Source organism: Pinus tabuliformis, chromosome 7, assembly GCF_031772625.1.
Source record: "Pinus tabuliformis cultivar Carrire ecotype Pingquan chromosome 7, CPIR1, whole genome shotgun sequence".
NCBI lineage: Eukaryota > Viridiplantae > Streptophyta > Pinopsida > Pinales > Pinaceae > Pinus > Pinus tabuliformis.
Genome location: NC_142293.1, coordinates 753,355,440 through 753,499,618, shown reverse-complemented (window position 1 = coordinate 753,499,618; position 144,179 = coordinate 753,355,440). Strand labels below are relative to the sequence as shown.

General features: G+C 37.5%; 1 pseudogene; it reads right to left on the bottom strand.

Annotated features, from left to right (window-relative positions):
• Positions 1-40,553: 40,553 nt before the first annotated feature.
• On the bottom strand, positions 40,554-121,601 carry LOC149249711 (putative polygalacturonase At1g80170; annotated as a pseudogene).
• Positions 121,602-144,179: the final 22,578 nt, after the last annotated feature.

The following is a 144,179-nucleotide window of genomic DNA, read 5'->3' as shown; positions in this document are numbered from 1 at the left end:
TTTCATCCTCATGGTCTGATTCAGGGTTATCCCGTCGTTCTAACTGTAAATATTTCTCACTTCTTGGGTTGGATAGTTCTATGGGTCGGCTGATACTACCTTGGGGATTTTGGTTGCTCCTAAATTTTTCCTCATCCTTGTGGATTGTCTGCACTTTTGGGGTACGTTCCTTGCAAGCATAGTCCTCTTCCTTTTCAGAACAGGGTTAGGTGTAGGCAGAGCCAAACCTCCTTCGAGAGAAAATATTGGTTCCTCCCAGCTTGATTGTTGTTGGGCGAGGTTGTAGCTAACTATCATCCTAATCAAATAGTGGTGGCTTACTATGGGTTCTATGTGTTGGGACTGCCTTAGCCTCTCGATGGTGTCATGCAGTAAAAAATTCAATAATGCAGGTAAATTTACAAAGCACTTTTGTTTCAAAACTACTAAGAGTTTGAGTTGACGCGGCCTTACCACATCTTTGCACCCCTCACATGTGATGTAATTCTGGACGATTATTGCTAATTCTCCCCATGGTTCTCCAAGCGAAGATGGTTGAACTCCTTTTCCTTTTTTGATCAACTCATGTCCTTTGTCCTTAAAGGCTTCGATAGCATCATACAACTTCAATAATTTGTTAGCCCATATGGGTCCTTCAGCCAGCAATCCAGATACCTCTGCTATTATAGTGTCTGATATTGTGATTTTCCTACCCCTTACCATGGATTGTCCATTCTGTATCTTTCTTAGGAATTCAATGACAATTTCTTCGTTGGGTGGTTGACATCACGTAAAGTATGCTATCCACCCAGCTCGACCTGAAATTTCTCTAGTTGCAACAGAAACAACCATTATTAGCAGATCTTTGTGCACTGTTCTTCCTCCCATACTACCTAAATTCTACAAATGGTTAGTGTAGCAGAGACAGCATAGCAACAAATAGAGTCGAGTGATGGAAAAGAAAATTGTTGTAATGGCTATATCGGATGATACTTTATAAGCATAAATACCGTTATCTAGGACTTGTTATTATGCCACATGCTCTGTGATCATGGAATGTCATATTTCCCCGACAAAATCAAATAAAGAGCTGACAACACATGCATAAGTACACTGGAGCTCCTCACCCCCCTTTGAAATAATAGGTCGCCTTCGACCGAATGAGTGAAGGGATAACACGCTAGCGGCGAAGTACAGGGGTGATGAAAGTGGCAAGGTATGCATATTAATGAAAGGATCATAAAGGATATCGAAGTGATGAAATCAATTCATATAATGAGAATTATCAATAAGTGATAAGATGTCGTGAGGTGATTCGAAAAGGAAAAAGGACAACTAAGACACGGAAAAATAATTTACCGTTGTTATTCCACTTAAAACTATTATGATTGATTTTTAAAAGATATTGCATGCATAAAGGTTCAAAGTAAGTTAGGAACATAATCTTTCTATAGTAAAAATAAAACATAAGAAGAGGGCATTATATTAACTATTGATGTTGAAAATACAACTTCAATACCATCCGCAGATCTTTTGTTTCCTGCAGGTGTCTATAGCCTCGACAGAGTTGCTTTCTAACCCTTTGGAACCGTGGTTCTCTATGTATAATTAGGGAAGTGCATTATGATATCAGAGTAGAGACCAATGTGCTAGCATGGTAACCAGATGAAAACATTGCCATTCACTAGGAAGTAGTGAAAGGTGGGTAGGTCGACTCGTAATGAGACCTCCTGTTCCAAGGACTTTATTTCTTGATGCATCCATTGGATCATATCCCTGGTGTGGTGGCCATAGTGGGAATGCCACTTCGTTGCTTGCTTATCATCATGGTAGGTTGGCTCATGATGAGACCCCCTATCCTCCATCTGTGGAAAAAAAATCCTAGAATTGTTAGTATATATATATATTTGAACAGCACTTCCTATTTATATAGAGAGGGTGGATCAGCACTCCTTAAGAGTAGGGATGGAGGAAGAAGTTTGAACATATCAATAGAAAACAAAACTATGACCTTAACCTTATTGATGATAATGAACAGAGAGAGTTATAGGGGCTAGTGGAGAACCAGCATGGTATAGATAATCAGTCAATTCGATTTATAGTGGAAATGAGGACAGTGAAGTGATATAAATGGGTTGTGTCCTTTCTTTTTCGATCAATACAAAGAAATCTTGTTAAAAATGATAATATTCAATATATTTGCCTGTTCCAGTAAACTCCAGATTTGTATCCTTACATACATATTTGTACACTTGTGCCCTAGAGAGGACTATAAAGAGTGAGCATGGATGGTCATGCAAAGGAAAGAAAGGGTGTTCTCAAAAAAACACTCACAAAGTGTTATTTCCTAAAGGAATTAGCAAAAGAAAACTTCACACAAAAGGTGTTGTTCCCTATAGGGAACAGTAAAGAAAAGCACACAAAAAGGAACAGCAAATGAAAAATACACACAGACGGTGATGTTCCCTGTAGGGAACAGCAGTTGTTCCCTGCAGGGAACGCAAAAAGATATATATACAAAAGGGATGTTCCTTATAGGGAACAGCAGTTGTTCCCTGTAAGGAACAACAAAGGTAATGCACATGAAAATTGTTGTTCACTGTAAGGAACAGCAAGGGAAATATAGGCTAAAAAAAATTTGTTCCTTGTAGGGAACAACAAAGAAAATGTATGCAAAATTTGTTGTTGCTTATAGGGAACAACAGTTGTTCCCTGTAGGGAACAGTAAGACAAAATGCATGCCGAAAATATTGTTCCTTAGAAGGAACAATGGATTTTTCTTAGAGGGAACAGTAGCTATTCCTTAGAGGGAACAACGATTGTTCCTTGTAGGGAACAGCACAGCAAAATTTGCACAAAAATTGTTGTTCCTTGTAGGGAACAGCACAGCAAAATTTGCAAAAAAATTGTTGTTCCTTGTAGGGAACAGCAGTTGTTCCTTAGAGGGAACAACAAAGCGAAATATACACAAAAATTGTTATTCCCAGTAGGGAACAATAGTTGTTCCCTGTAAGGAATAGCAAATCAAAATGCACATGAAAATTTTTGTTCCCTAAAGGGAACAGCAGCAGTTCCCTATAGGGGATAGCAAAGGAAAAATAATTAAAATAAAAAACTAATATTCAATCTATTATCCAAGCAAATCTAATAAAAATAGAAAGAAAACTTTATGTACAGGCTTCAAAAGAATAAATTCTTTAATTGTATTGGTGTTGTGGGAGGGTTGCCCTCCTCAGCAAGAATTTGTATTATGGGATCTTCATGTATGTGTTGGCAAAAGGAATCCCTTGTAAGCGGTTTATGGTAGAGGCACACTCTATACCCATTTGTTTTAAAAGAGTAATTGGACCTATCGATGGTGGTTAATGTAAGGGTGTCATTATCGTGCACCTCCTTTATCTCGTAGGGACCTAACCATCTAGTCTGGAGTTTGCCCAGGAAATCCTGGAACCTAGAATCATACAAAAGTTCCCAATCACCTTCATTGAATATCTTCTTCTTGATGAGGACATCGTGCCATTTTTATCTTTGTTTTTGAATCAATGCAGTATGATGAAGAGTTGATAGCTGGATTTCATCCAATTCATTAATTTGATGTATTCTATTAATCTATGCTTCATTTAGGTCCAAGCCTACTTCTTGAGCTATCCTCAATGTTTGAATTTCAAATTCTATTGGGCAGATAGGTTCTTTGCCAAACACTAACTGATATGGGGAACATCCTATGGTATTTCTCCATGTAGTTAGATATGCCCACAGGGCTTCTGGCAATCGGGTAGCCTAGTCATGTCTATGTGATGCAACTGTCTTTGTGAGTATTGCCTTGATTACTTTATTGGTACTTTCTACCTGGCCAGTTTCCTGCAGGTGGTATGGAGATGTGATTCTATGCATGATATGATGATTTTTTAATGTCACAACAATCTTATGGCCTACAAATTGTGGCCCTCCATTCATGATTATTTCTCTAGGCAAGCCATACCGCACGAAATGTTGGAAAAGAAAATGGATTACTAAGTCCTCCATTGCCCTTGGTAATGCTTCTGCCTCCACCCATTTAGTCACATATTCTGTTGCGACTAGTATGTATGTCTTTTTATTAGATGATGGGTTTATTGGACCAATGAAATCTAACTGCCATCATTCAAAAGGTTCAATGACTAACTACGGATGCAGGGGCATCTCGTCAGATTGCCTAGGGTGGTCAATTCTTTAGTAGTTATCGCATACCTGGACAAACTTCTTGGCATCCTTAAAAATGGTGGGCCAATAATAGCCCATCTATAAGACTTTTTGACAAGTCCTGCGATCTGAAAAATGTCCACTGCAAGGTCCATCATGGCAAGCTTTGAGGATGTCAAAAATTTTGTCTTCCCTAACACACCTTTAGATATGCATATCGGCTCCTGTGTGAAAGAGGTATCCTCCGATCGAAGAGAACTGAGTGCTGCGTTGTACTGTTTGTTTTCTTTCACTGGGCGTCAGGTGCTTGGGTAATTTTTCCACTCCTAGGTAGTTCGCAACATTTACGTACCATGGTGTTTTCACAGTTATAGCAAATAAGTGCTCATCAGGGAATTTTTCTTCTATTGTTGCCAAGTCGTCTATCTTTGGCACACGTGAGAGGAAGTCTACCACCGGATTTTCCTTTCTTGGTCGATCCTTGATTGTTATGTCAAATTCCTGCAAAAGAATCAACCATCTTGTCACTCTTCCATCTATAACAGGTTTATTAGCTAGATATTTAATAATAAAGTGATCAGTATACAAAACCACAAGGTATCCTGTTATATAATGTCTGAATTTATTAATAGCATAGATTACAACCAGAAATTCTTTTTCAGTCACAGTGTAATTCAACTCAACAAGAGAGATTTTTTCTAATATAGTATATCGCATAAGGTTTCTTATCTTCCTCCTGGCCGAGAAGTGCTCCAATGGCCGTATCTGATGCATTGGATGTGATCCGAAATGGCAAATTCCAGTTTGGGCCCCATAATACTGGGGCTATTGATAGTAACCATTTTAAATCTTCAAAAGCACATTTGTCAGTCCATATGAAACCAATATTTCATGTTAATGCATATAATGATGCAGCAATTTGGGAGAAATTCTTTATAAATATTTTATAATATCTAGAAAAGCCCAAGAAACTATGTACCTCAGTTTGTGTGGAGGGGGTAGGTATTAAGAGAATTATTTGAATTTTTTTCGGATCTATCTGAATTCCAGTTGCTGTGATGTAGTGGCCCAGGATGAGGCCCTCAGTCATCATCATGTGGCATTTCTCATGGCTTAAATAGAGCTTGGTAGCAATGCATCTTTGCAGAACTTTCTCTACCATTTGTAATGTCGGCTTCAAGTCATCTCCATAGGGTGTAAAGTCATCCATTTACACCTCTAGCCCCTCATTTATCAAGTCTGAAAAAATGCTGAGTATAGCCCTCTGGAATGTGGTAGGTGCGTTGCACAGTCTGAAAGGTAAGACCCTGTAAACAAATGTCCCCCAAGGGCAGGTGAAGGTAGTCTTATCCTGGTCTTTAGGGGCAATTTGAATTTGATTGTAGCCATTGAAGCCATCTAAGAAAGAGAAGAATTTTTTTCCTGCCAATGTGTCCAAGACCAGGTCGATGAATGGGTGGGGAAAATGGTCTTTTTGGTTTGCTTTATTAAGCTCTCTATAATCGACAGATATGTGCCACTTTCCATTCTCTTTAGGTACCACAACTAGTGGAGAAACCAATTTGCTATCAGATATAGGATAGATGAAATTTACATCTAACAGTTTTTGTAGTTCATCTTTAACAATATCTTTAAGGTGAGGGTTTAATCTTCGTTGAGGTTGTTGAATGGGCCTCGCATCTTTCTCTGTGTAGATGCGGTGCATGCATAATTGGGGAGCAATCCCTTTCATATCTGGGTAATCCCAAGTGAAAGCCTCTTTACATTTTCTCAGAAGTTGAACAAGCCTCTGCTCTTGGTCATCAGTCAGGTTTTTGTTGATATTTAGGACTTTCCCTGGCTCAATTTCAATGGTTTTGTTGTTATAAATAGTAGTTGTTGGTATTGATTGGTCATTAATATCTTTTAAGGGATCTTCTTCAATTTCCTTATCCAGGACTGCTTCGATTATGTGACATTTTAGCTTGGATACAGCATCTAGTTGGTTAATGTAAGCATTAATGATGTCATCTTCCATTTGATACTCAAATTTGAGAGTGCCTTCTACAGTTAGTGGTGATCGAATGTTTTTAGTTAAATATGATACAGGTTGTTTTCTAGTTTTTATTATTGTTAGGCTTGGCTGAGCTGGAGGATATAAAGCTAGATTTTTCACATTACTTCCTCTTGCTATCGTCATACTGCCTGTTTGACAGCTTGTGTAAGAATCAGTGGTTGCTAGCCAAGGTCTTCCTAGAATTAGGGGATGTCCATCTAGCGAGTTTCTAGGATTAATAATCAAGAAATCTGTTGGGTATTCCCAAGAATCTACAGACACCATTACATCATGTAATGTCCCTTCTGGTTTGACTACTGATCAGTCAGCCAGTTCCAGCAAGGTCGTGGTTGGATCCAAGGATGTAATACCAAGTTTTTGACAGGTTGTTGTTGTGAGAATATTAATGGCTCCTCCTAGATCAACTAATGCATTTGGGAAGGGACATCCATTTATTTGTACTGTGACTATAGCATTTCCTGGGTCCTCATATTTCACCGGTGTTTCTCTGCCTGATAATAAATCAGACAAAGTTTCGACTACGTGGACAATTGGGGTTTTTTTATTTTCCTCTTCGGCTTTTTCGTACACAATTCCTTAATAGTTTTTTCATAAATTGGGATGTCTTGAATAACCTAGAGGAGCAGTATTTTTACATAAAGGTTTTTTAATTCTCCTAGAAGATCAAAATCAGGATATTCTATTAGGCGGGGTATAATCATTCTCTCTGGGAATGGTCGAGAAGAGGTAATAGTTTGATCATGGTCTTTCTGTTTAACCATATTCTCCGTTAAGGTGTTTGTTCTACAGGTAACGGATCTTCTATTTGTATGTTTTTCTCCCTCTCTAACTCAATTATTCGTATAGACCTTAATTTGAGTTCATTACACTCCCTCAACTCAATTTCTGGCTCTGGTCCTTCAATAATTTGTACAGATTTGACGGCTCTATTGTTGGGATTTGGGTTGGGCTAGGCTGGGAGTTGTAGTCGTAGATTGGTCTGAAGGTTATGTTGCAATGCGTAAGGTGCTGGTAGCATAGGTTGACATAGGGGGATTGTTCCTACTAGCTGGTTGGTAGGTCTTTGCCAGCTTGATTGCCAGTTCTAGTTCTGTGAAGTGGAGGGTGGCCATTGGGATGGATATGTGTTTTTCTACCAAAATGGTGGGAAGTAAGGGGAATTTCGCCAACTATTATTTTGATTTGATTGGTTGGACCAAGGTGGCATAGAGAATGGTTGATGTGACCAACTAGGAAAAGGTGGTTGGTTCTGCCACGTAGCTCCTGTGTATTGTTGAGCATTATATTACAAAGGCTAAAAGAAAGAAGATGGGTCAATAGGCGTACCTGTTTGTCGTGCTTGCCATTGGTGATGCTGATTTAGTAGGTAGACTGGTTCTATTTCTTCCTCTGCCTTCTTAAAGAATGCTTTTGACCCTGGGAGTGGTGAGCAGCTTTCTGCGGCATGATCTTTAGTACATATGGCATAGGTTTGTACCATATCCAGTGGGCATTCTTTATGATTATGCTTCTTTCTGCATCTAGGGAAAAATATCACCAGGTTTTGTTCTACTTCAGCGTACTTTTGCTTGGCTTGCATAATGTCTAATTGTGTCATCAAGGTTCCCAAGATATCTGTTTTTCAATCCTCCGGTAGGTTACTGATTTCTACATGAGTAATGCTCCTACCAGAGATTTTGTTGTCCGTGGTGGTCATGTCACATTCTGCTGCTTTCAATCTCGTACTACCACTTGAGCACCTGATACACAAATTAATAATGTTAGCATAGTCTTCTTGATATATATCAACTTTACCCATAATATTTAATGTCTCTATCCATTGGTCTTTCATTCCTTTAATCAATGTAGTTTTTAGCACATTATCAGGCAAAGGCAGAGTTGCGTAGGGAGACCATTGGTGGTTATATTGAAAATGTTCCACATATTCTTCCAACGTTTCACTAGGTCTTGCTATCATTTGGAATATTTCATCTTTTAGTTCCCTAGATCTGCAATAGTCCTGATATTTTTTAAGGAAAGTAGTTTTCATTTGATCCCAATCATTTATGGTGCCCCCACCTAGTCCCATAAACCAATGCAAGGCTGCTCCCTTTAACGTAGAGGGAAAAAACTTTAGTTTCTGAGGGTCGGTGGTGTAATCATAACCCCAACATAATACATCAAATTCAAACAGAAATGCATCTAGATCCTCTGATGTGAGTCCATGAAAGGTGGAAATATTTTGTAGCGGGATAGCTTTCATGGGTTCATTGATAGCTATGTCAACGATGGGATACTGTAACGTAGATGTTTGGGGTGCTTGTGGGTTATTTGCCATTTGATCAAATATATGCCATTACCCTTCTCGGATCTCTAGAGAGTTATTCCTAGGATGACTAGAAGGGGTTGGGATGATCTTAACAGCACTCCCTTGGTCTAGGATACTGAGTGTTCTTGGCTCAATTACTACCTGAGGGGATCTTGGTTCCTTTGTTTCCCTTGTTTCTCCTCCTCCTTCATGAATATCACAAGAATTCCCTTCTTATGAGGGACTTGGGTGCGAATTTTCAGTATCTTGAAAACTCTACTCAATTCCTTCTATTTTACTGTGGACCTCAGCGTAAGCTACAGATGGTGAGCCTGTGGCCCGAACGAAGATAGTAGGTTGTGTGGAAGCAATGGCTCGAGGACCTACTGATGGCCGAGATTCAGATTTATTTAAGATGTCGTCTATAAAAGTATATCATCCAATGGTCACTGGTCCCTTAGATTTTTTAGGTTTGGGTAGTGGAATTGGATTGTTTTGGGGTCTTTTCTCTTGGTCGTTCATGCAAACAATTCAAATGTTTATCTCTACCTTAAGTTCCTAACAATTCTGTAGGAAAGCGGGTGAGGGAGCAGGAATTTTACTTGCTCTGTACGCAGGTTCTTACCTTTTGTTTTTAATACCTAGTTCTCTCTCAATAGACAACCGTCAAATACCTACTTCATTTTTCTATAATTGTACTGAAAAGCGGGCGGAGGAGAAAGCACTTTACTTGCTCACTACGTAGGTTCTTACCTTCCATTTTCAATACCCAATTCTTCCTCAACAGCAGTTACTAGATATACATCACTCTTTGTAAATGGCTACACTCTCCCCTGCAACGGCGCCAAAATGTTGGCTGATAAAAGGTGTCTTTTAAAACTCCTAGTTATCCCACATTAATTGTCAACCTGGGAAAGTCCTCTTATTTCAAGAGTGTACACAGTATGTGGCTGCTATTAATTCAGAGAGTAATATTTCCTAAATTGCAGTATAGATCTTTAAATATAAGATTAAACGGATGCATCTAATAAACTCCAATTGTAATTATTAAAGGAAATATCAAAACTCAATCTTCTACTGAAACCAAATCTTACAGCAATTCAATTGACAGTGTCATCAGCTGAGAGTACAGTAGCAATAACTCATCTCTTCTTAACCGATTTAATCTAAATCAATATCAATTTCCAATAAATAATCCAAACAGCAGTGATATCAATCTGAGAGTCCAACAACGATAATTAAACTCTTTACAGTTGATTAAATTGATTCAAATACTTATCTAAGTAACTCAATCTGAAATGAAGGTGAACTGAATCAAACAACAGTGCTGTAAATCATATAAAGCAGAGATATTATGTCAACACAGGAAAACAATAAAGAAAGAAAACTATAAAACCATCACACTTGCGAGAATTAGAAATTTATGGCACAAAGAAAGCAGTTAAATCCACTAGAGGCTGGGCCCTTAGCCGCCAGCGAACACTGCTAAGTTACTTCAGATAACGCGAGGGAACAACAACTTCAATTATGTATTAATCATCAAATGTAAGTAGCATTACAATATAACTGTGTTCTCTCAACAGCGAGAGTCTGTAATTAAAATTACAATTTCAATAATAACAGAGATTCCCCCATTTATTCTTACAATCGTCTCCTTTTATAATCAGAAAGGGTAAAAGATAAATGGTAAATGTGATCCCTCAGGATCTCCCGATCTTGAGGGATTCGCAACCAATTTCTAACTTCAGACATCCTTTCCTTTCTCACGCTGATCCTCCTGATTCACCTTTAGCCTTGTCCACAACCACTGCATTCCTTCCTTTGCTTGTTGGATTTTGTTGTTCCAACATCAGGGAATAGCAATCATTCCTTTTGTCACTTTCCTGCAAAAATAAGGGTAAAAGTTAGCTAAATTGTAACTGCAAATAATTCCTTCATTTCTTACCATAATTCCTCAATATATTAACACATTAAGATATAGAAAAGATACGAATAAAGGAAAAGGATGATGAATTTAATAGTAAATACATACCCATTTCGTAACTCAACAAGTACTACACTGTCGGAAGCTATGAGGATCAATACATAAAGTGGACCACGTTGTGGCAGGGAAGGGACCAAGACGTGCCGGAGTTTACCAATATTTTCCATACCCTTCACACAAAGTTGGGTATCAAGGATTCAGAGCAGCATTTGGTACTCAAATACCATGGCTTCCTACACAAGTACATCCAGGAAGAAATAGAATTCTTGAACATCTCCTCGCTTGACATGGCATACCGATATGCCGTCAAGGTTGAGTAAAAGTTTAAATATAAGAAGCGAGACTTTGGATCTGCGAATCCGAAGCAAGGGAAAGGTGCCCCCAAACCGTGATCTCCTTTATTTTTCTTTTGATCCTTTTTACATTTTTTCGAAGCTTCTGCTGTCCTTTCCTAAGATTCTTCAATTTGGCTCTATACCTTTTCGGAGGAGAAATTGTTCTATTAATAGTTTTTGCTTCTAACGAGCCCGGTTGCTCATCCTAGCTCTATTCTAAAAGGACCATGTCTCCAGATTGGTAATCGTTTTCCTAATTTATTTCCACTCCTTTTTGGCCTATGTTTTTCGTGTTTAGGCCTACCTGGCTAGTTTCTCCTCTAGACGTGTCACTAGGTTGGTTCATCTCTTCTTGAATGGCCTCTATGCCCATTTCCAGTTCGTGGCTTACATTTTCTGATAGAATTCTACCGTGGCCAGACTTCTCTAGAGATTGGGTTGCTCCCAAATTACAATTGAGCGGACTTTCAGCCTGTATGTAATCATTCATGTTGGCCAGGATCTGTGCCAATTCAATATCGTGCAACAAATCACCTTGGGGACTCTTATTTGGAGTTGAGGGGCATCCTGATCCATTTCTTTGCTCATCTCCAGAATGCCCTGTTTCTTCCTCATGGTCTGATTCAGGGTTATCCCATCCTTCTAATTGTAAATATTTCTCACTTCTTGGGTTGGATAGTTCTATGGGTCGGCTGATACTGCCTTGGGGATTTTGGCTGCTCCTAAATTTGTCCTCATCCTTCTGGGTTGTCTATGCTTTTGGGGTACATTCCTTGCAAGCATAGTCCTCTTCCTTTTCAGAACAGGGTTAGGTGTAGGTAGAGCCAAGCCTCCTTCGAGAGCAAATATTAGTTCCTCCCAACTTGATTGTTGCTGGGCGAGGTTGTAGCTAACTATCAGCCTAATCAAACAGTGGTGGCTTACTATGGTTTCTATGTGTTGGGACAACCTTAGCCTCTTGGTGGTGTCATGCAGTAAAAAATTCAATAATGCAGGTAAATTTACAAAGCACTTTTGTTTCAAAACTACTAAGAGTTTAAGTTGACGCGGCCTTACCACATCTTTGCACCCCTCACATGTGATGTAAGTCTGGACGATTATTGCTAATTCTCCCCAAGATTCTCCATGCGAAGATGGCCGAATGCCTTTGCCTTTTTTGATCAACTCACGTCCTTTGTCCTTAAAGGCTTCGATAGCATCATGCAACTTCAATAATTTGTTAGCCCATACGGGTCCTTCAGCCGACAACCCAGATACCTCTACTATTACAGTGTATTTTACTGTGATTTTCCTACCCCTTACCATGGATTGTCCATTCTGTAGATTTCTTAGGAATTCAATGGCAATTTCCTCATTGGGTGGTTGAAATTGCGTAAAGTATGCTATCCACCCAGCTCGAGCTAAAATTTCTCTTGTTGCAATAGAAACAGCCAGTATTAGCAAATCTTTATGCACTGTTCTTCCTCCCATAGTACCTGAATTCTACAAATGGTTAGTGTAGCAAAGATAGCACAGCAACAAACAGAGTCGAGTGATGGAACAGCAAATTGTTGTAATGGCTATATCGGATGATACTTTATAAGCATAAATACCGTTATCTAGGACTTGTTATTATGCCACATGATCTGTGATCATGGAATGTCATATTTCCCTACAAAATCAAATAAAGAGCTGACAACTCATGCATAAGTACATTGGAGCTCCTCACCCCCCTTTGAAATAATAGGTCGCCTTTGACCGAATGAGTGAAGGGATAATACACTGGTGGCGAAGTACAGGGGTGATGAAAGTGGCAAGGTATGCATATTAATGAAAGGATCATAAAGGATATCGAGGTGATGAAATCAATTCATATAATGAGAATTATCAATAAGTGATAAGATGTCGTGAGGTGATTCGAAAAGGAAAAAGGACAACTAACACGGGGAAAAATAATTTACCGTTGTTATTCCACTTAAAACTATTATGATTGATTTTTAAAAGATATCACATGCATAAAGGTTCAAAGTAAGTTAGGAACATAATCTCTCTGTAGTAAAAATAAAACATAAGAAGAGGACATTATATTAATTATTTATGTTGAAAATACGACTTCAATACCATCAGCAGAGCTTTTGTTTCCTGCATGTGTCTATAGCCTCGACAGAGTTTCTTTCTAACCCTTTGGAACCGTGGTTCTCTACGTATAATTAGGGAAGTGCATTATGATATCAGAGTAGAGACCAATGTGCTAGCATGGTAACCAGAAGAACACATTGCCATTCACTAGGAAGTAGTGAAAGGTGGGCAGGCCGACTCCTAATGAGACCTCCTATTCCAAGGAATTTATTTCTTGATGCATCCATTGGATCATATCCCTGGTGTGGTGGCCATAGTGGGAATGTCACTTCATTGCTTGATTATGATCATGGTAGGTTGGCTCATGATGAGACCCCCTATCCTCCATCTGTGGAAAAAATTCATAGAATTTTTAGTGTATATATATATATATATATATATATATATATATATATATATATATATTTGAACAACACTTCCTATTTATATAGAGAGGGTGGATCATCACTCCTTAAGAGTATGGATGGCGAAAGAAATTTGAACATATCAATAGAAAAAAAAACTATGCCCTTAACCTTATTGATGATAATGAACAGAGAGAGTTATAGGGGCTAGGGGAGAACCAACATGGTATAGATAATCAATCAATTCGATTTATAGTGGAAATGAGGACAGTGAAGTGATATAAATGGTTGTGTCCTTTCTTTTTCGATCAATACAAAGAAATCTTGTTAAAGATGATAATATTCAATATATTTTCCTGTTCCAGTAAACTCCAGATTTGTATCCTTACATACATATTTGCACACTTTTGCCCTAGAGAGGATCATAAAGAGTGAGCATGGATGGTCATGCAAAGGAAAGAAAGGGTGTTCTCAAAAAAACACTCACAAAGTGTTATTTCCTAAAGGAATCAGCAAAAGAAAACTTCACACAAAAAGTGTTGTTCCCTATAGGGAACAGCAAAGAAAAGCACGCAAAAAGGAACAACAAATGAAAAATACACACAGACGGTGATGTTCCCTGTAGGGAATAGCAGTTGTTCCCTACAGGGAACAGCAGAAAGATATATACGCAAAAGTGATGTTCGTTATAGGGAACAACAGTTGTTCCCTGTAAGGAACAGCAAAGGTAATACACACAAAAATTGTTGTTCACTGTAAGGAACAGCAAGGGAAATACAGGCTAAAAAATTGTTGCTCCCTGTACAGAACAGCAAAGAAAATGTACGCAAAATTTGTTGTTCCTTATAGGGAACAACAGTTGTTCCCTGTAGGGAATAGCAAGACAAAATTCATGCCGAAACTGTTGTTCCTTAGAAGGAACAGTGGTTTTTTCTTAGAGGGAATAGTGGCTATTCCTTAGAGGGAACAACATTTGTTCATTGTAGGGAATAGCACAGCAAAATTTTCATGAAAGTTGTTGTTCCTTGTAGGGAATAGCAGTTGTTCCTTAGAGGGAACAACAAAGCGAAATATACACAAAAATTGTTGTTCCCTGTAGGGAACAACAGCTATTCCCTGTAAGGAACAACAAATCAAAATACACATGAAGATTGTTGTTCCCTGTAGGGAACAACAGCAGTTCCCTATAGGGGACAGCAAAGGAAAAATAATTAAAAAAAACTAATATTCAATCTATTATCCAAGCAAATCCAATCAAAATAGAAAGAAAAATTTATGTACAGGCTTCAAAAGAATAAATTCTTTTACTGGATTGGTGTTGTGGGAGGGTTGCCCTCCCTAGCAAGAATTTGTATTGTGGGATCTTCATGTATGTGTTGGCAAAAGGACTCCCTTGTAAGCGGTTTATGGTAGAGGCACACTCTATGCCCATTTGTTTTTAAAGAGTAATTGGACCTATCGATGGTGGTTAATGTAAGGGTGTCATTATTGTGCACCTCCTTTATCTCGTAGGGACCTAACCATCTGGTCTGGAGTTTGCCCAGGAAATCTTGGAACCTAGAATCATACAAAAGTGCCCAATCACCTTCATTGAATATCTTCTTCTTGATGAGGGCATCATGCCATTTTTCTCTTTGTTGTTGAATCAATGCAGTAGGATGAAGAGATGATAGCCGGATTTCATCCAATTCATTAATTTGATGTAGTTTGTTAATCTATGCTTCATTCAGGTCCAAGCCTACTTCTTGAGCTATCCTCAATGTCTAAATTTCAAATTCTATTGGGAAGATAGGTTCTTTGCCAAACACTAACAGATATGGGGAATATCCTATGGTATTTCTCCATGTTGTGAGATATGCCCACAAGGGTTCTGGCAATCGGGTAGCCTAGTCATGTCTATGTGAGAATTGCCTTGATTACTTTATTGGTACTTTCTACCTGGCCATTTGCCTACGGGTGGTATGGATATGTGATTCTATGCATGATATGATGATTTTTTAATGTCGCAACAATCTTATGGCCTACAAATTGTGGCCCTCCATTCGTGATTATTTCTCTAGGCAAGCCATACCGCACGAAAAGTTGGAAAATAAAATGGATTACTAAGTCCTCCGTTGCCCTTGGTAATGCTTCTGCCTCCACCCATTTAGTCACATATTCTGTTGCGACTAGTATATATGTCTTTTTATTAGATGATGGGTTTATTGGACCAATGAAATCTAACTCCCATCATTCAAAAGGTTCAATGACTAACTATGGATGCAGGGGCATCTCGTCAGACTGCCTAGGGTGCCCATTCTTTAGCAGTTATCGCATACCTGGACAAACTTCTTGGCATCCTTAAAAATGGTGGGCCAATAATAGCCCATATATAAGACTTTGTGACAAGTCCTGCGATCTGAAAAATGTCCACCGCAAGGTCCATCATGACAAGCTTTGAGGATGTCAAAGATTTTGTCTTCCCTAACACACCTTTGGATATGCATATCGGCTCCTGTGTGAAAGTGGTATCCTCCGATCCAAGAGTACTGAGTGTTGCGTTGTACTGTTTGTTTTCTTTCACTGGGCGTCAGGTGCTTGGGTAATTTTCCCACTGCTAGGTAGTTCGCAACATCTGTGTACCATGGTGTTTTCACAGATATAGCAAATAAGTGCTCATCAGGGAATTTGTCTTCTATTGCTGCCGAGTCGTCTGTCTTTGGCACACGTTAGAGGAAGTCTACCACCGGATTTTCCTTTCCTAGTCGATCCTTGATTGTTATGTTGAATTCCTGCAAAAGGATCATCCATCTTGTCACTCTTCCATTTGTAACAGGTTTATTAGCTAGATATTTAATAATAGAGTGATCTGTATACAAAACCACATGGTGTCCTGTTATATAATGTCTGAATTTATTAATAGCATAGATTACAACCAGAAATTCTTTTTCAGTCACAGTGTAATTCAACTCAGCAAGAGATAGATTTTTTCTAATATAGTATATCGTATAAGGTTTCTTATCTTCCTCCTGGCCGAGAAGTGCTCCAATGGCCATATCTGATGCATTGGATGTGATCTGAAATGGAAAATCCTAGTTTGGGACCCATAATACTGGTGTTGTTGACAGTAGCCATTTTAAATCTTCAAAAGCAATGTCACATTTTTCAATCCATATGAAATTGATATTTCATGTTAATGCATATAATGATGCGGCAATTTGGGAGAAATTCTTTATAAATCTTTTATAATATCTAGAAAATCCCAAGAAACTATGTACCTCAGTTTGTGTGGAAGGGGTAGGCATTAAGAGAATTATTTGAATTTTTGTTGGATCTATCTGAATTCCAGTTGCTGAGATGTAGTGACCTAGGATGAGGCCCTCGGTCATCATCATGTGGCATTTCTTATGGCTTAAATAGAGCTTGGTAGCAATGCATCTTTGCAGAACTTTCTCTACCATTTGTAATGTCGGCTTGAAGTCACCTCCATAGGGTGTAAAGTCATCCATGTACACCTTGATCCCCTCATTTATCAAGTCTGAAAAAATGCTGAGGATAGCCATCTGGAATGTGGTAGGTGCGTTGCACAGTCCGAAAGGTAAGACCCTGTAAACAAATGCCCCCCAAGGGCAGGTGAAGGTAGTCTTATCTTGGTCTTCAGGGGCAATTTGAATTTGATTGTAGCCACTGAAGCCATCTAAGAAAGAGAAGAATTTTTTTCCTGCCAATGTGTCCAAGACCTGGTCGATGAATGGGAGGGGAAGATGGTCTTTTTGGTTTGCTTTATTAAGCTCTCTATAATCGACACATATATGCCACTTTCCATTCTCTTTAGGTACCATAACTAGTGGAGAAACCCATTTGCTATCAGATATAGGATAGATGAAATTTACATCTAACATTTTTTGTAGTTCATCTTTAAAAATATCTTTAAGGTGAATGTTTAACCTTCGTTGAGGTTGTCGAATGGGCCTCGCATCTTTCTCTGTATAGATCTGGTGCATGCATAATTGGGGATCAATCCCTTTCATATCTGGGTAATCCCAAGTGAAAGCCTCTTTACATTTTCTCAGAAGTTGAACAAGCCTCTCCTCTTGGTCATCAGTCAGGTTTTTGTTGGTATTTAGGACTTTCCCTTGCTCAATTTCAATGGTTTTTCTGTTATAAATAGTAGTTGTTGGTATTGACTGGTCATTAATATCTTTTAAGGGATCTTCTTCAATTTCCTTATCCAGGGCTGCTTCGATCATGTGACATTTTAGCTTGGATACAACATCTGGTCGGTTAATGTAAGCGTTCATGATGTCATCTTCCGTTTGATCCTCAAATTTGAGAGCACCTTCTACAGTTAGTGGTGATCGAATGTTTTTAGTTAAATATGATACAGGTTGTTTTCTAGTTTTTATTATTGTTAGGCTTGGCTGAGCTGGAGGATATAAAGTTAGATTTTTCACATTACTTCCTCTTGCTATCTTCATACTGCCTGTTCAACAGCTTTTGTAAGCATATGTGGTTGCTAGCCAAGGTCTTCCTAGAATTAGGTGATGTCCATCTTGCCAGTTTCGAGGATTAATAATCAATAAATCTGTTGGGTATTCCCAAGAATCTATAGACACCATTACATCCTGTAATGTCCCTTCTGGTTTGACTACCGATCAGTCAGCCAGTTCTAGGAAGGTTGTGGTTGCATCCAAGGATGTAATGCCAAGTTTTTGACAGGTTGTTGTTGTGAGAATATTAATGGTTGTTCCTAGATCAACTAATGCATTGGGGAAGGAACATCCATTTATTTGTACTGTGACTATAGCGTTTCCTGGGTCCTCATATTTCACCAATGTTTCTCTGCCTGATAATAAATCAAACAAAGTTTAGACTACGTGGACAATTGGGGTTTTTTTATTTTCCTCTTCGGCTTTTTCGTACACAATTCCTTAATAGTTTTTTCATAAATTGGGATGTCCTGAATAGCCTATAGGAACAGTATTTTTACACAAAGGTTTTTTAAATCTACTAGAAGATCGAAATCAGGATATTCTATTAGGCGGGGTATAATCATTCTCTCTTGGAATGGTCGAGAAGAGGTAATAGTTTGATCATGGCTTTTATGTTTAACGATATTCTCCATTTAAGGTGTTTGCTCTACAGGTAATGAATCTTCTATTTGTATTTTTTTCTCCCTCTCTAACTCAATTATCTATCTAGACCTTAATTTGAGTTCGTTACACTCCCTCAACTCAGTTTTTGGCTCCGGTCATTCAATAATTTGTACAGATTTGACGGGTCTATTGTTGGGATTTGGGTTGGGCTGGGCTGGGAGCTGTGGTCGTAGATTGGTCTGAGGGTTATGTTGCAATGTGTAAGGTGCTGGTAGCATAGGTTGACATAGGGGGATTGTTCCTACTAGTTGGTTGGTAGGTATTTGCCAGCTTGACTGCCAGTTCTGGTTCTGTGAAGTGGAGGGTGGCCATTGGGATGGATATGTATTGTTCTACCAAAATGGTGGGAAGTAAGGGGAATTTCGCCAACTATTATTTTGATTTGATTGGTTGGACCAAGGTGGCATAGAGAATGGTTGTTGTGACCAATTAGGAAAAGGTGGTTGGTTCTACCACGTAGCTCCTGTGTATTGTTGAGCATTATATTACGAAGGCTAAAAGAAAGAAGATGGGTCAATAGGCGTACCTGTTTGTCGTGCTTGCCATTGGCGATGCTGATTTAGTAGGTAGACTGGTTCTATTTCTTCCTCTGCCTTCTTAAAGAATGCTTTTAAACCTAGGAGTGATGAGCAGCTTTCTGTGGCATGATCTTTAGTACATATGGCATAGGTTTGTACCATATCCAGTGGGCATTCTTTATGATTATGCTTCTTTCTGCATCCAGGGAAAAATATCACTAGGTTTTGTTCTACTTCAACCTACTTTTGCTTGGCTTGCATAATGTCTAATTTTGTCATCAAAGTTCCCAAGATATCTGTTTTTAAATCCTCCGGCAGGTTGCTGATTTCTACATGAGTAATGCTCCTACCGGATATTTTGTTGTTCGTGGTGGTCATGTCGCGTTCTGCTGGTTTCAATCTCGTACTGCCTCTTGAGCACCTGATACACAAATTAATAATGTTAGCATAGTCTTCTTGATATATATCACCTTTACCCATTATATTTAATGTCTCTATCCATTGGTCCTTCATTCCTTTAATCAGTGTAGTTTTCAGCACATTATTAGGCAAAGACAGAGTTACGTAGGGAGACCGTTGGTGGTTATATTGAAAACGTTCCACTTATTCTTCCAACGTTTCACTAGGTCTTGCTATCATTTGGAATATTTCATCTTTTAGTTCCCTAGATCTGCAATAGTCCTGATATTTTTTAAGGAAAGCAGTTTTCATTTGATCCCAATCATTTATGGTGCCCCCACCTAGTCCCATAAACCAACGCAAGGCCGCTCCCTTTAACGTAGAGGGAAACAGCTTTAGTTTTTGAGGGTCGGTGGTGTAATCATAACCCCAACATAATACATCAAATTCAAACAAAAATGCATCTAGATCCTCTGATGTGAGTCCATGAAAGGTGGGAATATTTTGTAGTGGGATAGCTTTCATGGGTGCGTTGATAGCTATGTCAAAGATGGGATACTGTAATGTAGAGGTTTGGGGTGCTTGTGGGTTATTGGCCATTTGATCAAATATATGCCATTACCCTTCTGGGATCTCTAGAGAGTTATTCCTAGGATGACTAGAAGGGGTTGGGATGATCTTAACAGCACTCCCTTGGTCTGGGATACTGAGTGTTCCTTACTCAATTACTACCTGAGGGGATCTTGGTTCCTTTTTTTCCCTTGTTTCTCCTCCTCCTTCATGAATATTACAAGAATTCCCTTCTTATGAGGGACTTGGGTGCGAATTTTCAATATCTTGAAAACTCTGCTTAGTTCCTTCTATTTTACTGTGGACCTTACCCTAAGCTACAGATGAGCCTGTGGCCCGAACGAAGATAGTAGGTTGTTTGGAAGCAATGGCTCGGGGACCTACTGATGGCCGAGATTCAACTTTCTTTAAGATGTCGTCTATGAAAGTTGATCATCCAAGGGTCATCGGTCCCTTAGATTTTTAGGTTTGGGTAGTGGAATTGGATTGTTTTGCGGTCTTTTCTTCTTAGTCATTCATGCAAACAATTCAAATGTTTATCTCTACCTTAAGTTTCTAACAATTCTGTTGGAAAGCGGGCGAGGGAGCAGGCATTTTACTTGCTCTGTACACAGGTTCTTACCTTTTGTTTTTAATACCCAGTTCTCTCTCAATAGACAACCATCAAATACCTACTTCATTTTTCTGTAATTGTACTGAAAATCGGGTGGAGGAGAAAGCACTTTACTTGCTCGCTACGTAGGTTCTTACCTTCCATTTTCAATACCCAATTCTTCCTCAACAGCAATTATCAGATATACATCACTCTTTGTAAATGGCTACACTCTCCCCGACAACGGCGCCAAAATGTTGGCTGATAAAAGGTGTCTTTTAAAACTCCTAATTATCCCACATTAATTATCAACCCGGGCAAGTCCTCTTATTTCAAGAGTGTACATAGTATGTGGCTGCTATTAATTCAGAGAGTAATATTTCCTAAATTGCAGTATATATCTTTAAATATAAGAGTAAACGGATGCATCTAATAAACTCCAATTGTAATTATTAAAGGAAATATCAAAACTCAATCTTCTATTGAAACCAAATCTTACAGCAATTCAATTGACAGTGTCATCAGCTGAGAGTATAGTAGCAATAACTCATCTCTTCTTAACTGATTTAGTCTAAATCAAAATCAATTTCCAATAAATAATCCAAACAGCAATGATATCAATCTGAGAGTCCAACAACGATAATTAAACTCTTTACAGTTGATTAAATCGATTCGAATACTTATCTAAGTAACTCAATCTGAAGTGAAGGTGGACTGAATCAAACAACAGTGCTGTAAATCATATAAAGCAGAGATATTATGTCAACACATGAAAGCAATAAATAGCGAAGGAGATAAAATCACAGAAAGAAAGAAAACTATAAAACCATCACACTTGCGAGAATTAGAAATTTATGGCACAAAGAAAGCAGTTAAATACACTAGAGACTAGGCCCTTAACCACCAGCGAACACTGCTAAGTTACTTCAGATAATGCGAGGGAACAACAACTTCAATTATGTATTAATCATCAAATTTATGTAGCATTATAATATAACCGTGTTCTCTCAACAGCGATAGTCTGTAATTAAAATTACAATTCCAATAATAACAGAGATTCTCCCCTTTCTTCTTACAATCGTCTCCTTTTATAATCAGAAAGGGTAAAAGATAAATGGTAAATGTGATCCCTCGGGATCTCCTAATCTTGAGGGATTCGCAACCAATTTCTAACTTCAGACATCCTTTCCTTTCTCACGCTGATCCTCCTGATTCACCTTTAGCCTTGTCCACTACCACTGCGTTCCTTCCTTTGCTTGTTGGATTTTGTTGTTCCAACGTTAGGGAATAGCAATTGTTCCTTTTGTAGTTTTCCTGCATAAAGAAGGGTAAAAGTTAGCTAAATTGTAACTGTAAATAATTCCTTCATTTCTTACCATAATTCCTTAATATATTAATGCGTTAAGATATAGAAAAGATATGAATAAAGGAAAAGGATGATGGATTTAATAGTAAATACATACCCATTTCATAACTCAAAAAGTAACACCCTGTCGAAAGCTATGAGGATCAATACCTAAAGTGGACCACGCTGTGGCAGGGAAGTAACCAAGACGTGCCGGAGTTTACCAATATTTTCCATACCCTTCACACAAAGTTGGGTATCAAGGATTCCGAGTAGCATTTGATACTCAAATACCATGGCTTCCTGCACAAGTACATCCAGGAAGAAATAGAATTCCTGAACATCTCCTCGCTCGGCACGGCATACCGATATGCCGTCAAGGTTGAGTAAAAATTTAAATAGAAGAAGCGAGACTTTGGATCTGTGAATACGAAGCAAGGGAAAGGTGCCCCCAAACCTTAGAACAAAGGACAAAGCCAAGGCAGGGTGGCCCAAGACAACCCGCCAAAGCTGCAATCAAAGAACAGCGTTGTGAAGCCGATAAAGGACACGGGAAAGTGGTGTGAGTTCCATAAGAGCTCCACTCACAACACAAGTGAGTGTCAGGCCAAGCAGTCACTAGTGGCCGAGCTAAAGGTTTTAGAATCAGATGCATGTTCCGACTTTGAGTCAGAACCCGACAAGGCGAATGACAAAGGGAAGCAGATTATCGATGTGGAGCCCAATGCCACTGTTTCCACCACGAAGATCTAGAAGGAGGAACCCGAAGATCCAGAGGAGGAGGAATGTCTCTTCTACTCCCAGATGTGGGTAAAGGGCTCCCCGCTACAATTCATTGTCGACAGCGGGAGCCAAAAGAACCTCATTTTGGCAGAGGTCGTGAAGCGGTTGGGCTTACCAACCACAACACATCCACAATTATACACCATCAAGTGGCTTCACCAAGGACGAGATCTTCGCATGAGCCAACAATGTCGCCTTCCATACAACATCAAGCCCTTCATGGATGAGGTATTGTGTGACATTTCTCCCTTTGAAGTTTGTGATGTATTATTAGGAAAACCATACTTGTGGAAGTGATATGACGTGTACGAATCAAGGCCCTGTGTTGTTATTGTTACTTTGGGAAATAAGTTGTACAGGATACTGCCATCTCTTTGGTTACTGCAAAACAATGCAGTAAGCTCATTTCCAAAACCAGAAAATTTGTTTTCCTTATGATACACCCTCAAGGAAAGAAGAAGACGGTGGCCATGACCTCCAGACATGTCCCCTGTGCACGACAACTACAAATGGACAAGGTCGTGGAGGAGTATGAGGACATCTTCAACTCCCCCGCATGGGTTCCTCTACACCATCAGGACAAGCACTCCATCGATCTGACCCTAGGTGCGCCACTGCCCAATGGACCAATATATCGGCACTCCATTCTGGAGAACAATGAAATCAAGAGGCAGATTCAGGAGCTGCTGCAAAAAGGTCACATCCGTCTGAGTTCATCACCCTGTGGGAGCCTGATTGTGTTGGTACAAAAGAAGGATGGGACTTGGAGACTTTGTATTGACTATTGGGTGTTGAACAAGATCATTGTCCATAATAGGTACTTGATCCCACGGATTGATGACCTGCTGGACCAACTGAAGGGGGGAAAATATTTCAACAAGATCGATTTGAAGTCAGGATATCACCAGGTGCCAATCGAACCCTCTGATGTGTGGAAGACTACCTTCAAGGCCAAGGAGGGCCTTTTCGAATGGTTGGTTATTCCTTTTGGATTGACGAATTCTCCTGCAACCTTCATGAGGCTAATGGATGACATCTTGTGGCCATTCACCAACTCATTTGTAGTGGTATACTTGAATGACATCTTGATCTTCAGCTGGAATTGGGAATAGCACCTCCACCATATCCGACAGGTTCTCCAAACACTGCGGCAACACAAGTTATGTGCCAATTTGGAGAAATGCACTTTTGGCATGACCCAGGTTCAATATCTAGGATACATTATTGATGAACAGGGGGTGCATGTGGATCTAGCCAAGATCCAAGTCATTTGGGATTGGCCATCTCCAACCACTCTGATAGAGCTTCACAGCTTTTTAGGTCTTTCCAACTTCTACTGTAGGTTTGTGTTAGGATTTTCTCATATCACTTGGCCCTTAAGTCATGTCACTAAGGGAGAAGTCAAAGAAAAATTCTTTTGGTATGAATCTCAACAGAAGGCATTCACAGAGTTGAAAGATCACCTCTGCTCGGCACCAATGCTCACATTACCAGACTTGCAACAACCATTTGAGGTCAAAACAGATGCCTCTAACTATGCTATTGGCGCAATCCTTACTCAACACGGGCATCCAGTGGCATATCACAGTGAGACACTTTCAGACACTGTCTGAAAGTATCCCACTTATGAAAAAGAGATGTATTCCATTATGTAGGCCTGCCGACAATGGAATCATTACATTTTGGGGAAGGAAACGGTCATCCACACAGACCACTGACCCATGCAGTTCATACAGACCCAAGGGAAATTGCAGAATGATCGCCATCAAAAGTGTTCCACATACCTGCAACAGTTCCATTTGAATATCAAGTATAAGAAGGGTAGCACCAATAGTGTTGCAAATTGCCTCAGTCGACCACTAATCATGGCATTAACCATCGTGCTCCACTCTTGTGGGCACAAGACTTCTGATTGGCCACTTCTCTACAAAAGTGACCCAGAATTAGGCCACACATACCAGACACTCTTGGAGAGTTAGCATGTTCTAGATTTTCACCTCCAGGATGCCCTATTACGCCTCCTGGGTCACCTTTGTGTTCCTTCAAGCGAGTGTGCCAAGATGATTTGGGAAGCACACTATAGTCGGGTTGTTTGGCATTTTAGGGTTGAGAAAAAGGTGGCAGCAATGAAAAAGTATTTCTATTGGCTGAATCTTCAACAAGATGTCGAGAAGTACATCAGATCATGCACTGCTTGTGCCATTGCAAAACCGACCATCCAGAAGCAAGGCCTCTATACCCCGCTGCCTACCCCTAGTCGACCTTGGGAATCCATCTCCATGGATTAAATGTCAGGCCTTCCTTCCACTAAGCATGGAAATGACTGTGTTTTTGTGGTCGTTGACAGGTTCTCGAAGATCGCCATTATGGCAGTCTGCAAGAAGAATATCACAGCAGAAGCCACTGCTAAACTCTTCTTTGAATGGGTGTGGGTACACTTTGGGATCCCACAGTCTATCATCTTAGATCGGGATAGCAGGTTCCTCAGTACATTTTGTTCTAGTCTCTGATCGATGCTGGACACCAAACTCACTAAGTCCACAGCCTTCCATCCTCAAACTGATGACCAGATAGAAGTTGTCAACAGGATGATTGTACACATTCTGCGCATGTACAACTCAAAGCATCCATGCACATGGGATGAGAGCCTCCCCTATGTTCAACACAACTACAACCAGGCTCTCCACAACTCAACTGGACACAACCCTTTTTGAGTGGGCTTGGGATTCCAACCACTATGTCCCATTAATGTGGCCATGCCATTTACAGCTACTCACGCAGGTTCAGCTCATGTCCAGTCCGAAATAGATACGCAAACAGCTTCATTGAGCACATCCAACATATTCGTCAGCAGGTCCATGACATTCTGGAGAAATTAAATGCCAAGTACAAGTGGCGACATGATTAACATTGGGTTCCACACAAGTTTCAGGTGGGCGACAAAGTCTGGTTGCATTTGCAAAAGGAATGCCTTACAGGAGCCTATCGGAAACTCAGACCACTTAGATATGGTCCTTACACCATTACCAAGGCTATGGGAGACAATGCATTTGAGCTCAACATTCCCCCATTCCTTGGCCTGCACCCAGTGTTCAATGTGGACCACCTTTGGCCATACTTTCCACCATTACTAGACACATTCGACATTGCAGAACAGCTCACACCCATAGAGTTAAATCTAGATTGCATGAAGCAAGCTGCAACTGATGGGATCATGGACACATAGATCAAGCACACTCGTCAGCAGAATATCCAACTGTATCAAGTTGTCAAAGCAAGCCAACTCCTTCACCAGGGTAAGTGGCTCACCAGGGACCAAGTTCAGCAGAAGTTTCGTCATCTCATGGAGGAACTCAACACAATGGGGACCATTGCTTCCTAAGGGGGGAGGAATGATCCAGGTGGATATTGGTGGCCACCAGCCAAGTCCACTTGGACCCCCACCATTGTTTCTTTCAGCTTTTCATTTTCCTTAATTATAGCACAGTTTACTATTTTTAGGAGTTTTTCGAGCCCTAAACTTCCGAAGTCGTTTTGAGGTCCTAAATGACGTTTTGTTGGGAAAACTAGGAGCAACATGAGTTAATGGACCGATGTTTCTCTTCCCAAAGTTGTAGTTCTCGGATAGATCTTTCTAATGAGATATTGTGTGTGTCAAACAGAGATCATATGCCAAAGTTACGACCCCTGGAAGTTGATGTACCAATTTACCCAAACGTGGCCCACAGTTTGGTGTTTCATCTTCTAGGGTTAGGTTTTTGGATTTTTAGGGTTTTCCATTGTTTCTCAACAATAAATAGGCCTTCGAGCCTCATTGTAACACAGTTCAAAGACATGTAGCCACCACATCTCTTCTCAGAGATAATCTACCATCGCCCTAGCTGGTTTATTTCCATTTCTGTCTGTAAGCATATTTCAGTATGTTGCACTAATGAAATGAAGTATTATTTCTATTGTATCTCTGTGTTTATGGTTATCTCTGTAATTTGTTGCGTTCTTGTTTAAATCGGATCAGTTTTCCAATTTGAGATGAGGGTTGTGAGAAACTATGTGCAGAGGAAGATGGAGATAGTGTTTTTGTGGACTTAATTGTGCTATCAGTGGGTCCAATGGATATAATAGTGCTAGAAGACATAGAAGACAAGGTTTTGGATGGACCATGCACCAATAAATCAGATGAAACCATAACACTGAGAGAGGGGAGATATTGTGGAGAAGTATATGTACTTGAGGAGAGAAGAATGATCCCCTGGTTGAGGTCCTACTCTCATTGAGGAACCGTAGGTTGGGACATGTTGTGCTCCACTGTATTATGAACCAAATATACTACATGCTCCTTCCTACATAGTTAGTTCATCCTCTACTGGGTCATCCTTAGAGCACCTAATCTCATTTGATGATTCCCTCAACAACTAGCTCACCCTCTATTCATTGTCCAAGTTGGAACCAAAATCTCACTTTCTTCTATATCCAATAGGACAATCAATAATCATGTTTCCAATATGATAGCATCTGTGGAATCCAAATATCATGTCTTTGTAATCCACTTACTAAAGATGACTTAAACCTCTATATTGTATGTTAATTTACTCAAAAATTCCTTCTATGGCGTCCAACTTAACCATAATACATGCCACCGATTGAATTCCTATAACTCGAAATGATAAATTTGCTTCAAAGAAAACTCCCAACTTATTTTTGATTCCCCTAAAGACATCCATAGTCCATATAGATGGAAAGGCAATGTAGGTAACTTAACCCATACTGATATGGACCCCACTCTTTCCTACCATACGTTGAATATTGGAGTCCATAACCTTAGGAGCAAAGGAGATGATCTAATGCTAATTCTCCAATTACATTCCAATTATATCTATATTTTAAATTAATTTCGATTATATATATATATATATATATATATATATATATATATACTCGCACATTCATCAATTGTTAAACATTTGTGTAATTATCTAAATTTGTAGAGTGTTCTTTTCAACAATCGTATCTAAGAGTGTATCATATTTTATTATTTCATTGGATTGTATTAATATAAGTTTTTGAATATATTCTAATGTTTCTAGTGTCAAATTTGACATTTTTGTTTCACTTTTTCTTATATATATAGTTAATGAGTAGGGATTGTGTTGCATCCAATAGCACTAGTTCTTAGTAGTATTTTGTCACATACCCCGGTAACCTCGCATGTAAAAGGTAGGGAGTTAGAATTTTTATACAAATTACCACAAGTAATTATCCAATTCACAACTCCACATTCATCGTTAACCATTAGATATAAAGTTCATTAGTACATAAAGTAAATATAGTAAAGAACAGTAAGACACATACCCCTTACAACCACTGTTGTAGTGTAATAACATAAACTGTCTAATGAACCTTGCGTCCACCTTGCATCCATTTCATGTTTTCCTTAACCATATTCATTAATCTCTTACTTGGGCATTATGAGTATCGCAACCAGTAAAGAATCATCATCATCAAGTATTCAACATCATCAAACCAACACAAAAGGAAATCACACCATTTGAACACCAATTTACCCTGGAAACCCCGTAGGGTGAAAACCAGCAAACGTTTAATCTTATTATTAAACGCTCGTGAGGGATTTCACCCCTCACTCAATGGCTTATAAGGGATTCCATCCCTTAACCATTGTTATAAAATCATTACAATAAATTATCATTAAGTTATCACATAACTTAGCTAAAAGCTAATACAATTTCCATGTAATCTTCCACTTACATACCGCCACATGCAACATTCCTTGTGGCATAATTGTTCTAGCAATGGACAATACTGCAACTTGAACTCATCTGCATGGACCAATAATCCTTTTCCTGCCATAATGTTTAAACATCACTTTCCTTTGGCACCAACCGCCATCGTTTCCTGTCAATGTAGTTGTCAACAAGCTTTGGCAACAATATTAGATACATTATTAATCATTTATTAAGCAACCTGTAAAAGCAATCTTTTAACATCTACTCATCTGCATGAGCAAGCATGACATACGTATATTCAAGTAAATTCTTGTTCTACTTGTCACAAAGCTTATTCACACTAATGCATATTTCTCTCTAAGAGATCTAACCATTAGTTTTACAAGTCCATATTTCCCTTCGAAACATATAACCCATTAGTTATGTTTAAATACAGGTAATAAACTATGGTTTCTGCGCCTTTGCACATGCGTTCCTTCACATAGTTATTTTTCAAGAAACTATTAAAGATACCCTGTATTTATGAATAAACATCAAGAAACCATAAAAAGGTGAATCTATCCTCTTATGCGCCAAAATCAAGAAGCCGTCCCTACTCATACATAAAGTCTTCATTTCATCACTTCTATCATTACTTCTGTCCTCTGCGTATTCTTTAGCTCAATCTACGGTGACAGAGACTATTCCTTAACGATGTTTCACGATATGGCCTTAGTTCTGCAGGCTGATGACTTCTTAACAACAGCAGTGTTCCAGAATGACCATCTTTCTTTTCTTGATTCAATAGGACATAAGCAACCGAAACTCGACAACAAGAAATTGCGGGAACAACTTCCCTCAAGATAACACTCAGCAGAGATTTCCAATGATTAGCCTATCATTGATAGCACACCATGCAGGTATACGATGGGCTTGTGGCATTGTGATTTTGTTTACATATTTCAAAATAATAAAGCTTAGAAAAAATATGAAGGCAAAGCGGCTGACTGCAGTGGTGACTGCGAACAATGGTGAAGGACTTGAGAATAGTGATCACAACGAACAACTGTAGGCCATGCTTTATCCAACGCAGGATACCATCCTCAAGGCTACCTCCTTTCACCGAACCCACGACTACAACAAATAAACGACAGCTTCACGTCACACGCTAAACGGATCCTAATAGAGAAATTTACAAATTCTCTCAATCCTGCTGGCTCCACACTATACTAGGCTCCGAAAACAATTGAGAGACTCAAAACAACAGGCAGTTACAATTGGTAACATAATTTACATAACAATGCCCTCAGCATAATTAAGGAAAAGATGAAAGTCATTCATCATTCATAAAGTGGAAGTATAGCCGGCAATGATGGTAAAGGCTTAAATTTCTCCCGCCCTTCACATCTCTTGCTAAGACTTGTTAGTCTCTTGGCGAATATAATAACATGCACATATTTTAATTCAAGAGAATCGAGCAGGATACTTATCTTTTCCTTGCAGCCTCCACCTTGCAGCCCGGACAATTCTCATAGTACTTAACATCCTTCGTCAGGAGCGGCTCGCTCTGCTCGTCACAACTGGCCATTCTTTCTTCAAGATCAAAAGCTCAGAAAATACTGCGATAAATCGCTGAAATGCGGACCGATTTTCGCAGGTTTCTCGAAGTTTCAGTGAGAATTTCTTTCAGAGACTAAGTAGAATCCTCGCAATCTAGCCTGTTTTCATGGTGTTCAAAGTTTCACTGCCGGGTTTGATCGACCGTTGCAGAGGCCGCCCACTCTCTCCACGCAAAACATGCATGCAGTGCCTACCGGCTTTCGCAAACTGACAGCCGAGTCGACGGCTTCCCCTATTAGACAACATAGCATAACGCCAGAAACAGTTGTCTCCCCTCGTTCAGTTCCATGGAAATCAAGAATCGGTTCAATAACTGATTCGTAAGTTTTTGTAACTTAAAATTACTTTTACTCAGGGTTAGTTACAATAGGGATATTACATACTCCCCCCCTTAACAAGAACACCGTCCTCGGTGTTCATCTCTCGTTGGAACTTTAGATTGTACTCATGGTATAATCATCTAAACCACACAAAATGTGATCCTTCCTCAATATTTCATTCCAAGGAATGACAATAAACAAAATAGTAATGATATAGTCATAAGAAACATCATTAGTTATAAGCATCAATAGTCATAAGCATTCGTAATTGCAAAAATATGCAACTTTTAATTGCCACCACTTGGCCCTTATTCAAATTTTAAAAACCAAACTCTATATCAACTTACCATTACTTACCGTCTACTCTTGAAAATCACGAGCACTTCCACGTAAGCATTTTAATAGTGGTTGAACAACCCATCAACCCTCCATGGTAAGCAATCTTGTAATGTTTGACAAACAAATTCAATCGCATTAGTCACTATATTTTGAGTCAAATGAAATACGTTTGACTATCAATCAATTGTGCAACGCTAGATGATTTCTAAATCACAGTACTTTTACAAGTACTTAAAGAGCACTAACACTAATCTTCAAATGATGAATCACTGCTCACGTGCACGCTGAACGAATTCTCACTAAAGACATCTGCAAAGTGCTTCTAGATGTACCAAAAGAGCACCTAGCTCTCTAATCATCAAAATTGTCAATCACTGGATCATTTGGAAATGGTCTTAGCCCCTACTAAGCCTTTCACAAGATTAATAAAATGATACAGGAATTAAAATTTCCAATAACTCCTTACTGAACATTAAACTCATTTCCTGTTAAATGTGCATAACACATTTCACACAACTATATATAGAATTTATTTTTAACATCACATACAACTGATTAGTTAATTTCTTTAGCCATGAAAATCACAACAGACTAAAGAATTCCCAACCCATGGGAACTGGTTTCCACAACCAAACCGAGTCATTTTCACATCCAGACAGTTTCTTTGATAGAGACCTTACCAGGTCTAACATGGAATTCCACTGGCCAACCAGCTCAAGAATTCCAGGGAGAGGAAATCTGGGCAGACAAGTACCATCAACCCCTCCGAGCAGGTAGCTGCCATCAACCCAACTCCGGGCAGACAAGTACCATCAACCCCTCCGGGCAGGTAATTGCCATCAACCCAAGGCATTCCAGCCTTTCACAATCCGGGTAGACAAGTACCATCAGCCCCTCCGGGCAGGTAACTGCCATCAACCCAAGGCATTCTAGCCTTTCACATCTATCTGCAATTGTCTGGCATGTTAAATTTCTCTGTTATCAATCTTTCCCAAAGTGATTTACATAATGAACCATATAATCATTATCATTAACAAAATAAACATGCATGTACACCATGCATTTACACTTATCCCTCATCATGGGTCCACAACATCTAGATTGATGGGAAACATATCTATCATACACGTTGTATGCATGCAAATTAACATAATTCATGCATATCATATAACATCATTCTTTCTCATTTATGATTGCAATTCACATTGCAGCAATTTCCATGATGAGTTTTCTTGTTGCCATTAAGCTACCACTACTTAATCCCATCAGCAACGTTAGTTATAAATATGCATCAGTTAACACGTATTCAATTTCCAAGCATTTTCATGGATACAATATTGTCATGTATAAAAGCATATGCAAATATTCATTAATGTATGAATGTCAACAACAGTTGAGTTAATAATCTAAACATTTCCAATTTTTCCATAGTCTGTTGTCTTAATTCAAATCGTCTTTAATGGAGTATTATCTTACGTTTACTATGGCCAACATTGGCCATGCATCATTAATATAATATACTAATGACTAATCTTTGTGCATACCATTGCTTATCATATAAGCCCTTCTTTAATGTATGCAACACATATTCCCTTCACTAGAATACTACCATCATTTCATAAAACAAATTACATACCTCTTTTTTAAAGGAAGTCATTTTAACCTCATTCTTCTATCTTCCCTTTCAGGGAATTATTAAAGATATCCATCTTTATGCATAAAAGTCAAGATACAGAACAAGATTTACTTACCCATCCAAAATCAAGAAATCAAACAACTCATCTAGCAAGACAATCTCTTCAAAAGATTATTGTCTTCAAGAAAGTTAACATGATTACTTCCTCTATGTACACACAGAGTCATAATTCCAAAGTCACAATGGCTACCATTATGCAACATGTCTTTTCCTAACACAACTACTTTACTTCAATGCACATAGTTCTTTTCATGAAACAAGTAAGGATTTTGTTTCTTGTATGAACACTATTCTAATGTGTCTTTAAAGGAAAGAACCTCTATTTTATTTTCAAGAAAACTCTCATAAAATCCTTCATCTTCATACATGAAGTATGCACACTCTTTTAGAATGAAACTATATTTATGTATATATATAATATACTCTTTCTTCAAAAAATTAGAAATGAATATCTATGTGCCTAGAAGCACATCTTTAGCTATCTTTATCATGCATGTAATGCTTAATAATTTCACTAGAACTTAGAAACTTAACTAGAATCATAATGCAATTAGCATACATATATTTTCCAAGAAACTTTTATCAAATAAAAAAAATACATATTTTAATTCTAGAAAACTTGGCTACCTTTCATGCTATGTCCTCAGGACATTTATATGCCTCATCTTCTTTTCTCAAGAAGATACTTTGGCTATATTTAGCAAGGATTTTATTCCAAGAAAAATGACAAGAGACAAACATTTCTCTCACAAGACTCACATGTAGTCTTACTAAGAGGAACTACCTATTTTCTTTACTAAGAAAACATATAAAATAACCAATCTTTTACTGCAAGTATTATCATATTTTCTCTACCAAGAAAACATATAAACAATCAATCTTTACTGTAGAAATCAACCCCATGATATTTCCAATTGTTTAATAAAACACAACTGATTATTCTCTATAAAGAATAGAGTTATTTATCTTTTCCTTGGTTCAACATGCATAACAAACAAATTAAACCACCCTTACCGGAAGCAATTGCTCTACTTATGCAATTAGAAGCATGATCTCCTAAGTGTCACACATGCACCAGAGTTACCACTTGATGCTAGATGCAACAACTATCATAGCACTACTGTGTGACCATTCCCGAATAATGACTTCAAGGAGACATTACGAAAATCATTAACATCAACACACTATAGTTATCATTTTCCAACTCCTTAAGCATGGTCAAGGGAATACTCACATGCACATCGAGCGCTATCTGGTCATCACCAGATTTAGCATCTTCTACAAGATTCTGGCACTCAAAGCTTGCGTTATCTGGTCATCACCAGACTTAGCGATTCTTTTTCCCATCTCCGTCTGTCCTTACAGCACGGTCTTCTTCCTTCTCCTTGCTTCCTTTTCCTTTGGAAGCATCTATAGTTGGGGAAGGTAGTTAGAGTTTACTGACAACTGTATTAACACAGGTAGTCTATTTATGAGTAATTATCACATGTAATTATACCATGAATGGGTCCTAGAAATGTTACTCACTGAACATGCCTCTACAATTAACTTCACACTGGAATGCAACATGCATAAGAAATCCATCATTCCCATAGTAGAGATAAATTCAACCATCATTAAATCGAGGCTCCAATGGTTTTTATCTCCCAACAAGTAATGATTAACATAAACACATACCATGCTAATGGATTTCAATTAATTAGAGGGTAACATCATTAAATCTATTAAGACATAAGCATATACTATTCATCATGCATTCTCATGGTGAATAAAATTAAGAACTCTTCTCATAAACAACTGGAACTATAGCACAGAGAGAGTAAGAATCTTCATACACACATTCCATGCATGTGACATCAATCAACCTTCACTTGTTTACGAATTGTAACAATCTTAGTCCAATTCAATTAATGCATATAAGTTCTATGGGTTAGTCATACAACACTAACCAATCTCAACTACCAATCATCTTAATGAAACCATGGCAAAACTTAATCAAAAATTAGTTATGACAATCAAGTCTCGCTGCTTGACTCATTGCATGTTTTCAATATCTAAGGGGTTCTTCTAATGTCCTTTTTAAACAATTTTTCATCCTATTCAAGGATGTTCCCCATAATTTATATTCATGCATTGACTCATTAAGTTTCGTTCATTGTAACTTCAATTTTGTTTAATAAATGAATCATTGTTATTGCCATATTTGCAAATCACAAGTTGGTAGTTGATTGTCACTTTCCTCAATGAGTGTTCAATATTGTTCATAAGTGTAATGAGTACTCAATATTGTTCTTAGGTGTGACGAAAGTTTCATTGTCTTTTATCCTCATCAGGAATCCAATGTTGTGAATGTAGTTATGAAACAACTTTATTACTTACTACTCAAAGCAGTTATAAACATGAATCACACCTATCATGCCAAAAGTAGTGTAGTACATAAATGAATATGTGAATGATTAAACTCATACCTGAGTTAATGCCTACTGATGTCGTACCTCAATATCCTTTCCGCTTACCAATTCCCAAAGGCGCCAGTACTGCAACCTTTAGCTCTGATACCACTTGTCACATACCCCGGTAACCTCGCATGTAAAAGGTAGGGAGTTAGAATTTTTATACAAATTACCACAAGTAATTATCCAATTCACAACTCCACATTCATCGTTAACCATTAGATATAAAGTTCATTAGTACATAAAGTAAATACAGTAGAGAACAGTAAGACACATAACCCTTACAACCACTGCTGTAGTGTAATAACATAAACTGTCTAATGAACCTTGCGTCCACCTTGCATCCATTTCATGTTTTCCTTAACCATATTCATTAATCTCTTACTTGGGCATTATGAGTATCGCAACCAGTAAAGAATCATCATCATCAAGTATTCAACATCATCAAACCAACACAAAAGGCAATCACACCATTTGAACACCAATTTACCCTGGAAACCCCGTAGGGTGAAAACCAGCAAACGTTTAATCTTATTATTAAACGCTCGTGAGGGATTTCACCCCTCACTCAATGGCTTATAAGGGATTCCATCCCTTAACCATTGTTATAAAATCATTACAATAAATTATCATTAAGTTATCACATAACTTAGCTAAAAGCTAATACAATTTTCAGGTAATCTTCCACTTACATACTGCCACATGCAACATTCCTTGTGGCATAATTGTTCTAGCAATGGACAATACTGCAACTTGAACTCATCTGCATGGACCAATAATCCTTTTCCTGCCATAATGTTTAAACATCACTTTCCTTTGGCACCAAACACCATCGTTTCCTGTCAATGTAGTTGTCAACAAGCTTTGGCAACAATATTAGATACATTAATAATCATTTATTAAGCAACCTGTAAAAGCAGTCTTTTAACATCTACTCATCTGCATGAGCAAGCATGACATACATATATTCAAGTAAATTCTTTTTCTACTTGTCACAAAGCTTATTCACACTAATGCATATTTCTCTCTAAGAGATCTAACCATTAGTTTTACAAGTCCATATTTCCCTTTGAAACATATAACCCATTAGTTATGTTTAAATACAGGTAATAAACTATGGTTTCTGCGCCTTTGCACATGCATTCCTTCACATAGTTATTTTTCAAGAAACTATTAAAGATACCCTGTATTTATGAATAAACACCAAGAAACCATAAAAAGGTGAATCTAGCCTCTTATGCGCCAAAATCAAGAAGTCGTTCCTACTCATACATAAAGTCTTCATTTCATCACTTCTCTCATTACTTCTGTCCTCTGCGTATTCTTTAGCTCAATCTACGGTGACAGAGACTATTCCTTAACGATGTTTCATGATATGGCCTTAGTTCTGCAGGCTGATGACTTCTTAACAACAGCAGTGTTCCAGAATGGCCATCTTTCTTTTCTTGATTCAATAGGACATAAGCAACCGAAACTCGACAACAAGAAATTGCGGGAAAAACTTCCCTCAAGATAACACTCAGCAGAGATTTCCAATGATTAGCCTATCATTGGTAGCACACCATGCAGCTATACAATGGGCTTGTGGCATTGTGATTTTGTTTACATATTTCAAAATAATAAAGCTTAGAAAAAATATGAAGGCAAAGCGGCTGACTGCAGTGGTGACTGCGAACAATGGTGAAGGACTTGAGAATAGTGATCACAACGAACAACTGTAGGCCATGCCTTATCCAACGCAGGATACCATCCTCAAGGCTACCTCCTTTCACCCGAACCAACGACTACAACAAATAAACGACAACTTCACGTCACACGCTAAACGGATCCTAATAGAGAAATTTACAAATTCTCTCAATCCTGCTGGCTCCACACTATACTAGGCTCCGAAAACAATTGAGAGACTCAAAACAACAGGCAGTTACAATTGGTAACATAATTTACATAACAATGCCCTCAGCGTAATTAAGGAAAAGATGAAAGTCATTCATCATTCATAAAGTGGAAGTATAGCCGGCAATGATGGTAAAGGCTTAAATTTATCCCGCCCTTCACATCTCTTGCTAAGACTTGTTAGTCTCTTGGCGAATATAATAACATGCACATATTTTAATTCAAGAGAATCGAGCAGGATACTTATCTTTTCCTTGCAGCCTCCACCTTGCAGCTCGGACCATTCCCATAGTACTTAACATCCTTCGTTGGGAGCGGCTCGCTCTGCTCATCACAACTGGCCATTCTTTCTTCAAGATCAAAAGCTCAGAAAATACTGCGATAAATCGCTGAAATGCGGACCGATTTTCGCAGGTTTCTCGAAGTTTCAGTGAGAATTTCTTTTGGAGACTAAGTAGAATCCTCGCAATCTAGCCTGTTTTCATGGTGTTCAAAGTTTCACTGCCGGGTTTGATCGACCGTTGCAGAGGCCGCCCACTCTCTCCACGCAAAACATGCATGCAGTGCCTACCGGCTTTCGAAAACTGACCGCCGAGTCGACGGCTTCTCCTATTAGACAACATAGCATAACGCCAGAAACAGTTGTCTCCCCTCGTTCAGTTCCATGGAAATCAAGAATCGGTTAATAACTGATTCGTAAGTTTTTGTAACTTAAAATTACTTTTACTCAGGGTTAGTTACAATAGGGATATCGCATATTCACACATCAAAAGTAGTTACCTTTTTTTTCTTTTTAAATAATATAGCATCCTTAATTTTAATTTATCTATTAATAATTATTAAGCCAATGGTAGGGATTTAACCTCCATGGAATATCTTAAAATTGTTAGTAATATTCACAATTCAAAAGTAGATATCCTGTTTTTTTTTAATTAATTGATTAATTTTAAAAAATGATAGATGAATAAGTGTCATATGAAATGAGTTATGGAGTTTTAAGCAATTAGCATTGATAAGTCATGGTATTAGCCTATTTACAAATTAAGAATCTCCATGATAAAATGGGGTGAATCTTGATGGCTAAGAATCTTGCCACGTGTTTTTAATAATGAATAATAATAATAATAATAATAATTAAAATAAATATTTTTTTAGTAACATGAAATTTAAGATGAAGTAAATGTTTTGATATTTATCATTTATTGATGCATATCAACCTTTATCAGTTAAATGTTGGAAAATTGTAATTTTAAGTTATTGAGTCTCCATGATCCTCGTTCTTAGGAGGTTCTCAAAGCCATTTAATCCATTTTTACATTAAAAATATAATTTAAATTACATAATATTGTGATCTCATAAAGCATCATACCTCTAACTTCAATTATAAAAAAATTACCTCATAAAACCGTAACCTTTATTTTGAATAGTTTCCAACATATTTTATTTATAATTTACATAAATAAAAAAATTAAATATAATATTTCTAACTTTGAATTAATGAAAAAGTAAGTATATAATATTCAACTACTAGATTATAAAAAAACACATTTCAAACAATAATATTAGCATAGCCATATAAATTAAATGGTTGGTTAATTGGCATCAATCAAAAATTATTTTAAGCATTAGTTATATTTAAATAAGTAAACTAATTTACCAAAAGTTATTATTGACCATAATTTACCCAATTATTCGCCTATATTTAGGTAGAGTAAAAGTGTAAATTATCAAGGTTACTACCCACCAAAATTTATGCAAATCATTCCACAAAATTTTGATAGGAGGATTATTGATGTTAATTTCACCATATGCTTAAAATTGATGATTGAATCCATCTCCACCATGGAATTATTATTTATCCAAATTGTGCATTTTACAATTAGTGAATATGCATATTCTTAATAATCTCACTCTTATTATGTTAGCTCAATTCATTTATACATTACAACTCAGTGTGAAGAAGATGTGGTAAAACTAATTCACTTTTATTTTTGGAGATATAAATAAAATATTTTGATTTCTATATTATTTCAACTCTAGCAAATAAGATGATGAAAAACAAAAAGACAGAAAAATATCATATTTAGCTTAAAGATATTTCAATATAGAACTTCAATAAAAGTTTTAATATTATGTAAATAAAATATGTTAATAGCCATATTAAGTGAAGTATTCCAATGTCAACTATGTATATATGTGTGTATTATATAAAATAATTTAAAAAGTTAAATTTTTATCTGTAAAACTATTTTACATTTTCGCTTAGTTAACTTTGTTTGTGCTCCAAGGGACTTTCAAGGCAGGGATTTTCAAAGACTTTAAAATAAATTTATATATCAAATGATTTTATCCTTTAAACGAACCTATATTGTTCGTATAGTTACAAAATGAATGATGATACACTCTCATGCACTATTCAACATAGATTTCCATGTTTACTTGTGCACATTTTAACTCGTACAATTATGAAATTACCATGCAAATTATCAAATAATAAACAACATTATAAAATTCCATATTTACGTTTTCACATTTACTTAACATAATTATGAAATTACCATATAAATTACTCATACCAAATAACATTATATTAATCAATACTATTAATCTTAAAAAAAAAACTAACACTTATCTAAATATCTCAACGATATATATGATTTAATTAATTTGTAAACCATTCAAAATCTAAATTCATATAATTTTATAACTAATTATTATTCTACTATTAATTGAAATGACGCTTTCCCAAACCTTTTTTATGACCCAAAATTCAATAGAATTTTTTTATGAATTATCTGTTTTGTTTAATTTGCAAAACAGAATGCCCAAGTGATTATCGTGATTATCAAATATTAGTAAAGATATTATTATTATTTTTTTTAATTTTCAATATTATTGTTCAAATATTAGTAAAATTATTATTATTTAATAATTATCAATATTATTGTTTAGTAATATATTTTTATATCGAACATGTGCAGGATCAAGATTTGAGCCCTGCGGCGGATGTAACTACAGCCTGGTATATCTGGGGTCATCCATTATGTGTGTTACAATCAAGATTTTAGAATTGATTTTGGCAGGCATTCTTATCACTTAAATATCATATTTTATTAATTGATTTAGGGAGAGATCGTGTTTTTCCTTTCTGCAGTCAAGATTTTAGAATTGATTTTGGTAGCATTCTTATCTCTTAAATATCACATTTTACTATTTGATTTACTGAAAGCATATCTTTTTATGGTAACATATTTTTTGAAAAAATATTTATGTAAATCTATTGAAACAGATTCACTATTCCTTGTATTGTTTTTTTTGAATAAGTTTCTGGTTTTTTAATAAGTTTTGCATATTTTAGATGAACAAAAACCAAACATATGTATTAACATATATATTTTTATTGTAGAGTTTATTTCAATATTTTCATTGTAGAGTTTATTTCAATGGTTTATTCATTTCAATGGTTTATTCGGCAAATATCTGACAATAAGACTAACATAAATGCTCCCCACAAAATATTTGACAATCAGACAAATATAAATATTTCTCACAAAATATTTGACCATCAAACGGACATTACTGTTCATGGATATAAAAATGCTCCTCTTTTATTATATAATTGAAAGCCTATTTTTCTTTTAAAAAACTACAACGCACTTGAATCTTACCGCGGTCGGGTACAGCTATTTCAACTTTCAACGGAAAACAAGATTTAAAACAATGATTTCCCAAAAACAGGAGTTGTGGCCATTGAAGCAAATTTCATAAATATTTCCTTTTTATTGGTATTCGTTTACAGTAACAATTCAGAAAGTAGGTTGGTTTTAGAGGGTTACTGAAGGGATAATTTTCAAGTAATAAATCAATTTAAAACTACAAGGGGGATTATGAGAAATGAACGGGGGGAATGACTTGGCCAGCGCTAGAACCTTGCGCGTTTTCTAAGAAAGATGTGGCATCGTCTCCGTCATTCAAGGTAAGGTTTATATCCTGCAGCACAATATCTGTACATGGAACAGTGGCGCTACACTCGAGTTTTATTGCTGCTTGTGTTGCCGAAGTGCCGGTGATGTCTGTGTATCTCACGTCGCTAATACGAACAGCAGAAGTCTATAATCAACACAACAAAAACGATGCTGAATGGTAAGTTGTTACCGAATTTTCAATTATTTGAAGAAAATGAGGATCGAAAATATTATTAAACAATAAGGATACTTTACTGACCTGATTTTGGCATGACTTTGAAGGAGAACAATAATATTGGTCAATGATAATGGGATTCGACACATTAGTCATCTTGACATTTTGGAAAACGACTTGTCGTACATATCCAGAACCACCCTGTATCAACAATGTAAGAGATTGAGAATTTGAATGTGCAGGAATTTACATTTCTTCATCCGGCGTAATCTTTAAGGTGTACGTTTACATATAAGATTTTAAGATGAAGGCACTGTGATGTGATCAGTACTTAGAAGTTCAGATCCCAATTACCTGCCATGTTTTAATGCGTACACCATTTTCTGTCCCAGTGATAGAAGCTCCATTAACAAACACGTTTGAAACAGTGTTTTTGGAATTATCCTTGCCAAGGCTTCCAATGCTGGTCATACAAAAACATCATTAACATTTTCTTTCTATCAACAATATACTTTCGTTATGAAACTGGAGCGTATCGTTACCTTATTCCGTGTCCGGGTCCACAAGTTAGGTTATTGATATGAATATCTGAGCTTCCTGTAACTATCGAAACACAATCGTCACCTGCAAAGTTTGATAAGATTTTCATTATTACAGTATGTTTTATTTTTTTCTCGATAAATAGTCAATTATGGTACGAAAGAGAAAAAAGAATTAGTTATAGCAACCTGTTCCGGTTGTGCAATCCTGAATGGTTACATTTTGGGAGGCGGCCACGTGAATTCCATCGGTGTTAGGACTCTGTCCCGGCGCAACAATTTGCAAGTTTTCGAGTTGAACATTAGATGAAATAGTTATTTCAACATGGACCTGTGGACTGTTCTGGATATTCAAATCCTTCATATATACATTTTCGCTAGAAGCGATTACAAATGCCTGTAAACATGTCAATATAAGCAAAACAGAAAAAGCTATGAAGTTAAAGCATTACTTTTACTTCTATAATAAAATCACGAAACTAGAGGAGGAATGTTTTTGGCAAACTTACACTTGGGAGGCTGTGACAGGTCTGTGGTACACAAATAAAATGAATGTTAATAATAAAATCACTTTCTATAAAGTATATAAATAAAAAACGAAAAAGATATACTTTTGAATTGAGGCATGAGAGTTTTGAATCAGAGTGTGGTTTATCATGAACCACATTTGATAGTTCAAATCACTAAAAAGTTTCACTGTAATTTTTCTAATAAAAATGCACATTTTAAAATATGTGTATACATATTAAAGTAAATTAAATGGTTAATATGAATAAACATAAATCATTAAGATATGTGTTTATTAATATATCTATCATTCCTAATATTGCTTGAGTGGGTCTAATGGTTAAGAGTATGAGCATGTGTAAAGTATGTATGTCTTTATAGACTTAGTCTTTTATGACTAAATTGATTGTTTTAAAACATGGCATAAACTTTATAATCTAGACTGATAAAATAGAATCAACATTAAAATGATTAATTTTATTTTGGTATGTTTTTATATAGTATTAATTAGAATTAAACAATTTTATGGTTGGTTAAGAATTTATTTTTATGATACAAAATTCAAAGTTTTTTATTTATTTATTTATTATTGATTTTTTTTGTTTTTTTAATATTTAATTATTAATAAGTGATTTTAGATGAATAATGACTATAAGTCAATTTATATTGTCAAATTGAAATAATTAGATTGATAAATTTCTCTTTTATTAATTGGTATGTTAATTATTCTTTTAATCTATATATTTATTTTATGGTCATAAATAAAAGATATTCCTAGTTTCATTTATATTAATGGATGGAATTTCAAATGTTAACTACATTTTATGTCCAAATTTATATTTACTATGTCACAATTTTTTTTTGCAGAAGAATAAAAAGAAACATGTCATCACTAGAAATGAAGATTGTTTTACATTAGCATACTTCTATTACAGGTCTTGCCCAATCTACTTCGCTGGATTGTTAGCTCTAGACTATAAACAAAATCCTACTACTGATATGTCATCATTACATCATTATGGGACTGTCATAAAAGATTACTCACAAACAAAACAATTAGCTCTAGACTATAAACAAAATCCTACTACTGATATGTCATCATTACATCATTATGGGACTGTCATAAAAGATTACTCACAAACAAAACAAAGGTAGACAAAAAGAGTACAAAAAATTCATGGTAAAAGCATAAGTTATGAAAAATGCAAAAAAAAAATACAAAAAATCTTCATAAAAGATTAAGTTATGAAAAAGGCAAAAAAAATTCAAAATGTCTCTCCTTCAGATCTCAAAATAGTCTTGGCCACAAATGATACTATCAACCCTGTATTCATTAAACGTATGCCCATTTACTATGTCACACTTATTTAATATAATTTTGAAACTACTATGCAAATTCTCAAATTGACTTTGTGTAAATCCATGCCTTCTCACATTTACCTAATATAATTATAAAATTACCATATAAATTAACAAATATCATCAATTTTAAAAAAAAAATTGAGAAATATAATTCATATCAATCACATTTACACATTTATTAAATATAATTGTATTAATAATTAATAATAGCTATTCTTACTTAAATTATTACAATTTTTTAATTATTTAAAATATAAAATGTTAATTAAATTACTCCTTATAAATAATAAAAAACAAAACAAAAACAGAACAGAACAGATACATTAAAATTGCTGGAAAATTAAGTTATAAACACAAATACTTAATTTGCTAGACAATATCTTCTTACTTGGGCCCTCTTGCAGTCCCACCATTTCTGGCCTGACCCGTCGATAATGCCGCCGCCCTGGATAGTTAATCCTTGCACCGTGGAGAATCTAAGCCACCCACTGGCGTATGGGGAATTCCAAGTAGAGGGATCAGCTGGAGCAACAACGGTTCCGGATATCTGTTACATATTCATTGATATTTTATGAGTATACATTTAAAAAAATGTTTATGTATGCAACTACGAAAATGTATACTGCAGAATGAGGATAAACCTTAAAAAAATGTTTATGTATGCAACTACGAAAATGTATACTGCAGAATGAGAAAAACCTAGACTATTACCTGGGCAAACAAATTATCACCCTTGCAAGGACCACTCAAAATGATGGGTCCAACAAGGTATTTTTTTCCCTCTGGAACCAGAAAAACAGAACCCGAACTGGCCGCGCATGTTGCATTCCAAGCAGCGAGGAAGGCCTGATCAACATAATGCGGTTATGAGGATGGTTATTATTTGTAAATATAAGCTAATTTATTTTGTCTTATTTAAATTAATTTATTTTATTTTGGGTTAGATAAAATTACTTTAATGCCAGAAAAACAGTTTTATATGATAAACTAATTAATTTAGAAAAAAAAAAAGTATAATAACATTACTAAGATTTTATAGACTGAAATCAACTAATATGGTTCAAGACAGAAAACTTTTAATCATTTTACCTGACTGTCGTCAGAAGAACCATCTCCCTGGGCTCCATAGCTATCCACGCTAAAAACTGCAGCACCATCATCAAGGTGCAAAATTTTTTGAAAACGATCTACTACTCGCCTTTGGTCAAAATTGGCGATTAATTGTTTTTCTGCTGAAAAATCTGCAGAGAGAAGTAGGCTAACAATGCATAGTAATATTGACATTTTGAACTCCATATTTAGAAGTAATTGATAAAACAAATGAATAAATGTACACCGTGGAAACACAAAGCCGGGGGACATGTCATATATATTTATCCCTGGTGATAATTAGGGTTGAAGAAATTAAGACTAAAACAAGGAAAAAGCAGCAAAAACAAAAAATTCCAAATTTGAAAAGGAAAAATGAAATGAAAAACAAAAAAATTCCAAATTTGAAAAGGAAAAATGAAATGAAAAACTGCAGGCAAAAAAAATTAGATTTAGAAAAATCTAAAAAATATATAACTTATACTAAGAAAAATATAAAAGTTAACTAATATTAGAAGGAAAGTATGCTATTTTCAAATGATTTTTTCCATGTTCAAAATATTGTTCAAATTTCTCAAATTGTGTTACCTCCCTTTTGTAATTTAGTTAATATGAAAAATTCAAAACTAAAAGACAACTTATGTAATTGTTGCCTAATATTCTTTGCTAGTGTCACGAGAGGTTCATAAGCTATTGTTTTTTGAAATGTGCCTTATATATTTATAAATACATATATATATTGTGAGAAATTACATAACAAGTTGGTAAATGTAATATAACTAAGAATATGATTGAAATATTTTTTAAAGATAATTAAAATAGGAAAAAGGTTAATTGTTTATGAAATTTAAAAATATGTATAACAGTTTATTGAAAAATTTTAAATATTTTAAAAAGTTATTCAATATTTTAAAAAGTTAATTGACATGAATAGATATAATTTGTAAATCAGATACTGAAATGATGATAATAATTCAATATATTTATATCATTTTATATATTAGTTATGTAGTTTGAGTGGGTTTAATGAGTTATGTAGTTTGAGTGGGTTTAATGGTAAAGAGCATGTGTTTTCTTTTAAAAAGTCACATGTTCACAATTTGTCTCACAAACTAAAGAGTCTTATACACCAATTTGACTTTAAAATTGAATAATAATAATACTAATTATTAATTGTAAAATCTTAAGAGATATAATTATTATGTAATATTCATTAATATTATATTATATACATAAATATATATAATGATAAAAAAAATATTTAAATGTTAGAAAAAACAATTAAAACACCTTATTCTACTAGTGATAGGATTTTTCCTTAATAATTCTTTTCATTTTTATTGCCTTTTAAATTTGATTTCTTTATTTCAATTTGTTTTTTCTTGTTTTTTAATTCTTTCTACCAATGAAATGTCACAAAAATAAAATTTTAATATAAGAAACAAATTCACTACTCATATGTTTTTTCTTAACCATTTCTTTCATTTTGTTTCTTTTTAAATATGATTTATTTATTTCAATTTGTTTTTTCTTTTTCTTTTAATTATTTCCACCACTAAAATGTCAAAAAATAAAATTTTAATAAAAAATAAATAAATAATTATGTTTAAAGTGGTTTTCATCTAGGCGCTTGATAGATCTAGAGCTAAGATGGTTCTAGGTTGGTTTAATTATTAATTATAATTATAAATATAAATGTAATTATTAATTTTATGTTTTTTATTTTATTTTTACCAAGTCAAAATATTAAAAATTACAACATCTCTAGCATACCGGGATCAAATGTTTACATAGGAGTTAAGTTTAGTTATGAACCTCAAATATAAAGAATTTTTTTAATAAAAGGTGAATTAGGTGAGGGAAAATCTTGGGTAAAATATAATATTACAATATTTATTACTACCCCCGCCCAATAAAAAGTGGCTAGGGCGGGAGGAAAATACTAATTAAAATTTAATGTTATTACATTTTACCTAATATTGGGTAAAATGTAATATTATAATATTATATTTTACCCAATATAACCTAGTAAAAAGTGGGCAGAGGTAGGACAAAATATTAGATAAATGTAATAATTAAGTTTTTCTTAATATTCTCCCACCTCGAAACATATCCACACAAATAATCAATGCTAACATCAAACTAAGATGGATCTAAGCTAGCTTAATTTCCCCTTGAAATAGGTTATATTCGACATAAATACCATGGGTCAATACAATGGATTATTAATACCATGAGTCAATATCATGGGTCATTTTTATCTTTATTTTTATTTAAATTTTTATAGAGTTATTTTTATTTTTTATTTTTATTTTATTTTCACTGATTTAAAATTGCTACATTAAGTTACATTACACATTTCTAGCATACTATAGGCGTTAGATCTTGGCTCAATAAATGAATTATATATATATATATATATATATTGGAAGCTTTTCCTGTGATGGGTAACCCTATACAATGGAAGTACCCTAGAGGTTTTTCAGGGTGTTGAATCCATATATATAGTCAAAAAAACCAGTTTAAATAACACAAATCAAGATTTCACCTCAAATTTTTTCCATATATATATATATATTGGAAGCTTTTCCTATGATGGGTAACCCCTGCACAATGGAAGTTCCCTAGGGGATTTTCAGGGTGTTGAATCCATATATACATTGAAAAACCAGTTTAAAGAACACAAATCAAGATTTCACCTCAAATATTTTCCATATATATATGAAAATATCTAGAGTCAATGTATAATTAGGTTAGGAAAAAAAAATATTCAAGTCTCTTCTAATCTCATATGCTCATGAAACTTCTTAGACTGAAAGGGAAATTACAAGTGAATGTGGATACCAATGAGCCTAGGTATTGCAACAAGAATGTTGCCACTCCCAGGGCCACCATCTTTACTTATCAACCCCGGGTTCATACAAACTTGAAGGTGACATTGCTATATGCATAAGTAAAAGTGAAGGTATTACCTGTTGTCAATGCTCATCTAGCAAAGAGACCCCATGGGTTCCAAGCCAGATTTCTATAGGGTCAGAAGAAGCTTATTTCTTTGATGGAAGAAGAGAAAATCTATTCTAAGAGAGAGCTACTCTATTGCAGTAATGAAGAAAATAGAATGTAATGCTAAACCAAACCATAACCTAATTAACCAATTAAACAACTATGCTAAGCAAAATTGCTAAATCAATCACTAACCTAATGCTGCTATCGAAGCTGCAGAGGTAAAGAGCATCAAACTATACTAAGGTGTAAGCAAAGAAACTTAAGCTAAATCGATTTTCAAGCGGAAGAGCAATTGGAGGTCGAAATTAGTGAAAGGAGGACGTAAGGAAGTAGTAGTGCATAAGAACCGTTGGATTAGCCAACGAATAGAAGAGGAACGGTGGAGATCTTATTACGAAGGCTTAAGTGACTAAATGGATGAACAAGGTGAACGCATAGGATGAATGAATGAGGTCTTATCGTGGAGGTTAAGTGAATAGATGGACGAATCGGATGAACGACAGAGATCTTATCGCAGAGATTAAGTCAAGAGATGGATGGACAAGATTAATTGGACGATGGATGGTGGAGATCGTAACGCAGGAAAAAGAAACATGCGGAAATTATGGAGCGGGTTTTGAAGGCAGTAAGTAGTTTCTCGCACGCTCTCAAGGCTGTAAGCTGTATTTTGAAATTTCACGCAATTAGCCTAACTGTGCGACACGTAGCACGAGAAAACCACTTTTCCCATGTCCTCTCGGGTAGATAATGGTCGTGCAAGGATCTGCGTGAGATTGCGTGATATCCATTGGATCAAGCTAGATAGAACAATGGTGGATATGAGCCAAGCTAGTTAGCGATCGGGTGACGCGATAGCCATCGGATCAAGCTAAGCAGATCAACGGTGGAGACTTAAAGTGCATAAAGTAAGTGGAAGACTTCACGCGAGGCAGCAGTTGGATAAACAAATGAATCAGACAATGATTGGGAAGGTTTGGTGTGGATCAGACAGTAATGAAATGATACATGAAAAACGTTTTGATGGCAGTTTCAAATGAAAAATAACAAAAAAACCAATGAGGGTGGACAAGTAACTACATCAAACTACAAACTCCATAGCTCATGTGAGAACCAAAAACCTGTGTTTTTGGGTTGTTGAAGGGTCTCTTCCTCATGTCATGGTCCCAGAGGGAGGAGATGAGGTCGAGACACCTGCGCACAACCTTATGGTGATCTTTTCCTCCTAACTAACCTGTGAACTGAAAGAAGGCACAAATGGAAGTAAACAAAAGTATAACCAATCTACTCTACACTACTGTAAGCAGAATGTAGCTACTTAAGTAAACGAATAGTTAAACCATAAATCTACGCTATATTGTTATAATGAAAGTGCAACTACTTAAGAAAATGAACAGAAAACTAGGAAGCTACTTAAACAAATGAACAAAACCAGAAATATATGCTAGCATACATGTACAATAAAGAGGAGCTTTGGCTGCTCGGGTTGGGTGCCAACCCAAGAGCTTTAGCCCTCTGAGTTAACTTGAAGCTGGCTCAAGACGAAACTCATTCTCATTATCAAAACCATGGATTACATAACAAATTGTCACAAGTCCTGTAGCTCATAAATAAAGCAGAGTTTTACAATAAAAATATGAATCCTACTAAGGCCCTAAGCCTCTCTATTTATACATCTGAAGTCTCCAACGACTTCCTTCCGATTAGAGAGGCTAGGCTCCCCACTCAAGATAAACTGGTTTCTGTCACTTTCACTTGCTTGGTTGTCTTCTAGTCTTCAAAGTGATGGTTGTTTGCACTCCGAGTTGATGGAGGAATATTCGAATGGACGGGTAGTAAATGAGGAGGATTTACCTCCTATAATTACTCTCCTTTGTCCCATTCGATTTTTTACCCTGGTCTTTGCCACAGTTCCCTGCTTTTACCCTTTATTCTGTTATTCCTACATTTTTCCTTTCTTTTATCCTTTATTCCTGCATTACATGCACATTAGAGCACAAAGAAAAATATCCAACTTCAACTCATCTCATAAACAAAATATAATCAAAAGTATGCAATAATTTGTGAGAATAGTTGGTTTGACTAAGCTAGGAGGTTAATTAAGGCCAAATAAGTCCCATATAATTACCCAATGATGAGGCTCATCATCACCCCCCTACTGAAAGTGTTTCTCATCCTCTGAGCAACTTAGTCAATGTCCATGTCCTTCATGGCTCTAGTAGCCTTTCTGACATCCCATGCTTCCGTTGTGGTCTCTTCTTCTTGTTCATAGAAATCTGCTTTCCTTTCTGCTTCTTCCCACTGCCTTTTTTCCTCTTCTTATTTTCTCCCTTCTAGCATCCCTAGGAGTAGCGGTGGACTAAGTTTTAGGCCTATACAATTGACCTTCAACCTTTGCATTGATTTCTTATACATAGGTGTCTTGTTTAGTGCCTCTCTCAACCTTTGAGGGGAGTGATATTAGTTGATCTTCAAGCTGCGTGGTAGTGTGTTCCATCTCCTTTAGCAAGCATGTATATTATCATCTCTTCGCAGACTAAATATATCCTCAAAATCTGAAATTGCTTGCTCTTAGGCAGTAAGATATCTAGGTTCCAGCTAAGGATCATTTTCAATTAGATTATGGGTGTTGATTATGGCCATGGGATTTGATTGTTCAGCTCTGATGAAAAGAAAGGTTCATTTTTCTCTCTAGCCAATATTCTTTTCATCTCTGCAACCCTTGACTTCTCATGGTTCATCGATGATGCCAAAGCCATTGATTATAGATCTCCTATCTCTGCAATAGGATCCCAAATATTCATGTCTGTGATGGCCATGTTGTGCAAGTAAAACTCAGCCATTTTGGCCCTATCCTCTAGTGCACTTTGATCACAAAGATCAATAAACTGCCTGCAATCCTGAAATGGCATGGTGCCCCTTTGTGCTAGTGTTTTAATATGAAATTGCAGCCATTGTTTTCTGAGGTAAAGAGCATAGGATTTAGCTGGCATCCTATGCTGGATGGCCTCTTTCTGTTCTTTCTCCTCTATTTCAATGCCTTCTTCCTCTCTATTTTCTTATCTTCTTCCTCTTGTTGTTCTTTCTCCTCTGTTTCAATGCCTTCTTCCTCTTCTATTTCAGCATCATCCTTCTTCTCTTTTGCTTCATCAGGTTCCTTTGTGGGTTCTTCACCTTCTAAAAAGAATTTCCTTTTTTCCACCTGACTGTCTACTTTGTCATCTTTTCTCCATGCAATTCCTAGGGAAGTGTGGTGACCCTACTGATAAACTCTAGGGTGAGATCTATAGTGAGCCCTCTAACTATAACAGTGGCATGAATTCTGTTGTGTGGAGTGAGGGAATGAACAAATTCTTGAGAGAATGGAGTTTCTTGTGTATGTAATCCACTAGCTTTTTAGAGGACTTGTAGTTCATTTGCTTGTAAATGGGGATGGATTTTTAGATCCTACCTCTTTAGAATGGTGGTTGTGGACAATTCTCTTGATATTCCCTCTTGAACCCCTCTCTTCCTATCCCGTAGACTACATTTTTGTATCATGTAGACTATTCTTTTAGGAATTCTCTTGTAGAACGATGGATCCTTGCTTCTAGTGGGTGGCCAGAGTTATGAGAGCTACTTGAGTGAGGGAGTTTCAAGGAGGTGGAATGCATGAATGCATGAAAATGATGTTTTGTTTCCCCTTATACCATCTAATCATTCCCACTCCTTGTAATTAGATCCCACAGTTGTTAAATCCATAGTTAACCACCTCTTGTCCTACTCCTCCTCTGTTCTTTGAGTTGAATGTAGCCATGTGTGAGAGGACACCCTGCTTTGTATGTGGTGACTGAATGAAGGTTGCCAAATTAACTAGCCACCTTTTCACTTACAAACCAACTACCTCTTAACCTTTACAACTTTTGATCAAATGATGTATATGAGTGAGTGAGTGGGATACTTACCTGTGGTCTTGATGCCATGCTGCAATTGTCAAAGATTAGAGGTGTTGCATTGTCTATTTGTTGCATGGTCATTCTTCTTCCTCTCTTGTTGTCTGTTGACACTTTCTTGGCTTTTGGAGGTGTTTGTGATTGGAGATCTGATGTTGTTGTTGTTGTGGAGCTCCTGGATTACCACTTGGCAATGTTTGGTGTCTCCCTTAGAATTTCTTGATCATGTTGCTGGTTGGTGCTGTGAGCATGTTATAATGAATGGACAAAGGGAGTAGGAGTGTGTGTGGATGCAGGGATGATGGTAATGGATGAGGTGATTGGTTAGATCATTTCTAGTATGAGTTTTGGGGACCCAACCAATCTACCATTCAGGGGATCCTGTAGAAAACACAATCTTTACCTGAATTGAACAAATGAAGTGAAAAAAAAGGGAATTGATGGAGGGATGCATGGTAAAGAGTGGAGGAGATGAATAAATGTGAGGCAGGGTTCCCTTTGGATCTTCTCTTTGCTCCTTGATTGTCTTTCTCACCCACCTGCAAATAAAAATTGTGTTTTTTTCTTTTCTTATATATATATATATATATATATATAACACCTTGGTCACCTCAGAGAGGTTTTCACCCTAGATATCTTCCCTGGGCGCCTCAAGGAAGGTTCTCACCTAGGGATCTTCTTACTCTTTTTCATTTTTTCTCATCCTTGGGCCGCCTCACGATGTTTTCAACCCAAAGATGGGACTCAGGCGCCTCATGGAGGTTTTCACCTAAATCCTTATTCTTTTTTCTCTCTTTCAGTGCCCTGATGAGGGAGGATCTGGAACTTGCTCCACCATCATCACTGTCTTATTGGTATTGTCAATGAACTCTTGTTTTGGTAAAGGTCTCTTGTACATTTTCAATCAGTGTCCATTAACAACCAGTGGAATGGCTTCTCAATCTATAGTTCTGATTTTCACTGGACCATTATCATGGCATCTTTCCACCACATAAGGTTTGAGCCATCTTGCCCTTAGCTTTCCCTTAAAGTCTTTATACCTAGAATCATATAACATTTCCCAATCTCCCTCTTGAAATTGCTTCTCCTTAATATGTTTGTCATGCCAATTCTTCCTCTAAAGCTAAACTATCTCTGTATGTAGGAGGGCCTACATTCTAAATTCATCCAAGCCATTAAAATGTAGCAATATTTATTTCTGTGCATGACTATGATCCAAATCTAGTTGGGTTGCCATCCTCAATGTGTTATATTCAAACTCAATGGACAAAAAAGCCTTTTCCCCATATACCAGCTCATAGGTTGTAAATCCAGTGGTGTTCTTCCATGTTGTATTATAGGCCCAGGTGGCCTTAACTAGTCTCTATGCCCAATCCTTCCTGTTGCTGCTCACTACCTTGGTTAATATGTTCTCTAGTGCCCTGTTGGTCACCTCCACTTGCCCATTAACTTACGGATGATAAGGAGTGGAGGTCATATGCTTGATTTTGTGATGGATGAGCAGTCCTTCAATCATGTTGGAGGTAAACCAGCTACCTTGGTCTGTGACTAGCTCTTTAGGGTACCCAAGTTTGTAGAATACATTCTCCCTTAGGAACTCAACCACCTTCTCTTCTGTTGCTGCCTTAATTTCCTTGGTTTCAGCCCACTTAGTCAAATAATTAGTGCACACAATGATGTGCTATTTTTTCTTTGAAGGAGGTTTGATAGGCCCAATGAATTCTATGCCCCACTTGTCAAATGGCTCAAAAGTCACTTGAGGTTGTAGGGGCATTTCATCTCTTGAAGTAGGCTTTCCCATCCTCTAGTGTCAATCACACTGACTAATGTACATTTTCACATCATGATGAAGAGTAGGCCAACAATAGTCTGCTTGCAACACTTTGAATGCTTTCCTCTTTCTTGCAAATTTTTCTCCACAAGGCCCATCATGACATGTCAGAAGGATGTCAAATACTTCCTCTTCCCTTACACACCTTCTCAGGATTTGATCTGGGCCAAGTTTGAATAGATTGCCCCCAATACAGTTGAAGAGGGAGCTTTTCCTGACTATCTTGTTCTTTTCCTTGGAGGGAAATTTTGGTGGGAACTATGTTGATACCAAATAGTTTGTTATATCAACAAACCATGGGAGAGAACTGAAATAGAAAACAAATGCTCATATGGTAACTGGTCATCCACCATTCCTTCTTCACCTGCAGGTACATTCATCCTAGATAGAAAGTATGCAACAACATTTTCCTTACTAGGCTTATCAACAATAGTTAGATCAAACTAATGTAATAAAAGAAACCATCTTATAATTATAGCATTCACATCTGGTTTGTTCATTAAATATTTGATTGCAGCATGATCAATATGCACAAATGTTTGATAGCTTGTAATGTAATGTCTGAATTTGTTTAACAAATTCACAACAACTAGGAGTTCCTTTTCGGTCACAGTATAGTTTAGCTCAGCCTTTGACAGGTTCTTACTGATAAAATAGATGGCATAGGCCAATTTCTCCTCTTCCTGACATAAGTTTGCTCCTATGGCTTTGTGTGAGGAATCAACATGAATATGAAAGGGGAGGGCCCAATTTGGGCCTCTACGGATTGGTGCAATGGTTAACTTACCCTTTAGAATGTCTAGGGCCTCTTGACATCTCTTTGACCATATAAACTCAGAATCTTTAGCCAACAACCCAAACAAAGGAGAGGCCAACTTGTTGAAGTCTTTTATGAACCTTTGGTAGTATCCATCTAACCTTAAGAAACTCCTGACATCTCTTTTCTTTTGTGGAGGTGGGACCCTTTGGATGATTTCTATTTTGTTTGGGTCCACCTGGAGTCCTTGCTGAGATATTGAATGACCTAGCACAGTCTGTTCACTCATTAGGAATTCACATTTTTCTGGATTAAGAGACAGGTTCATTCAATGCATTTGTGCAATACTTTGCCTAGATTAGTCAGGGCTTCTTGAAAATCATAGCCATAAGGTGTAAAGTCATCCATATATATTTCCATAGCATCATGTACTAATTAGTAAAAATACTCAATATTGCTCTTTGGAAAGTGGCAGGAACATTGCATAAGCCAAAAGGAAGGACCCTATAGGAAAAATTACCCCAAGGACAGGTGAATTTGGTCTTATCCTATATTTTGGGTAGATTTGGATTTGGTTGTACCCACTGAATCCATATAGGAAGGAAAAAAAAATTCTTCCCTGCCAGGCCATATAAAACTTGGTCAATGAAGGGTAAGGGAAAATGATCCTTCTTTGTGGCTCTGTTCAACTCCCTATAATCAACACAAATCCTCCACTTACCATTTTTCTTGGGAACTAACACTAAAGGAGAGACCCACTCACTGTCTGAGATACAGTAAATGAATCCTGCATCTATCAGTTTTTGCAGTTCTTCTTTAACTATGTCTTTAAGAGCTGGATTCATCCTTCTTTATGGCTGCCTAACTGGCTTGCAACCTCCTTTGATGTATATGTGGTGAGTACAAACTGAGGGGTGTACTCCCTTCATTTCCTTAGAACTCCAAGCAAAGGCTTCTACGTTTTCTCTCAACATGTTGCATAGCTTTTCCTCCTCTAAAGTAGAAAGAGATGGATTACTTTTCAAAGTTTTCTTTGGGCCAAATCCTATGGTTTTGACACGGAGTGGGTTGGAATTGGCCAATCATAAGTCAATTGAATGATTTTTCTGGCTTTCCCTTACTTCTTCTTCTAATGGTAGTGAACTAGGAGTTGGAATTTGGAGCAGGTATTCAATTAAGTCATCCTCATCTTGTTGTCCTCCTCCTATGGTTACTTCCAAAGCATAAAGTTGGGCAGAATAAACCTCATCTTCTTCCTCCTCCTCCAACCATAAAGGTAAATCATGCTCTAGGGTAGGTTGAGCAGGAGGGTATAGGACTAACTGTTTGGACATATGCCCATTCTTGATGGTCATATTCCCAGCTCTGCAGCTAATGTAAGCATTAGTTGTGGCCAACCATGGCCTCCCAAGGATGAGAAGGTAACCAATAAGCTTAGCCTTAAGCTGGAGAACTAGAAAATCTATAGGGTACTCCAAAGAGTCAATGGAGACCATCACATCCTCCATAATTCCCTTAGGGGTGACTGTGGAATGGTTTGCAAGTTGTAGAACTATTATGGTCTTCCTCAATGACCCTTGGAGGTTGATCTTGAGCATGGTGTCCTTGGTCATCACATTAATGGCAGCCCCAAGATTAATCAGAGTGTGTGGAACAATGGTTCCATTGATGTGCACATCTACTACAGGGCTTCCAGGGTCCAAATATTTTGGACATATTACTTGCCCCAACATTAAGTCAGACAATTGCCCAATGACATTAATGGTAGGGGCATCCATTTTTCTTCTTCGTGGATGCTTGAAGCACTTCTCCTTAATCAACCTATTGTAAATGGAAACATCTTTGATTGCCTAGAGAAGGGGGATCTTTACACAAAGATTTTTCAATTCTCCCAGAAGTTTAGTTTCTTCTGGGGTAGACTGGAGTGGTTGGGATAATATTTTAGGAAAGGGTGGATTTACTTTAAGTTTTATTTCCTCTCTTTCTTCCTCAACCTCCCTATTTGGAGAGGGAGGTTGGTTATCAGGGAGAATTCTCCCAGATCTTAGGTTGATCTCCTAGATTTCTACATCATAAGCTAGGTATGATGTCTCTCCATTGTAGACTTGTTGAGCCTGCCTATTGTTTGGGTTTAGATTTGGTTGGGCAGGCATATGGGGTTGCTTAGGTGGAGCAGAGTGCAGGAGTTGTGGTTGGGTAGGTGGTGGAGGCAATAAGGCTGGAACATTGTTGAATTGGGGCCTCCACCCCTGGAGTGGTGTATTCCACTAAGGTTGTGGCTGAACATAAGGTTGAAATGATTGGCTGGCTGGCTGGGAATGATACTGAGATGCATAGGACCAAGGAGGGGGTGTAGACCAAGAAGGATGAGCAGGGGGTCCCCAAGAAGGTATATTTGTGGTTTGGTTGGGGTTGTAATATGCATGGGATGACCCTTGCATACCCTACTGGTATGGTCTAGGCCTAGGAGGCCTCCTTTGGTTGATGTAGAAAAGCTACTCAGTGACTCTTTCATCTCCTTGATATACAGCTTTAAGTTCAGGTAAAGAAGGGCACTTGTCTGTGGAGTGGTTTTCTTCACAGACTGAGCAAATCTTAATATAGTTCAATGGAAATTCATTCCTAGGATGCCTCCTGGTGTATCTAGGACAAAAGATGGACAAAGCTCTCTCTACTTCCTCTTGCTTCCTTTTGATGTTCATGGTGTCCAATTGCAAGGCAAGGGTTTGTAGCATATCACTTTTGAATTCTTCCTGTAGGTTTTAACCCCGTACAGAAATTACCTGCATACGAATTCTAAATCACAGAAAAATAAACAATGTGAGAGCATAACACATCAAACACATATACACAGAGATTTTCCCCTGGATCCCAAAACCGGGACTACCAGCTTGATTTTTCATTATATTCCTTTCGATGTTACAATACATATTTATACATGCCGAAGCATCCAATACCATGGACCGAAAACCATCACGTCCAAAATCATGGACCAAAAACCATAGGTAGGTTCTCCCAACCTAATATAGGGTCCAAAAAAAAATTTCCCGGGGCATTGCCCCGGACCTTGTAGAGCGGGGCTACCCGCCCCCCCTATGACCCCCCCGTTGTGCAATCGGCGCAACGAAGGGGGGGCTTCGCCCCCCCTCTAACCCCCGGTTCACTACGTGGGTTAGTCGTGGAAAGAATATAACACAACCCAACAATCTCCCACTTGTTGTTTTCTTTCCACACAGGGCCACAGGAGAGCTTAGTCATTTTCTCAGCCCTGAAATGCCCATTGTTTCTCTACACCAAGGGAACTTCTCAGAGCTCATAGATTTTGTCAATGCATCTGCAGTATTCTTCAAAGTGTCCACCTTTACCAGCAACACCTTTTTGTCTTCTATCATATCCCTCACAAAGTGATACTGAACATCAATGTGCTTTGTCTTTGAATGATAAGCAGGGTTCTTTGCCAAGAAAATTGCACTTTGGCTGTCACAGTCTATCCTTATAGCTCCCTGTCCTAACCCCATACTTGAACACAATCTCTGCAACCAAACTGCTTCCTTGCTTGCATGAGTGGCTGCCATGTATTCTGCCTCTGTAGTTGATAGTGCCACTACAGATCGTTTCTTACTCATCCAACTGACTGCACCTCCAAATAGGTTAAACACATACCCACTTGTAGATCTTCTCTGATCCAGATCTCCAACCCAGTCTGCATCAACAAAGCCACAAATATCCAACACTCTGTCCAATCCTGGTCTTCCTTGGTAGCACAAACCATAATCACTAGTGCCACGCAAATACCTGAAAACCCGCTTCACTGTTGTCCAGTGCTCCTTCCCTAGTTTTGACATAAACCTGCTCAATACTCCCACTACATGTGCAATGTCTGGTCTAGTACAGACCATTGCATACATCAGGCTACCGACTGCACTTGCATATGGAACATGGGACATGTCCTCTTCCTCTTCTTGTGTCTTGGGACACTGTTCAGCAGATAACCTCACACCTACAGGAATAGGAACCTTTACCGGTTTACTATCCTGCATATTAAACCTCTGCAGTATTGTCTCGACATACTTCCTCTGGTTTAACCAAAGCTTCCTCTTTGCCCGATCTCTTTTAATTTCCATGCCCAAAATATACTTTGCAGCACCAAGATCTTTCATGTCGAATTTGGAGGACAATTGGGTCTTCAAATCCTGGATAATTTCTTTGTCATTTCCAACCAGCAACATATCATCCACATACAAGACCAAATAAATAACATGGTCACCAATTAATTTAAAATACACATAGTGATCTGCTTTGCTTCTAGTGAAGCCAAGTCCCCGTATAAATGTATCAAATTTCTGATACCACATCCTTGGTGACTGTTTAACCCATACAAATACTTCTTTAACTTGCATACCAGTTCTTTCTTACCCTTCCTCGCAAAGCCTTCAGGTTGATTCATGTAGATTTCCTCTTCCAAATCCCTATGAAGAAATGTTGTCTTCACATCCATCTATTCTACCTCAAAATCAAAAGCAGCAGCAACAGATAAAAGTAATCTAATAGAAGTTACCTTGGCAACAGGAGAAAAAATATCACCAAAATCAATTCCCAGCACTTGGGAATATCCTTTTGCTACCAACTGAGCTTTGTATTTCTCCACCTTCCCTTATACATTTGTCTTCTTTTTGAAAACCCATTTGCTGCCAATGGGTTTCCTTCCAGTCGGCAACTCCACCAGATCCCAAGCCTCATTTTTGTGCAAAGATGCCATTTCATCAACCATGGCCTCTTTCGAGAGTTTTCCATCCTCTGAATCTACTGCTTCCTTCACAGTTCTGGGATCATCATCAGTAACAGACAAAGCAAAATTTGAACAGAAAGTAGAAGTAATATACCTTTCTGGCTGCCTTCTTTCTCGAACTGATCTTCTCACAACTGGAGTTTGTGGCTCTTCATCTTCTGATTCCTTCTCTGTTGTAGAGTCTGATTCATCCTCCTTTAGCTCAAACTCTATCTTCTCAAGTTCCTTTGGTTGGATTTCATGTTTAATAACATCTTTCACCTCTCTGAACACCACATCTCGGCTGTACACAACCTTCCTTGTTACTGGGTTCCAAAGCTTATAACCCTTTAAACCATCCTTATACCCAATAAAGATGCACTTTTCAGATTTACTATCCAAATTGGTTCGTTTCTCCTTTGGAACATGTACATATGCCTCACATCCAAATACCCTCAGATGTGAAAGAGAAGGTTTCTTACCAGTCCATACTTCTTGTGGAGTCTTATCCTCCAACGCTGATGAAGGTGACCTATTGACCAAGTAACATGCAGTATCTATCGCCTCTGCCCAAAATTCCTATCCTAACCCGGCACCGCTGAGCATGCTTATGCCCTTTCCATCAATGTCTTGTTCATTCTTTCTGCGACTCCATTTTACTGAGGTGTATATGGATTAGTCTTCTGCCATGCTATACCACACTTCTTACAAAATTCTTCAAATTCCTTGCTGCAAACTCTCCACCATTATCTGTCCTCAACACCTTTATCTTCTTCTCTGTCTGATTTTCCACCAGAGCCTTAAATTCTTTAAACCTGTCAAAGACTTCAGATTTCTTCTTAAGGAAATATATCCATGTATTCCTTGAGAAGTCATCTATAAATGATACATAGTACACAGACTTACCTAGTGATGGAACCTTCATAGGTCCAAGCACATCACTGTGCACAAGCTCTAATATCTATTTCGCCCTCTTAGCACCAGAGGGGAAACTCACCCGATTCTGCTTCCCATATACACAATTTTCACAGAAATCAAAATCCAGAGAGCTATTACTCATACCTTCTACCATACCTTTACCATGAAGTATTCAAAGGCCCTTCTCTCCAATATGTCCAAGCCTTTGATGCCACAACATGGTCTTCTCTCCAGAGACCACTAGATTTTCAACTCCACTTTCGGGAACCACAGAATTGTTGCATCCATCAACAACAGTGCTACCTTGCAGCTTGTACAGAGTTCCAATCCGAACTCCCCGCATCAATACCAGTGCTCCCCGAACCATCTTACAGGTATCCTTCTCGAACACTGTTTTTACACCTGCATCATCCAACTTGCTTACAGAAATCAGATTTCTGGCCAATGCAGGAATATGCAGAACACCCGGAAGTGTTCTAACCCTTCCACCTTGCAACTTCAACTTTACTTTTCTGTGACCAATGATTCTAGCCTTCCTATCATCTCCTAAGAAGACATCACCACCATCGTATTTATGATACTCATAGAACCACTCTCTATGGGGAGTGAAGTGAAAGGATGCACCTAAGTCAATCAACCATGCCTCATGATCTACATGTGTACTTGAAGAAGCCAAGTACACATCCCCACCTTCATCTGAGGTGGTTTTCGCCTCTGCAGAAGGAGCATCATCAGATCCCTTTCCTTTATCAGGAGCTTTAGATTTACAATCCCTTTTGAAGTGCCCTTCCTTTCCGCATTTCCAGCACACAACCTTTACAGGTTTTCCTGGAGATTTAGATCTCCCTCTAGATTTAGATCTCCCACTCGATGACTTATTTTTGTTTCTATTATGGGATCGTCCTCGTACAGACAAGGCATCACCGTTCTGGCTCTCCATATTTTTCCATCTCATCTCCTCCGTTAGCAAGGCTGAGACTATTTCATCAAACTGCAAAGCAGTTGCATTGCTACCTATTGCAATAACCAGACTATCCCATGAATCTGGTAGAGAACACAACAAACTGATGCACTTATCTTCATCTAAAATTTTAATATCAACAGATGCTAATAGACTTACCACAGTATTAAATGCGTTCAGATGCTCTGTCACTGAGTCTCCATCTTTCATCCTCAGGTTATAAAGCTTTTTCTGCAGGAACAGTTTATTCACCAGAGACTTAGATTGGTACAAAGTGCCTAACTTGTCCCACAAAGCCTTCACTATAGCTTCCCCTGATACATTCAACAATACTGAATCTGAGACACACAACCGTATTGTGCTCTTTTCCTTCCGATCCAACTTCTTCCATTCTTCATCGGTCACTCTCGTTGTTTTAGTAACTGGATCTACCGCGATCCACTGATCTTTATCCACCAACAGATCCTCCATCTTGAGTTTCCACAACTCAAAACTCTGACCATTGAACTTCTCGATCTCTATCTTTCCGCTACTTGCCATATTCTTTCACCACCAGAATCAATCTCACAGATCTCCCACTGAACAGGGTCTACCACAAGCCCGAGCGAAACACCTCAGCAACAAAGGCATCCCCTTGAAGCCAAAACAACTCTGATACCAAATGTAGGTTTTAACCCCGTACTGAAATTACCTGCATACAAATTCTAAATCACAGAAAAATAAACAATGCGAGAGCATAACACATAAAACACATATACACAGAGATTTTCCCCTGGATCCCAAAACCGGGACTACCAGCTTGATTTTTCATTATATTCCTTTCAATGTTACAATACATATTTATACATGCCGAAGCATCCAATACCATGGACCGAAAACCATAGGTAGGTTCGCTCAACTTAATATAGGGTCCAAAAAAAATTTTCCCGACCGTAGAGGGGGCGCTACCCACCCCCCTCAAACCCCCCCGCTGTGCAATCGGCGCAATGAAAGGGGGGCTCTGTCCCCCCGATTCACTACATGGGTTAGTCGTGGAAAGAATATAACACAACCCAGCACTTCCAACATATTTCCAATTTCACCCTTAATGGATGAGTTGGAGGATGATGTACTGGCAACAGGTTGACTACCCCTACCCTTTTTCCTAGTTGCCCTAGAATGGTTTCTAAATATGGTCTTAATATCATCATAGGGTAATTGGTAGATATCTCCTCCTTCTATCATATGTAAGGTATCTAGAAGATCCTCCCTTACTCCTCTAAGAAGGGCTAGCTTTAGTGACTCGGGGTCAAGTGTGCACCTAGACCTTTTATAACTGAGCTGGAATTTTTCTTCATAATCTTCTAAGGATTCATCCTAGCCTATGGTCATCCTAAAAATCTCTTCTTTAGTGTCCTTTGACCTACAGTAATTCCTATATTTGTTGTTAAAATCATGTTGCATCTGAGCCCAATTTGTGATGTTATCTCTAGGTAAACCCATGAACCAACATAATGTTGCATCCTTGAGGGTATATGGAAACAGTTTTAACTTTTTCTCATCATCTGTATAGTCATAGGTTCAGCATATAACAACAAACTCAAATAGGAAAGTTTTCGGGTCCTCTGTGGACAGGCCATGGAAATGAGGTAGCGCAGAGGGGCTTATATTTTTCATCTTAGTGTCCCCATTGGTTTCCCTAATGGGGAAGGCACCCACAATTCTCTCTCTATTTCCTCTGTCATTTCGGTTTTCATCCATTGGTTCAGTAGGAATGGGTTTTTCCTCTTCTTCTTCCCCTGTAGGTTCCTCAAATATGTAAGGTTGCTCACCTAAAGGTTCTTCCAATTCACCGTCACTGAAGAAGAGAGAAGGTTGATTGTTGGATGCAGTCGTAGTATTTGACAAGAATTTCCCTGAATTGTCTCTATTCCTACGAGGCATGAAAGGAAATGTTTTTGAGTTGGTTTTTGTAAGAATTTTTTTTTTCTTTAAGCTGGAAAGTACTTTGCAGAAAGGAAATTGTTAATTGAATGAAAAACCATTAACAAGAAAAATTACTTGTTGAATTGAAATTATACTTGCAGAATGAAAAGGAAAGAAGATAATGACAAATGAAATAAAGGAAGCTACTAACAAAGAAACTGCTTGCTGAGTTGAAACTCTACTTGCAGAATAGAAATAAAAGCAGATAATGAAAACTGAAAGAAAGGAAGAAACTAGATTACTGTTGCAGAAATAAACTAATGGAAGAAATTTGGAGACTAGAAATAAAAGAAAGTAGTAATCACATTCTACTTAGACACCTCCCCGGCAATGGTGCCAAAAAGTAATGAGCCTTGGTATTGCAACAAAAATGTTGCAACTCCCAGGGTTACCAGCTTTAGTTATCAACCTGGGGTTCATACAAACTTGGAGGTGACAGTGCTATATGCACAAGTAAAAGTGAAGGTATTGCCTATTGTCAATGCTCATCTAGCAAGAGACCCCAGGGGTTCCAAGCCAGACTTCTATAAGGTCAGAAGAAGCTTAATTATTTGATAGAAGAAGAGAAAATCTATTCTAAGAGAAAGCTACTATGCTGCAGTAATGAAGAAAACTTCATGTAATGCTAAACCACACCATAACCTAATTAACCAATTAAACAGCTAAGCTAAGAAAAATTGCTAAATCAATCACTAACCTAATGTTGCTATCTAAGTTGCAGAGGTAAAGAGCATCCAACTATACTAAGGTGTAAGCAAAGAAACTTAAGCTAAATCAATTTTCAAGCGGAAGAGTAATCGGAGGTTGAAATCAATGAAAGGAGGACGTAAGGAAGCAGTAGTGCATAAGAACCATTAGATCAGCCAACGAATAGAAGAGGAACAACGAAGATCTTATCATGAAGGCTTAAGTGACTAGATGGATGAATAGGTGAATGCACAGGATGAACGGCTGAGATCTTATCGTGGATGTTAAGTGGATAGATGGATGAACCAGACAAATGAACAAGATGAACGACAGAGATCTTATCATGGAGATTAAGTCAAGAGATGGACAGATATGATTAATCGGAGGATGGATGGAAAATATCGTATCGCGGGTAAAGGAAACGTGCAGAAATGATGGAGCGGGTTTCGAAGGCTGTATGTAGTTTCCTATGCGCCTTCAAGGTTGTAAGCTGTATTTTGAAATTTCACGTGATTAGCCTAACTGCACAACACGTAGCATGATAAAACCACTATTCTCTCGTGCTCTCGAGTGAATAACAGTCATGCAATAATCCATGTGAGATTGTGTGATAACCATCGGATCAGGCTAGACAGATCAACGGTGGAGATCGACCAAGCTAGTTGGTGATCAGGTGATGCGATAGCTGTCAGATCAAGTGAGGCAGATCGACTGTGGAGACTTAAAGCACATAAAGTAAGTGAAAGACTTTATATGAGGTGGAAGTTGGATAAAAAAATGAATCAAACGGTGATTGGGAAGGTTTGTTGTGGATCAGACGGTAATGAAACGATACATGAAGAACATGTTGAAGGCAGTTTCAAATGAAAAATGACAGAAAAACCTGTGAGGGTGGACAAGTAACTACATCAAACTACAAACTCCATGGCACATGCAAGAACTAGAAACCTATGTTTTTGGTGTTGTTGAAGGGTCTCTTCCTCAAGTCATGGTCCTAAAGAGAGGAGATGAGGCCGAGACACCTGCACACAACCTTATTGTGATCTTTTCCTCCTAGCTAACCTATGAATTGAAAGAAGGCACAAATGGTAGTAAACGAAAGTACAACAAATCTACTCTACACTACTGTAAGCGGAATGCAGCTACTAAAGCAAATGAACAATTAAACCATAAATATATTCTATACTTTTGTAATTAAAGTGAAACTACTTAAGCAAATGAACGGAACCAGAAATCTATGCTAGCATACATGTACAATAAAGAGGAGCTTTGGCTACTTGGGTTGGGCCCTAACCCAAGAGATTCAACCCTCTGAGCTAACTCAGAGCTGGCTTAAAATGAAACTAATTCTCATTATCAAAACCATGTATTACATAACAAACTGTCACAAGTCTTGTAGCTCGGAAATAAAGTAGAGTTTTACAATAAAAATTTGAATCCTACTGAGGTCCTAAGCCTCTCTATTTATAAATCTGAAGTCTCCAATGACTTCCTTCGAATTAGGAAGGCTAGGCTCCCCACTCAAGATAAACTGGTTTCTATCACTTTCACTTGCTCGACTATCTTCTAGTCTTTAAAGTGATGGTTGTTTGCACTTCGAGCTGATGGAGCAATTTTTGAATGGATGGGTAGTAAATGAGGAGGATTTACCTCCTATAATTACTCTCCCTTGCCCAATTCAATTTTTTACCAAGGTCTTTGCCACAGTTCCTTGGTTTTACCCTTTATTCCTTTATTCCTGTATTTTTCCTTGCTTTTATCCTTTATTCCTGCATTACATGCACATTAGACCAGAAAGCAAAATATCCAACTCTAACTCTAACTCATCTCATAAACAAATATAATCAAAAGTATGCAATAAGTTGTGAGAATAGTTGGTTTGACTAAGCTAGGAGGTGAATTAAGGCCAATTAAGGCCCATATAATTACCCAATGATGAGGCTCATCAACTACTTAACTATTATTCAGGTGGCAAGCAAAATCACTAATTGGGTGATGTTGGGCACACCTATGGTTGTACCATGCTTGTTTTAGTATATGAACAATGTGGATATTTATTGGCACATAAATATGATGTTGGGAAGGGTTGTTCTAGACTGTAATGAATATAAGGATGAGATCCTCCCTATTCTTGATGAACTTAGTTCTCTATGCATGGTTGGGATAGACAGTTGCACTAGAATAATGTTCATTTGGGCCTCCCTGTAGACCCAAGATTCTCACTAGGAAGCAACAAAAAACAATTTTAAGAGAGGAATTAGACTCCCCAAAGACTGCACAATGGTTTCTATTTACTTTCCTTTTACTCATTTTCCATGTTTCTCTTCTATTTTTAGTTCATATGGCTATATGCCTCACAACAAACATGGTGTAATTTGATATTTAAAGAGTTTTTCAAGTTTTGGATTCTTAAAATACTTAGTTTTGTCATTGGTCTAACTTTCCTAGCGGTAGACCAAGGTAAAACACATTCTGTTTTTATGATTGGATTTAAGAAATGAAATAATTGCTTATATAACACTCTCTCCCACCCCCTTGTACCTTCTTGGGTTATGGAAGGTGTTACCTATGACTTTAACCTGAACTCTAAGATTTTTTATGAATATGGTGTTATAGAAATCCTTTTCTTCCAGCTTCATCAAAACACAAATCAATTACCACCATTGCATTCAACTCTATTGAGAGTTTCCAATCATATAAATTTGTCTAAATCTGACTCTCGGATTGAAAGTTATGTCCATTTAAAGTTTAATTAGTTATGTGTGGCCACATGAGCAAAGATCTGCCCCATGGCTCATGTTTTTCCTATGTGACGTTGTGACATCAACATAATATGGGGTCCACATCCTCATGAGTTCCTACGTGGCCATCATGTGGTCTTTATTAGGACCACACGGCACTACCGCATCAACATAGGTTATGAGGTCCACCATAGTCCCTTACATTATAATTTGTAGCAAATTTATGTTATATATAGGCATAGAGAAATCCAAGTGTTCATGTCGTTATTCACCATTGACACACCCTCGACCTTAGGATATTATGGGGCTACAAAAGGGTGCAGTTCTTATCAGCCCCATATCTTTATTCCCTAGATGTTATGCAAAAAGAAAAAAATTGGTCACTACCTTATCCAAGACATCTAAAATGAAAATAGCCTCATCCACATCTAGATCCCCTAGATCCCTAATGCAGTTTCGAAATCATGAGAAAATTTGGTCCTTGAAGAAGTGAAATGCCAATGTTGGGCCCACCCAGATGTTCAGTTATAAAATACACTTATCACTAAATCTAGTCTAAACTAAATCTAGACTATTTCTAATGAGTTCATGCATTTTCTATCTGGATTCCCATATCATCAGATACATCCATGAATGAGATGTTAAATCCACCACCTCGAGTATTCGAATAAAAATGTCACTTGGGAGATGAGAAAGTATTTGGCCCATATACAAAGTACATTAAGTGGGGAACTCAATCCATAATGAGTTTCATATCGCTGCTAAAGCTTGTAAAGAAGTAAACTCAAGGGAATTTACCAAAATTTCTTGAAGAACAAGTGTCTCTACTAAGACACCAAGTTACTGAGATAAGATTCAAGTCTGAAGAATAGGCTATTAAAGATGTTGTGCCATGTCTGAAAGAGTTCAAAGGTGAAAATAGATCTCAGTTTCCCATATATCCCGAGAATAACCTTCATAGGTATTGAGCCATGTCTAGAGTAATAAGAAGAGAATCAGTAGGACTTGATTTTCATTACATCTAGAAAAAATAAGAGCATGTCTCCAAAGGCCAAACTACACTAGTTTAGGCACTCTAGCCTGGCTAGTTATTGTAGATTAAATAGTTTCTTTAGTTAGATAGGAATTCTCAATTCTTATCAAGAATACATGCCAACTACATGTTTACACAATAACGGTAAAGATTTTGCCTGAACAGTGTCTCAGAAAATTACAATATCTATGTGTGCGTGCGTGCATGCATAAGCTCATATAATTTATCATGCCACCCATGTTCTAAGTGACCATCAGTTCTTCCTAGGTATTTAATTAAGCTCCAACACATAAATAAATCTCAAAAAATGTAAGACAACTAACAATATTGAGTATAAAAGTAAGTTGCCCAAATCATAAACATTTAAAATAACTAAGAGCTCATAAATTCATAGGTTAACTGAATGACTTCAAATGATTTGTTACAATCATGTAATTTATTCTGCAATCCAAAAAATATCATTCAATATAAAATTCAAGAATTCATTACCACCATAGAAAATTAAGGTGGTTACCCAACTAGAAATATATAGAGATTCATGAATTCAATCTTGAAACATAAATAATCATATAGTAGTCACTATCATGTTAAGCATAATCATCATTTAGAAACCATATATGCATAACTCATCATTCTTGTCTTAGTGAGTCAGATTAGCTCATAGCTCGAGGAGGGAATTCCACTCTCCACCCAACCATAGGCCAGCTACACTACAAACTTTCTTACAGTTGACCACCCCTAAGCCAATCGAGAGTCTGAGGAAATGCTTACATAAGGTAAATTTACACCATGGTTTTGGTCATTGATTAAGCTCCATACATACCACACAAGTTTATACAGGGAGCTCCATGGTCTTAAACATAGTCACAAGGATTGACACCCAAGGTCACAGACCGCAAACCCAAGGTCAAAAAGTATCAAGTCCATGTTATAAGCTCAATAACCAACTCCAACACTACCTAGTCAATTATACCATGCCCCATAACTACACACTACACAAAATCAGTATTGAATGCCTCTCAATAGAGAGTTAAAGTGATAAAGAAAACTAGAGCGACTCCACAAATCCCATGTGGTCCTTTTCTATATGTGTATACATATCATTCTCTCTGTCTATGCTGGTAGAGCTCGACTTGCCTCTTCATTGTGTTGTCTCATTGATATAAGATAGGGAGAGGGGAACGATCACTACCTGCCTCTCTTTGTAATCAATCCAATGTCATATATCTTCTACCAACTTGTAGCTCTTGACAAGTTGCATCACTTAATTATATTAGATGGCTTCTTCTAACAGGAGGTTTTTTTAGACTTTAATTCAAGTTGATCCATTACTTCATATGGCACAAAACATTCTTTACCCTAGTCTTATCTCATTCACTAACTGCCAATAATCAAATTAGGGCTAGATTATGCTCTCAAGGAAAGCAAGCTCCCTTAGACCAAGGATCTATAAGCCTATCTCTTCCTTAGCAATGTTAATCAATTAATATTAAATATTAATTTATTTACTTTTAATCATAGGTTCAACCAACTATTGTAGTGTTTTCTTCTCAACGATGTACGAAAAGAACCCACCTAAGATCATGGATGACAAAATATCTCAACAATAGAGATGACTGCTTAACATTGTAGATCTCCAACTATTGATAGAAACAAACCTACCAAAATGATGATCTATGCTATGATCATAGTTAAACAGTGAAAGAAAGAGTAATAACACCAATTATCCAATGGAAACCAAATATGTAAAGAATAATTTTATAATAACAGCTATGAAGGGAACAAATATATGTTACCAGTCCCCCTCTATGGGATGGGTTATTGGCAATCCTCAAACGTTTTCAGCTTCTGCAGAGTCTCTCTACTCTATAATGCATAAACCCAGAAAAAATATTGTGTGCAACAATGAAAATAATCAAAAGTGAATAATGAATGGAAAACCCTCCTATTTATAACAAAATATTGAGTTATCCTCGAATAATGAGCAATAATAAAATATTATTGATCCCATTCTTGGAATTACCACTTGGAATATTTTATTGTATTTGTTTAGGAGGGAAAAGATATTTTAACTTTTATTTAGAAATAATAAATAAATAAATGATTTACTTATTATTTCAAGGAATTAGTTAAGGAATAATAAACAAATAATGTTTTTTTTAATTATTCCTAAGGGATATAGTCAAACTTAACAAAGGATAGTAATTAATTAATGATTAATTAGTTATTCTTAGAGAAAAATAAGATAAATAATGATTTACCTATTTATTTTTTGGTCAAATTTAACAAGAAATAATAATAAAACAATGGTTTAATTAATTATTCCTAGAATAAAATCAAATAAATAGCGATTTATTTAATTATTCTTCATGGGTTTAACTATAAATTACTTAATAAAGGTGGTTTATTAGGTAATTTCTCACACTGAAAGCAATTTTACTATGGTAAAATTGGCTTTACATGGTGTACTTTGATCCATCTAGTAAATTAGGCTAGATGATCAATTTTTAGATGATAACAGATTGACCGCCAATGTACAAGTGTTAGGAATAAAACGTATGACCGAAGTACATTGTAAAGACACAATCACTAGACAACACAGGGGAGTCAAGGAGAGAGAGAGAGAGAGACCAATTAAGTTGAAGCTGAGAGAGGATAGTGATAGAGGGGGTGAGACTAATTCAAGTCTACTTTTTTGTTGTGGTAGTAGACCTCAATGACGCAGGGGAGGCATACCCATACCTACCAAGATAACTTAGTACAAAAATATTGGTTCGCCCAGAAATATGAAACTGAGCGATAAAGTACATGCTGAATGGTACATTGCACGCTAGCATAACAGAGCCAAAAAATAATATAATGTCCCATATACATAATGCACCTGGTAAAAATATGAGCCATGACTGAATACAATAATATCTGAGTACATGAGATACAATTCCCCTTCCCTTAAAAAATGGGTGGGAGGGAGGGTAGAACAACCAAATAAGCCCTGTCGAACAAGGAGGGGTTCTGCAAAACTGAATGGATCATCTGCAGGAGACATCCATGCTATGAATATTGCAATCAGCAGGAACCAAACCCATCAACTCTGTAGAACTGCATCTAACGTTTTAGCATAGTAGATATGCTTTCATGCATGTGGGGGGCTACCTAAAGGGCCACCCCCTCATGAGGTCTGAAACATCTCACACATGCCCGAGAATCACTGGTACAATCTACTGTATTGCTGGACCATCAAGTGTATGGATCACGAACATGAAAAGACCAAATCAAAGGGAAATAATGAGACCCTCTGCTCGATCCAAGGTGTCGAACAAGAGTGGAAGCTGGAACCAAGATACATCGCCCTCTAGTTCATTCTTCTACAATAAATGAGCTAATGTCGACAGAATAGGGCTCACAATAGATGAGGTAATGAGGATCCTCGGCTAAAGCATGAGGGAAAACAGTAATGTGACTGATGAACTGACACTAGGGATAATGGTAAAGGGGACTGAGGGACAAACATATGATTTCCCTTTTCAGAGCATAAAGTGCATGGTTGACCTACCAGCAACTGACTCAACTCCGAAGGGGATGGGGAGAGTATGACTAGAGGCCAAAATGGGCAACACAAGATGAAAGATATGCAAATATGGATGGAATTCTATGACATGAAATAGACTCCAAGAATGCAAGGGTGACTCATCGCAGATTCTCTGAACAAGGGTGACTCGATGACACTGCCACACAGATTGGGCCCAATGAGGACCATTAAAACATGAGTAAATGATGGTTACTCATGATGAAGATTGACATATGGTACAACAAGTATTGAGAGGAGGTGGACCTCAAAGTACCAGTGTCGCTTTATGATGAAATTCAATTTTAAGAGGTGAGGAAGTGACCCTTCTTGGAAAAACGGCTTCCTAGTGAAGACTCAATTCATCAAAAACTGAGGAAGACCCATTATAGAGCTTGGTGAGAGATTTCCAATGGTGTTGATGGTTCATCAAACTGAGCTATGGTCTAGTCGCAATGGGTGATAGAAAAACTGTGGGTTTTCCTATAAAAGGGCATTTTCCCTCCAATTTGGATTCATTTTCTAAGTGAGCTTAGGTGAATTTGGAGAGGAGGAAAAGGCCCCTAAATCTTATGGAGATCGTAGCAGACAAACCAACCATTGGAATCAGGATCTGTGACTTTCAGGTGGGTGGCCTTACTCATGTCTTCAATTTTAATGGTTTATTTCATGATTTTTGGCCCCTAGAATCTCCCTGAGAGAACCTTGCCCTTGCTCATGGTCACATCACACTTTCTGGGTCCAAAAGTGTGATCTAGCTCACAAGAAATAGCTGGAAACCTATGAGCTCACACTTTCTAGGCTGAAAACTACAATTTGTGGCTGGAGGAATGGTTGGTCTACTGGCCTAGTGGGGGTTGCAGGTTTATCACTGTGGTTGGTTGTCTTCTATTATGAACTGACAAGACATGTGGTGTTTTGCAGATATGGAAGAGCTTAAAATCAACTGGCGTGAACAAGACTTCGACACTCTTTGATCCAAGATCCAAGGGGATCAGGTGGTTTGAGGGGCATTGGCTTGTTATGGGGTTCTCAAGTTGGTAGAGAATCCACCTATGAGGGAAGGTGAGCCCTTGCTATCAAGAATTGTGAGCTATTGGGATCCAGACCAGGAGATCTTTGTTATGTAGGGACGCAAGATTGAGCTCACATTACAGGATATTTACTTCTTGACCGGTCTTCCTCCCCTTGGAGTGGTGGGGGATATTCATCCGGTGTTACCTCGTGGGAGGAACATTACTAAGTTCGTGGAGTGCCATTGTCGATGGGGTGTTTGTGTCAAGGGCACGACTATCTCGCTTGTGGATCTAAATAGGTTAGAGACATAGACTATTGTCACAGTTATGCTATGGGTCTTGGGTAGTCAAGCATTCCACCACATCACTGGAGGGAAGATCATGTTAGTTGATAGTGTTCTGGCCGGGACCTACTATGGGTGGGCCCAGATGATGTTGTCGTCGGTGAAACTACAGTTGAGTCTTTATAGTCCAGATAGGTGAATCGTGACTGTGCTTTTGGTACAATACTATGTGCGTTCTTCTTTGAGAAGATACCCACTATCTGTCCTCATGTACAGATCTGGGATGGGGGCCCACAGGAGCCAAGGATGCACCACTGGGGGCAGCTACTATGGCGAGGAGGAGGAGGGGAAGTCAGACAGGTGTTCCGACCCTAGTTTTTTGCACACTGGGACCAGATTCCTCTTTACATTGATGACTACCCTTATAGTGGGATGAACTATCAGGGGGATCCTGACTTGCCACTTCCGCCCAGGTGAGCATGGGGACCAGATGGTAAGTGTTAATTTGCTATGTTTTATGGTGAATTTTATATTTATGTCACATGTATATGGTATTGAGTGTGAAATATGTTGTATGTAGACATAGCACCAGTGAAGTCGGCAGGATATGCAGGCTGAGCCACAGTGCCTGGGGTGGCAGATCGAGGGACATCATCGTCACAACAGGGTCCAGAGGATACTGTGCTGCTTGCAGATTTGCATCGTAGGTTTGATGTACTCTTGATCAGGGTTTTAGAGTGCGGATGGCATGAATTAGAGGATCAGTACACAGATGAGTGCATTGGTCTTCCCTCATAGTGGTGAGGTATCGTGCGGCCTGTGGCGATGGCAGGTCAGGTAGTACATGATCTACGTGTAGGTGGAGCAGAGCCTTTAGCATGAGATCCATGGGACAGTGACTAGATGTAGGGACATGTGGGTCCCTTTGATTTTGATTTTGGTAACATGCTATCGACATGTTGGATGTAATTAGAGTTATGGCTCCAAACACTTTTATGATAGATAATATGAGTATGCATTTTATATGACGATGATGGTTCGCCATTTGTGTGGTTATATTTTGAGGTATACATGTGATAAATGCCAATATAGAATGTTATTTACAGTGGTATCTACATAGTGATTTTGGGCTCTAGGTACATGATTGAATGTAATGGTTTCAAATTCACGTACTAATGGCTTCACTCGTGGATATTTTCTAAATAGGACTTGGTTATGCACATGATACACACCATTCAATTGCATGACAAGTAGCAAGGAATCTAAATGAACATGAAGATGAAGGATGCAATGAGCAAGGGCATCGACTAAAAAACCTATCACTGCGTCATATTTGGCCTTATTATAGGTGGCAGATCTAATGCACACACCATTTGAAAGGACTAACGTATGCAAGGGGGTAAAAATGGCCCAGGCTTCCTGTGGTGTAGGTAAATTCTCGATGTCGAGAAAGAAAATTCCTCTAGCCCGAGAGAGTAGGTCTAGCCACAAACAAACAATCTATGGAAAACTTCCTTAACCTAGAATCAAATAAGAGGGCCTACCTCTTAGAACAATATTCCACTTGGTGATGATCTTGCTTCCTTACTCTAGCTATCTCTAGTTTCCTTCCTTCGAATAACTGAAACAAGCAAACAAACAACAACAACAAACGTGATAACATAAAAATTGTATTCAACCTACTTAAAAGGTCAAGAAATATTAAGCCATCAAATGTAAGATAACACTCAATGTAAGAAATCAATCAATAGTTGTATTCATATAAGTTCATAAAGAGATTACAACCAATTCCTTGACGTTGTTGATCTCCTCCAACATATCCAGTTTCCCACACCTTCGCTAGCATCTAATGGACAGTCCCAATAATGGAAGTTAAGGCTCCTTCCCTTTAGTCTCAAACCAAACCAAACACATTATTCTCCCTCCACAAACATAAACTAGAAGGTTGCAAGATATGATATCTTGTTGGTTATTCAAACTCCAAAAATACTAAGACTGAAACAAGTTTATCTTGTAAAAGGAGGGGTTTATATAGCTTGGATGGAGGGGATATGGTTCCTCTTATCATGGGAGAGGCCTTATCTCTTGGGTTTGTTCCATCTTAATAAGGGAAAGGAGCCCAAATTGACTTCCTCAGCTCCATCCAGCCTAACCAGTTACCAGATTCATTATGAAGCTTCTAGACCTAGAAGCTTCGACTCCATATTTAAAAAACTTTCCAAAAGAGGATCTGCACGACTGAAAAAAGGCTCAATTGTCCATACAATTCTAGGACCGATTTAAAACTCTACAATTCGGTGTGAGGGATGGGTGATTGCGTCGGCCTTGTAAATTGGGGTAAAAGGAAGATCATTGGGAAATGATACAAAAGGGAATTGTTATGTTCATCAAGAAAGAGATAATGGGAGTTTCGTCATGATGGGAAAGCATGTAAGGTTCACTGTAGAGGTCCTCTAGGATCATGCAATGGGGAGTACAGGGACAGTGACAAAACATTGTGTAACAAATTCCCCCTAAACCATGAAGGCCGAACTAGAGTTAGGGGTGAAATGCTTTACAAGTAGATGCGGGGAACTAGAGTCCATCATCAAAAAACCTGCAAGAAAGCATAGATACATATACATCACTGAAAATTCTGACAAATGATACATGAATGGTGGTATGGACACAACCATCTAGAGAATGATCATGTAAATGGATCTAAGGCATGGGCACAACCATCTAGTAAGGAGGATCATATCAAAAGCAAGGCATGGTTGTAGCCATCCAATAATGAGAAGGATCACATATGACAACTCATGGTATGGTCACATCCATCCATCTGAAAGAGACATGTATATCAACATGATCATGTCACATCGCCTTGCAACCTAGACTTCTGTAATCTGAGCCAAGGATCTTGCGCATCAACACGACCTGATCGAAGTACACATTCTAACATGCGAATAAATGTATTGAAGTCAAACATGCTAGAAAGTCGCTTGATTATCGGTCAATGATGCGAACAGTTAACAAGCACGTGAGGAACCACCAATAATGACAATGGCTCTCAAGGTACTAGCAGCACAATCCATGGAATGTGAATAAAGGAACTGAAGTCGAACACCTGTGAAATCACCTGATCGAAAGCCAATGATGTGAACTTGTCATCGAGTGTGAAGAACTTGCCATTAGGGCATGCAAGCTCTAAGGTACTAGAAGGGTTTCTCTCGACCAACTTCTTGGATAATGAGTCGAAGTCGATAGGAAGTGACCATGTCAAAGGAGGGCCATGATGTATCCCACATCATCGACATGAGACAAAGGGATGCAATGATTTCAGATGATATAGAGAATCAGAAATGAGTGTAACTATAGAAGGACAACTCTTGAACATATCGGTGACACGACTCTGGAGTTTGGCAGCTTTTGGATCCATAGGATCAGAGGTCATGATGACATGGCAGAGATCAAATGGAAGGCAATAATGAATGGCCCAACCTGGGAAGGTCAACAATTAAGTGAGGATATCCCAATCCGACATGAAGCAGAAAGTGTCATGTTCAAGAGTGAGCTGCTGACATAACTAATAGAATTTCCCATTTCCCCCAACCATTTATGGTAGGTACCCCAATTATTTTTTAATTGAAATCTTGAAGGGGATAACATGTGCTTGCATTATAATTCCATCCTTCAAATGAATATGACCTAGTAATATTAATAAGCTCTAGGAAGGAGAAGCTCATGTTCATCATGGTGATGAATCCGATGTCGTTTAATGCTTTAACGAGTTCAAAAAAGGTGTAACTCAGTATCTTTTTCATGTTTAGAGACTTTGAAAAAGACACAAAAAGAAAACTCCACATGGTCCCTTTTCGTACATTTCTGTCTCTCGATCCCGAAAGGTAGAAAACGATACTTGAGAGAACCACTTGACCATTTTAGTCAAGGAGTAACTTTTTCATAAATAGCTTATCCCAACACGAAAAAGGGGTAAACGTATACTGAGTAAATGATGTTTCGCAGCTTTTAATGAGTTCAAAATGACAAGAGCTCAGCAATCTTTTCATGTTTAAAGAGTCAAAAAGGAGCTCGAAAGAAGACCCCCCCTTTTCATTCTCTTTAACAAGTCAAAAAGAGAAAAATACTTGACGATATTTTCATTTGAGTTTTATGAGTCGAGAAAAGAGCCTAAATGTGACTCCAGTACCATCATCAACAATCTATCACTTGTCACTGCACAAAAGGTAAATGTATTATCCAATCCTTGAGGTAAAAATAGGTTAAAAATGCCTCTAAACCCTAATATTTCATGAAAAATGAATAAAATAGGGAAAAAATAAATAATTTTTACCATTTCACCTTTTTACTTTGTGTGGAGAAACTTTCACCCATTTGTGCCCTAGATTTTCAGGAGCAAATTGTGGCAAATCTAGGAGGCCATTCGATGATCCGTCAGTTGCACATAAGATCTGAGACCCTTAGCTTTTTTTTTATGCTTGTTTTGCCTAATTTAACCATTTTTTGGATTTATGGAGGAGAACTTAGCAAAAAAACTTCACCGTTGGTCGGCATGATTTTCGGGCATGGAAATACGTCAATCGAGGGTTATTAACTCAACCAAGTGCATCGTTAGCGCTACTGTTTTTAAAACAGTCATGCTGGCACCATGAACACAAAAAATTCAAGTTTTTGCCCAAATTTCTCTGCTTTGATCCAAATTTCTTTAGCCAAGGATGAATGTTGACTTGATTTTATGGTTTTTGCAAGGAAAACATAGTGAAAAATGGTTGATTGGAAGGAACGTGAGCACGAGGCAATTGATACACAAGCATTGGCAGACCCAAACTGTTTAAATGCCCTGAGGAACTATGGGCTCCTCAAATTCTTCCTCACACCAGGTCTTCGGGCTCAACCCGAGTTGCTGCAATATTTGATCAGCCTTTGGGATGCCAATTGGGAAGCTTTTGTAATCTGGGACCAAGAATTGGAATTGGAAACTTCTTAATTCTATTTCATCACTAGACTATCCCAAAGAGGGGAACCAATCAATCATTACGGATCCAGGCCTATCGGGGCAAGTGTGAACATGTTGCTCATAGAACATTTCCTGGAAGCACTGAAATCAAAGAGCGACAAGATAGAGATCATGATTGTTCGGGATCTTGTGTTGAAAGTGTTTTTTTTACCATAAATAGAGTGGTTGGGGCTCAAGCATAGTATGAGTCCAATAAGTCCAAGTTTCAATATGCTATAGACTGTACGACGTCGACTATCTTCAACTAGGTAGAAGCCATGAAGACAAACATGAAGCACCATCTATCCAAAGCCAAGGCAGGAAATCTGAAGCAGTTCGGATATGATTCCATTCTAGTGACCTTATTTTTGGACCGGATCTTGCTATTTCACTACCAGATTTCTGAGGTGAATCCACCATTGCCACGAGACCCACGGATGGTCTATTGGAGTGAACTAATGGCTAGAATCACTGGGGGCCAACATTTGTCATATAAGCCCAACTTCCTTTCATGGTTGAGACGTCAGTTGATCATAATAGAGGATTGTCCTTATAGCGGTATTGACTTCCGCAGTGATTCAGATATGCCACTCCCAAAGTGAGAAGATTATGATGATGGAGGTAAGCAAAAACCATTTTAATTTTTAATTTTTATTGTTTTTGAAATATATGCATTCATGACATTTCAATTTTGCAAATGCAGATGTGGGACCAGAGCGACCTACTAGGATGTCCCTGATTTCCAGGCATGTTGCTCGATAGTTTGATATCACTCCTTATCAGGAAGGAGTCGATAATGAGGAGAAAATTGTGCGGAACCTTGAGGGATTGACTAGAGGTATCCCAGAGTATACCCAGGTGGGTGACATCTCACACCAGTATTAGCGACACACAGTGGGGGCATCAGACCGGATCCGCCGACTGCTGACTCGTGTAGTACAAGCAGTAATGTGCTATCATGATCACCATGCCGAGTAGTCCATAGGATTACATTTTACATTTTTGAGGCCTGCAAGCCACGAATGTACTTGAACACATATATTAGTTTTGGGGTCTTGATGTATGACACTCAAACATTGTCGACATACATATATATATACATATACATATACATATACATATACATATATTTTATATTTTCTGCTTACTATGGTACAAAAGTTTTTTTTTTCACATATTTCGCAAATGTCTATCCAACACATAATTAGCTAATGCATCTGTGAATGTATTCATATGTCTATGAATAGATGATATGTAATGTAATCAAAATTTCTCTCCAATAGACGAATATGCAAATGCGTTCTCAATATCTGAGGGTTTCTGACAGAATATTGTTAGTTGAGTTGAAGAACGGCAAGTTGTGAATCAAGGTTGACAACCAATTCTCGAATGTCAAGAGCAATGGCTCTTGACAATAATTCGATAACTGCACTACAATCAGGAATATTATTAGTTGTTTGACCTGGAAAAATACCTTAAAGATTAATTAACTCACCATGGGGGTCATAAATGGCCCATGCAGCGGATGGTAGATTCAAGGTACTATGGCAAGCACCATCAGTGAAACCAATGTGGGGAGTCACAGACATCTACAAATCAAGCGAAGACATAATAAGTAGGAAAGTTGCTTGAAAAACAACACACTAAACCATAATGCACAAAAATGAATAACACACTATTGTACAAAAGTAGCCATGCAAGATGACTCGAGCATAGTACTTTTTGAGATAAAGCCCATTACGGGGCTTGTCTAAAGGATTGCCCTCATAATCAATCAACTCATAGGCCCCTTTCTGTAACACATGTTTAACAATGTAGGGCCCATGCCACATGGGTTCAAACTTACCTACCCCCAGCTTATCATTAGCTTGATCATATGGTAAAACCAAATCACTCTTAGAAAAAGCTCAAGGAGAGATTGACTGGTCAAAATGGGACTTGACCCATTTCTCTGTGCTTCAATGACTAAAGCAGCAAGATGATGAGTCTCATCCAATCATTCTAATTACAAGAGGTGCTCTTCTTGAGGCAAAGTCTCAGGGAGAATTTCGACAGCTAGCTTGAGTGAGGGAATTTTACACTCAATCGGTAAAGTTTCTTCCAGACCATAGACTAGCTGGAATGGTGTGAATCTAGTTTCATCTTTGGTGGAGGTTTGGTAAGCCCACAGAGCTGAAAAAGAGCATGAGATGCCAATTTGACTTGTTCATAGCTTTAACTTAGTTGTTAGCCTAAGGGTAATACCGGGTTGATCCATCATGGCTTAAGCCCAACGTCGAAGTCAGTTCAGCCATCATGTAATCTCAAAAATAGGAGCCATGGTCAGTGACAGTGGCCTGAGGCACTCCAAACCTAGAAATAATGTGATTGAATAGAAATTGGGTCGTCATTTTATTGTCAACAGAGAATGTAGTTATCGCTTCGGCCCATTTGGTGAAGTAATCCGTGGAAAAGATAATATAACCATGCCCCCCCAGCCAAAAAAGGGTTACATGTCATATAGTTAATGCCCCATTTGGTAAAAGGACCAATGGTAATAACAAGGTGAAGGTGAGTGGGTGGGGCGCGCATTTTACGTTGATAAATTTGGCACTCATGGCATTTGCGAATAGTAAGGATGCAATCCTTGAAGATCAAGGGCCAAAAATAACTAGCAGGGAGTATCTTTTGATTAGTAGCATATCCAGATATATGATTGCCAGATGGGCCAGAATGGCAGTCATTCAAGACTCTCTCATCCTCCTCGAGAGTTAGACATCGATGAAGAATTGAATCAACACCAACGCAGTATAAAGTATCTCCTATGATACGATAAGGTTGAGATTGATGTTGAATGCATCAACAATCATCCTTGGTCAATGCAGACTAGAAGGTGGATGTCTAGAGATACACGATGATATCACCATACCAAGGGTCAAGAGTGCTAATCAGAAAAAGATTCTCGTCCGAGAGCTACTCTTCAGCACTAGCAGGAAGAGAGGCAGAGGGAAGAGAGCAAATCAACTCAGCGAAGACAATTGATTTCATAGACTTGGCAGTAGTAAGCACCAAATTGAATTCTTGGGGGATGACAATCCACTTAGCATACTTGCCCCCCAACAACTAATGAGTCAGTATGTAGGTCATGGGGTTTCACTTGGAAATCACAGTTGTATTGTGGAGAAGAATGTAATGTCAAAAGCGCTGAATAGCCTGAATGACAACAAAAGCCAACTTCTCGACATGAGCATAACGTGTCTCGGTGTCGAGGAGATTGCAACTGAGGTAGTAAATAACATGTTCATTACCTTCGTCATCATCCTGTACCAGCACCATAGCGATGGTACTAGAGGCTGCAGCTAGATAAAGGAAGTAATCGTGATGATAGTTCAGAGGGTGGAGCAAAGGAGAATTAATGAGGACATCTTTTAAGTCATCAAAAGACTTTTGGGTAGCCTCATCCCAAACGAATGGCGTTCCTTGCTTAAGCAACCAGATGAACCTTGAAGCTAACTCAGCATAGTTCGGTACAAAATGATGGAGGAAATTTTCTTTCCCTTATAGATTTTGTAGTTGATGCAACGAAGATGGAGGGGGTAAATTAAAAATAGCCTCAACTTTAAGAGGATCAAGGCAAATGCCTTCTTTCGAAAAAATAAATCCGAGGAGTCATCTAGATTCGACACAGAAGACACACTTATGTGGATTCAACCGAATGTTGTACTACCTACAGTGAAGAAAAATTTGCCGGAGATGATCAAAATGATCATGGCGCTTACATGAATGAGTGGGAAGGTCATCCAAATAAGGATGAATGATGTTTTGAATGTCATTGAACACATAATACATTTCTCTTTGAAATGTAACCTCAACATTCTTAAGGCCAAAATGGAGATTTTTATACGCAAAGGTCCCCCAAGGATAGATAAAGGTTGTCTTACCTTGATAAGCTAACACAATTTTTATCTGGTTGTAACCAGAAAAACCATCCATAAAGGAAAAGATTTCACTCCCAGCACATTCATCAATGATCCGATCTATGAAAGGAGTAGGGTAATTATCCTTTGGACAAGCATGATTGAGATCATGGTAATCGACACAAACACGAATAGTGCCTTGATTTTTTGTTACTGGTACGATATTAGACACCCAATCTGTAAGAGGGATTGGATAAATAAATCCAGCTTTGAGAAGTTTTTGAACTTCACCCTTGATGGCAGCCACTTTTCTAGGGTGCACTGTACGAAGTCGTTGGCGAACGGGCTTCGCATGAGGGTAAGTCGGAATTTTGTGCAAGACTATACTTGGGTCAATGCTAGGCATTTCTTCATATGACCACACAAAAACATCTCGGAATTCCTGAAACAGATGAGTATAAAGCTTGATCTCATCAGGAGAAAAAGTTACCCTGATACGGACATTTTCAACAACTCCAGGTTTGACAAAAATATCAAGTGGAATCATTTGGATAATGTTACGCATGTTCCCTTCCGACCAAAATTCATGAGTCATGATCGTCCTATGAAGTGGTAGGGTTGGAAACTGAGAAGAGAACTTCTCAAGACAAGTAGACATGATCGTCAGGCCAGGCAAGAACAAGGAATGATGATGAGTGTCATTCCAAGGTACTTCCTCCAAGGATGTAACTTCCATGATAGTCTCATCAGAAAGAAAAGCCTTGGCTAAGGGATCAGGATATTTTGAAGAACCAAGCCATGGATTTTGAGAATACATATCAAGAGATGCACTCAAAACAGAATGATTAGAGGGTACCAAAGGCGAAGCCGGAACAATCTCCACATAGTTAATTTTGGCAGGGCTTAGTGGCATAACCTCACCCCATGTATCAACAAGATCTAGTGAGGGAATGACCCAAGGATCATACTTGACCAAAATCATGTTTACAAAGGCAACATGTAGAGGCAGGAGCAGAAAAATACCCATCAAGGCGGGATCTTTAAAAATTCCTACCCCCACACTCTCATAAGGAGCACTGGTGTGCTTGACATAAGGAACATTGCCATCCGAAGAGGAAGAGGCAAAGAAGGACAGTTGGTCGACCTTGAATATCTTCCCTTGATGGGGAAAGTGAATCACACAAAAAAGGGAGGAGGTTGCAGCATGCATGGCATGGGTCCAACTCCGTCCGAGTAGAAGATTATAGTTTAGATTGGTGTCAACAATCTCTACTTCGATGTGAATAGTCTTGCCCTCCAAAGTAATGGAAAGGCTAGGGAGAACACCAAATGGTTGTGAATCGCATCCGTCAAAAGCTTCCAATGTGTTAGGGGACTGGTACAGAGAAGGAGAACCAATTTCCTTCCAACAAGCGATAGACATAATGCAGGTAGAAGCACCTTCATCGATGACAGTCCTATGAATGGTTTTATCATTTATGATCACCTGAATGAGAAAGGAAATTTGATGAGGTAAATGTGAAATGTGGTTTTCCATATCAAAACAAATGAGATTAGAGTTAGTTGGATAGTAGCCGATAGTAAGGATTTCCGCTGAGAAGGAGATCTTTGAAGGACCTTGAGAGCAAACATAGCTGATGGCGCTTGGGCCAGATCCTCAACAATGTTATAATTCTAAGCAGCTCGAGCATTTTGATTTTACGGGGACTTCCGTAGCACACCTTGAGAAGGTGGTTGAATGGTGGAATCAGGACTAGGTCGCTCTATATGGAGAGGACCCGAACTTGACGGGATAGAAGAGGAAGTGGTACCTTCATTCTCTTTCCGTGCTGTTGGGGGTAGGTGTTTGATAATATTTTGATCTGGTAACCACATTGATAGGCGTATACATCATGAACACTTGGGAACTTGAAGAAGCATATGATTGGGGTTGATCTACCATTTGGGTCTGTTGGGACGAAAAGGGCTCTTTTAGGACAGCTAGGGTCCCTTTGAGAAAACAACTAACTTCGAATCGTCTGGGACAATCTTTAGTATAGTGATCCTCCTCAAAGATGAGGCATGGATACTTAGGCTTATGTTGAGAAGCATCACCAGAAGATGACTTAGGAGGGCCCTTTTTTGAGGTATCGACTTTACCCTTGCCTTTGCCTTTCTTTTTTACCTTTAGAGTATTTTTCCGCCACAGTAGAATGGACAACGTGAACCTATGAAGTTTTACTAGGACCAGGGGAATTGCAAGAGGAATCATTGGAAGTAGTGTTGGAGACTGACTTATGCTTGGAAGAAGACTTTGTGGGGGCCTGAGACATTGAACCAATTACTCCATCAATAGGAGGTGTAGCCGAATACTTGGATGTCACCAGATCAGATGCTGGTCTGGACGCATCGGGTAACATATCATATAACATGCCAGATTGTGAACAGAAAAGGTCTAGATACTAGGCACATGCGATGGCTTGTTTCTCAGTGACACACCCACACATAGAAATGTCCTCAAAAATTTTGCTGACGAATGATTTGGTGAACCATTCGGTCAACAACTGATCAAGAATCTCAAACTTGATCGAGTGACGCTGACGTCTCCATTCATGGATTTGATTAGAGATATGGGTCGCAATGTCTTGCTTGAGAAACGTAAGGAGATGGGTGCTAGTTTCATAGTGAACCGACAGCTGGAAATGTGTGAGAAAGGCCATGGCAAGAGTGTTGAAGTCATGATAGGTACCTCGAGGGAGTTTGATGTACCACATGGTTGTAGCACCTATGAGAGTTCATTGGAAAAGCAGGAGAGGAATGGAATCATCAATGTAGGAATTCAAGGAGCACTAGAGGTGATATGTCATCACGTGGGCTTATGGATCCTCTTTCGCTTTTCCTTTAAACTTCAAAAAATCTCTCAGGACATTGGACGGAATTGGAGGCCAGTATGGCGAATAAAGAATCAGATCATTCGTGAGTCTAGACACATCTGGAAATTCCAATGTGGCCAAGAATGATAATTGGGTATTAAAAGGCATTTGAGGCCTATAAGTGGACCAGGCATGTGGAACCCATCACTGCTGGTAAGGATTTTGTCCCCATAGTGGAGGGTTTTTTCCATATGGCATTTAATTTTTCCCCCACTGTAGGTTACCTTGCCCGTAAGGAGGATTCTAACCTTGAAAGCCTTGAAAATGTCCAGCCATAGGCTATTGATAAGCAACATATGGGTTAAAAGGTTGTTGAGTCTGTTGACCTTAGACAACTGGATTTTTCTTCTGCTGCCCCTAGGCATAAGGGTGTTGAACCTGTTGCCTCTGGACAAAAGGTTTTTGGACTTATTTTCCTTGGACATAAGGATTCTGAACCTGTTTCCCTTGGACATAAGGATTTTGGGCCTGCTACTGCAAAAAGGACTTGACCCTGACCTTTCCCTTGCAAGGGTTGACCCTGTTGATATGAGTATAAGGGTTGTTGTTGCCCGGGTTGACCTTGTTGCTGCAAGGGATGACCTTGTGGCTGTAAAGGTTGTCCCTGCAGCTGTAGAGGTTGAACTTGCGAGGACATAGGCTGGGAGGGTTGTTGAACACACTCCACCCGTGACTCCAAGATTTGTTGCGACTATTGCAAGGGTTGACCTTGTGGTTGTTGCAGTTGTCCTTACTGCTGCACTATCCTCCCTTGTTGCTGCATGTATGGCCTTTGCTACTGCAAAGGTTGCCCTTGTTGTTGTTTTCCTTGATGCTGCAATGGTACTTGGATTGTTCCCAGAGTGACACCTTGAAAGTTCTCGAACTAGATCTAGCCATATCCACCAGGCGTGGTGAATGGACCAGGATGAACATGAGGTCCAGCTTGAGGGACGTAAGGCAAATTTACCATCACTTGTGAACCATATGGAACATAAGGAGGTTGGTATTGAACCTGAGCCACATAAGGCTACTAGTATTGGACGTTACTTGACCTAGATGGACCATTAGGGTTCGGTTGTTGGTACTGGACATTGCTCAATCCAGCAAGACTAGCATGGTTTGGAATGGCACCATAAAAGGGATGGTTCATCCCAACCATGTGAGTTTGTGAGCCACTCACATTGGTTGTGCTAGACATCATACAAACATTTGGGTTTTTCCCCTAGGTGGTTGTATAGTATGTCCACTTACTGGAGGGATTCAAGAACTAACGGAGACATGACTCGAGACCGTCGGTTGAACCGAAAGGGTTACTTGGACTGACAAAACAAGAGGATTCGGAATGGTGGTTTGCACCAAAACTGAAGTAACTGCAGAATGCACAATCGACCGAGACGTTGAGTTCTAAATGAATGGACCTAAAGTAGGCATAGCACCAGATGACCAGATAGGGTTGTGATATAATGATGAGACATTAGGCGTACAGGAAACCAGCCGATCTAAAGTCACGTAATTACTTGGTAACTCAGGATGAACACTGGTCAGAATGCTTCCCATGTAAAGGAAACCTTCAGGAGGGAAATGATATTCCTGCTCGTCGATAGTGTGTGGAGTGTGTGTAGCAGAAACCTCCAAGTGACCTAGAGAGGAGACTGGGATCTCACCTTCTGATTCCATGGGTGGAAACAAACGACGATGAACAACTGAAGATGTTTTAGGGGATAATTCCAAAGGAATACCCAACTTATCGTACAGATTGTATAGACGCTGTGGTGATATCATAACAGGATCGAACAAAGGATTTGGAGGATAAACAACCAGTCCTAGCTGACCTTCAGGAGTCGGCGGACTCTCGAGAATCCAGATAGGATTATCCAGAGATTCTGAGCCAATATCAGAAAGTGACCCAATATCTGAGGGAGGAGGAGGACGAGATGACAAAGGTTGAATACTAAAAACAATTCAAATTTCAACACCTTGGTCCCCAAGTGACTATGGTAATTTGGGAAAATTCTCCTCAAATGATCTTTCAAACAGAGGAGGGGAAGAGGAACTAGGCAAACCTAACGGTTTAGCCACGATGACTTTATATCAATTAACAAGAAGAGAGAGATTAATTCCAAGGCTTTTAAAATGTATTTAAAGGTATACACATGATGTGGTCTAGAAAAATACTAACAGGAATGTTATGTGATCATGGGAAACAATTTTTTAAGACGCTGACTGGTGCCTTTTCATGTTTTCAGAGTCGAGAAAAAGGAAAAGATGACTCTATCACTTTTTATTTGAAATGAGCTCAAAAGGACAAGTTCTCGAGTGACCTTTTAAGTTTAAAGAGTCAAAAAGATCAAATGACTACTCAGGATAATCTAGGAAAAAAGGATTACCAGGTAACCATGAAATGCATAATACCTCCTGGCAAACTGAGAAGTACGGACAAGCAATCTCCCTGAATGTTGTGTTTGGTGTATCAAATTTACAAGTCAACAGACTCATCTTCCAATGGATAAAGGATTGAAACCTAGTGGGGTTTCCATTTATATATTCAATCGTACGAGGAGCACAAGTCCATATTAGTGATGTCTACTGCCGAAGAGAACGACATCTACTAGGTTTAAAGACACCGGAACATGTCTCTAGCCTAGACCTTCTAAATCTGATCTTTAGGTTTCAAATGTGCCTTAGGTTACTTGAATACATTTTAAAGTTTATCTTGAAATTATGTCTCAGTTTTCAGGCCTTGTCGATGTGACTCGAAAAAAACTCCTATATGCAGCTAATATGAGACAAAACCCTTTCAATTCGATGAATGTTTACACTAATGAGAGTAGAGAACACAATCAATGCAACAAACAAGCAATTGAAAGAAAAATGAGCTTTTCACTACGCTTTTTGAAAACAAAATAATGAAAAACTCTTTCCAATTCCTATATTTCCTATCAAATTCACTTCAAGTAGTCCTTTCAACAGTAAAGAGAATTCATTTCTTTTCAAATGCAAATGATGATGCAACTCTAGTCTTCAATGATGCTAGCTAATGTAACATATTGATCCAGCAAACTAGAATTATGTATTTTTCAAGGAAATGACAAAATGAATCTTTCACAAACACTTCAATGAAAAATATAAAAACAATCAAGCTCAATCAAATGCAAAGCACAAAATAGAATTCCTTCCAAACTAATGATGCAATGATTCAATCAAGAACAAGATGAGAAATGTAATCTATGCCTAAAAAGAGATGCTTAAACAACAAACGAAACTTTTCAAACTTGTTTAATTGAAATCAAAGCAATAAAAGGACTAAAAAACGAAATGCAAGGAGAATCTAACCAACAAATTGACTTGCTGAGCACACAAATAGCTGAATGGATGATGACCTAGATGCCCTAGGGCCTCAAACCACCCAAAGACTCAAAAAATCAAGTAAAGAGAAAGCAAACCAAACAAGCACACAAACCAAGAAAATGAAGCTTTCCAGTTAGGGAGAACACAGGCAAAACAAGCTAAGAGGTAGAAATGAAGAGGGCAAGACACATTGGTTATGATCTAGGGGAAACCCTGATCTTCACCTACAAGAATCAGCGTGACTACCTAACTGACAACAAGCACCACAAGGGGGTCAACACGATTGTTTTAGAGAAACTCGCGTTGATTGGCACGACTGTCAGAAAAATAAACGCGATGACCAAGGATTTCAAGGAAAAAATAAAAAATTTCAAAGGCTAAAACTAGACCTACCAATGTAAATTTCAGACTCAAATCAGTAAACCAGGAAAAGAAGAGAAAACTAAAGGGAAAAGGTGATACTAGAAAATTTCACACAAAACCATGAAATGGCAATCAATCAAACAGGAGGATTGGCTCCCCAGTGGAGTCACTAAATTGTGGTGCAAGTAAATTCTCGATGCGGACAAAGACAACTCCTCTAGCCCGAGAGAGCAGGTCTAGCCACAAACAAACAATCTACGGAAAACTTCCTTAACGTAGAAGCAAATAAGAGGGCCTAACTCTTAGAATGATATTCTTCTTGGTGATGATACTGCTTCCTTACTCCAACGATCTTTCGTTTCCTTCCTTAGAATACCATAAATAAGCAAAAAAACAACAACAACAAACGTGATAACATACAAATTTCATTCAAACTACTTAAAAGGTCAAGGAATATTAAGCCATTAAATGAAAGATAACACTCAATGTAGGAAATCAATCAATAGTTGTATTCATATAAGTTCAGAAGGAGATTACAACCAATGCCTTGATGTTGTTGGTCTCCTCCGACATATCTCGGTTCCCACACCTCTGCTAGCATCTCATTGATAGCCCCAACAATGGAAGTTAAGGCTTCTTCACTTAGTCTCAAACCAAACCAAACACACTATTCTCCCTCCACAAACATAAACTAGAAGGTTGTAAGCTATGGTATCTTGTTGGTTATTCAAGCTCCAAAAATACTAAGACTGAAACTAGTTTAGCTTGTAAAAGGAGGGGTTTATATAGCTTGGATGGAGGGGAGATGGTTCCTCTTATCATGGGAGAGGCCTTATCTCTTGGGTTTGTTCCATCTTAATACAGGAAAGGAGCCCAAGCTAACTTCCTCAGCTCCGTATAGCCCAACCATTTACCAGACTTCCGTTACGAAGCTTCTAGACCTGGAAGCTTCGACTCCATATTTAAAAAACTTTCCAAAAGAGGACCAGTGCAACTAAAAAAAGGCTCAGTTGCGCCATACGGCGTCAGGACCGGTTTCAAACTTTGCAAATCGATGCGATGAGGGAATGGGTCATCTTGTAGACTAGGGTAAAAGTAAGATCCTTGGGAAATGATGCAAAACAGAATTGTTTCTGTTCATGAAGAGGAACATAATGGGAGTTTCATCATGATGGGAAAGCATGTAGGGTTCACTGTAGAGGTCCTCCGAGATAGTGGTATGGGGAGTACATGGACAGTGAAAAAATGATGCGTAACACTACTGAGGCTAGATTCTGAGAGAAGTGACTCACACCATCGGCATGGCCGATATACGGTGTGGATGATGGATCCATCTAAAAATTACAAAAGACAATGGATGAGATGATGCAATCTACCTAACTATAGGGGAGAACTAGGAAGGAGATGGACTTCAAAATCCTCGTGAAGGAATGCCCCCTTACTCAAGTGTAGGGGTAATCAGGGGTAGACATAGCTTCCATAGTGTCCTCATCAGGCTAGGAGATGGGTGGACGGGAGGAAGTCTGACTACAAGATGCGGCAGCATTACCTGGTGCATCAACTTGAGGAATAAGGTTCACATATGCATCGTCTTGGATGGCAGACAACAAGTCGGTAGATGGAGAGTCTACTGATGTTGAGACCTCGGATTCTGTTGAAAAAGGTTCGATAGAAATGCACGCAACAACCTCAGGAAGGTTTTTTGGCGAGGAACTCAAGGATGATGACAGGTAAATAATGGGGCATGTGTTGTCCATCATCTCGACATCGGGGGAGGGGATCACAATAGAGGGGCCAGAGTTTCCCTGTTCTGGTTGACTGGTGGTACCAGAATCCATAGGTAGAGGAGTAGCGGCTCTACTACAAGTGGCCTCGTATTCACGAATCGCCCCAAGGAAATTGCGAAACTCATCGAGATGAGGGCAATAATGGGAATAGTGACCATGAAGATCACAAAGGGCACAAGGATGGTTTGTGTGAAGCATTTTGAGTTTCTTAGGTGGGACCGATATGTCAACATGGACTTCTGGAATATTTGACTCAAGGAATGCTTCCTGAACCAAAGGTTTTAGTTGAGGGAGTTCAAAACAATCGTTGGTGGCATGCCTAACAACTTCACACAAAGTGCACGACTTTGGGGACTTAGGGGCTAGAGGAGCTTTGGGAGCCTTGTCCTTTGAATCTTTCTTTTTGGATTTGCACCCGTGGCCACCTGCTTTCGCAACAGGAGTTGGTTCCTATTGAGGTTGTGATGGTACTGAAGCAGCGGCAGGGGTCATGGGGACCGGTTGAACTGGGGTCAAAGCATGATATGGTCATGGATAACCAGGTATAATTTTTGAAGGCGAATAAATGTACCATACCGGAATCCTGAGAGTCATGTTAGGAAGGACCACCAAAGCCATGACAGGTACAGAAAAAATTCTCGGAGGGGGGAATAAGAAAGGTATCTAGCCTGCAAGATAATGTCCTGGTAGAATATCCCTTGGATGGTTAAGACCTGGAGGAATAGTTCCTGGAGGGAACATAGGAGAGGCACCCACAAATGGAGGAGGTCCTAGGGGAGTGGCTCCAGAGGGTTCAACTTGAAGAGCAACAACAGGATGCTGGGGAGCCGGTTGTTGATCAGGTGTACCAGACTGCTTAAGGGCGGCCAGTGACACTTGTAACATGCAAACACTCATGGAAGTAGGTTTAGAAATGGGAGGGGGAAGATCAAGGAAGGCACCTAACAATGAGGAATATTTATAGACTCCATGTGAGACACTGGTACAAGGAGTTAACGATTGTTTATCAGACACCAACGAGATGATCGAATTGGGGGAGGTCACGGATGTTAGCTCGTAGTAAGTCAACTGATCTATGGTGACGATCTTCCCTTCATGGGGGAAGCACATCTTGCGGAACACCATAGACACGACAGTTGACATGGAATATGTGTAACTATGACCTAAGAGGATTTTGTACTCCAAAAGGGAATCGATGACTTCGATATCGACATGGATAGTCTTGCCCGCAAGGGTCACTGGACAGTTTCGGTACATTCCAAGGGGTTAGGAGGAGTGTCCATCCCACTCACGCAAGGTGATGGTGGAGGGGGACAACGACTTGAGTTGTTTCCAAATAGTAGCGAACATTACACAGGTGGATGCACCTTCATCAATAATGCATATGGAGATGATGGCATTATAGACTCTAACTGGTATTTGGAAAGCAACAAATGAAGGTAATGGGAGGTGCTTTGATGTATTAACTAGGAAGAAAATCAAGCGATCGTTGGAAGGATCCACTACACCCAAGGTAGTCAGTAGAGTCTTCTTTTGGGAAGGGCACGACTAGAGGACTTCCAGTGTCAACATGGCGGCAGGTGATTGCGCCAAGTCATCTACTATACTATATGTACGGGCAGCTCCATTAGAAGCCGCATTACGGCGTAATGGTCCCTTTAGGATCTTAGGAATGGCCTCAACTTTGGGTTGAGGGAACTATAAAGGACCATTTGGTGTCGTAAGAGGCTTAGCGAACACTTCGGTTTTGGACTCGGCAGCTAACGAAGTGGAGGGCTTGTCATATTGCAGTGACCGAGTTTGTAGGTTGATATTGGAGGGGTTAACCTCATCAAATTTCATCATCAAGATTTGGTAGTCACCGGGTCCAGAAGGTTAGAGGAGGTGGGCTGCTTGACCTGGATGGGGTTGAGTAGCAACAAATACTTATTGAGGGAAAGGATTTGTGACCACAGTTGGTTGAGGTGGCACAGGATTCTGAGGCGATTATTGACCTCGAGAAGTTGCTTGAGCTTCCCATAGTTGGCACATCTGGGGTAAAAGGGGAGACTCATGTGTATAGTGGCCATGTACACCACAACATGCACAAGGCTTATTCATACGAATAGCCTTGTTTTTCTTGGTCTAGTTGCCCTGTTGCTACTTGTTGGTGTAAGGCTAGTTCCCCTAGGACTCACTAGGTTGGTTACCTTGGTTATCCTTCCCCTTATTATTTTTCTTTGAATTCTAGAGATTTTTATCACTCTGTTGCGCAAACACCTGACCCTGAGGGGATGGTGGCTGCTGGGGCTAATTATTTTCATTGTGAATAATGAATGGAAAACCCTCCTATTTATAACAAAATATTGAGTTATCCTCAAATAATGAGCATAATAAAATATTATTGATCCAATTCTTGGAATTACCCCTTGAAATATTTTATTATATTTATTTAGGAGGGAAAAAGTATTTAAACTTTTATTTAGAAATAATAAATAAATAAATTATTTATTTATTATATCAAGGAATTAGTTAAGGAATAATAAACAAATAATGATTTATTTAATTATTCCTAAGGGATTTAGTCAAACTTAACAAAGAATAGTAATTAATTAATGATTAGTTAGTTATTCTTAGAGAAAAATAAGATAAATAATGATTTATCTGTTTATTTTTCATGATTGGGTCAAATTTAACAAGGAATAATAATAAAACAATGGTTTAATTAATTATTCCTAGAAGAAAATCAAATAAATAGTTATTCATTTAATTATTCTTCATGGGTTTAACTATAAATTACTTAATAAAAGTGGTTTATTAGGTAATGTCTCACATCGAAAGCAATTTTACTATGGTAAAATTGGCTTTACATGGTGTAGTTCGATCCATCTAGTAAATTAGGCTAGATGATCAATTTTTTAGTGATAACACCAGCCATGTTTTTCCCATATCCTAGTATTATATTCACAAGTATTATAAGAAAATTAGAAGTAGAATAGGGTATGTTAGAAACCCCACCCCATTAAAGGAACATCGTCCTTGGTGTTCTATAACAAAGAATAGAATAACCTGGCTTTGCACTATAGCTCTTTACATCAACGACGTTTTCTATGTCTTGAATTTTCTCATCCAACAAACTTAGTTCATTGCTTCCTTGAAAACACCCAATGCATTTATGATCCCAATGAGTATGTGACTCCTTGAAAACTAATTTACTTAGGTTTCCTATTCATTGTAGTCACACAACTTCCAAGTTTAGGCATCCTTTTCTTTGTCTCCCTAGTCCCTTGAGTGATCCATTCCTTGGAAATTATTACTTGCATAAGAAGAGTCTTAATGGAGTCTCATAGATAAGGAATCCCTCTATATTTCTCTAATAAAACAACATATTTGTCACAACATACCTCATGGTGATCAACGCATATCATAGGGTTCTAGTTTCACCACAATGTCCTAGTCCCTAAGGTCTTCATCTTTAGTGTCCTTCCACTGTGTCATTATAATATTACCATGGTTATACGACTCTAATATTTCTTTTGATTAGCATCATATATCTATGTTGGATAGTTCAACAACTCTCTTATATCATAAGCAAGAAATTCTTATGGGAATAACCATAAAAATTTTAAATCGAATTAAACCACACATTCATCAATACATTATTTAAGCTGATACCTATATTTATGGTTTCTCTTTTCTTCCTTCATCTTCATATGTAATGAATCCAAATTTTCCTTTACCAAGAAAGCTTCGTATTTACCAAACAAGCTCCTTCTTTATTGAAAAAGATCCATATTTATTGGATAGCCATCATTATGCTTACATCTCAGTGAGCATGGGACATATTTTTTCTCCCATTAACTACTTTCTCGTCCAAGCCTAAGAAACCCCCATTACGGGAATTCTTCCTATACAGGGGTTGTCCTGCATGGGGTAATCATTACAGTCTTGAAGCCAAGTGTCGGTATGGAATGATCTAATGTCATGTGCATGGAGTCTTATCACTAATTGATTATATGACATGCTCCACTGCACTACTCATGGCGTCTTATAGTCGATGTATTAGTTATTACTCACTCCCATGAGGTAAAAGAAGTGGCACGGGGTTGCCATGTCCCCGCAACAGTTTTCTTCTTGAGCTCCATGCTCCATTTTTTCACATGTGTCACATGATTTAATTTCCATGAGATATAATAAAAAAAATCAAAGCAGAAATTTCCATTACCCAACTTTGCTTCATTCAAAAGCCTAATCTCATATGAATAATACTTTTAGTCATGTTGTTGGGCTTACTTGCAAGAGGCATTATTTTATCATGGTGGCTTCTATCTCACACCCCATTCCATCACTCTACCCACCATATGAACTTTCAATCATCCAAACAATTGTTAGTGTTTATACATACAATCTCTTTATTGCAAAAATTCACATCCTAAAGTGAACACAAAATTGTTACACTCGTAATAGTTATATCACTCCAATTGAATTAAATTAAATTGAAATGACTTTATCATTTCATTGTACTTGCACATCAAATTCATGCTAATCATTTCATAATGAAATTAAACATTTATTCTAGAAACCCAAACAACCAAAACTAAGAGGCATATCTTTAAATTCGCAAGTAATTAGTTTTCACATTGGTTTTGCATGTATTACAAAAGTTATTGAAATATTTTCATGGCAAAGGATTATTTCCTTAACCATACCCCTTCTTGGGCATCCATGCAAAGCATTCGTGGATTTGGAAACCAAAAGATATCAATTTAGTTAGAAGAAATTCTTACCAAATTCTTGGTCTTTACCTTTTTACCTTTTCTTGATGCTTTCTTTACTTACTAGATTTTCATTGCAAACATTCTTAGTTGAATTCTTTTCAAGGAATCCAATTGGATTTTAGCATACCTACTTTTGTAATATTCAGTGATTCCTGAAATTATCTCAACTTCACATATTATTTGCAACTCCATCAATTCAGTTGTTTGTAGGTTTCAATGAAACTTCATAAATGCATTCACATTAGGCATCCAATTTAAACACGTCTTCATCCATGCTCCCAAACCTGCCATATTAATTTTGAAAAGCATGTGTCATACATGCACATGTTCAATGCAATTCATATGCTAGTATTTTTAGAGTCAACGTTTAGCCACTATTGTTTTCATCCATTCACAGAAAAATATCATAATCATAAGCATAAGCACATTAATAATGGTAGATGATAGTAGGGAATTCATTCTTTCACACTCACCCAATGGATATTCCATGTGACATCGAATCCATTAAATAAATTCACCCTGTTAGCAAAACAGGGAAAGTTTAAAATTTTTATTTACATACCATTTACATAGCCATAATCGTTTAATAATTGAATCATGTATCTTCCTACTATGATGGTTCTCAACAACCTCCCTTTTAAATGGAATGGAATCATTATACCTTTATCTTATTTTCTCATTTTTCACATATTCATAAAATATAAAATATATATTAACCAAGAAGAATTTAGGTTAAGGGAACTTCCGTCTTATACCATTTTCATAGCTACCACATTGCAATCCATTTTGTTCATGTGGACTTAGCTATGCCCCCTTCAACTCAACTCTTCTCCATGATCTTATTTCCTTTGCTTTCCCACACCCAAAAACCAAACCAAGACCAAACAAAGAAGGAAATAAAATCAAAACCAAGGAAAACCACAACACATGGAAAATAACACAAGGCATGGCCTTGCTCAAAGGCAAAAAAACATATACATGTAGCCAACAAGAAACAAATAATTTCAAGACATTTCGGTTCACAACACATCAAACATTCCATATTTACTTCAACAAAATAACTTAATGTACTAGAACATGCACAAAACTTTAATTAGAGTCTTTTCCAAGGTCTATAACAATTTTCATTGTTCTGAAAATATTTCTAAATGGTTCAAGGAGGACTTTTCAATATTTGGGAGAACTCATAGATACACTCCCTCATATCTCTTCCTCTTTGAGTTACTTCCTCTAGTGTTGTTGGTTATCAGTTCATGTGTTATCCTTCTTTTGTTGTTTGTAAGGGAATTCATGGATCATGAGCTCTCCTCCACAACCCAAACAAGTCAATAACTTTTTTTCTTCCCAATATTTGTCATATGTTGTCATCATGGTACTCTTCCATATCTCTATAGGTTGGTGCATGTTGTAATAACTCTTGCATGTATGATAGATGTTGTAATAGCATTGTGTTTAGTTTTGCATGTTCTTCTTGTTTCCTAATGTGTCTTTCATTCTCTACTATGTAGCTCTTCAATTTAACTCTCAAGCTTATAATTGTATCAGTTCCATTAGGGGAACCTTCTTCTTCTTACTTAGGAAGGATTTGGTACATACCATGCTATACCACATTGTTGTCCATTCCTCTATTTCTTAATGCAAGCTTTATATTCTTATGTGTTATTACACACACACATACAAAGTTGTCATTTATCTAGCATAAACTTAATAATTCATTATCTTTGCATGCCAAGACTAAGCATGTTGATATGATGTTATTCACACATCTAAAACCCATGTTAGTTACATAAAATGAAAAGTCATGTAAACATTTTATCATGCTTAGAAGCCACGACATTTGTATGTTCAAAGTGAGCATATATATATATATATATATATATATATATATATATATTATCAAAATAATTTTTAATCATTTGTGTGTGAGCCTCTTCACATCTAATGTTGAACCTAAGCTCTGATAATACCACTATGCATCAAAACTTCTAAATTTATCTTTCAAGGCCCATCCATCCCATGTGTTGAACCCTTGTTTCATATGGTTTATATATGTCCCTCCAATCCCAATGTTTAAACCTATGCTCCAATACCACTCTATAACACTCCCTCCCACCCCCTTGTATGTTCTTGGGCTATGAAAGGTGTTACCTATGACTTAAAATCATACTTTAAGTTATGTTATGAATATGGTGTTATGAAAGTCCTCCTCTTCCAACTTCATCAAAACCAAAATTAGTTACCACCATTACATTCAACTCATCAAGATATTTCTGAAAATATAAATTTTACCTCAATTTGACTCTTGGATAGTTATGTTGATACAAAATTTCCCCCTCTCCTCCTATAAAAACCCTTTCGCTCCAAATTTTTAAAATTTTCTTTCGATTTCCCTGTGCAAACTCCTCTTGCCATTCGTCTACTCTGTAACACCATTTAATTACTCAGTTGGTCTGAAACTCCCCTCCAACGTCATTTTCAGTTGTTGTCAGGACAACTAGGTAACTTTTCAATCCCCTCAACCTAAAAATTATTTTAATATTCATTAAAACGTGACGAAAGTGACCCCTGAGACTCCTAAAGCCTAGGAGCTCAAACACTCCTCTAATGTTGAACCTCTCGTGGACACTGAGGCACAAATTTCATATCCCCTGTGTTCTTACCACTTTTCAAACCTTTGGTTTGACATGTATGGCCACCATAACAAAGGAGAGGACTCACTCAATGTAGTCGACTCAGGATTGTATTATCAAATCACCCCTTTTCTACATCACTTCCCCTAGTTTTTTTCTTGGTTAACTACAAATTATATAGAAGAGAATAAATTTTTGGTTTCCCCCATTAGAGCCAAAATCCTAGGGGTGACTCTAGAGCTAATCCAAAAGTCTTTGATTTACCCAAGCTCCCCTAAACCCCAACAATTTGTAGAAGCCACTCTAGTTTATAATTATACCACCCTTCTAGCCGCTAAACAAAAATACTTTTTGCAAATGGTCTTAGCCCCTGGTTTACAGTCCTTACCCATTGCTGATAGTTTCCTAATAACTATCTTTTTTCAGTTTGTGCAACCTATCATGTCTATGATTACTCAACTTTTTGGAGATGAAAATGCCAATATGGCCAACAAAGCATACCTAAGGTTTCTTAGGGAGATGATGTAGTTAGGTCATTTATTTGACATACTTTCTTACTTGGACGAGTCCATAAAATTCAAGTTATGACATTTTTCCACCACCTCATGTTATAGACATATTTGGGCACATCAACTCCAAACTTATATGTCAATGTATTAGGGCTCATTAACCCCTAAAAGAACATAGTCATCTGAATATATCATTCCCCAAAAGTTCCATCTAAGAAACCATCTAGAAATTGCCTAAATTGAACCATATTAACTGCTCCACTAGTAAGGTGCGATGCATACTGAGTGGTACACTGCCAGGATGCGATGCATACTGATTAGGCCTTCTATAGGGCACGATGGGTGAAGATGGAAAAATTCCTGGGACACTTTGCTAGGTGGTTGCTCTTGGAATCTTCTAGAAACTTCTTCTGTGCCACTTGCCTCTCTGAATTTTCCCAAGGATGAATAAGGGATCTAAGAAAATCTCCAATCCCTTCTCTTGAGGAACCAATTGTAACAAGTGGAATGACACTAATCAAACCCCATGGATGACTCACACCCTTTCACACATCTATAAATGGATCCCTCATCCAAGAGATCTAGAGGCTGAAATGTTGTGAATTGCAAGGAAGTGCTGATAGTTTGTAAGTGAGGAGAGAGCATTGTATTCTTGTTGGTTTGATCTTGCTATTTCATGAGGTGAAAAAGGATTGAAGCTGGGAGGATGATCTTGGATCAGACAACTGGGTTGTAATTCTCCCTTCTATTAATAAAGCTCTTCAAGTTTTCTTCCATATGGTTGTGCAATTGTGAATGTTATCATTTGTGAATGCTATCATTTGTTCATTATATATCTAATTTTGTAATGTTTATGTTGTAATAGATCACGATGCTTTGACTGTTCTTTGTTGCTATACTTGTGCAGGTACTCTCCAAGCATGTTAGGTACGGGGAGGAGTTGCAGGATCTGTCAAAGGGGAGAGAGATCAAGCAAGGGATCAAGTGGAAGTTCCAAGTTGGTTCCATTATCTTTCTCTTATCTGTTACACATAGAAGAAATCATTGAATTGCTTTAAATTGTTGTTTCTAAGGTAGCTGCCAAACCTAGAGGGCTAGCATTCTTTAGGAATACTAGTAGAGTTTCCTATAACCAGATGGAAGTTGTCACGGTGAAGTAGGATGGTTATCCAACACTCTTTTGGCTTCATCCAAAAAGAGCCAAAGGTGAAGGGAATGATTACCTTCACATAACCTACATGGAATCCTGATCTAGTTGATGAACTGACTGGCCAAAATCAACCGTCAGTCAAAACCACTCTCTCTGAAAGTGAATCCAATGAGTCTATTCCCAACCCAAATCAACAAGTCAAAACAAAAGTTGACTTAATTTCATCTTCAGCAAATCGTACCTTTTCCAAAGAGAGTGAAAATGATACCACTCAAGTTCTTTTTGTTACTTCGGATTCTAATGAGCTTGGGGGCAATCCACCTATTCCATCAAGGCAGGAGGAAAATCCTCCAGTTCTTGTAACTCAAGGGGTTACTTCTTCCATTTCTATGGTACCCTCTCTGAGTAGTCTAGTCACTTCCTTTGATTGGAATCAACTCGCGAGATCTTGCCTTCCTTCTTATGTGCCTTTCCAGATCATAGTACAAGTTTGTGAAATAATTGTATCTGGCACTATTATAGATGAAGGTGCATCAGTGAGTATCCTTTCTTCAACTACTTGGAAAGCACTTGGTTCACCACCGCTTGTGCCTATTACATAGAATTTGTTGGGCTTTAACAGAGGAACCAGTCGACCATTAGGGGGCATTGGAACCAGATTTCTCCTTCACGGCCTCTTACAAGTTGTGATCAGGGTAATCGAGGATAGTACCTTCTCTTGTGTCAACCTCGTTAAAAAATGAAACCATGGAGTATGAGGATAGTTCTTTTACTGTGTCAACCTCATTTAAAAATGAAATAGCTCTTATGAGGATAATTCCTTGTCTTGTGTCAACCTCGTTAAAAAATGAAACAAGGTCCCAAGTTCAAAGTCAAGTCTTTCGCTTGATCTCGTAAAAGAACCTTCATTCCATCCATTTGATAGCCATGATTCATCTACTTAGGTGAATGCAATGAAGCTTGGGGGGCATGCACCTAATGGTAAAGTTAAGTTTCCATGTACGTTATATGATTGGTCTATCACACCATACATCTTTTTCTATCTAAACGAAGCCAAATAGGTGTTGGATAACCGTCCTGTTTCACCACAGCGACTTCCATCTGGTTATAGAATACTCTCTTTTTCATCATGCTAGGGGCATGTAAAAAAATTCAAGCATATTTTTTTGTTTCAAGCTTGTGTAAACATGAAACCGAATCCAAGCATAGTTCTTCATGGTCCAAGCTTGTCTAAAAATGAACCCATTTTCAATTTTTAACCCTTGTGATTGCCATTCTATCAGCCTTTTGAGCCTTGTTTGTTTTCATCTCATCACCACCATCTCTTTGGCTGACCATACGCTTTCACTTGGTTGTTTTACCTTTTTTGAGGAACAATTGCAATGAGTGGTCTTATTAGCCAACCTCTTCACATAAATCAACATGTTTTGAGAAGTTCCAACATCACTAGAACCAGTTGCTATCCTAGACACCACTCGTTCCTCAAAATAGATTCCTCTTTAAACCCTTTTTAGACTCATTAAACATGAAAAGATTGTCAAGCCCTTGTCCTTTCTAGCTCGTTAAAGTATTGGAAATGTCATCCCTCCTGTATTATTTTATCCTTTTTCGGACCTAAGGGATTATTTTACAAAAAATAACTTATGGAGTTTTCCTTTCGTCCCTTTTTAGACTCTCTAAACATGAAAAGGATTGAGTTATCTTTGTCGTTAAACTCATTAAAATAATAGTGACAAACTTGTCCATCTAGATGAGACCGAGTTTCACTATCGCTAGACTCGTTAAAATATTAAATAGCGACAGGTTTGCCCGAAGGGAAAATTATAGAACAAGCATATGTTATCCTCCTCGATCTTGACAAAATAAAGAGGTACTGGTCAACAATGACTGGGGAATAAGGGAAAAAACTTGTAGAATTTATGGTAGCAAGTCGCTCTTGATTTGGGTTGGGTTATTCCGTTCACCGGTCATCACACCATTGGTCTTTCATACCATCCATATTTTGGGATTAACGCTACCAATTCATCTCAGTGTCACCGACATGTTCAAGAGAAGTCATTTAGTTGAGAAGCCATCATCCAGTTAATGTCTCATACACTGCAATACTTCCAACCTCCATTTTTCATGACCACCATTCCTGAACCTTGTGTCGTCAATTCATTTTCACCTCCAAAATTCATTTGCTTCGTTTTGTGTCATAGATGTGGGATACATCAAGGTCCTCCTACAACGAGTCACTTCTTGTCGACATCAGCTCATTATCCAAGAAGTTGACTTAGAAACAACCCTTTCAGTGCTTTGAAGCTTGCATACATCAATGGCAAGTTTCTCACTTCCGGCAACAAGTTGACTTCGATGGCCTTCGACCGAAAGATTTTGCATGGTGTTCGACATCGGATCATATATTCACACCATGTGAATTGTACTGTAGTACCTTGAGGATCATTATCATTATCGGTGATTCCTATCGCGTCTGTTAACAGCTCACATCATTGGCTAGTAATCAGGTGATGTCTTTCCATGTTCGACTTCATAACATCTCTTCACATGGTTTGACTTGTACATCGAGCGGAGATTGAATGAGTTTGAATACCCCAGATCTAGTTTCATCCATCCGGACTGCGATATATTTAGGGATATAAAAACATCAAATGTACAAAGGCTCTACACAGATGGTCATCCTAATCACGGATTGCAACTCTATATCTGTAGAATCACGAGTCTGTGTCTGCAGACAACTATCTAATCTATGTACATTAAATGAAATTTATAAAGCTGAGCATGGGAATGCCTTCCTTAGCTAGATCATGAAAATCATATTATGATAATGTATTGTATTGTAACTGATGCAAGTCACCTTCCAGTTCAAAACTTCGGATCCTCATGAAGCATTTCACCCAACATGAATATTTATGACCTCATGCTTTAGGAGGAAACTATTATAGACATATTTGGGCACGTCAACGCCAAACTTATATGTTGATGTATTAGGGCTCATCAACCCCTAAAAGAACATAGTCATCTGAATACATCATTCCCTAAAAGTTCCATCTGAGAAACCATCCAGAAATTACCTAAATTGAACCATACTGACTGCTCCACTGGTAAAGTGTGATGCATACTGAGTGGTACACTTCCAGGGTGCGATGCATACTAATTAGGCCTTTTATAGGGTGTGATGGGAAAGGATGGACAAATGTCTGGGACAGTTTGCTAGGTGGTTGCTCTTGGAATCTTCTGGAAACTTCTCTAGTGCCACTTGCCTCTCTGAATTCGCCTAAGGATGAGTAAGGGATCTAAGAAAATCTCCAATCCCTTCTCTTGAGGAACCAATTGTAACAAGTGGAATGACACTAATCAAACCCCATGCATGACTCACACCCTTTCACACATCTATAAATGGATCCCTCATCCAAGAGATCTAGAGGCTGAAATGTTGTGAATTGCAAGGAAGTGTTGATAGTTTGTAAGTGAGGAGAGAGAATTGTATTCTTTTTGGTTTGATCTTGCTATTTCATGAGGTGAAGAAGGATTGAAGCTAGGAGGATGATGCTGGATCAGACAACTGGTTTGTAATTCTCCCTTCTATTAATAAAGCTCTTCAAGTCTTCTTCCATATGATTGTGCAATTGTGAATGTTATCATCTGTGAATGCTATCATTTTTTCATTATATATCTTATTCTGTAATGTTTATGTTGTAATAGATCACGATGCTTTGACGGTTCTTTGTTGTTGTACTTGTGCAGGTACTCTCCAAGCATGTTAAGTACGGGGAGGAGTTGCAGGATCTATCAAAGGGGAGAGAGATCAAGCAAGGGATCAAGCGGAAGTTCCAGGTTGGTTCCATTATCTTTCTCTTATCTGTTACACATAGAAGAAATCATTGAATTGCTTTAAACTGTTGTTTCTAAGGTAGTTGCCAAACCTAGAGGGTAGCATTCTTTAGGAATACTAGTTTTCCCAGAAACACCTCATACTTCAGGTATTATTCTTTTATGTTCTATCTATTTGTGTACACCCATGTGGAGGCATTTGATTATGTGGGTCTAAATCCAGTGTCCCCAAATAAATAGATGAAGTCTATTTTTTATTGGAACACTATTGTTAGGAGGAAACTTGAGAATGATGGCTATTCAAAAAATCATCATACGTAATGTGTCCCCTCCAATAATCATCCCTCAGTAGAAATAAATCCTTCAACTGACCAAGGATACCAGGGTGGGAGAGTGGTATTTGTTTGAGGATTACATAGAGATTCAGGTTTATGGATGTGAACTTCCTCCATAGCACTTGCCTCTATTCATACTTATGAGAATATTTGCCCTTGAGTTCATTAGACATAGTCTCAATGTGGACTAGGTGCACTTTATCCCTACCAAAAAGGGATATATGCAAGGATAATTTTAGGGGCAAATGTTCGCCCTTTGGCGAAATTAAGGGGTTTTAAATTTTTAGTGGGCGAATATTTTGTATCATAGTACATTTTTACAAATCACCTCAAATAGCCCACCTTATTTTAAGGGAGAGGGTAAAAAAGGTAAATTTAGCCCTTGAAATTAGGACTTACAACCTTCCATTCGCCCATTTTCAAGAATAGGTTTTATTTAAGTGAATCCATTTGCCCATTTTCAAGAATAGGTTTTATTTAAGTGAATCCTATGGGCCAAATACCATATTTATAAAAAAGGTTTGGTAAATTAATAAAAATATAAATAAATGAGAGGTATGGTAAATAAATAAAACATTTTTTATATTTACTCCATAAGTCACCTTATATACATGTAAGGGTGTAAACAAATAAAAATATAAGTAAAGTGGATGTATGGTAAATAAATAAAACCTTTTTTATATTTACTCCATAAGTCACCTTATATACATGTAAGGGTGTAAACAAATAAAAATATAAGTAAAGTGGAGGTATGGTAAATAAATAAAATGTCTTTTTATACTTACTCAAAAGGTATGGTAAATAAATAAAAATATAAATAAACTAGACGTATCGTAAATAAATAAAACCTCTTTTTATATTTAGTCCATAACCCTCGTTCTATTTATGAAGGCTCAAGAAAGGTTTTATTTAAGTGAATCCTATGGGCCAAATACCATATTTGTAAAAAATGTATGGTAAAATTAATAAAAATATAAATAAACGAGAGTTATGGTAAACAAATAAAACATTTTTTTATATTTACTCCATAAGTCACCTTATATTTACGAACACTCAAAAAATGGGTTATATTTAGGTGAAACATATGGCCAAAATACTATGGGACAAATACCATGGACTAGATTATTATTAATACCATGCAAAAAACCATTATTAACCCTAATATTAGAATTAATAAAAACAAAAATGGCACATGGTATTGACCCATGGTATTCACCAAAATGGCACATGGTATTGACCCATGGTATTCACCTGGAATGTAGCCTATTTAAATGGGGGAATTAAACCAGCATGTAGCCTATGCTAAGATTCACTAGGAATTTACAAAGTTTTATTATTTAGTGAAAGACTCGCCAAGAACTTACAAGATTTTATAATTGAGTAAAATATTCGCCTGGTGAGAGATTCGCCAAAAAATTATATATACATATTATATTATTGATAAAATCACCTTCCATTTTTCCTATATACCATGGAGATTCACCCATTTATTATATTTATAAATTTAGGGGGGGTTCTTAAAATTTTCCCTAGATATATGTTCAAGATGGGTAAGCCTATAGGGTATTTTATTTTTAACTTTAGACAAGCCTTTCTAGAAGCTAAGGGATTACTGAAACAAATGAATTTTGATATGGGAGATGTGTGGCATTATGATCCTCATGGGGTCATTGCAAAAAAAAGGGAGAGCATAAAAGCTTCAAGTTATGAGCATGAATATAAGGATGGGCTTGAATGGAAAGCTAACCTTGATGGATGACCTATTAACATAGAGATGGAGGTCGAGACTCCAACAATAAAGGACTATGCATAGAAAAGGATTGTTGATGAGACATGGGATGTAGAAATGGAGGATCTACAAAGTAGCGAAAATCCCAAGACCCAAGAGATAGAAGAAGAAGACATCGAGTATAGGTTGGTAGAGACAAAACCAGACCAACCAAGCTTTCAAGTGACTTTCAAAGATCCATTATAATTTGTTTCCTCATCATCCTCAGAGGTAGGAATTCTGAGTTCAATAGGAAGTACAACCATAGTTGAGCCTAGTTGGCCTACTGGAAAGTCCATTGAAGAAAGGAACAATAAAATAAGGGAGGAGATGCAAAAAGAAATGGAATCCCATTCAGTCCGATACCATATCAAACTTCTGGTTGTTATGGAATTGGAGTGAAATCAAATGAAATTTTTATTGCATCACCCACTAGCACAGTCACTACCATCAGGCTCCCATTTCAAGGCCCTTGATGTCTCCTTAGACTTGGAAAGTATCCCTCTTCCTGATAAGATCAACTTCCATATGAAAGTGGGAGAGATGCTTTATATTGAGCTTAATCGAAATGAAATGACCATAAGCAAGGCTAAGAAACTGTTGGAGAAGGCAGCAACATGATTAAAGAAGGAAAGATCTAATAAATAGAAAGAATGAGGTGGTGACTCTTAAGTAGCAGGTAGTAGAACTTCAGCTGAGAATAGACACTCACATATATGCAGTGTTGGTAGTTGAGAACCCTTAGAATCCCATCGGACAACTTAAAAAGACACTCACCAATCTCCAACTCTCAGAAGGGGAGCTCAAGAAGGTGCATAAGGACTTAGACATGGATCAGTGAGCCTTGTCACAAAAACAAAAGTAGCTTTAGACAACCAGAACCAATGCAGATCTGATCAGCAAGAACCTATAGGCATCTATTCAAGAGATTGTTGAGCTCAAAGGAAAACTGAAAGGAAATATGCCCCTCCTGTAAACTAAGAAACTAGTATGGGATGAAATTATAGCCGAGATGAAAAAAAACTAGGAACACATAACTCTGGTGGATGAGCATAAGATCATGATCAAGGACTATGAGTTCTTCATCCTAGATAGCAAGGAAGAAGGTGAAAAGAATTCCTAGATTGCCAAAAAATTCATCAATTTTGTAAATGAAATGTCACTCAGTGAAGTGAGGGTCATAGATGTGGTGGATAGAGTGTTTGTTATCATGGAGATCTCCAAAGTAGTCCAGAAGCAGGATGACATAGACAAAGTTGAGGAATTCCTAGATGTAGTGTTGAAAGATGTGCATGCCTTCAACTCTCAGTTTGATGAGAGAGTCAGAGAAGGGTTTCCTATCTACTAGGATTTTATGGGAATGTTGGTCCCATGGGAAAAATAAAGTCAGATGTTAGTTGAGGCCAAGAGAAAGGCAAATTCCTCTCATGAGAAGACTGCCACCCTTAAAGGTAAAATTGTGGTTAATTATCTGAAAAAGGATTTTTAACTGTTGGGATTGGTGAAGGCCTTGTTCTGCCCTAGGTTCAACTATACAGGGCTCACAAATCTCAATATTTCATATGAGTCATTATTTCACGCTCCTCTACTAGCTCTAGCATTGTGGAAAAGATGTGAATAACTCATCAATCCTCTAGTGCTATAGATCCTCAACCCAGGGACTCTACCTCCTAAACCTATCTATCATAATTAAAGATATTGTTGATTGTATTGATCATGACACTTTGATCTTTTCTGTTTTATACATATTCTGTTTTCAAAGACTCAGTGCTAGTTATTTAGGATCTGGCTAGTACAGTTGTGCCACTAGAGCATGTTGATATTTTTTTATGATGATTCACTGCCAAATCAAGAAAGAATATTTTGTAATGGGTTCTCTCCGTGAGGCCCTATAAAAAAGAGTTTATGATATAGAACCAAGGGTTCGAAATTTTTTGTTTCCAAAAGAGAAGCTCTGTAAATTTTCAATGAAATGTATGCTTTGTTGAAGTTTAATGAAAGTTTTTGACAATTTTGGCTCATATGAATGTGTAGTTATATGTATTCTTTCTTGTGTGTGTTCCATATGTTCTCACTCTTCTTCTCAAATTACATGTAGTAGCAATTGTTGGATATGTTTTCATGGATTTATGGATTCATCTATGTCTAACACTAATTTAAGATTCCTATAACTGATATGAATTATTATTCTTAAAAATGCATCCCATGTATCTTAGGACTTCATTTAAATGTTCTTCCCATCCACTTCATGTTGAACTTCGGTGCAGTAGATTCTTAGTTTAAGCCCTGTGCATTGGTTTTCTTTCCTCCTTGATTCTTCTATCCAATATACTACAAATGACTAATAAAATTACATATTCATGTAATGTTAGCCACTAGAGTCAGATATTAATGCTCCTATGAATAATATTTTGCATCTGGATTTGTATTTCTCCTCTTAAGGTAAGTTCTGAATCAATTTTATCTCAAATATGTTAAATAATGAGTGCAATAAAAAATCTCAACAAATCCTTTAAGAACCCATCAAGGTTTCCTAGGCACTAGCCTCTTCTCAACCTAGGGCTTGTCTCTAGGAGTTACAACATCTTATGGCACCATTGTTGGGGAAAAATCAGAATATTTTCCCTAGGTACGACATTTTTACACCCTTTGGTAAGGTGAGCAAGAAGGGGTGTGGTTTGAAGATCTCTCACCTTGGTGACTCCACAGTTTGAATCTCATTTTGAGCATCTTGGCTTTCAAAAAGGCCACACACTCACTCTAATACTTCACAGTAATCAACTCCTCCTGTGTTTGACCCTGAAAATTTAATATCTAGGAGAGTTTGGAAAGAAACAACTCATGTCACTCTAGTTCTTGTGACATATTTCCCATTAGTATCATCCTCTAGCCCTCAAAAGGTTGTGATAAATTACTCTGGGTCTTCCTCTAAATTTTTTGAATATCCTAAGGAACGTTGTGCACGGTTTGACTCATTTTCCTCAAGAGTCAAAATCAAAGAAGCTTCTCCCATCTCACCTCCTTTCACATTTCATACCTTCCCAGAACCTGAGGAATTAAAATATATTCCCATAAATAGCCCAACCCATAGCATCAACATTTTTCTATCTCAACTCTAGTTATCTACAACTCATACAACTCCTCAACATGGCCCTGTTATAAACCTCCTACCACCTCCCTTGCAAAATATGGTTGTCCCTAGTTTTCTCCTAAATAAATATGCTCCACTAGACTTTCCACATCCCCTAAATGGTATACCACAATATTATCTTAAGCTCTTGCCAAAATTCACTGGAGAAGATGATATCTCAACTCAAATACATATAGAAACCTTTTGTGCATTTGTTGGAAATCTAAATGTAGAACACTTGGATGTGGTGTTAAGACTTTTTGTCCAGTTCCTAGATGGGGAGGCCATGAAATGGTTCAAATCCCTCCAAAATGCCTCAATCACTACCAGGGACGAGATGGAGAAATATTTTATGCAAAAATGGGGAGAAAAAAGGGACCATTGGTACATACTCACTGAGTTCAATGCACTGAACAAAAAACATAATGAAAATGTTTCAAAATTCATAAAAAGGTTTAAAAAATTATACAATAGCCTCCCAACTGAAATTAAAACCCCACAAGCTGTTGCTAAAGAGGTTTTTATTGGGGCTTTTGAACTTGAATTTGGTTTTACTCTTAGAGAAAGAAAGTCATGTACCCTAGACTAGATTCGAATATATGCTTTAGAAGTTGAGGAAAATTTCACGTCCACTAGGAAATGGAGAGGGAAACTTGAGTATGGTGATATGAGGAGGGTAAAAGAGGAAGCCAACTCCTTGAGAAATGGGAAGGAAACCCAAGAATAGAAGCTTGAGGAGATAAATAAGCTAATAAAAAAATTGTCTAATAAACTTGTAAAACTGGAGTTGGAAAATAAAAATCCTCCTAGATAGATTTAACCATCTCCAAAACAAAATTTCAACCCTCAATATAGAAAACCACCCTTGCAAATCTTGCAAAGGGAGAGAAAGGAATGACAATATCATATTCAACCACCTCTGTATTTGAAAGATGATCCAGAGAAACATGTTGAAGAAACTTAGAGGTTCAAGAAAACCATTTATCTTCTCTTTATGATGAGGAACATGAGATAGAAGCACATGAGGAAGAAGGAGCTAAGTCGAATGCCCCACTAGATGATGGCGAGATTGAAAATTATTATAAACAGACTGCTAACTTCATGCAAGCCCAATTACATAGAAAATATGACCTCAGATCTTCTAGGAAAAGGTCTAGAATACAATATCAAAATGAAGAACCTCCCCACTCAAATTCGCTGGAGTAAGCAGAGAGAGGAAAGAAACCTCTTCACCCTATCTGACCAAGCAAGAAGGAGTCATCAAATCCTATTTCTCATAAGCTTGAAGTCCCCAAAATAGAGCAATTGTATCCCCAAACCAAGCCAGCATGCACTAAGGAGAAGGAACCCGTGGAAGTTGCAATATCTGATAGGAAACCCTATGTCTTTAAAATTTATAAAGAGTTGGAGAAGGTCAAGATATTTGTTCCCTTAACTGAATTGTTAAAACAACCTAATTATAAAGATCAAGTATCTCAGTTCATGTGTCTACCTACCATAGCTCTAATGCAAGATAGCCTGAACCTACAAGAAGAAAGACCCATGGTTGTATTTGGACCTCATGTTGAGGAGAAAGACTCTTCCACTGCCCCTTTCTATGTTACCTTGGTAATCCATGAGATTCTACTACATAAATGTATGGTTAACTCAGGAGCTTCTCATAATCTGATGCCCCTAACTGTCATGGAGAAGTTGGAGTTGCAAATAAAAAACCATATAAATACATGTACTACTTTGACTCTAACAGAGTAAAATGCCCTAGGATGATTAAAGACTTGGTGGTCAATTTGGCCCAGATTCCTATAAAAAGTGTTGTAATGGATATTGTAGTTGCTGACATCCCTGCAAGGTTTGGCATGCTTTTGTCCAGGTTATGGGGATAAAAAATTGGGGGATATATCAAACTAGATTTGACATATGCCACCATTCCTATGTTTGGTGGAGAGGAACACTGAGTGTATAGAGAATTGATATTTGTAAAGATAGTTACAAGGGCTGATTGTTCAAATAATGCTCCAGTGTATGGTAAAGAGAAGGATTTCTCTTGTTTTCTATTAGAGGAAAATGATCAAATCATGGATGAAACACAAGTGGAATTTTTTTTCCATGTAAATAAAAAATCACTAGAGTGTAATAGAGTATGGAAGTTATAATTTGATCGTGCTTATTCCAAGGAATGAAATGGGGCTGGTGTGTTGTTGGTATCTCAAGAAGGTAGCCTAATTCCTCCTTTCAAGCTAGAGTTTGAAGCCACTAATAATGTTGTTGAATATGAAGCTTTGTTGTTAGGGCTGCAACCTACCAGTAATCTCAATATTGGGTTCTTGGTAGTGTTTGGAGATTCAGAGCTGGTGGTGAAGCCAATCAGAAATCAATGCCAAGCTAAACATCCAATATTAAAGGATTGCCAAAATAAGATATGGGATCTAATTGAGAATTTTTTCTTATATCAATTTTTTTACCATAGATAGAAATCAGATGGCTAACTCCTTAGTTGTAGCCACTAGTAACTTCAAGCCTCCTCAAAATCCCTTACTCAGATACAAAGTTGAAGTTAGCTACAAGCCTTCAATACCAGACAATGCCAAATATTGGCAGGTGTTTGAATATGAGGAACAAATAAAATGCTTCATGGAGGTTCTTGGAGAGCTTTTGAACTCAGTGATTGACCAGGACGATGAGGAAGCAATATATTAACAAAAAGCTAGCTGGGGAGAAACTATTATTGGACATAATATTTTACAGTTGAAGGGTAACACCATCCCCAAGGGTTTTATCCCATTGGGGAGGTTGTTTAACTCAAATGATGTTGATTCCAAGCCAATTGAGCAAGAACTTGAAGAATAGGTGGAAGATTGTAACATTGGTACAAAGAAAGACCCCATGGTAATAAATTTGGCTAAAGTAGTTCCTAAAGAATACAAGCAAAGGTAGTTGGATGTTTTCAAGCAGTATATGGATGTGTTTTCTTATTCATATAATGACTTGAAAATGTTTGGCACTACTATCTGCAATACAATATTTTGTCACTCTCCTCATCTCGTATCCTAACGTGTCAAACTTTGTGTTGTTAATGCCTCAAATGATGGAATTTTTCAATGTATTCACCATGAAACATGTTCAAAACAATCCCTAAAGAAAAGAAGAATACTTTCCTTGAAATAATTCTGAATAGACTTGTCAAAAAACTTATTTTTTAGGATCAACACATTTTTCATAACTAGTGACCCTCGTTGGTCACTTATTGCATCATACTCTCCTAGCGCTACCAACGCAAATTTTATCAGGAAAACCAACGTTGATCCTCTTCGGATATTTTTTACCAAATTGTTGGAGAATCTTCTCTGACTAGAAGTCTCAAGAACGAGGAGATGGTTATAGTTGAATAAGGATCGGAATGAGACCTCCCATTCTTGGTCCTTGATCCCTCTTTCAAGGATCTTTCCCTTGAGATGTGGAACTTCTCCCTCCTTTCATGGATCCTTAACTCCCTCTCCTTCCCTATAAATGAGATCCCTGCTATCCACTAATGGTTGGCTTATGATTGGTTGCCTTCCTAATGTTGAACTATGTCCAATTGCTGCCCATTTTTATAAGGAGAAAGGAGTGCTTGAAGGTTAAGGCTAGGACTTGGAAACTCACCTAAAGGAGGCTTCCAACATCAAGGCTTAAGTGGTTGTAATGCTTCCTTTACCATCTATCGATAATACATTATGTGTTTGCTTTCCATAAATGTGCAATTATTGCTCATTTAGTGTAATACTCCTTGATCTGTTACATGGTTTATTGGAATGATTTTTTCTATGTATGTGTTTGTTTTCTCCATGTGATATTCCTTGCAGGTGTTGGGGCAAAGTGATTGCTTGTCATTTAATTTGTCAACCCAAGGATTTCGTAAACTTGTGAAGCATGCGTACATTGTATGTACTAGAAATTGTCTTTCAGTTTAGATCAATCTAACTAAAAAATAATGAAAACCAATTCATCTAATCTATGAAATCAAATAATGAAAATGAAATTCAACTAACCTGTGAAATAAAAAATAGCTAATGTATACTTAGTTACTCCAACATTCAATTATGAAGTGTTACCTTCTTGAGATGATGTGTAAGCAACCATTTATACTTTAACTTCTAATGTCCTAAAAAATCAAGTAAAGTGTGTAGAAAATAACTCAGTAATTGAGTGTATTAAATATTCAACCATTCAATTTTGAAATATGATTAAATCAATTTCTTAGAATGATCTTTAGGAATATCAGTTAATGTAATTAAATGAGGATCTTAAAAGAAAATATAAAAGCACGAAAAAATAAAACTCAATGATTGTATAGGTTGAACATTCAATCACCCAATTTGAAGTCACCATCTTGCCCTAATCTTTTATTCAATTATACAATGAATTGATAGTTTGATCTAAGAAAGTAAATAATAGAACATGAAAGGAAACTAAATAACTATGAGCTTTTGCCTCAAATGTAATCCAATTGGAAAATACATAAATATTTACTATTGAAATGTTTTAGCGAAGATTACAAAGTCATTCTAAAACTAATACTAACAAAGCAAATGAAATTTAATCTATAAAAGTAATTAAATCTCACACATTTTAGGTAACTGATCTAAAAGTGTGAGAGGTGGTAAATTGAGATGCTCCATGTGTAAGAAAAACCAAGTCAAAATGAAGGAACATTCATGAGTAAGGTGCCACAATCTAATTCTATATTCAAATCTTGAGCATAACTCCAATTTTACACATGAAAATGGTAGGAGAAAACTTCCCCTATTTATACAAAAGGATGAGAAGCTATCTCATTAATGAAATTCCATGAATCTCTCTCTATATCTTTAGAGTTACAATCAAAATAAGAAATGATAAGGCACATGTCTTCTTAGAGTTTCAATACAAATAGGAAATGAGACACATATCCTCATGATCCCATGATCTTCTCCACTCAAATTCGAATTTGGTTTTGGGAGACCACATAAGGGTCTTTTAGAAGCTTCCTTTTGACCTACACATATCAACAATCTCCTCTCACTTGTTAAGTATAAGCATATGTACATTATTTTCTAATTTTTAACCATAAATTCACTTAAAAATGCTAAGAATTAATAAAGTTTGGAAAAACATAAATGTGACTCAATAATGATAATGGTAAGGTAAATGTAATGAAATGGAGGTAAATGTAATGAAATAGAGGTAGAGTGAAGATGACAATATGTAAATATAAGTGAAAATGTAATAGAAGTGAATGACAATTTCAAGGCCCAACCAACCCCCCAACTAAAGCTATTGCATGTCCTCATGAAATCTGTTACATTAACTCTTTTTTATCCTTGAGCTTTGGCTTTACTTTGCATGATATCTTTTGATAACTTCATACTTTTGCAAAATATTTAATTGAGGTGCAACATGGTTGGTTCTTGTGTTACAACCATATTTTGTTGCTGCATTCATTGTTTATCTTTGAACTTTGCGTAATGATAATTTGATTATTGTTGCAAAGTATATCTTTATTGGATTGCATCATAGTTGGTTCTTGTGTGACAACCATGATTGTGTTTGTATCCAATTATCTTTTTAGTACTTTTGACAAGCCTTTGTATGCTCATAACAATAATGTAATAGTTAATATCTTTTGAAAGTATGTGGGCTTTTGAATGTGATATGAATATGGAAAAATATGAATATGAATGTATCCCCCCAACTGATGATATTGGCAATTTTATGAGATGAGGAAGAGAAATGTTTTTTCCAAAAATTATCATTCTAGATTTTCAAGGAATTTTATGGTAAAAAATTAGAAAATGACATACCTTAACTTACCCTTTAGAAATGGATGAGCTGCATGTGTGGTGGCTGCAAAATTCTAATCATAATCTTCTTCATGTGGCTAGACAAGTCATGGAGAAAAGAGTCAAGATGATCTTTTATTTTCTTTTATCAAAACTTGTTGAATCTGTTGCGGAATAATGTTGATTCTGTTGTTGTCATTTGATTCCACAACTATTATTTGATTCCGCAACTGTCATCTGATTCTGCAGCTACTGTCTGTTTCCGCAATTGTTATCTGGTTTTGTAGCTGTTGTCTGATTCCGCAGTTGCCATCTAGTTTTGTAGCTGCATATCTTCTACATTTGCTCCAAAATGTTGAAAATGATAGTCTTCATGTCTTCAAAACTCATTGGCACAATTCCTACTATGTGAATGAATGTTTTGATTTCAAACATAGCAGGAAATTGTTGACTTAGTGGCCATTAATGGATGCCACTAGTCAACACAATAACTCTCACCATTGATGACAATGAGAGTTAAGATGCCCAAACACATCTTGCTAAGTACGAATAATTTTGTTATTGTCAAGTACCTAGAAGATCTAATGAACAAGGGACATTGATGTATTCCCATTGTTTGTCGGCATGAGGACTTGCCATTAAGGCATGCAAGCCTCAAGGTGTTTTTGCAAGGATTTTAGACTCAAAGGACTATGGACTCAATAATTTGCATTAAAGCAGGGTTTATTTGTGAAATGAAAAAGGATAGGAAAAGAAAAATGAAAATGGAAGATGACAATGGAAAATAATGATGGCAATGGGCAATAAGCATGTAAGTGAGCTTCTTGCTTTTATTTGTGGATCAGGCGAAAAGTGTATGTGAATAAAGGAAAATGAACAACTGACTCTTGCTAGGAAACACAATTGTGGTTTGCTTTGAATTGCTTGGTTGGATTTATAATTCAAAAGGGAGGAAAGTTAATGGTTTTGGTGGATATGGACATGGACTTGTTCTTATGTTTCTCATGGAATCGGTCCTTCGAAGACCAATTGTGTGCATAATTAGTTTTCTTCAATGATCATTTGATCATCCTAAACCTGCAAAAAAACTTGACATAAAGAACATAAGTGTGTTCGAAAAAGAATGGCCAAATTACTTTCTGATTCTTATGCAAAATGTAAATGTCAAATAAAACAGATTAAGGAAAATCAAGTGTTATATTCAGTCAAATTCATGATATTGATAACAATCCATTTTTAAAAAATAACCATGAAAATTAAATTAACTCCCTCTTGTCAGATGACTTCATGCACTGTGCTCAGTAAAATAATTGGCATCACAAAGATTTGTTGTGCTCTGCAAGTTAAAACTTCATAGAAAAATACACAACAACAATATTAATGCCAAATGTTCATAAATCATCTAAATAATTTTCCAATTGTTTTGCAAGCCATTATTGAATCATCATTTGTGTTGCAAAAATAACATGCTGTCAAAAATATTTGAAGCGGCAAAAATATGAAAAAGTACTTGTACAAAAAAATTATTTCAATCAAATTTTGCAAGTATTTTTCGCTTTATAAATTGCTTCAATAAATTGATTGCATATGTATTAATCATCACATTTTTTTATATATTATATTAAAAAAAATCACAAATAAAATGATTTCTTTCATTCAATCTTTGAGAATTATTGTTGTTTGCTTCATTGCTTCAGAAGTAGGGACCTTTCTCATTCTAGGAGTTGGCGTTCCTGGCCTTGGATAAAACTGTGAAATGTGAACATGCGGAAACTTGTATTCTTTGATCAGATTAATAGTGGCCTCGAAATTATCTTCCTTTGTTTCGCCTAGAAATCCACATCTCACATTAGTTGATATCTGCATGTCTGGCACAAGTCACATTAATGTATCAACCAAAAATCTGAATTCACTGATTGTGTATTCACGCTTCATAACATTCAAAGTACAATCACTCCCTAATTACATTGGCACGTGATGAAACGAGTATACACATGGGTTCAACATTAAGTTAGCAATTTCTTCCAAGTGTTCAAGATGTAAGGAGGGTAAATCTATTAAAATTTTGTAGAAGAGCAAGAGTCATTGCTTGATTATAAGTCTTAGTGAATTAAATTTGTTATTTCCAGCAAAACCTCACTCATTTAAAAAAAAAAAATTGTTTTCCTCACGTAGTCACCAAACAAGTTCCCGAAGAACCTCGATTTTCTCCCGAATGGTTAGGTATCCAAGGAAAATATTTCTAATTTATTAAATTCATCCCATTACAGAAAAAACCCATGTCCCATTTTTTTCAAATTCGCCCTAGTTTTCTCAAAAAATTCGTTTTAGAATTGGGTGTCAAGACAGTTTACGTTTTCTGGCAATTACGTTTTCTGCAAAAATCAATTTCGAATTTCTCCTAAACGGTTTCAAAATCTAGAAAATCGCTCATGTTACCTAATTGCCCCCATCCCAGAGAAAACCCATTTCTCATTTTTGTGTAATTTTCCTCGGTCTGCTCAGAATTTGCGTTTTAAAATCATGTGTTTATGCTACTGCGTTTTCTAGAAATGTTCCAGTGATTTTTGATTTGCAGGTTTTGAAGGTTGGGCTTGTGGCTGCGTGGATGTCTTCCAACAAAGGAAAAGGGAAGATCTAACTATATCAATCATCTTATAGACAATTCCTGGGGACTCGAAATCTGGAATAAGATAAAATATGGGACAGTGCTTTGAAGAAATCTAACCGCATCATTTTTGTAATCCCACAGAAAGCTCTTGCATTACAGAGGTAAGGATTTTTGCACATGGATTTGCAAGTCTTGCAGTAACTAAACAAATTTTATGATATACTAACAAAACAATTTCTTTTTCTGATCCTCCAGGTCACACGAAGTGCAAAAGGAGATCATTCATGAGAGATTTATTTTGTTAGCATAGTCAAGATTTCATCAATTGATTCATCTGTAAATTTTGCAAATGAAAAGGCTTGATCTCATACCTTAAATTATCGTTCCTGATCTTCGCTTACACTCCTTGTTCTCAACCATTTGTTTTATTGCAAATTTTTCCTACAAAGGGTTAGTAGATGGGTGGTTCTTATTGCACCATAAAACATCAAATTTATCCTAAAAACTATAAAAAAATTATTTTTATTTTTCCTATCTATCTAAAAACTATTTTTTTTTAAGTATATCCATGCTTCCAATGAAGCCATTTATGGATTAGAATTTTTGAAATGCTCATATCCAAACTTGAAAAATGTACCTGATTGTTTGTAAGGATATGAAAAATCGACTTGACCTTTCAATTTGCCATAATGATCTCTTTAAGAATTGATGAATATTGTGGCGTAACCGCTTTTTGATACTATTCCTCAATGTATTCTTTGGGCTACATTCTAGACCCTTCGTCCATAAATGGTTAGTAAAAAAAATACACTCTAAGCTGAAAGCTAGTTCCTATGCACACTTCCCTGACAACGGTGCCAAAATGTTGGGGCAAAGTGATTTCCTGTCATTTAATTTGTCAACCCAGGGGTTTCGTAGACTTGTGAAGCATGTGTGCATTGTATGTGCTAGAAATTGTCTTTCAGTTTAGATCAATCTAACTACAAGATAACGAAAACCAATTCATCTAATCTATGAAATCAAATAATGAAAAAGAAATTCAACTAACTTGTGAAATCAAAAACAAATATTATATACTTAGTTATTCCAACATTCAATTATGAAGTGTTACCTTCTTGAGATGATGTGTAAGCAACTATTTATACTTTAACTTCTAATGTCCTAGAAAAGCAAGTAAAGTGTGCAGAAAATAACTCAGTAATTGCATGTATTAAATATTCAACTATTCAATCTTGAAATATGATTAAATCAATTTCTTAGAATAATCTTTAGGAATATCAGTTAATGCAATTAAATGATGACCTTAAAAGCAAATATAAAAGCCCGAAAAAGTAAAGCTCAATGATTGCATAGGTTGAACATTCAATTACCCAATTTGAAGTCACCTTCTTGGCCTGATCTTTTATCAAATTATACAATGAATTGATAGTTTGATCTAAAAATGTAAATAACAGAACATGAAAGGAAGCTAAATAACTAAGAGCTCTTGCCTCAAACTTAATCCAATTGGAAAATACATAAATCTTTCCTATTGAAATGTTCTTAGAAAAGCAAAGATTACACAGTGATTTTAAAACTAATACTAAGAAAGCAATTGAACTTTAATCTATAAAAGCAATTAAATCTCACAGATTTTAGGTAGCTGATCTAAAAGTGTGAGAGATGGTAAATCGAGATGCTCCATATGTAAGCAAAACCACGTCAAAATGAAGGAACATTCATGAGTAAGGTGCCACAATCTAATTCTGTATTCAAATCTTGAGCGTAACTCCAATTTTACACATGAAAATGATAGGAGAAAACTTCCCCTATTTATACAAAAAGATGAGAAGCTATCTCATTAATGAGTCCATGAATCTCTCTCCATATCTCTAGAGTTACAATCAAAATAGGAAATGATAAGACATGTGTCTTCTTAGAGTTTCAATACAAATAGGAAATTAGACACATATCCTCATGATCCCATGATCTTCTCCACTCAGGTTCGAATTTGGTTTTGAGAGGCCACATAAGGGTCTTTTAGAAGCTTCCTTTTGACCTACACATATCAACAATCTCATCCCACTTGTTAGGTATACGCATATGCACATTATTTTCTAATTTTTAACCATAAATTCACTTAAAAATGCTAAGAATTAATAAAGTTTGGAAAAACATAAATGTGACCCAATAATGATAATGATAAGGTAAATGTAATGAAATGGAGGTAAATGTAACGAAATAGAGGTGGAGTGAAGATGACAATATGGAAATATAAATGAAAATGTAATGGAAGTGAATGAAAATTTCAAGACCCAACAGTAGGTATTCATCCATAACGGTGAAGAGGAGATTGAGCTTGGAAAAAAAAGATTCAAGGACGAAAACAATAGACGTTAGCATCAGAGTGAGGTAGGTCATTTATCCTCCTTTGTGTTTTCTAGTATAAACTAAGGAAGTTTAAACATATTTGTCTTTGTTTGTTGCTAGATCCTCCCATAGGACTAGAGGGATCGTTTCTGTCCACAGAAAGGATTTCCTATACAACAAAAAGGTGACTCCACTGGGGAGCTTATAACCCTTCAAACCTCCTTTTATGTTTGGTATTTTTTATTAGTTTGGTCAATCTCCTAGTGATCTGTAACTTAGGTTCATTATGGGTCTTCATTCTGAGTAGTATTTTCTTTAGAGTATCAAGTCTGGATCTCTCTTTGAGTTTCTTTTAATTTTCCTAAGTCTTTCTCGCCCAACACGTTATCTTAAGAAACAATTGTTCTATCAACGGTAATTTTACCCAGTACAATCGCGTTTGTACCTCTATCTCACACTGTCTTCTCACGTTGATCCACAAAAATCGATATTTTTTAAGGTTTCTACTTGAAAGGTTTAGTGTGTCTTGATCTCTGAAGTGTCCTCCTCCTCTATGTGCATAGAATTTTCCATTACTTATGTTGATTTCCTATTGGTTTTCAAAATTTCATCCCATTGTTTGAAGTAGTGAAAGTGAATTTTGGCTGAGTCTTTAGTTATTTGGGTCAACTGAATTTATTGTTTTCTACTTGTGTGTGTGGAAGGAATATTGATTTGATGTTGGTTAAAGTATTATTAGTTCTTTTAAAAACCATAAAAGAAATGGCATTTTCATTTGCTTAGCTTTCATCTCAAATTTTACTTTTTGAAATTAAATTAGACTACATTGCATTGAAAAGTCATTTTTGGGATTATCATTGAGCATAGATTACATTGCTTAGTGTTTAAAGATGAAAAGTGCATTCTCATTCATTGAAAAGAAAAAGTGAAAAATCCATGTAGGTGCATTTTAGTGAATTGAAATTCATTTTAATTTTGGTGGGTGTATTGGAATAGTGAAAGTGAAAGATCTAGTTAGGAAGATTTGTTTGTTGCATACTTGGTTGTTGTATCAATGTTTGAACTTCTTCCCTACACTAGATAGCTTTCATTGAAATGAAAAGAATCTATTTTTCATATTAGTTGCATCATAGGTGTGTTCAGGTGACATAGATTTTTGAGCCTTGAACTGAAACTTAATTCAAGATCAACTTTAAAATCTACCTCAATTAACCTAAGGAGAATTTAGAACGTTAATGAAAACATCTAAAGTTCTAAGCTAGAGACATGTTCTGGCATCGTTAAACGTATAATCTATCGTTGTTTTCCAGCATTCCATGCTAGAGGTGAAATATCGTTCCACATATGGAAGTGTATAGGACCGTTCTCCATTACTTTCTAGTATATCGGAGGTGCTCCACACATGTAAGTATATGGGAATGCTCTCATTGAACAGTTACACATTAAGTATCACTACTATGGACTGCACTCCCACGTCACCTTACATATATTTTGGGAGTCCCCAATAGGTTTTTATCCATCCATAGGTAACCGAGTTTGTCGCCTTGTATACTGTGATACATCAAACACAACATTTGGGGAGATTGGTTGTCGTACGTTACGTCCTTGGTTTTCCAAGGTGTATATTGTAGTTCACAGTTGCTTGGTAAACCTTTATGCCTAGTTACCCTTTTTTTATTTATTTTTTGTTGATTTCTAAAATTAATTGATCACGGAATAACATCTTACCCGTAAAATAACTCCTTTTGTCGTCAAAATGAATGGTTTATTGTAAAAACAAAATTAAGCCAAAAGTATTCACCAACACAAAATTAGTAATTGATTTCGTGAAAAATACATTGTGGAAGAACCACCAAATCATCCCTCGCGCCACGTACAAGGTTCACCTCCCATATCCTCTTCACATTTTGAAGCTAATAGGTTACAACAAGGAGTCCAAAACGAGACCCCCAATACAAAACACAATATCTATGGAGATTCTAATGCACCTAATCCACATAGATTTGTAGATTATGATATTGTTGAGCCTGAGAACCTTGAGAACCAATTTTTTTAACTTGGTATCTTCCTAAGTGTGCATCCCCTTTCTCCCCGACCACCACCTCAAGAGTTGGTCACTTCATCTCAGGACTCTCCTCCGGCTAGTCCTCAACCTACTTCAGAGTTCTTTATTTTTCCTCCCAATCCACTCTTTGATCTGGATCATGTTTATCTATCACCTCTGCATCTGTATAGCCCTTTTGATACTCCTAAGATACCCTTCGATTCTTCCCCTAGAGTGTCTCAGGTTCCGATTCGAGAATCATTCCCAAACATGGTGACAAATAGTGATAACCCATATGTAGAGTCAACACCCCATGGTGTTCCTTTGGAAACATCTAAAACCCATGTTCCAGGTGTTGATGTTGATCCTATATCACTCCTTCCTCTTGACAACTTCCCTTATGTTTCTCTCCCTACAATATGACAAGTGGGCCAAGTACAACTCCTACTTACATTACACCCTTGGTCCCGTTGGGTTATAACTCTCTCAGCGATGCTTTTTTCGACACTTCTGGTGCAACTTAAGTGTTTAATAACCCCATTTTGTCATCTGGTGTCACCCCCACTACTGGCTCGTTTGTTGCAAATGTATCAGCACGTAAGCAAACCCCTACCCAACCTACGGTAATGATAGGTCAAACGCAGGTTCCTCTTAGGTCTTCTACTCCTTCTACCATAGCCATGGTAATCGCGGTCCCCACTCAAAGTGGATATCCTATGAGTTCATATATTCCACTATATGGGGTAAAATGCCTCCACCCTACGTACCTCCTGCTTCTAGTGGAAACCATGTGAACTATGGACCCCCTCCTCCCACATCGGGGGTAAATCAACCCACTAGTGTTATTTCTAACCCAGGTGGAATGCCAGTTCCATCTGTATCAAGTACTTTCACAGGGACCCCCTTGCAAGGTCACCAACTCCCCTTGACTCAACCTTCCTACCAACAACCATATGTTCCTACTGGCTCTCAACAGCCTCAAATTCCACTATTGGGAGTTCCTCCCAATCAGCAGGCAGGTCCCCAAATGTAGTATGGCCCCAATCCTTTGTATCCTCCTAGGACTAGTAATCCCCCTCTGCAGTCACATATTCTTGTCCAACTGTAGTAGGGACCTTACCCGCAACTACAGTCGTAGGTTTCCTTCCAATCCCAACAGGGACCTTACTACCAATCATAGCTACAGGTTCCTTTTCAATTACAATAAGGACCTTACCAGCAGCTGCAAACATGGTTCCTTTTCAATCACAACAGGGAACTTACCAGCAGTCGCAACCCCAAGTTTCCTTCCAATCCCAAAATGGACCTTACCAGCAACCGCAGCCGCATGCTCCCTTTCAATCACAATAGGGACCTTACCAGTAACCGCAACCATAGTCGCAGCAGATACCCTACTAGCAACAATATGGTTAGTTTGTCTCACAGACTCCATACGTTCCATATGGTCTTTACTAGACTCCATACGTTCCATATGGTCAACCTCCTTATGGTTAAAACCCACCATAGTGGGGGCAAACACAACCTCCTTATGGTCAAAACCCACCACAGTGGGGGCAGACCCAACCTCAGCAAGGTTGGAATACTCAGTTTGGTATATATTAGAGACCTTATACCCCATATAATCCACAACTTCCATTCTTGGCAACGTTGGAATTGTCGGGTGTGTCAGAGCTTACAAATGACCCAATACTACACTCATCTTATTGGCTTTCGGTACCAACTAAAATACCAAGTGTCTATCCTAAGTTCAAAGGTAAATATGGAGAAGACCCTCAAGCACATGTTGTGACTTACCCCCTTTGGTGTTCCTCTAAATCCTGGGTTGATGATTCAATCAGGTTGCGTCTTTTCCAATGCACTTTGACGGGTGCTACCGCTAAATGGTTCATCAAGCTCCCTCAAGGTGCTTTCCAAGATTTCAATTCTCTGGCCATGGCTTTCCTCACCCATTTCCAATTGCTTTTCTGGTACGATATTGGAACCCATATTTTAACATCTTTGCAGCAGACGACCTCCACTCGTATCTCTGATCATATCCATGAATGGAGACATAGGCGTCGTCTCATCAAATTTGACATCTCGGATCAGCTTTTGGGTGAATGGTTTACTAAATCATTCATCCCCCTATCGCTAAATACATAGCCATGGGTGGCTATGTAATTGTGGAGCAAGCTATCCCCCATTCCCAATGTTTGGATCTTGTCTATTCACAATCTGGCACGTTGTATGAACTGCTACCTGGTGCCTCACAACCTTCAACTAGTTCTGCATCCTCCAGACATGCAGATTCACCACCTATTACTGGTGTCATTGGATCTATGGCTTAGCAGTCTAGTAGTACCCTGACTCCTTATACGAAACCTAAATCTACTCAGGCCACTGCAACCTCCAATATTGTAGACAACTTAAAGAATCATGGTAAAACCTCAGAGGTAAATGATGTCCAGTCTGATGCAATAGATAAATGCTTGAAAGGAAATAAAAAGGGTAAAGTAAAACCTAAGTAGGATACTCACAAATAGGATTCCCCAAAATCATCAGCCGACAATTCATCAAAGCGAAAGCCAAAATATCCTTGCCTTATTTGTGATTAGGATCATTACACTAAGGATTATCCCCAACGTGCCAAAGTAAATTGTCTTCTCAAAGGCACCTCAAGGATTCCAGTTGTTCTAAAGGAACAATTCTCGTATTAGCAGATGCAAATGGTAGATCAACCCCAAGATCATACCTTTGGAAGCTCTCAAGTGTTCATGAGTGGCTCGGAACCTATTTTCGTAGCTACCAGATCAAGAGAGTATCCAACTCCTGAAAGACCCGTGGTGGAGAAAGATGCCATTGATATACCCTCTTCATCCACTTCACCTAATTTTAGTCCTATCCATGTCAAGAAACCTAGCACTAATTCCATAATCTGACCACCCCCTAAAGGTGTTCTTTAGAAATCGTCTTATAATCCAAATGTGCAAGCTGATCAACACTACAATATGGTAGAGGATTTGGCTCAAGCACCCTCGATGATGCCAGCCTTATAATTCCTCCAAATGTGTCCATCACAATGGAAAGTTTTTCTATCTACCATTGGAGGAATTGATCCCACGGATTCCATCTTAATCACTTTTGATCTTGAAAATCATGTCCCTTGCCTACCACTGCAACTTTCTTTTCTCATACAAGTTGTTGTTATGGGAAAAACTATTCACCAAACTATTTTTGATGAAGGAGCCTCTACATGCAATATGTCCATATCATGTTGGAAAGTCCTTGGCTCCCCTCATCTCAACCAATCCCTGAATACTTTGGAAGCTTTTGATGGTAGAGGTTTTCAACCGTATGGTATTCTCAACTCTTTACCCATTTAGTTAGAAGGAAAGACTGTAAATTTGTAAGTAGAGTTTTTTGATGCAAATCTCAATTATAACCTTCTACTTGGGCATAGATGGACTCACACAATGATTTTTGTACTTCACTTTCCCCACCAAGGGAAAATTGTCACAGTAGACCAATCGACCTTCTTTTCTCTAACTCTTCAACTGGTAATGTACCTCATGTTGGGAAAACCACCATTCCTTATGAAAACATTGGAGTGGGTCTTTTCAAAGAATCTTCTTTAATGGGAACTTTTTCCCTTCCTCCTCCCACGAGTGTTGCTTCATTTAATATGATCTTGTCTAGTAACAACCCTTGGATAATACCTATCCCTAATCAGATTGATAATTTTAGTGACACCATGCCGCTCAGCCTCGTTCAACAAGCTTACCAAGTTGTTCTTTTGGATTTCGCAGTTGCGTCTGAAACCAACGATCAATTAGGTATAGTCCTAGACTTGTATTTGCAAACTCCTTGGCTTGGTTCCTCATATTATGAAGATCCTTTGAATGAGACTTTCCTTAATGACGAAAGCATCATTGAATTCATGTCTCTTGAGGAGACCCCTTGGAATGATATCCATCATCATTCCTCTTTTCTTCCTAGCCTTGGTGTGATTCCTACCTATCTAGATACTTTAGTTTCCCCTGCAACAACTTCTCCCTTTTAAATGCCCAACTTAGTTCATGTGGTGTTGTTTGAAGGAAATTTGGGAAACATTTCAGCAACCTTGCCCATCGACATCTCTATGAAACCAGGGATAGTCGAAAACATTTACATAGGGGCCTCTTGTTCTTCCTGTGAGATTAAGATCGATATGATCCTATTTAAATAATTTCACAATGTCTTCTCTTGGACCTATGAAGAAATGCCTAGAATTGATCCAAGCATTCTGGTGCATGAGATCCCAATATACCCTGAAGCAAAATCTGTTCGACAACTTCTTTGTCTGGTACACCCAAGGAAGGTAGTTGTCACTAAAGGTGAAGTTGAAAAAAATATCAAAGATGGCTTTATTTACCCCATACCACTGACATATTGGGTTTCCAATATCATTCTAGTGACTAAAAATCAAGGAACCATACATGTCTATGTTTATTATAGAGATATTAATTGAGATTTTCCTAAGGATAATTTCCCTACTTCCTTTATCCACCAGATTATCAATGAATGTGCTGGGAGTGAAATCTTTTCCTTTATGGATGGATTTTCTAGATATAACCAGATTAATATCCTTCCTGTTAATCAACATAATACTACCTTTATCTGTCCTTGGCGAACTTTTGCTTATAAAAATATTCCTTTTTGCCCTAAAAATACTGGTGCAACCTTCCAAAGGTCCATTTCTTATGCTTTCCACGATATCAAAAATATAGTTCAGCCATATCTTGATGATCTATCCGCACACTCGTCTAGACATCAAGACCATCTGGCTCACCTTCGAGTGATTTTTCTTCATAAATGTGTCTTTTTCATTGAATCTAGTTATCTCTTAGGTTCGTAGTGTCCAAAGAAGGCATCTGAATTAATCCTCTTAAGGTGGAGCCCATTGTCAATCTACCACATCCATCTTCTTTACACCAACTTTAGATTTTTCAAAGGGAAGACAAAATTTCTTCGTCACTTCATCCCAAACTATGTTGAGCTTGCCAAGGGTTTTACTCACATTTTGAAGAAAGGGGTCCCATTCATTTGGGATGACATTGCCCATAAATCCTTTGATGCTTCAAAGACTGCACTCATTAGCACACCTTTGTTGCATCCTCCTAATTACCATCGCGCTTATTTCCTATACGTGGTCACTGCTAACAGTACCATTAATATGGTGTCATTTCAAGATGATGACAACGTAAATGAACATGTGATATACTACCTCAATCGTAATCTCTTTGATGTTGAGACTCGGTATGCCCATGTAGAGAAGTTGGCATTGGAAGTAGTTCATGTTGTCCAATGTTTTCGCCACTACATCCTCTTACAAAAAACTATAGTGATATCTGATTGTAACCCCATGACTTATATTTTGTCTCATCAGTTGCTTGGGGGAAAATACTCCAAATGGATTTTCATCCTGTAGGAATTTGACTTAGAGTTCACTAAAGCTAAGTCAAAGAAATCACTAGTTTTGCTAAATTGATTTGTGATCTTCCCTCTACAAACATAACTACTGTATCTGATGAGTTGATCCCTGATGAATCTCTCTTCCTTATTAGCACCCATGGTCCATGGTATGGATATATAATCATATATCTCCAAACTCAGACCTTTAGACCAGAGTTATCTCACTCTAAACAATGTTGAATCTAGTACCAATCCCAACCCTATTACATTATTGGAGATACCTTATACCACCTTGGTGTGGATTTAGTCCTTCGAAGGTGTTTGGCACATGAGGAATCTAAGAAAAATTTAAATGATTGCCACTTTGGAGGTTGCGGCATTCATATGTCAGGATACAAAAAAAATCAAAATATCCTTCGCACTGGATACTTTTGGCCTTCCATCTTCAAAGATTGAATTCTTGCAGTCTAGAAATGTCATGCTTGCCAAATCTATAACCAGAAATAGTGAACCCCACCCACTCCCTTACACCCATTTATTATCATTGGTCCATTTGAAAAATGGGGCATTGATTTCATGACTTGTAACCCTCACTCGACCGAGAGGCATGGGTACATCATCGTTGTCATGGATTATTTCACAAAATGGGCTGAGGCGATGCCTACATATGATGTCGATGGTAAAATTGCTACTCTATTCCTTTTTAATCATGTCATAGCTCAGTTTGGTGTTCTAAAAGCCATAGTCACCAACCATGGTTACCATTTTCGTAATTACATGATGACAAAACTCACTGCTCAGTTGGGTTTGCATCACGATAGCTCAACTCCATATTACCCACAGGCCAATGGTCAAGTTGAAGTTGTCAACAAAGTTTTGGTCATTATGCTTCAACGAACTATTGGGATGCATAAAAGGAATTGGAATCTCATGCTTTTTTCAACCTTATGGAAATATCGAATCTCTGCTAAAACAACAACTAGATTCACATCTTTCCAATTGGTGTATGGTCTGGAAGCCACTCTACCCATTGAGTGTGAGATCTCATCATTTAAGCTAGATGTCAAACTACTTCCTGGTACTTCACCTGAAGAATAATGGTTGCTTTACTTAGAATGCCCTGACAAGACTTTCCAACTTTCCGAATTGGTAATTGAGACTCAAAAAAGACGAGGTAAAGCCTAATATGATAAAATTGTGAGCCCTCATGCATATGTGGAAGGTGACTTGGTCTTATTATACAATCAAGCTAACAATAAATTAGGAGTTGGAAAGTTCGAACCCATGTGCCATGGACCCTATATTTTCAAACGTGTATTACAAAAGGGTGCATATGAGTTAGTTGATTATGATGGAAATCAGTTGTCTGAGCCCCGCAATGGGCTCTACTAGAAAAATTATTACGCTTAATCTTGCATAGACACTTTGTACATTAGTGTATGTTTCATTAGTGTGTTTTCTTTTGGTGTAATTGTTTGCATTTTTTCAAACATGTTTTCCCCTGCTTACTGCGTGTTCCACTTGGTTTTCATACATCGACGAACCCTCTTCCTTATGTCAGTTTCGTTGATGGTGCTTATCATAGTACATAGAATCTGTCTTCCACTCCATGGGAACTTTTTGTTATCGATGAGGAGTTAGTGAGTTTACAAGGTATATGTCTGGGGCACAAAACTAACAATATAGCAAAATATAGTGTGGGCATCGAACTATTGTTGGAAGATAATGCTCTTGGTATTAAAGCATTGGTTGTTCAACTTCATTCACAACTCATTGTATTACAATTAAATAGTGATTATTCTGTTAGAAACCCTAACATTTTAAGAATGTATTTGTGTGTTCGTCTCTTGGAAAGAAATTTTGATTACATAACATATCAACACATTCCAAGACATCTAAATACATTGGCAGATGCATTAGATAACCATGTTTTAGATCAACATTTGCAACATATGTAAAAAAAAAACCATGATACAATAGGAACATTAGGTACATAAGGTAAAACATGTATATATAGATCACCATATAGAGTTTGCAAAATGTTTTTTACATCAAAAATCAAAATTTGTGTTCTGAGACACATGGCTCCTCGAGCCTACATAAGTGAAAAAATAAGACTAGAGACATGTCTATCCACCAACATGATGCTCATGATAGCATGATATAGCCCTAACAACTCAGTCGAATAGTTGATGCAGTCTAGCTGATACCCCCGTGGTATGCCTCTGATACTAAAGTGGCACCTCATCAATAGTAGCATAATCTAGAATGCCTCTAGTCAAGCCCTCCATATTGTGCTTCACCTCCACCATAGGATCGACTCCCTCGACATAAGGTGAATCCTCAAGTTTTCATCCCTCTCTCCTCACTATCAGAGAAACCCTTGGAGGTATCTCTAGTCGCACATCTACAAAATATCACGAGTCTCGATCACAGTTCACATAATTTAAAAAATAAAAATAAAACCATTAAACAAACTTGGAAAACTTAAAAAATAGTTCTTTACCTGAGTCATTCCACTGCACTCCAAGTGGCAGTGGGAGATCAAGATCTCCTTGGAAATATGTCCCAACATAGGCCCAATCATCCACCATGATGAGCTGCTGACGTAGCCATACAAAGAACACAGGTGGAAAAGACATTTGTTGCCCACCTCCATGACAAGGCATAAACTCTCCCCGCCATAGTAAACTTGGATCCTAGGTCTAGGAGCTTCTACCCGCACCCACTAATATCTGAATAGCAGAACCTGCTCCAGAAATAACATCACCAAAATTGATCTGTAGCCAAATTGTTTGAGTTTACCTGTCTTGCACTTGGTGAGCTGGTCTTTCATATTGACCAGTAGTCCTTCACACTAGTTGAACACGGTCGGACTGAGGCAATCCACTGCATACTAGAATTGGGATTTTCTCACCTCATGTAGAGCTTGGACCCCAACATTCTAACTATGGTGTAGAGAATTTTTCTTAATGGAATATTTGTGATGGTTTTGATGTCTATCTTCCCACTTTTTGTCTTGCGGGAACCATGGCAATGTCTAGCTATTAGCATGTCAGTGCTTTCTCCTCCAACATGAGGACTAGACAATTGAACTTGTTGTCCTCTCTTGGACAAACCAATGATGAAGTATATGTCTACAACTTCTATGTCAATCTCTTGGTCCCCTATTATAAACATCTAACGGTCTACATCCCACCATCCTATCAAGTGTTGCAATAACTCCACTTGGGCTCTGATCCCAAGGGTACGGAAGAATTTAAGAAATCCACATGCATGAAGAGCCCTTATGCAATTAGGATCATGTGATGCTTGATGATCTTCCACTTCATGGCCTCTTTCTTTCCACTCAATAGCCATTTTCTCCAACAAATAACCTGTAAAACATCATTGAACAAGGTTTTAATTAGATTCCATGGAGGAAAATTTGCAAAACAATTAGTAATTTTAGAGATCTATTGAAAAAATTTATTTCACGATGCCAAAATGTCTATCCCTGATTTTTTTGGGCTTCCAGCGTGAGGGCACTGTTAAGCTCAGGGAGGGAACTGTGATCCTGATGGGTAAAATCGACGTTGACCGCCCTCAACTCAATTTTTCTTCAGACCCTCTTAGCTACCTATTCTATGGGTTAAATTACTTGAAATTACTATCAAATTGTAGAGGAAGGACAAATCTCTTACTTGTGACAGACAGTTTATTGAATGGTGCCCTGGATCGATCACACTCCTCGCTTGAAGATGGGGTAAATTTAGGGAAAAATGTGCTCTCCAATTCACAAAATGGCAAATGGTAAATTTATTTTTACTTTTGGAGTTTATATAAACTTTTTTTAAGTATTTTTACCATTTATAGCATATTTTTTGCTATATTTATATAAATCTTTTTTCTTGAACTGGGTAACATTTGTTCACATGTGTAGCAACAGGTTGTTACTAATTGCCAATGGTAATTGATTTTATATGAACTATCGAGTTTTATTTTATCACATTTTTGGACTCGTAAAAAATAAACAAAAATGGAACCCCCTTGGAGTAATCTTTTAGCTCTTTTCTGGCTCTCAAAATATGAAAAGATTGTCGATCACTTGTCTTTTTGAACTCGTAAAAGTAAATGAAAAGACATCTACTCAATATAAGTTTAACCCTTTTCTGGACTGAGATAGACTAGTTACGAAAAAGGAATACCTTAGTCGAACATGGCTAAGAGGTTCTCTTGAGTATTGTTTTCTATCTTTTCAGGCTTAAGAGACTATCTACGAAAAGGGACATCTAGAGTTTTCTTTTTGCCACTTTTTCAAACTCTCTAAACATGAAAAAGACGTCGAGTTGCCCCTCCATTGAACTCGTAAAATTAAAACAATGAAGGAATTGTCACCATGAGGAGATCGAGTTACTTCTTCCTAGGGCTTGTTAAAAATACTAGGATGGATTCATCTGAAGGATGAACTTATACGACAATCATATGGTATCCTCTTCAAGCTTGAGATTAAAAATAAATAGGTACTCACTAGAAATAGTGGGGAAAAATGGAAGGAAACATATATCCTGTATTTTGTATAAAAGATAGCATGTCGCTCTTGAACATGACACTTATCCATATCTTGTGTCGAGTTTAGGTTATCCTCACTTCGTCACTTTCCTTAATGGGTTTTGGGAATCCATTTGCCTCTCAACTGATTATATCCTATTGTCACCAAAACCTTTGATCATATTTTGAGTCAAATGTTGCCAAATTCTGGAGTCGTGTTGCCAATATGTTTAAGAGAAGTCCCATCTGCAATTCAAACCACCTATACCCTATTTGAATTTTCTGAAACTGTCCTGAATCACTCTTACCAACTCTACAAAATATTATGTTTCATGTCGATGATGTGAGAAGCATTATGGCCCTCCTTCAACAGATCACTTCATGTTGACTCCAACTCATTATCCAAGAGGATGATCTAGAAAATCCCTTTCAATACCTTCAAGCTTTCATGCCTCAATGATAGGTTCTTCACATTCAATAATAGGTTCACATCACTGGCCTTCCATCGAATGATTCTACAAGTGTTCAATTTCAGCTTCATTGTTCACACTCATCGATTGTGTTGTTGTACCTTGAGAGCCATCATCATCATTGGTGATTTCTCTCACGCCTGTTAATGATTTACATCATTGACCGGTAATCGGGTGGTTTCTACCATGTTCGACTCCAACACATTTATTCGCATGGTTATATTCATACTTTGGTTGGATTGTGACAGAGAAGAAGACCTTGGGTTACATCTGTTAAATCCAGGCTGTGTGGAGTTATTAAGTATTCATAATTTTACATATGATCCCTTTTATTTGGATGGTTGCGTCCATGCAATGGATCCATAAACATAATCATTTCTATTCGGATGGCTGCATCCATGTCGTGGATTCATGTATTGTTAGATTCCTACTCAAAGATTTATTAATAGGCATACTTACATCAGAGATGTCAAATATGTTATATTATGTTTGATTTGCAGGTCCCTTGATGATGTTTCTCCAAGTCCTTGCCTTGGCTTGTAAAGTACTTCAACCATCACTTCCCGTTTTTCCTTCATGCTTTAGGGGGAATCTATTATACAGTGCATCACACTCCCCATCTCATATCTTGAAGTGTTAAACTTTGTGCCATTAATACCACAACTAACAGAAGACGTCAATGCATTCACCATGAAACATGTTCAGAAGCATCCCTAAAGAAAAGAATAAAACTTGCCTTGAAAGAATTCTGAAGAAAATTGTCCAAAACTGTGTTTTTTAGGATTAGTGTGTTTTGCATAACTAGTGACCCATGATGGTCACTTGCTGCATCATACTCTCCTAGCATTTCCAGTGTGAATTTTATTAGGAAAACCCACGTTGATCGTCTTCAGATAGTTTTTCCCAAAATGTAGGAGAAACTTCTCTTAGTAGAAGTCTCGAGAACAACGAGTTGGTTACAAGTGAATGAGGATTGGAATGAGACCTCCCATTCTTGGTCCTTGATCCTACTTTCATGTATCTTTCCCTTGAGATGTGGAACTTCTCCCTCCTTTCATGGATCCTCAACTCCCTCTTCTTCCCTATAAATCAGATCCCCACTATCCACTAATGGTTGGCTTACGATTGGTTGTCTTCCTAGTGTTGAACTATGCCCAATTTGTGCCCATTTTTCTAAGGAGAAAGGAGTCCTTGAAGGACTTCGAAAATCACCTAAAGGAGGCTTCCAAAATTAAGGCTTAAGTGGTTGTAAAGCTCCCTTTACCATCTATTAATAATACATTATGTATTTTCTTTCCATAAATGTGTTAATTATTTTTCATTTACTGTAATACTCCTTGATTTGTTACATGGTTTATATTGGAATGAATTTTTCTATGTATGTATTTTCTGTCTCCACGTGATCTTCCTTATAGGTATTCATCCATAACAGTGAAGAGGAGATTGAGCTTGGAAATAAAATAATCAAGATGACATGAATGGATGCTAGTATCAGAGTGAGATAGGTCATCTATCCTCCTTTGTGTTTTCTGGTATAAACTAAGAAAATTTACATATATTTTCCTTCGTTTGTTGATAGATCCTCCCATAGGACTAGAGGGATCGCTTGTGTCTGAATAAAGGATTGTCTGCACAACAATATCAATCAACAAAAAATTCCTTTGAAGAGTGGGGTGATGCCATATAAACAAAAGATTGAGAAAATTAACCCTCTATTACTTCCATCAATTGAGAAAGAGGTGAGAAAGTTTCTCATGGAAAATTTTAGGGTCTAATATTTGCAGGTGGGCTAATTTTCCAAGATTAAAAAAAAAAATATTCATCAATTTCCATTATTTCTAAAAATTATTCACCCAAATTTTACAATATAAAATTATTTTACCTTAAAAATTGCCAATATTATATAGAGAATATATATATATAGAATATCTATATATATATATATATATATATATATATTTGAATAATTTTGCAAATATATCAATAAAATTTTTATTGTTTTCATATTAGGGACTAGAGAAATTCACCAATGTTTTAGAACTTCAGATAATTTTCCATCCTTAAAATTTTCCCTGAAGTTGCCACAGGCCAAAATTATTGTACATTTGAGGTATTCAGATTGGGTAGCAAATTTATTCCCTATCAGGAAGAAGAAGGGAGAAATAAGGTTATGTGTTGACTTCAGGAATATAAACAAGGCCTCACTAAAATATAATTACACTTTTCCTAAGGTGGATTATATTTTATAGAAGGTGGTAGGGTCTGCTCGGATGTCCATGATAGATGGCTTCTCTGGATACAACCAAGTCATTGTGCACCCAGAAGATCAGAAGAAAACCACTTTCACTACACCCTAGGGAATGTTTATGTATGCCAAAATGTTCTTTGGACTCATAAATGCAGGAGCCACTTTTCAGAGAGTTATGGATATATCATTTATGGGAGAACGGGACAAATTTGTAGTAATTTACCTAGATGACATCACTGTTTTCTCAAAAAAATATGAAGAGCACATTAAACATTTGCTCTCAAATTTTGTAAATGTAAAAAATAGAAGTATCCCCTTCTTTGGGGAGACGAAGGAACTAAGGTTGGGGGAGATGTTGGAGGGGTTAATTTACTTATTCGACTAGGCCCATAAGTTGAGATAGATAACTAGACTTTGTAGTCAATATGTAAGTTGGGTTGACTCTCCAGTCGAATTGACTTTCTAGTTAGATCAACTTCCTCGTCAAGTCGATTGATTGAATTAGTTAGGTAGTTAAATATGTTTCAACTATTAAGATTTTTATATAAATATAGATGTATCTTATAAGAATTTAAAAAGGATGATCATGGATTAATACAAGAGGTATCATTGTTGGTCTACCTCTAATTTTTTTCTCTCTTTACTCTCTCTTATAGATGTGATTGCATATTTATATTTACTTAATATCTTCTTGGTATAAGGATTTTTTGGTAACCAAATGCATACTTTTCACTAGGCTACAACTCTAAGGATGAAATGAGCCAAGGAAACATAAAAAGGGAGGTTAAAATCTTCCACTTTCATAGAACATTATTGAGAGAATGACACCAATCTAGAGAATACATCAAATTGTACCAAGAGACTTACCATACTACTAGGAATGTTGATAAACCCATCTTGTTATTTACCAACTTTCAATCTTTGGCCCCACCGTTATCCCACTACAATTGTACCAAAATAAAAGAGATGCATTTAATTATGATGAATTGAGAGGATTTTTGCATGGAGAGGTGGTTTTCATGTGTCCTTGGGTTACAAACCCCAAGGAATCACCAATTTCACATCTAATATTTGTTTAATGTTTCAATTAAATTCACTTGATACCTACTTAATCAAGAATTTTTGGGATAAATGTAAATTATTGAACCCCACATTTTTTTACTAAGATGCCAAGATTAAGCTTACACGCTCATTTTTCCCATTGATCTACCTCCTAATTCGAGTCTCTATTTATGTGGAAGAAAAAGACTCTAACAAAAGCGTTGGTTGCATGCTTGATTCTAGAGATGATATTTTTTAATTTCAATCCTTCATGCATAGATTTGTGAATCATTACTTTGATGATGATCATTGAATCCTTAGAGACTAAGAGAGTCATAATATTTGTCTCCTTGGCTAAATATAGGTCATAGAAGATGGTGTTCACCTCCATTGAATTCTTGGATAAATGACAAAGGCCTCAAGCATATGAAATCATTGAAATTCCTTTTTGATCATGGAGACTCCCTAGCTCCTCCAACTGTGTTAAATGTATTCTTGACTACACATTCATCACAAATCTTCAAAAGTTCAAATATTAAGAGTGTTTCTCTAATAGGACCTAACGAAGTTGCGAGACATTATATATTTTTATTTTGTTGCAATAAGGATGGTGGTTAATATACACAAATCATAAATTTCATTTTCAAGGTTGGAGGAGGAGGACCAAGTTTTAGCTCTCTCTCTCCTTTTCCTTTTTTGATGGTGGATTAGTAATATGGGTTGAAATACTTGGGGTTCTACCTAATTCCAAATAACTATTTGAAACAAGGTTTAAATTTGTATGTAGCTAAACTGGAGAAATGGCTAACATGTTGGAGTTACAAGTGGTTGTCGTGGGGACTCAGAAGACTTGTTCTTGCTAAATTTATTCTTGAGAAATTTTTCTTCTACTAGATGGCTATGTCGTTGATTCCAAAAGGGATTCTTGAAAATATTATGAGGATAAGTTTTATTTTTTGCGGGGAGAATCGATTGAGAAAAATGTGATTTTGTGGGTAAAATGGCAGAAATTGGTTCTACCAAAGTTATTGCGAGGATGGGGCTTTAAGAAAATTTTCCTTTTCTCAAAATATTTGGCTACTAAGTGTTTGAAGGCTTGTGGTGTCAAGTAGTGACTTAAAAATACATGTGTTCATACTCAATGGAATATTGGATAAGGAGGGTTGAAAAATCTAAGCATAAGATTTCAGTGATGTGGAAGGTAGATATGAATGATTTTCCGTTGATCAGGAGGCTCTATCTTGGAAGGTGGGTGATGGGACCTTGGTTAGGACTGGGGAGGATGCATGGCTTGGGAGTGTAAGAGACCACCCATTTTCACCACAAATGATTCAATCACCAAGGGACAAAGGTTTTTGCATGCTTTCCCACATGGTAAATACACTTTAAACTTTTATATGGAGAAAAGGAGGCATTTGGTAGACACATTAGGCTTCATGCGAAATGAATGAGATTTATGGAATTATTTTTTAACAAATTTAGAAAGGAATCATGTTCAAATCCAAGAACATTAGGATGATCTAGCTTGGTGTTTCTCTCCTTCGGCGGTTTACTCACTTAGGCTTGGATATATGTTCTTAAGTAGAGGAAGGAAGAAGAGAAGTTGAAATGTCCTTCTAAAGCAAAGTTATTTATGAGGTGTTTATTAATGAACAAAATATTAGCTTGGGACAAATTACATAAGAGGAATTGGGAGGGGCTTGGCAGATGTGCTCTTTGAAAACTTATTGAGGAGACAAATGGTCACTTAATCATGGATCATGAATATTCAAAACATGTGTGGCTAGAAGTGGAGGTACTAACAATATTGAAATCTACATGGTCAAGGGATTCTATTGAAGTGGGTATGCGGAACTGGGCATGGAGTCCAAAAACAAAGTATTTTATCGTTCTTCCATTATTAGTGGTTTGGGAGATATCATTGGCTAGGAGCCCTTTAATTTTTGAATAAAAATAAATTCATCATATATGGTTAAAACCATGGGCTTATCATATCGACTAATTTTTCATAGGAAAAGGAAGAAAACTCAATGAGGTTTGCAGTTCAAGAATAAATTGATAGGAGTTTTCTTTGGGATTTTTTTATGTGTTATCATAAGGGGATCCTATTGTATGCAAAGGGGGGAGGATATTATTCTTTGCATATTATCATTCCATTAGGTATAGGGTGTGATGAGGGAATGGGTGGTCAAATAATTGTGTAGAAATGATGGCATTAAAACTAGTTTTGTTGTTGGAAAATGAAAAATTAATTAATAATTTGCACATATTTGATTATTAGACAAGAAGTTGTCATCAAATGGGTAAAAGATGAACAAAGTCTTGGAAGAGGTCAAATTTTTGAGACGGTATAATAGATAGAATAAATTGGAATTCAGATGCGTAGTGGTACATGGATTATAGATGAAATACAAAATAGGAATGGGGAAATATAGAAACTAATGGTTTATCTAAAGGTTGAATTCAACATCATGGTAGTGGATAATAGATAATAATAGAAAATAGGAATATGGAAATATTTTAATATTATCACCCTCACTTTCATGAATTAATGGTGGGAGTAAGATATGCTTAAATATTTATTATATCTAATTAAATATTACTCTTTAGAAATTTTAATCATACTATTTACTCTATTTATAGAAATTAAAGTCATTTATCTCGAAAAAAATTTCCCTCCTTATCACCTTTGTTCTTCTTAGCTTGCCACCTTTTTTATTCTGCCTCTTAGTTTCTCTCTTTCTCTCTTGTCTCTAAGCTTCTCTCTCTTCACCCTCCCTCAACTTTTCTTTCTTTTCATTTTCTTATCTGTTTCTTCTTCTCCTCGCCTTCCCTTTGACTCTTTTCTTTTCCTCTAATTTATTGCCACTTTCTTCATTAATATATTTCTTCCTCAATGTTATTATTTTCTTTCTTCCAACCCAACACTCTTTCTTTCCTTTTCTCTTATCTTAACCATCAATATTGTCATGTCTTAATCCCATATCTTAATTCCCCCTATTCCTTGGAGTTTCTTCACTTTGTGAATTTGATACTCTTATAAAATTAACTCCCAACACTCTATTAACATATGCTTTTAAAGTCTTCTCCAATCACTCATGATAGGTGGAAGGTACACTAGAAACATACCTCTCAATATTAATATGTCTTAATTCCCCTTATTCATTGGAGTTATTTCACTTTGTGAATTTGATCCTCTTCTCAACATCTATAACTTTTTCCTTATAAAATAAACTCCCCAATACTCTACTCACATATGATTTTAAAGTTTTCTTGCTTTTAAAGTTTTCTTTTGTCTTGTTGGCATTATGACACAGGTTTGGCACTATGTCACAGGTGTTTTCCTTGATGGCAACTCACTCAGATGATAGTTCAGGCTCACAAACTCACAGAATAAAGGAAAAGGAGGTATACGCAGGTTCCCTTTGACCAAGCAGTGTATACACACGGATTCCCAGACCAAAAGGCGCATATGCGTATACACGCACTTTCATGCACAGAAAAGCACGTACAGTTTTGAAAACTTGGTTTTGGTCCTTGGTATTTGGACCTATGGTATTGGTCCATGGTATCTTGTCCGAAGTGTTGAACCCAGGTATTTGGACCTAGGTATTGATTCTAAGTGGTTTTGGACCATGGTATTGAGTAAGGCCTAAGACTATAAAAGGGGAAGGAGATCATTAGGCAAAGGCACTCAAGTATTGAATATCTAATGAAGAGCAAGATCTAGAATACTGGTGATTGGGTTATGGTGCATAGCTGGATCTGAATCAAGGAGGAACCTAAGCGCTAGAAGAAGGATAAGTTCTATTGATGGGTCAAGATCTTAAGGCTTGAAGAGAAGTATCTTTGTGTGATTTTGATCCTTTATATTTGGCGCATGTCTTGATCTGTAAATCTAATGATCTGGGTATAACTGATGTCTGAATACTTGAAAAGGGTTAATTATCTTTTACAGATCTATACACAAGTTCAGTATAGAAATAGCACGTATACACGTTGTTTCGGTAATTCAAAACAACGTATACGCAGGTTTTCCTTAATATAGCAACATATGCACATAGGTTCTTCATATTGAAGTAGCGTACATCTCATAAAATATGTTTTAGCTACTTCTATTTATTGCTGCAGCGTTCTGGGTTCAGGATTGGTTTCTGGTTACTGTCACTATATTATGGTTACAGCATTCAGAGAAGTGATTATTTGATTCAGTTTTTGGTTGGTGCAAAGGAGATTGGTTGATGCAGAAATATTTGATGTTTGATTGATGTTATTGATGGATCCAGTCTGAAAATTTATGAAACGTGGTCCCTGGAAGAAAAGAGAAGGTTGTAGCCTTCTGTAGGTCAGCACCTACGTACTAGTACATCAGCTAGTACAAGAGCTAAGGGGGTTGTAGCTCCCTTCCAAGAGAAGCTAGAGAACGAGAGAAGGTTGTAGCCTTCTGCAGGTAGAAGCCTGCATACTGGTATAAGATTGCACTAGTGCAGAAATATTGTAAAAAGAACTTTCTTATTAAATGAAGATAGAGATGAACTGCAACATGTGGTTTTCACCCACATTGGGATTCCACCTTATATCTTGTGTTCATGTGTGTTATTGCCTATACTGTTTACTGCACTTGATTACTGTTTTATGGTTCTGATACATAGATTAAGATCAGCTAACTAAAGTATAAGTTTGTAAGATATACATGGTTTTCTCTAAACACAGTTGCGTATATACGCAGGTTGAATTAACAGAAGTAGCATATATCAATCTATTTATGGAAATGAAAATCTGTTAAATTTCTAATATTGATTCACCCCCCCCCCCCAGTATTATTTCCAACAATTGGGATCAGAGTAGGTCCTTCAAAATAAGCTTGATCGCTTGAAAGAAGATCTATCATCATGAGGAACTATGAAAAAGAGGCATCCATCAGGCCACCAATCTTTAATGGGAGCAACTTTGTCTATTGGAAGGTAAGAACCACAACCTATCTTCAATGTCTTGGAACATAAGTTTGGGATATCGTGGAAGGAGGATACACATTTCCATCAGCAACTCCTACAGATACGGTAGGCAAAAAGTGGTATGAAACAAATGCAAAGGCAGTCAATACTCTATTGGGGAGTCTATCACAATCAAAATTCGTCAAGGTTATGTAGCTCAAAACTACCAAAGAAATATGGGACAAGATAATTCTAAGCTATGAAGGAGACGATCAGGTAAAACATGCAAAACTACAATCTCTCAGAATTCAATATGAAACTCTCAGAATTGACAATGATGAAAGTGTAGCTAATTATTTCTTATGTATAGATGAGATTGTTAATTGCATGAAAAACTTGGGTGAAGAGATAAAAGAAGTTACTTTAGTTGAAAAGGTTCTATTATCCTTGTCTTCTAAGTTTGAATCAAAAGTTTCTACCATAGAAGAAAAGCAGGATATTTAGAGTATTACTATGTCATAGCTACACAGAATCCTAACTGCTTTCAAAATGAGAAAAGGATGTCCATTAGACAAGAGGGAAGCCACATTCAAAGCTTCAGGAAAAGGATAATACAATGAGTCAGGACATACTTCAGAAGGAGAGGAAGAATCAAATTTTCTCAAGAACGTTCAACAGGGTTCTAGAAGAATTAGAGGTAAGGTACATTTCAAATGCTTTGCTTGTGGAAGAGTCGGTCACTATGCAGCCAAATGTCCTCATAAAGATAAGCTTGATAAATTTAAGGAACTAGTTAAATGGAATGGAAAACAAGGCGTAAGTAAGAAGAGCTATTATACACATGAAGACAACAATGGATTTTCAAATAGTGATGAAGATGAAGATGGTAATGATTATAGACTTTTGATGGCTTTTGAAGATGATGATTTCTTGGATGCTATAGATGAAGATGGTCTCTATGAAGAAATTTCTAAACTTAAAATCTGTTCAGAAGAAAAGAGTATGATTATAGATACTCTGACATTCTAACTTGCTGAAAGGGAAAAACACAATGAAAAGTTAGAATGTGAAATTGTGGGACTTAGAAAAGATATTGAGAAAACAAAAGCTCTTAATCTTAGATTTGCTAAAGGATCTGAAACTTTAGATGAGATTATCAAAGTGCAGCGTTCTCCTCTAATAAAGACAGGTCTTGGATATACTGAAGAAGCATCTCAAGCACAGAAGCCATCCACCTCCAAAAGTTATCTTGATGCAGCAAGGAGAAGTGAACAGGTTGACAATCGTCAGCAAAGGCATAAAGCGGATCACCAGGTAAATCAGGGTCAATCTACTTCAAGGATGAACAAAAGCTACAACCAACCGCAGGTAAATCATTCCCAATTTGCTTCAAGAATGAATGTCAATGGAAACTACAATCACCTAGTCAGTAGATTTGATAATTGTAGGAATTTCTTTAATGGCCAATGTTTCTCATGTCATAACTTTGGACACAAAGCTGCTCAATGTGTTTCCTACAAGACCATCATGACTAGAGAAGCACAAAATCAAAGGAGTGTGACTGGGATCATGAAGAGGACCTACAATAACTTTTCTGCTCCTGAAAATGAAATAGAATTCTCTATTTGTAACAACTTTGGTCATGGAGATTCTAAATGTAGGAGTAAGTTTTGGCAAACATCTCAGAAGAAGCAAGCTTCATTGGGTCCCAAAACATGGAGAAAGAAAGAACCACAAACAGAAAGATGTGGTATAGCCTTATATGCGGAAGGACAGAAAAATCAGTGGTACATCAACAGTGGATGCTCGAAACATATGACAGGTGATAAAGAAAAACTTTAGTCATATAGTGCCTCAGAAAAGGAAGGGAAGGTCTCATTTGGAAATGGCACCCCTGTAGTCATAAAAGGTAAAGGGTATGTTCTCTTAAAAGAAAAGGTCAAAGATAGGAATGCTATGTATGTTGATGGCTTAAAGCATAATCTATTAAGTGTTAGTCAAATGTGTGATCAAGAAAATGAGGTAGTATTTCGACAAATGGATGTATTGTTCGTGTGCTTGATACAGGAGAAACAATGATCAAAGGCATAAGAACTCCAAATAATTTATACATACTCAAGGGAGGACAACAACAATGCTATCTAAGAAAAAATGATGAACACTGGTTATGGCACAGAAGGTTGGGGCATCTAAGCTTCCCTCAGATAAGGAAAGCATGCAAATATCAGGCTGTTCACGATCATCCTGACATCAGAATTCCAGATAAAACAATATGCAAATCATGTTAGTTTGGTAAGCAAACCATAACACATTTCCCTGAGAAGGAAGGATCAGCTAGTAAGCCATTTGAACTTGTCCATACTGATTTATGTGGTCCATCAAGAAAAAAGTTACCTCATGGAGAAGAATAATTTATATTGTTCATTGACGACTTTTCTAGAATGTGTTGGATAGGACTTTTGAAGCATAAAGATGAGGATTTCGAAAAGTTCAAAGCCTTCAGAGCCTTGGTTGAAAATGAATCAAATCGCAAAATCAAATGCCTCAGGTCTGATCAAGGAGGGGAATTTACCTCGGATGAATTTTTTGACTTTTGTGAAGAGCATGGAACAAGAAGGGAATTCTCTACTACAAGGACTCCTCAGCAAAATGGAGTGGTAGAAAGGATGAATAGAACGGTTCAACAAATGGTTCGCGCTATGCTTGATGAGTCTGGAACTCCTGCAACCTTCTGGGGTGAAGCTGCATTTGTTGTCGTTACTATGCTCAACAAAACAAATGTCTGGGTAAACATCACTCAAACTCATCATGAACTTTGATATGGTAAGACTCCTACTGTAAAATACTTCAAAGTCTTTGGAAGCAAATGTTACATCAAAAGAACTGATGAAAAGCTTGGCAAGTTTGAACCTAGAGCAGATGAAGGCATTCTCCTTGGTTACTCATCCCGAAGTAAAGGATATAAGTGTTACAATAAAAGACTTGGAAAAATTGTTGAAAGTATTGATGTGGTGGTTGATGAAGCAGGCAACAATCCAAAGCAGGTAAAATCCAAATATTTTGAAGATGATGAGGACTATCCTTCAACATCAAATCAAACTAATGCTAAAGAAGAAACCTATGAGGCACCATAAGAACAGATAAGAGTATAAGAAAAGACTCCATCCAGGTATGTCCAGAAGAATCATCCAGAGACTCAAATTTTGGGGCAGAAAGAGGCAGGTGTACAAACAAGAAGAACTATTACAAAAGCTTCAAGCTATCTAGCATTTCTCTCCTCCATCGAACCACAAAATATAAGTGAAGCATGCAAAGATGAATGTTGGGTCAAGGCCATGAATGAAGAGCTTGAGCATATTGAAAAGAATAACACTTGGGAATTGATTCCTAGACCTAATGATAAGAATGTCATAGGGACCAAATGGATATTCAAAAACAGGCTAAATAAAAATGAAGATGTTATTAGAAACAAGGCCAGACTTGTTTGTAAAGGGTATGCTCAATAAGAAGGTATAGACTTTGAAGAAACTTTTGCACCGGTTGCTAGACTTGAAGCCATAAGAATGTTCCTTGCTCTTTCTAGCTTTTAGAAGTTCAAAGTATATCAAATGGATGTGAAATATGCCTTTCTAAATGGAGACTTAGAAGAAGAAGTGTATATTGAACAACCAGATGGATTCATCCTTGGAAATGATCCAAAACTTGTATGCAGACTCATAAAGGCTCTCTATGGTCTTAAACAGGCTCCAAGGGCTTGGTATTATCGTCTGGACAAATACCTCCATCAACAAGTTTTTTCAAAAGGATCAGCAGATAGTAATCTATATATAAAAATTGACAATGATAAATTGCTAATACTTGTTGTGTATGTTGATGATATCATCTTTGGTAGCAATGAAGAAGCCATGAGTCAAAACTTTTCTTTGGTGATGCAGAAAGAATTTGAAATGTCCCTGCTTGGTGAGCTCACATATTTCCTTGGTTTACAAGTCCAACAAAACAAAGACGGTATCTTTCTATCACAAACCAAGTACCTCAAGTAGATCTTGAAGAAATATGGCATGGAAGATTCAAAACCAATATGTACCCCTATGGTAATAGGATGCAGCCTTAGCACAAATGATGAATCAACAATAGTACATCAACCAACCTATAGATCCATGATTGGTAGTCTGCTCTATCTAATAGGTACATAACCAGACATCATGCATGCAGTGGGAATAGTTGGAAGATTTCAGGAAAATCCAAAGGAAGCACACCTTCAGGCAGTTAAAAGGATTTAAAAATATCTTCAAGGAAATCAAAACTATGGCTTATGATATCCTAGAGATACAGATCTCACACTTCATGCATATACAAATGTAGATTGGGCAGGAAGCGTGGATGATCTGAATTGGATCCATGAAGAAGAATCAAAAGAACCATGGTTGTACCAGGTCGGGACAGACTTCAAAGAATTCAAAACATGGTCAAAAACACCTCTAAACCAGTGGCAGTGGCAGCCAGCATGGAACGACAAGGACCTCGGTCAAAACACACTAACCGGGGCCCATGGAGACTGCGCGGAAGGAAAAATTAGCACCTGGGAGGCCCAGATCGGGAAAAAGAGGAGGTTTTTGATGCGCGATTAGCGCATCGCTGGGTGAAAACCCTCGAAATGGGAAGCCTCGAGTGTCGGTCGCATGGAAGAGCCAGGAACCATGGGGAAAAGGCTAAAGCTAAAAGGTGGGACCCGCTCAGAAACCTGCAATATTGATCAGGGGCTCCTTGAGCGGTAAGCAGAATTGGGCAAATTGGAGCGATCCCACTCAGCGGTCGACGCGTGGTGAGCGGAGGAGAGAGAAAACCAGTGCTCATCGCGTGCTAATGATCAAGCAAGTCAACCGCATGAAATGAGCGGACGGCATTGGATCTAGGGGATCCTGATCTGACGGTTGACATCGCACCCGACGACAAGACTGGATATAACGAGGGAATAAGCCGCAATTTAGAAGGATTCGAGGTCCGCTTTAACCGCCACGGCGGAGGAAGACTCATTCCACGACGTAACCGAAGAATTGAACTGACGAAGCAGGTTGGCACAGTTAAAGGAGGACATGTGGCCATTCCTTGTGAGCCTGATGATGACGCCGAACAGGGAACTCCAAGCGCAGATGCAGTAGGTGATTTGACGGAGGAGGAAGAGGAAATGAACAAGCATGGGAACGTATGGCTTTAAATCCATGAACAGAGAACAGAAGACACACAGAGAGAAGAAGACAAAATACAAGAAGCAAAGAAGACAGTGAAGCTAAAGTAGTAAGAAGACAGAGGGTCGAGTTGACCAAAGGCAGCATCGAGCACCAGAGAGCTTGAGAGATTCAAGCCATCCCCGAGAGGATCTGTCAGACTAGAGAGGTCAAAGAGCTGGTAGGCAAAAAAGTCTGTGCACTCCAGTGGTTTGGGGAATCCAAGAACCACCCTGCCAAGAAAACCTGTTTCAGGAGACTCGTATTGAGTCCCTGCATTGTAATTCTCTTGTTAAGACACAATAAAATAAGGCCACCACTGAGAGCGGACCA